Source organism: Heterocephalus glaber, unplaced genomic scaffold (assembly GCF_053883595.1).
Source record: "Heterocephalus glaber isolate CG9 unplaced genomic scaffold, H.glaber_assembly_v1.0 deba00001553, whole genome shotgun sequence".
In the NCBI taxonomy this organism is placed as follows: Eukaryota; Metazoa; Chordata; class Mammalia; order Rodentia; family Bathyergidae; genus Heterocephalus; species Heterocephalus glaber.
In genome coordinates this window covers 25725338-25869516 of record NW_028258344.1, presented here as the reverse complement: position 1 = coordinate 25869516, position 144179 = coordinate 25725338, and positions in this window count along the sequence as shown.

Below are 144179 nucleotides of genomic sequence, written 5' to 3'. Positions count from 1 at the left end.
GTGGGAGTGCAGACTGGTGAAACTGTGTGGAAATCAGTGTGGAAATTCCTCAAAAAACTAGGATTAGAGGTCCCATTTCACCCAGCTATTCCCCTTCTGGGTATTTTACAAAAGAATTAAAAGCATCATACCACAGCAATATTTGTGTACCCATGTTTATAGTGGCACAGTTTGTAATAGCTAAATATTGGGAACAACGCAAATGCCCATTAACTAATAAATGGATAAAAAAGATGTGTTTTTTTTATACAAGAGCTTTTAAAATATTAGTAAATCTCAAGAAAATCTTGTCATAAATAAAATGCTGAATAATTAGTGAATAAAACTATATGTATAATAGGATCTGATAACAACTAAATAAAAAATTGTCAGTAAATTAAATGCACAATTATGTTAAAATATTTGAAAATATTGATGAACTAGGTAATTTTCTAAAAAATGTGTGAAATCTCAAAATTGTCTTAAACAGAAACCTAAAAAGAATGATATTCAGATAAGAAAAACAAAAATCAATAAATATACTGTTTTTAAAGGCTTAGTAATAGACAAATTTTCTAAATTCACATATCTAAATAAGATTTAATATCAATTATTGCTAAAAGTTCAGCATATTGATAGATGGATGAATATCTAAAACTCAGTGACTGGAATACAAACAATAAGCAATTGGAAAATGCAATGAAGAAAATGACTTCATTCATAATAGTTATCAAAACAATTTAAAATATCTAAGAATAAGTTTAATAAATACATGGCCCCATCAGATTGAAGTCCCAAATTTTCTAATATAAAATTAAAGATGTGAATAAATTATTCTAGAGACATCTAGTGGGATGAATAGCAGAGAATAAGTTAATTTTGACAAATCTAACAAAAAAGATATATTATGTATATGAAGCCGGTAAATATTAAAATGGAAAATGACTGAAAACAATAGGAGCTAATATTTATGTAATGCTAGCTATGTAACATCTTTATTTATACAGCCCTTATAATCCTCATATCTATCCAATGAGATGCAATGCTGGAGACTGCAATATTGATTATGCCCAAAGCAGGCTGTGAGCAGTGCAGGCTGTAAGGAGTTAACCCCACGATTAGCTTATTTTGAGAAGCAAGTCCTGCCAAAGCCTATGTGCTAAGGTCAGAGTAACTTGCACCCAAATTCCCGTCCCACAACCAAAACATTCTTAACTAGAAGGACAATGTTCTAATTAAACCATATATTTTGTCTATTCTGTTCCTAATTCAGGAATGCTTTGTCTTTTTCCTTTATGAGCTTTGCTGTTTCCATAAAAACCACATGACTGTGCATCATCACACACAGTTCTGCCCTTGCGTGTAGCTCATCTTTACCCCAATTTATTACCAATAAAAATCAATGGCTTGAACTGACCAGCACCTTTGTCGGTTGCACAGCATTGGTCATCCTGATGCCCTGCTGTCTCTCTTAATTCTGTCTTTTAGGGTTTTTTCTCAGGCTTGCATTATTTACTAAGCAGAGCTTAGTGCAGAGTAAGCTTAGCTTACTGCAGAGGTTTCCAGTAACGTTTCAGGGGTCCCCAGTAATGAAAACTGGGTTCTGCATTTTTTGCAAGAAGAAACAAAAGGTCAGAAAAGGGACTTGTCTCAAATAATAAATAGCTACCAAGTTTTGGAACCAAAATTAAATTGATAACATGACTTCAAAATCTGAGCTCTCAGCTTCTATAATATTCAGCCACTCAATTGTAGACTTCCAAAAATCGGACACCAGTCAAATAACTTAAGAAACATATGTCTTCGAATACGGAAAAGATTTTAGACATAATTCTAAGTGAAAACGGGAATAAATAAAACATTATAAATAATATAATCTCAATTTTATTATTTTTGTTATTTTCTGTAAATGTGTTTGTGTTTGGGTATGTGAGACCAAAGAATGCATTTTTAAAAGTAGAAAAAATTTAAGTGGAATTTGAGGTATGATTATACATGATTTTTATTTTTTATATATACCAAATGTTCTGTGAGCAATAGGTATTATTTAGATATAAGCAAATAAATAATAAAGCTGATTTTGGTTGCACATTTTTACTTTATTGCTATATTTTAGATATACACAATTATAACATTCATCATTGGGAATTTGAATCTGTGCATGATATATCTTGCTTCTTTTTTTTTCCGATTCCCCTCCTCTCTCTTATAAAGCTAATTTTAAAAAAAAATAAATGTGAATTAAGTTAATGACTGTAAGGTACAAGGTTGTTTAAAATAACATTTTACTTAACTGAGATATTCAGACACAGAAAACTTCTTTCCTTTAATTTTTCCAAAATATATAAAATCAACAAAGGACCAATCAAGAAACAAAGTTAAAATATTTCTCCTTAGAAACCCATTTCCCCACTATATCACTCATTGTTCCACCCTCTCAAATGTAAACAATACTACAAGCTGATAGGAATTAAGGTCAGACATAGAAAAACACATATTTACAGAAAAACTAATGTATTTACACATTTCAAATAGTATGAAAAGTTCATTTTAGTCTTTTCTTATTCAGTCAATTCACAAGAATCAAGCTGTGTGCAAATCTATCCAAATACAGATGTAAAGTCCCAGACTTGGTGGCAGGTTTTCTCTACCATATTTCTCCAATGCAAGAATTTAAAAAATAATATTAATAAAAGAAGCAATTTTATAAACTTAAACACTTAGGTATTTCTTTTACCTAAATGAAAATAACACATAAACTAAAACATTTTATTTTTGTTCAAATAGTATCTTTTATTTTTGTTGTTAAAATTATAATATTATTGAGATTTTTATATAGTGAATCTACCATTATGAAAAGAATTGGTTTAAGCATTCCTTCACTATTCCTCCTGCCTCAGAAATAAAAGCTCCCAAGAGCATGGATGTTTAACTGAATAATTATCTGTCTGGGTATCACCCAAGGTCTACCCCTCCTAACTCCCAGGTCCCAGGGTAAACCTGTGAACCACAAATGTTACTGCGGTGATAAAATGCTTCCATAATGAGCGTGTGTCAGAGCCAGCCTCTCTCTGCAACCACAGCCACTTTCAGCTTTCAGTTTTTATTTAAAAGGCTTAATTGGAAGTTTTTATTACTCCCAATTAGGCTTTTTAATTAAAAGGAAAAGATGAAAGAGGCTGCAGGCAAATACTGCTGAAACCCATATCAGCATAAAATCAAAGGAAATAAAAACAAAATTACTCTACTGTAAAACAGCAGTAACAGGCCCAACTTTCGATAATGTTTACCTCTGGTCATATTTAATGTTATAGTAGCACATTGACAGTGATGAAGTGGACATGACTGATTGGAAAAACCAGACTGTATCTAATGTAACAATAAAAGTCATCAAAATGATACTTAAAAGACAACATTAACATGCAAGGCAAAACTCTACCCACATGCATTCAAGTTGTTAGCAACTCTAATTCACCAACATGGAACTAACTCTATACACTAATGTAGTCTCTTAAAGCCTCTTTAACAAGCAGAATACTACATATAAACAATGTGGATAAGTGTTTATTGTTGTAAGATGATTAGCTTTTTAATTCTTTGAAGAATATTTTTGTATAAAGCCTTAACTTCTCATTATTGTCAAGTTTTTCACTACTGATGGTTTTTAATTCAAAATGAAATTATAAATTGCATTCACTTGTACACTTGGCATCTTCTAAATTCTATGTAATGGCTTTGGAGCAAAATAGAGCTTCAGATATAAAGGTGAGCTCATCATCAAAGGGAATAGGAATATGTGGAGATATTAGACCTGTACCAGAGACATTTCATACCCAATAAACTTAGCTATTTATCCTGAATTTTATAAATTATAGTAAAAGTCAGAAGAAAAATATTTTAAATGGCTTACATATAAACTATGATATTGAAGAAATTATTTTTCCTATTTTAGCTTTCCAATTCACAGATTGAATTAATACTTGCTCCCAAATCACACTACTAAACTTTGAGTAAAAACACACAAATGTCTATGCAGAAAGGATAAATTGTAGTATGACATCAGGATTGCAAAAATCTTTGTTCTTTATGTGCAATCACTGCAGAGGTTTATATTTTGCAATATAAAATCTTGATTAAAAGATAATGAAGGTGCAGTGCAGCTCCTCTGCCTTGTTCTAGAGATGCTAATCTAGCATAGTCTTTCAAAAGGAGAGAGACATTCACTATCCTTTTGCATTTTGGAGTGGGAGCAGGAGGATGGTGGGGTAACCCTGTTTGAGTCATGGTTTAGTCTTCTCCGTCTCCTTGCCTCAGCTCCTACCCTCTAAAATCCAGCCTCAGCAACACAAATTGCCCTAAAACATAAAGCAATCTGTGCCATTCTCTCACTTACGCTTCTATGGCTTCTTAATCATGGCTAGAATAAGATCTAGATTCTGGCCTATCAAAACCCTCCCTGATCTGGCTCTTCATTCCAACCTTGTCTTCAATCTTCTGCCTAACTCACTCTCCTCCACTGCTGGGATCTTTCTCCAGTTCTGTGGATCCAACAACAAGTCTTTGCCTTCTGTGAGGCATTAGTATGTGTCCTATTCTAGGCCTAACAACATTCCATCTACTTTTCCAGAGGTCAGCATTTTTCTATGCCTCTCAATTTAAAAGTAGTCCCAATGTAAACATTACCTTTTCCTAACCATTTAATGTCTACGACAGTTACTATGACAACTTTATCATAATGCCTATCATTTTATTACAATTGTAATTATGATATTTAGTTGACCATTTATTTTTTTCCCTTTAAAAAATGTCTTCAACAAAAGAATGTTTCCACAATGCAAGAAAGTTGACTGCCTTACTTATAAATACATCATCCCACATACCACTTACCCACACCTAGCCCCATCCATGCTTGGCATATAGTAGGCACTCAGTAAATGTTTCTGCATAAATAGATTAATAAAGAATGTCTGAATACAAAATGTTAAATAGTTCTTTCAAAGATATTAGTAACAAATACACCTCATATGGTATGAAATTATTATAATAAAGTAGCAGGGAATGTAAAAAAACCCCTCTAGCCACTCAGTTGAATTAGGGTCAGTTAAGAACTTATTAATGACCATCTAAACAGACATAGACTCTCTCTAAACAAAAACTAAGTTCCCCTATCTATATGTAGATCTGGATTTGGGGTTTTGTTTTTTATTATCTAATCCTAAACTTTAGCATTTTCCCTCCCTCACTTCTCTTTAAATGTCAAGCCATGGTTTTACTCTGAGCTTTAAGAAATATCACTTAATCCTATAGAATACATGTTCCACAGGAAAGTAAAACAGTAGTCTATTTGTCAAAGCTAGTTTTCCACCAGCTCACATTATAAAATGGGAACCAAAAAAGAAGATAGCAAAAGCTTAGAAATATTTGAGAATCAGGTACAAGTACAAATTCCTTATGATGAATGTTATTATTATGTATATCTAAAATATACCAATACCTGTTTTGCATTTAAAAAAATTGTAGAAGAAAACGGAGTTGAAGAAAATAATGAACTAATTTAATACTGTAATCATTAAGAAAATAATTCCAAGTAGAAGTATTAGAAAACGTGTTCCCTGCTAGCTATCTTCACTTAGGTGTAATTTAGGGAGAAGAAAGGTCGGGGAGTGTGAAAGTACTTCCCACTTGTTTTCATGTCTCTGGCTGGCGATAGCACAGAAACTATGCAGAGATTCATCAGAGCAACTGCAGCTCTTTGGAAGAGGGTCCTTCCAAAATGGAGCAGTGAGCTGGGGATATCTGGTTGACCAAGAGAAGCATGGACTAACTGTTAAAGCTTGAGAAAATCTTAGAAGCACTCTCCTACCTTGGGAGAGAGAGCAGAAAGAAAACAAAACTAGGAATGAACAGCCTTCATATTATCCTATGTATGACATAAAGCTGCCCAGTAATATCAATAGCACTTACTTCATTTTATACACAAGAGACTAGAAATTGTTTTTTATCTAATCCTAGGTTTGGACATGATTTTCCAAAACTGAGACAATTAATAGAGGTCATACAAAGGTTGTACACACACCTCCCTATGTCCAAAGTGTAATTCATGTAGAAAGATCATTTGGTGTTTATTTGTTCCTATTAATTTTTTTTTTGGTGCTTAATTTTCTATTTTGTTTTGGGTTGTCTCTTTGTTTTTTAACTCAAGAGTCATATCTGTGCCCCCCTACTTCAAAATGCTTGCAGAATTTTCCAGTTAGAAGCTCACATCATTGGGTATTTAAAGGGCATCTGATATGCACTTTTCTGCCATTCTAGGTTCTAAACTGGAGTTGGAAGAGAGAGCAGCCTTTGGCTACTTCACAAGCATGCTGCTTGGACATTAAGATCTTCGGCTCCTGAATCAGATAAATCATAACTCTACTACTGGATAGCTGTATCCTTCAACAAGATTACTATTGTATTAAATTTCTATTATTGTCGTAACATATTATTGTAATGAAATGACCAAAACCACAAATTTGTTACCAGCTAGTTCTGAAGTCAGAAGTCCGACATAGGTCTCACTGAACAAAAATAAAGGTGTTTTCAGGGCTGTGTTCGTCTCTAAATACTATAAAATAGAACCCACTCATCTATTTCTTCTAGCATTTAGGATGCCTATACTCTTTGGCTCACGGCTCCATTTTTCTGTCTTCAAAGTCAGCAACATTGAGTCTCTCACTATTGTCCTATCATCACATCTCTGTGTTTGACAATAGATAGGAAAGGTACTTCTTTTAAGAACTCATTGGTTGATTCTGGTTGAACCAACCCAGATAAAGCAGAATAATCTTCCCATGTCAAAGTCCTTATGTTTAATCACATATTCAAAATTCACCTTGCCAAGCAAGACAACCAATTCACAAACTCCAGGGGGCAGAGCACACACCCCTTTGGGGAGGCTATTATTCTACCAACCACAATTATCTTTCTTAGTCTCGTTTGTCCCACTGGAGTAACAGGAAAAATAATAGTCCCTACTTTATAGGATGGTGAGAAGACATACAACATAGTTAGATTACCATCTGATGTAAAATAATGTGAAACAATACTAAAAACTGATACTCTCATAAATAATATCATAAAAGTAATAATCTATTCCTGTTGTGTTCACTCACTTCTGGCAAAATCCACTTTATACTACCACAAAATGGTTAGAGTCATTGTCTTTGAACCTTCCTTTGTCCCAGATTCTTCTCTCTGGTTCTTCCAGGGCAAAATTTTCTGTTCTTTTAGGTTAACCTTAAATCTTTCATAATCATTTATCCTTGAAATAATCTGGTTAGGCCATACCAGGAGTTACACCAACACAAATGAAAATTTCAAAACTGACACTCAAGAATGAGACCCAAGCCCCTGAAAAACCCTTGTGATATTCATGTCTATTTCTCAGTAGACATAAACCGCGCACTGACATTCCACATAAACACTCACATGCCTCTTTCTGTAAGGCCAGGGCTGGGAGTGGTGAGACAACGGTACAGTCACCGCTACTTTCAGAGGCCTGGTGTTACAGTACAACCAGATTGTCAGAGTTCACCTAGAGGATTACCTGCTAAATCACAACTTTAAAGAAAACAATTTAGAGTTACTCAAGAGGAAACAACACACTTATTTATCTGCAGACTCACCACACAGACTGTATTAAATTTTCCATAACCAAATTTATTGCAGGGCTAAGAACAAGCATGAGATTTTTCTGCTGAAAGTTTTTGATATTTGAAACTGCTTTTTAAAAAGAAGCTTAAAGCCTTAGTGCAATTTCCTATCTTTTCCGCAGTCATTTTTTTTTATTTGGGAAAAATTGCTTGGCCATCTAATTGTTCCACAATACAAGGTAAAAATAATGTCAAAGCATATAAACAAATTGAACTGAATAATGCCATTCACTGTCAAGATTCTGTAAAACACCATATTTGATATCATCAAACTGTCTAAGAATTTTTTTATCATCAATTTCTCTGGCATTTTCAAATCAATAAAACACAAGTGCTCAAACTAGAGAAAGGAAAAAGAAATGAAAGATGGCATAAAAGTTACTTGTTTAACAATTTCTGAATAAATACATATTTGAGTACAGCAAGCCTTGAGCCAAACAGGTAATGAACTCTTAGAAAACCACTGAACATTTTCCTAATACTCCGTAGCTTCTACATTAAGTATACAGCACAGGGATTTAGAAAACAAGTAGAATTCAGCCAAATAGATTTGTTGTAGTCACCATTCACAGATGCTAAAAAAAGAAAGCCTGTTTTGTTTGAAAAGGGCACTTCAATTCCCATCCCTGCCCATCAAGTGAAAGCAAAAATATATGAGGATATCAACTGTGAAATGTCAGCATACTAAGTAGGGTATATATCCCGTGCTTCTTGATATGAAAGGAAAGGATCTCAGAGAATGCTATTTGAAAGTCTATCTGCCACAAAGCAATACTATGCTTTCCCGTGTTCTATAAAGCTGCTCAGAGGGGATGTGCAGAGTGCTGAAGAACTATCTTAATACATCGCCCCATCACCACCCACAGCTGTTCATGGGAGTGCCAGAGAGAATTGGATGTACTAAAGAAAATGAATTTGGAACTAAAAAGAGGAGCTTCAGAATTTAAACAAGAAAAGGAAAAGAACTGAAGCACAGATATAGTTACCTGATCCCATAAGACAAGCATGTGTGAATGAATATTATAAGAATTTTTTGCTAAGCCTATACATAACCATAAAATATAAAAAAGGTCTAGATCTTTTGTTGTCACTGTCAAAGGAGGAAACGAGCTAGTCCAGAGTGACAGTGCTAGAGGCAGATAATAAAAGCTTGAAATTGAAATGGTGATAAACTGTGTACAAGTCCTGCAGATTAGATGAATATTTATTACAGTTACATTTCAAATTCTACTAAAGAGCACATAGCACCTTAAAGAATAATTTTAAAAATGCTGATCTCTCATTTCAAAAGAAAAAGCAAAAAAGAGATGTAATGTACATGGATAAATCTGAATTCATGAATGGCAATAGTCACAATATCTTAGTGTGCTTCTCACACTAAAGATTCAGCTACTCACTCCCAAATTTAACAAGCTGACATCAAACTATAAACAGGATCATTTCACACACAACGATATCACAGCCACCTCTGAAGAGAAAGTGAAGTAGCATTACCCAGCTTAAAAGTGCATATGAAAAGGAAAAGTGCAAACAAACTACCCAGAGTATATATAAGACAACATCAGAAGATTAATAATGTGTGAAATTTAGTCAAAATCTTGCTGCCCATACCAGGTATTTCAGCTTTTCTTAAAATGTTAAGGTGACTGGAAATTTTTAAAGACAATATACTGGGGTTTGAAATGGATTCTACTTTCAAAAGATGGTTTTGATATATCACTACACAGCTTCAAAAGTAACAGTCACCCAAGTGCAACACAGCTTGCAGGAAGACACATTTCAACACTGACCTGGCCAAGTGCAAGACTGGGGAAAATACACTGGGGTTTGATTTGATGGCTGCCTCTGAGAAAACAAACCAACAAAAGTAAGTCCCCTCCTATCAACGAGAGAGTGGCATTTGTCTTCACATAATTGATGGAGTGATTACTTGTATTGTTGCATATATCTCATTAATCTCACTTACTAGACCAATGATAATTTGGACTAAAATTTATAGACTACAAAGTGCAGTAATTTGAGACAGTATAAAAATATCTACCTAGTTAATGAAATACAAACCTTTCATTTGTTTTCTCTTAATCATCCAGATAATTTGTCAGAAACACTTCCCTCTTTCTTCTACTATGTCTTTTTAAATAATGACTAAAAATGGTAATTTTTAACTGTCCCTTCTCTACCACTTCATATTAGCCTGGAATTCAAGGTCTCAGAGTAGAGATATCAAAATCATACTCCATATTTTAATAATATAAAGTTACAGAAACACATCACATAAAGAAATATGCACTTTTTCTTTCTTTCTTCTTTCCCAGTTTTGGAAAAACATTCCATCTTGCTTGAGCTTTTAATTAGTTAATCTCCCAAACTGGTAAGTCAGTCCTGTTAAATTCTGCTCTGGTTTCAAATAATTATCTGAAAATGAGCGCCTGGGGTATGTCTATAGGATGAAGAGAAAGAAAAATAGAGGAAACTGAAAAGAGGGAATCAAAGTATGACAACAGAAGCACACATTCCTCTACACTCTGCCATTTGTCCTCTCTCCTCCAAACATCGTGTCATTGCACACATTGTGGTCACATAACAACCACATTCTCAAGGCACCTACTTATCTGAAGCAAATTTTGTATTTGTTTCCACTTTCTGTGCAGAGACTTTCACACTTCGTGGACAACAGAGTCATCTGGGATCTTAGTAAAAGTCAAGATCCTCAAGACTCAAAAGATTCTTGTGCAGCAGGTATCTTTTGAGGCCCAAAGTTCCAAGAACTCCAGGCTGATTCTGATGCAAAAGATCCTTGGATTATACTTGGAGAACCAACACTCTAGAGGCGGCACCTTCCCTCCTCTTCTAGATACCAAAGGAATGGAACATTTTCTGCATATTCCCTAGACCCCCCAGCAAGGCAGAAATTGAGCTGCAATTTTATCTCACTGCCCACTGTATGAATGAAGCTATTGCCACTAATCATCTGGCCTGAGGTGACCCTACTGTTGAGTTCTTGGTATCTCCAGAAGTCATTCCTTTCATCTTTCAATGGCCCTGACTGATCCCTTCTTTCTATATTTGCACACAGCTCTTTGCTCTAACCTTTGGAAACACATTCGGTAACAGCTAACCCTAATACCAATAGTGTAGATATACACATGGTTCCACCCAAAGATTGGTTGGGGGAGACAGTGAGAATGCCCTGGAAGTCTTGTGATAGGGCTTATTCTTAGACAGTCGGTATTTAAGCTATTTGAGAGTTTTAGCAAAGTCACATTTGATTATCAATGGTATCAACAATGACAGTAGAGAATGAAAACACCAAAAGGAGAGAATAAAAACACCCTATAAAATATAGGGTATATAGCTAAATGGATGCACATTGAGGCCATACTCTTACATGAACTAAACAGGACACAAGTGTAAATACTGAATAGTTTCTCTGGTGTGAGAAACTGAAAGTGTAAATGAGGATCAAAATGTATAGTAGTTAATGTGAAATAGGAAGAAAAGGTTCAAAGGGGAAGGGGAAGGGGAATTAGGGGGGGTAGGGGAAAGAAAAGAAGAGAAAGGAATAAATATGAAAAGAGGAAAAAATAAAAACAAAGTTTGTAAATAGGGAAGGGAGGGGGGGTTGAAGGGAGGTTAGGGGAATGAGGAAAAAAATAAGAACCAAGTTATATCATGTAAAGGTACAAATCCCCAAGGATGAATGTCATCATATTGTACACCTAAAATGTACCAATAAACTTAATGAATAAAAAAATTTATAGAGTATACATGAAAAATATGAGTTCAAATAATATGGAAATTAAAAATGAAAATGTAAGATCACCTTTCCCAGACATGTGCCTCTTGTTTTCCTGAAATAGATCTTTCAACAGCTTTGATATTTGCTTATTTTGCTCATTACTATCACCACAATGTACTTATGTATTTCTTTACTCATAAATGGCCTACAATGCCCATTGGAGTTTCTGTATGCACCCTACAATTTCTGCCTTCTTTCCTCTCTACCTTGTATTATTACACTGGGAATAATACTGGGAATAATAATGACTTTAGAGTTTCTAGCTCTGAATTAATCATCTTTGGCAGCATCTAGAGATATCTTAAATAAGAAAATTAGCACATTTATCTTTCAGAAAGGTAACATTTAAAATATTTTTTTAATCACTAATTTATGTGTTAGGTGACTGCCTAAGGTAAAGCTGTGGATAGACAGTAGTATTATTGACATGTACACTGAAAATTATCACAAAGTTTATTCACTCTTATATTTGACATAATTGTGAATTTATAGAACATAAACACACAACTGGCTCTCTCCATGCATTATTATCCCAACAGACATTCCTACTTTTGTGTGACTTTGAAGTGAAACATGATTTTAACCCATACCCATCTGACATGATTGTAACTTGCCCCTGAAGAGCTTATGCCTCTGTCTTGGATACCATAGTCTAACTCAGTCCCAGAAAACCTCTTTTTTTTATTTGATGGAGTCCTTGATTTCTGACCAAGCTTCATTGATAGCAAGTAAGAGTGATAAAACATATATTGATAAAAAGAAATAGCCACCCCCTAAAGTTTTAGAAAAAAGTCAGATTATCAGCTCTGAAAGATTGATTGCTTCCAAACAACTCTGGATTAATTTTAGCTGAAGAATAAGTGATGGACAGAAAGTTATTCAAATGATAATATATAATAAAACATATGGCAGGTCCATAAGCAGCTAGTTAATAAATCACAACAGAAAATGATAGGACATTGTTGTGACATATTAATAAACCACAATGGCAAACTTACTTGTCAATCATATTACTATTATGCCCTTTAAGAACGTGGTTGTTATTGTTGTTGTCTTGAGCAATGATATAGGTAATGAATCAAAGAGAAACAACACTACAACTACAAACTAAAGAACAGCTTTCACAAGAATTCTATGTCATATGATTAAAGATGCAATTATTGTTTTTACAGACACACTCTCACAAGAACACCAATCACTTCTATTGTCCTTGTGCCGGCCAACATTAGTAGCTCATCCTTTTATTTTCTTGGGTTTCACTATTTTTTCTAGTAGTTTTCTGTGTTTGAGAAATATATAGCATTAACTAATTGCAGAGAAATTTTAGGAGCTTAGAGCTTTTGGAAAGTGCAAACTTTTACAAATATTTATTTTAAAATACATTGTTATGATGATGGTATAAATAAATATATACTAAGGGAACAAGTTATTAATATCAAGTAAATATTAAAAATTAATAAGATCCATTATAATATAGCATGCTATCATAACATAAATCTTTAAAGAGATGTGCTTTTTGTCTAAAGAAAATTAGTGTACAGGAAGCTTAAATAGTGAAAAAAAATTTTTAAATGCCAATTACAAAACGAAAACTTTCATAGTCACCATCTAATGGATATGATGGAAAGAAAAGTCAGGTTAGCAAACAAACCACAACTAAGTTGTGTAGAGTAGGAAGGCTGGGCCAAAACTTGTCTTAAATAAGAGAATCACAATTAAGTTTGAACTATTTTCCAAGATGAAAGGAAACACTTTATATGTACATTAGGTAAACTCTATCATTAAATATGCTATTTAATGATAAGCCAAGCAGAAATGAAGAGGCAAAGTTTTTTAAAGTTTTTATAAATCTTCGTCTGTGTGAGGAGAAGATAATATTGTAACAATTGAATTTTTGAGGTTAAATAATAATGAATTTAAAAGTGACAACCCATTAAAAGGTAGAAATCTACACCTTGATGGTTTGGGATTAGTTGCTATGTAAAGAAAAATGTCCTAATTAGGTGATAGAAGGTGTTGTATTCTAAATTACTCTTCAGTTATAGATTTCTTAAGATGGGGGAAAAATGATGGCTAACAAAATTAAAAACTATAATCCTAACTGAAACTTTTTCCCTTCCTATCTACTTATGAATCAGAAATCCATTTCAAAAATCTATTTCACTAGGAAATACTCCCTTGATTCAGAGATAATTTTAATATAATTGTGTTTTATTATTCATTGCACAAACAAGCACCAATTGGTAAAGAATTCCATAGCTGCTTATACTGCTATCAAAAGTACCAAGAAATCGCAGTTCACAAATATCAATAATTGTAGCTGAGTCAACACTTTATCAGACCAATTATTACAAATGTAGAAGTGTGAAGAATCCTCTTGGTTATCATAGTAGAATCTACACTAGGCCCTGGTGAACAACATTTAAGTTTGTAGATGCAAATATTCTTGATTTCAACACTTTTTGCTGCATCTCCTATATATTATTAACGTGCATGAAATACTTAGTAACTACAGCTTAGTAACTACAGCTTTAATGCTAAAGATTAGGCTAGAGTTACCACTTAATAGTAGCACAATATGTTTAAGAGAATGTTATTCAAGGGTTGTTCATAATTGCTTTATGAAACTTAAAGTTAACTTCTTACAATTGCCACTTCTATTCAGATTCAATTCTTCAATTCTTATAATTTTCAGTATTTTGACACAAAAGACAAGAAAACATAGAAAGTCCAAAGAAGGGAGAAAGGCAACATGATTATAAGGACAAAGATGTGGAACTGGGTTTTGCCACTCCAGCCTGAAGATTTAACAAATACAAAGCCACTTCATGAAGAACTCACTAGAATCAGACTAGTTTTTAAATTCTCCTGAGATATTGCTACAACTCTTAATACTATTTCCATTTTGATCCACAAGCAGTAAGATTATTTATTGGACAAGAAATACCTAACTTCCTCTATAAAGTCCTTTTTGATTATATAAACACATCAGTGCACTCCTAATTTGCATATTTATTTTTTAAATTTAAATTATATTTAACTGATACATAAAAACATACAATTATTCATATTTATGGAGAAACCAGTATAATGTTTTGATATATGTATACACTACGTAATGTTTAAATTAGGCTAAATAGATCTTTTCCCTCAAACATTTACCATTACTGCACTTTGTAGTGAAAATATCCAAAATCCTTTCTATTGCCTTTTTGAATTTACAATACATTATCTACAGTCTCCCTATAAAAATAGCTTTCCAGAACTTCTATCTAACAATAAACTAGTACCATCCATTAACCAACCTTTCTCTTTTTTTCCCTACCTCTCTACTCTTGCCAGTCTCTTATAACCACCATTCTACTCCCAACTTCTATGAAGTCAACTCTTTCAGATTCCACATATAAGTATAATCATGAAAGGCTTGTCTGTCTTAGTTACTTTTTCATTGCTAGGACAAAATACTCACCACCTACAGGTTAAAAGAGGAAAGGTTTATTTTGGCTCACAGTTTGTAGAGGTTTCAGTCCATAGTTGGCTGGCTCCAAGGCAGGGCAGCATGACAGAGGGGCAGCATGGCAGAGGTGCACCGCAGAAGAGAAACAGTCCATGGCAGGGTAGACAGGGAGCAACAAGACTTCCTTCTTCTTTCCCTTTTTTATTCCATCCAGGCTACAAGCCTATTGGTTGGTGCCACCCACAGCCAGGATGGGTCTTTGCTCTGCAGTAAATCCATTATCCATACCTAGAACTATGGTAAACCTATCAGGGGACTAATTCAATATTATACACCCATGACCCAGTCACCTCCCAAAAGCCTCATGTATGAGCACATAAGGCTTTGAGAGGACATCTAGATATAAGGCATAACATTGTCTGTCTGTGCCTGGCTTATTTCATAAATCATAATAATCTGTATCCATTCATGTTGTCACAAATGACAGGATTTCAGCCATTTTTAGGCCAGAATAGTATTTCATTTTGTGTAAGTTTTTCACATTTTCTTTTTACATTCATCTGTTGAAAGGCACTTACATTGTTTTCATTCTTTAGCTATTGTGAATAGTGCTACAATGACCATGCTCTCAGAGTGCAGATGTCTCTCTTCCACATACTGATTTCATTTTCATTTGACAGCTAGCCAGTAGTGGGATTCTTAATCATTTGTTAGTTGTAATTTTTAATTATTTGAGGACACTTCATACTGTTTTCTATAACGTCTATACTAATTTACAATCCCTTCAAAAATGTCCAGAGATTCTCTTTTCTTCACATCCTTACCAGCACTTATCTACACTTTGGCGTTGTTTGTTTGTGTGTTTTTAGTTTTTATTTTTAGCCATTTTTATAGAGTGAGGCTATATTTCACCTTACCTTTAGATTTACATTTCCCTGATAGTTACTGATGTTAAGCATTTTTTCTTATACCTACCATGACTTTTGAGAAATGTCTGTTTAGGTTTATTGTTCATTTTTTTCAATTGGGTTATTTTTTTTGACATTAAATTTTTGGAGTTCTTTATAGTCTAGACATTAAGCCTTTGTCAGGAGTATCATTTTTCAAATATTTTCTCCCATTCTGTAGGTTGTACTTCACTTTGCTGTGTTTGCTTTGTTGTGCAGCAGCTTTTTAGTTTGCTGCAATCCTATTAGTCTACTTTGAATATATAGAGTTTAGGTAACCTAAGCACAGATCTATATATTATCCCATATACTTTTAAATTTCCATTGTATGCATTATTAATAAAAATATTTATTTTTATTGACATTTATTAAATTATTAATAATAGCTTGTTTGATAATATTGATATTAATTTTTATTACCTACTACATGCCAAAATCTATGGTTGGTCAAGTACATACATTATAACTTCTTTGTTCAACTAGTGAATATGAGCCATCAATGCATCAGTAAAGAAAGTATACATGCAGCTCAGTCACACATGACCATGAGGTCACTAAATAATTGTGTAGTTACTATAAAAAAAAAGAAAAATAAATTCCATTTATTAGCAAGAATGAAACAAAGTTATGATTGTGTGATTTCTATTTATTTTTACTACTTCTTTAAATCTCCAACTGAATACCAAGAAGCCAAAGTTTAGCTTTAATTAGAAGCAGTGCCCTGTGAGATAGCCGGCATGCTCCACTTAGCTTTACTTGGTGCCTCTTGAGGGAATGCTTTCGTAGGGAATTCAGATTTTCCTGTCTTTCATGTTATATGCTTTACCTGGGCAGGTTTCTGTCATAGACAAGCCCTAGCTTTCAGCTATCTGGATACTGGATATAGGTGGGGAAATTTCTGTAGTTTCTTATTTGTAAGCATAGAACATGAACAGATAGAAAGCTGTTTGCTCTGACTTCCTTCTGTTAATAATTAGGATGGTATTTTGGTTTTCATGTTTCTTTGTTTGTTTCCTTGTTTATCAAAAGTCAAAAAGGGGAGCTACTTATTGGGATTTCCTTGAGAGACTCACAAATCTATTTTTGTAAAATTCTGTATGTATGCTAACTTAAAATACTGAAAAACAATATATATGTACATATATATGTATACCAATATATAGCTTTTTAATTAAATGCTGACTTCTTTAGAAAAAAAAATTAATTATTTGTAGTCCTTACAATAGGCATTTTCTGTTGTTCAATATTCATATGTTAAGTATTTAGCATTATTTTAATAATGAGCTCCTAAATGGATTGTACAGTGGGGAGAAGTTCACAGCAAGTCTTGAGCCTCCTTATGTTATTAAGGATGCTTTCTAATCAGTTAACAGACTCTTGGAATAATCAAAGAAAATTGCCTTCTTTTAGCAGTTGCAAATCCACAGGACCTTTCACAAACACATCACTATATTACATGTCGATGGTAGACACACAATCCCTTTGGTCCAGAAGAAGCTATAGTCTACTTTAATGGTGACATTTTCCTCTAAATATCACTAACTTTCCTAGAAGCCAGCAGCTTCAAAGTGCTGGAGGCAGCAGGCTTGGAATCAGGAGACATTTTATTCCCTCCTCTTTCACTATATTTCTGCTCACTTAACCTCGCTTCATTTTGCCCATACACAAAATGAGAAAAATAACTCTTGCTTTTTTTTCTTAACAAGAGACAAGAAGAAAATAAATAGGTGTTGACATATTCATTCTATAATTTTAAATTCTTGCCCCCAAAATACATACATAACATTCAAAATGCTACCACTGTAATTAACCTTAACAGTCCATCAATTTAGGCAATGCCATTTTTCTTTTGTTCTCTAACTCAAGATAGGCTTAATATGTGACATTTTTCTCCAAATATCACTAACTTTCACAAAAGGCAGTGACTTCAAGGTGCTAGAGGCTGGGTCAGTGTAAAATGACAGAGGAGCAAGCTCTTTGTCTCCCAGAGGAAAGCTGGCCTTCTCCAATTCCACAAGAAAAACATCACCCTTGAGAGCTTCTTTCCCCAATCAAGAAATGAAAAATCAGTTCTATGTGGCAAGTTAACCAAATAATAGTGGAAGGATGCCAGTTCTAGGAAAAGACATTTTGATAGATGTGAAAAGAATGAAAATGCTATCCCTGCTTTATTAAACAGCAGCTGCCAACCTGTGCTCTTGCTGCAAGAGGAAGTTTACAAAGGAGGGACAACAGTGTCAGGAAACTGAAACCCACAATCACCTATACAGCTTGAGAAGGACAAAAAAGCACAACTATACAGAACATGAAGACAAATGACATTTGATAAAACACAAGAGACTCAGTAGAAGAGGATTACAGCTTGAAGATAGAAAGCAGCAAATTAGGGTCAAAGAAGAAAGCTTTTTTGTTGTTCTTGTTGTTGTTTATGAATCTGAAAACATTGAACGGACTAAGGGAAAATCTCTCACAATTTAGCAAAGCGAGAGACATCAAAAGTAGCCAGGAAAGGTCATCTTAAATAGTTCCTCTCCAAGAATTTTGTTTTGTTTAAAAAACTGAATTAATAAGCTGCATTTTGGTAACCTTTAAAAAGTAAGCCAAAGAAATAAGGCATTGTTGACAAACAGCACTGAAAGATTGCTAAAATGTTCTGCAGTAGTTGTCCCTGCAGCCTGCAGCTAAACCCAGCTGTTGGTTTAGGGCGACAGCTGCAGAAAGCGCTGAGGGTTAAAAGTATTATTCAAAATTGGGGTGATAGGTTTTGAGGGTTTGTGTTCTCTTTTTGAAGTGATCATTTTGCCTGATTACATCAGAGGCTTAAAGGAGATCAAAAGCTCCAGATGCTGTAACCTGCTTTGCTGGAAAGACTTCTAATTGAATCAGACATGAGCAGAATATAATTATGTAAAAAGTAATAAAATCTTTGATGAAAATTTGGTGCTGGGATGTTTGGATTGCTCTAATTGCTTTACTGTCTCTTTTACAAGGGACTTTGATAATTATGGATGTATGTTGTTTCCAAAAATCTAATAATTTCTGTTTAGAAGGAAAAGTAAAAGAAGATCAGAAAATTCATAGGAAATTTTCACTATTAATGTTTTGATATGAGAATTCTATTCACTTAAGAAAGAGAGTACAGCATGGATATGTAGTTATAATGAAAGGGATAAACATGTCTTCCTATTTGAAGTTATAACAGAGCATTTGGGCAGATCTGGCAAGGTCTAATGCCCAACAAAACCAGATGGAACACCACATCACAGAGAGAAATTCCAAACTCCAAAAACAAATACCTATTTCTGAATATTTTTTAGACAGCATGTCTATATATCTGTTCTTCCTATCTTGGCCAACTCCACACAACTTCTGTGCTCCCATTTTGAAAAACAAAATGATAGACCAGTTAAGATGTTTACTTCCAACTCAGTATTGACAGGCAGTCAAAAAATATTCCTTAACAGCCACAGCATTCATAATGCCAGCATGGGTACTCGGAGGTACATATTAAAGTAAGATGATATCTTTGAAACAAAGACGGTGCATAATAATGATTGCAAGGATACAGGGTATGTATGTCAGGGCTTCATACTACAGACTGGCATTTGAGGAGGAAACCAAATGCAGAGGATGCAAGAAGACATTTCTGGCAGGAAACTGATTTTTTCTTTTGACTTTTTGTTGTTAAGAGATTCTAGGCCGGAGCTATCACAGCCTCCCTCTCCTTGCTACATACTGCCACCTAAAGGACAGCAGGCAGTTGCTAGATAACCACTTGTTTTCTTTCCCATGGCTGAAAATAAACGTCCTAATTAATTTCATGATGCCCCTATTTTTCATGCAGCATTAATGTTAAGTATGCAAGTGCACACTGAGTCTTAGGTCTATAGTCATAAAATGAAAATGCTGCCTAGAGTTTGAGATTAGTTTAGGAAAGCTAAAAAAAATTCCCACCCTGCATATGACGTTTTACAGCAAGGCACATTTTCATCCCTATTTCATTTCATCTTAGGAAGCAGGTAACAGAACTACGTGGTTAAGGGATTCTGAATAAATTTCCTCATCTGTACTAATGGTGATAAATGTAATGTTCAAACAGCATTTAATGAATGCTTTTGATGATAGGAGTGGTTGACTCGTGTTTCATTGATTGTGATACAATTAGCCACCCTTTCTGAAAGAGAAAAAAAAACATTACTAGTATTTTTACTTTTTAAAGATTCGAATTTTTCCAGGTAATATGTTTTCAGAATCACGGAAAAAAGGAAATTAAAAATAAAAAGACATTTAGTGACATGTTAAAAAGTGCATAAATACAAGTCTTAGTTAAGTGCTGACTATAAATAAGATGACCAAAACGTAATTATTAAGAAGACTCCATTATGAATTAAAAGAAACAATTTGGCTTTTAAAATTTGGTAATAAGAACATTATGACATTTTCCCTTTGGAAAGAATTATCAAATTACTTGCTTTAAAAAAATTGATCAAATCAGGCCAGAAGAGCAGCTTCCATGGCAACGGATGCATTAAGAGAACATAGATGTTCTATACCCTCATTTAGCATCTTGACTGATATAATAGAGAGAAATTCAGTAGGCTCTAGATGAACTGAAAAATAAAATTGATCATGTTGATTGGGGGAATCTACAAGATTATCAGTGCAAATAATCAACAGTTACCCAAGAATGCATTGAGATATTTATTAGATGGTTTAAATTGACCCTGCACACACATTAATCAGAAACAACCTTATTTTGAAAAAAGCCTCTCCCTTTTTGTTCCACAACAGACTGGAAGTTCTGCACACATCACATTTCTGTTATTCAAATCACATTCTTAAAGCTCCCTGTTTATAGGAATTACACAATGCATCATTTTGTAAAACAGAGTCTTTTTATAGTACAAATAGTAACAATTTTCTCTCCTCCATGTATTTGGTAAATAAAGATCCTCAGATATTGAATTTTCTTAAAGTAATACAGCCATAATTAACAAATAACAAAATGCCAAGAGACACTTTCAGAAATTACTCCTTGAAAATTCAGAATTCAAAGGTACAGCACTGTAAGAAAGAATTTTTATAAGATGATTATCATTTATTTTGCTGTGTAAAAGGCAATAAGTATTTGTGAATTAATGATATGTACTATCAGATAATAAATTTCCTTCAATTCAGGGTTTCAGATTGAGTTTAGCACAGCAAAAATCCAATGGCCTAGATATACAGTGTACTCCAACTTGATGCCCCAAAAGGAGGAAAATAATACATTGCTTTTAAGCTTTAAAGTCTTTCCTTTTAATACTAATTACAATTTGTAATACACTGTATTATTTTTGGATTATGGGATATATTAGCCTGTGATTTGCCTTTTGCAACTAACACATATATCATCTGAAATAGAAATAGACTTCATTATAAAAACTTCAGATTGAAAATCCATTTGGTAATTTAAAAATTTGGCTTGAAAGGTGACATTTTTAGTAGGGAAACAATGTAATACAAATATGCTAACCAGATTATTCTTTCCAAGTACTACTGTGTTAACTGAGAAATGGATAAAACCCCACTGATTTATTTCTCCAAAGTGATGGTATTTTAACCTAATTTAATTTCAAGTATTTTAAAATACTGTATATAAGGTTTTGTGTACAAAAATCATATTTGCCTGAAAAGCTGCCATCATCTGGGGAAAGGTTTGACCCCATTTGTATTATTTAGTAAATTATTTCCATTTTACACATAAGTTCATGTTTGTAAGAAAAAGCCTCATAATAGTGGTGACTGCATTAGAAATATTTATTCTTGTGTTACAAGGGAAAATATACCTTTTATATGATGATATCTAATAATTACAGTTTCCAAAACAGGCTTTTTATAGTTTAATAAGGCATTTACATAACACATTGCTTCTGAACAGATCATAATACTACAAGAACTATCTCTCCAGCCTTTACCACATTCTGAGACAGACAGGATATCACTTCCAACACCAGGAAGTCAGGGAATACAGTATGATAGCTAAGCATGGAGCCTAATTACTATGTTCTCCTTGAAGGTAAGTATTATACCTGAGGTCTCCTCGGTCCTGCTGAGGACATTGCTTTGCCCAACTTAAAAAACTTAAATGAATTTCTGATTTTTGTGCCACTGTATCCTCTGCCTTCACACAATACATTCTGATTACACTACAACACAATCCATTATTACATTTTTGCATATACTGTAGCTAAATTTCTGAAACAGAATGAAATGTGGTGAAGACCATATATAAAAGGGTTAATCTTGGCTATTCTCTATGTTTAAGAAGAGCAGATATTCTCCTTAGTCTTTGAAAAGTATGAAATGAAATAATTTGGGAACTCTGGTCCAGTTTAAATCATCATCTGAAGGATTAGCTGATGCCACTCAGAGTATGATAATTTAGTGACAATTTAGCCAAGATTGACTCACAAAAGAACCCTAAAATGCTTGTATTTAAAGCCTTGGATGGAAAAGAAAAGCACTAAATGATTTTCAAGATGGTCCCGATGACCCACATTTCCTGCTTTCATTCCCTTATATAGTTCCTTCCTAATTTGGACAAGGGATGGTCTGTACCATGGACAGTTTATGGCAGAAACAATGGTGGATCACTTTTGAATTAAATTGCTGATGACTGTGCTTCCACCTCAGAAACTGACATTCTCTTACCTTTCAGCCTCAATATCTCTCTCTCTCTCCCTCTCTCTCTTTCTCTCCTCCCCTCCCCCTCCCTCCCTCTAACTCTATCGCCTCTAACATCTATCATCTCTCCCTTTTTCATGTGAAGTCTCCAACTAAAACGGTGACGTTGATAGATCCTTGGTGACTTTGGCCAAGTCTACACGTTGGCTGCAACCTCCTAAGACTAGGATCCAGCAATGAAGAAACTCTCAGATTCCTGACCTTCAGAAACTGCAAGATAATAAATGCTTGTTGTTTTAAACTGTTTAGAGATAATTTTTAAACAAAAACAAATAATACAGATGTGGAGCTATATCTAGAAATTTTATCTTTTCTCTCAGTTGAAGAGTATGACAATAGACGTAAAATTTTAAAACTGCAGAAAGTGAATATCTATCTACATAAAAGATGATGAAGAAGGTTTAGTTTATTATACTAAGAATTGTAACTCCTAAGTCGTGGACTATAGGTAAAGGTTGAAAATCTTTTAAAAATGGTAACATTGCTCTGTACTACACAAAATATTTGAGATAATTGAAATACAGTAATACGTTAGTTTGTGAACTCTTCTATTCTTGAACAATTCAGTTCACAAACTGAAGCATTAGGCAAAATTTTGCTTCTGTTTGAGAACTCCACATCTGAAGAGGAACATGACCCAGAATCGTGAAATAAATTAAGTTTGTGAACTGAGGTACACTTGTACACTGGCTAGAGGGGAGACTTGAGATGTGATAAACATCTGCAAAGAGTTGAAAATATCCATTAGATGTCTAGACTTACTGTGTCAAACCAGAAAGTTATGAGGAAAATTGGATGAAGAAAAATTTTGGCCTAAAATCTTTTCACCATTTCAAAATGCATAGCACAGCAAGAGATTTATTTGTAAAGTGATGAGCCCTGTCTTGAGAAACATCTGATTAAAGGATAGGTAAAACCTAGGAGAAATATAAGAAAGAATCCATGTTAAGATATGGCTGCTGCTGTATGTGGTATGATGGAGATGATGTGCTCAAACGTGTATACCAAGGAAAAGAGACATGAAATAAAAATATTTGTATCTAATATTTTTATTGTGTGTACAATGATTGTCATTTTCTATCTCCATGAGACAAGATTTTTAAAGCAAATTCCATGTCAAAAATGTGTACTGTATCGAGAAACACAGTTTATGGGCCGGGGATTTAGCTCAGTGGTTTCGCCACCTGCTGCGCAAGCGCAATGGCCCGAGTTCAATCCCCAATACCAAAAAAAAAAGAAACACAATTTAGGCAGCATATTCATGTTAACAAAAAGACTTTAAGAGATGAACTCTAGTGTGCCATCCCTAAAATTTTCAGAAAAGCAATAGTTCACATATCCACATACAAAAGCCTTAAAATGTACATTAATTTGAATATAGGATTATTTGGCTTCATAGTCATATAAAAGGTGGAAAAAAATATGCTATCTAGGAAATCTTATCTTAACTCTTTTCAGAAATCCTTTCAAAAAATTTCCTTTTGCACAGAGCATATGCTTTTCATCTTATTCTCTGATTCTTAATAGTGCCTGAGTTGTGAGAAGGTGACTGATATTTCTTTTGAGGTTACTTCAAACATCTCTCAAGGGATCCATATCACAAAATCTAAGAAATTTAGTATCCACCCCCTGCCGTGTACTGCTAGGTCTTCGAAAAAATCTAAAATCTTCAAAACACATGACTTATTTTTGCTAATATCAGACACATTTCTTTGAACCACTGTTTAAAAAAAGATACTAGCCCACTTGCTTTCTTGCCCAATATAACCATGTTACAGAATATATAAAAGAATACTAAATATTCCAGGCCATCCAAAATAAATATTAAAACTAATTAACATACTATTAAGTGGTTAAGTGCAAGTATTTGTCAGTTGAGCTTTAAGATAATATTTTAAATAATTTCTCTATTATCTGTGAAACTTCTCAGGCAATCCATATTAATTATTTTCTTGGGGATTCTTCTGCAGAGTCTCTCTCACTTTCATAAGAACAAGTTATGTCCTACATTTAGCTTATTTATGGATAGCAGAGGGCCAAGAGAAATATATTAGATGGTAGAACTAAATTTTCATTTTTAAACAGTACATTCCACATGAAGCATTTAAGGTCAAATTGCATAACTGCCTCTTAAATTAGTAAGATTTAATTTCTGCAATCCAGATTCTTACTAAACAACAGAATCACTAGCTTTTTTACATAAAGCTCAATTGTGATAAACTATCTATATAAAAAATTTTCAATTATTCATTTTAATATTTCTCAAATTACAATCAGTAGACTATAGGTATTAGAATCCACTTAGGTATTGTTCGGGTGCTTGTGCTCCACCTCTCATTCATGTAGTTAACAGTCTTTCACATCTGTTAGATATGCTTCATTATTTTTTATCAAAACAGACCACCAGAAGCTACAGTGAGATAGAGACCTACGAACTCAATATTGTGTTTTATTTTGCAAATTTGTTAGTGAGCACTGACCGCTTCATTACACAATTTCCTCTCTATGAATGAATACAAAATGAATGGCTTTGAGGAAAATGTTTGATTTTCCTAGAAAACAGCTTTACTTTTATCCATGCTTCTTCACTCTTTGTTCATTCTCTATTTCTGTACTAATCCCATAGAGCCATAATAAACAACCTGCCCCTAAGTGTCTGGGACTATACTTCTTATAGCTTTCTATTAAAAAGCCCTCCAACATTCCACTGGTTTATAGTTTGTGACTCTACTTCCTCTAAGTTTTTGGAAAATAAATTACACTTACCCCTCTTAATTTTTCTTAACCTTCTTCTACAGTGAACATTATTCAATCATCACTGAAAATGGAATAACAATCCCAATGGCAAATTCTTCCAATGGCTGCATAGTATAATTAGACCAAAGCTAATTACAATAGTTATACTTTTCTTTAAAAAATGAAGATTTCATTTCCCTCTTATCACTGTTTCTTCTAATGTTATAAATTCAAAGACAATTACCTTTGTTCATCAGTATAAGGTTCTATGGCTTAAATGTGTCCTCAAAGATCATACATTGGCAATTTAATTCTCAATGCAACAGTTGGGCCCAAAAAAGGTAATTAAGTCAAGAGGGCTCTCACCTCATGGATAGATTAGTGTCATTATAAAGAGAATATGTTATTGATTGTGAGAGTAAGATTGTTATAAACGGAAGTTCTTTCCTCCTTTTGGACTTTCTTGTCCTTCCATCTTCCACCATGAAATGACCCAAAAAGAAGGCACTCCCCAGGTGCCAGCATCTTGAATTTGGTCTTTCCAGCTTCTGGGAGTAATCTCTGTTCTGTATAGAATACATAATCTCAGGTACTCTCTCATAGCTGCAGAGATGAACTACGACATCACATTCTCCTATCTTCAGGATATATCAACTACTGTATTTATCAATCCTAGTCCAGTTAAGCAGATCGATATGGCTACTTCTAGAAAATAGACAGCAAGAAGCCTTTAAGTGATTTTCTAGCAATCTCTTTTCCCTGATCAAGTAATAAAAACAAACAAAAAAAGCCCACACAAATGAATTTTTTTATTCATTAAGTTTATTGGTAGCTTTTAGGTATATAATATGATGACATTCATCACTGGGAATTTGTACTTTTACATGATGTATCTTGATTCTTATTTTCTCCCCATTCTCCTGCTCTCCCTTCAACCCCTCCTCCCCTCCCTATTTACAAAGACTTTGTTTCTGTTTTTTCCTTTCCCTTCTTGATTTTCCCCCACCCCTCCCACTTCCCCTTCCCCTTCCCCTTTGGACCTTTCCTTCCTATTTCACATTATCTATTATACATTTCCATAAAGATGAATTTTTAAAAACTTGTTCTAACAAGTTCAAATGCAGCATTAGTGAATCCTGCCTCCATTTTTCTACTATGTGAATCATTGTGTGAAGCTGAACCTATTCCTTACCTTTGCTTAAAATAAAGCCTGAACAAGAAGCAAGCTTTTGTTGTGCTAAGTATTTGAGATTTCAGAACTAATTATTACTAGGACATAACCTAGCCTATCTTTGGTGAATGGTCTATTTAAAAAGGAGAGTGAAGCTGGGGTGGTAGTATAGGCAGAACTTGGGGGGGGCGGTGCGGTGAGGCTGGAAAACTTCAAGTTTGATCCCAGCCTAGGCAACTTAGTGATTTAGTGAGACTCTGTCTCAAAATTAGAAAAAAAGAGCTGGGAATGTAGCTCAGTACAAGGGCACTGGGTTCAACCCTCAGTCCAGAGAGAGAGAGAAGGGGCGGGGGGGAATTAAACATAGAGTAACTCTGTAGTTAAATTGAAAATTAAAAAGAAATGAAAGGTGGCATTTCCAAATATTAGAGGGTATAATTTAGTGTGAGCTATGGTAGGGGCTTAAGGAAAGCTTTTTGAAGGACATGAAACTTAATTATGAAATAAAGGAGAATTGAGCAGCACTCTAGGCAAAAGAAACCCTGGGATGGCCTACGAGCTAGAAAGTGTGGTGATTAAAATGTAGAAAGTTTCCAGAAGTAAGATTCAGGCCATGAGATTTCTGCTTTGACACAATTTCTTTACCTCTTGCTCCTGAGTCCTGAAGACTCCTCTGAGCAAATAGAGGTTTCTGAAAACACTTACTATTTCTCTGAATAGCACAAGTTCTGTGGTAGTTCTAGATTCACCTATTTCTTGATGAGCCCAGTGTCTGTTCCATGTCTGGCACATGGAAATGCCTAGTACATAACTGGCCACAGGAATGAATGAATTACTAATGAAAGTAATGAAGATATAAGAAAGATTCAGTGCAATCCCCATCAAAATACCAATAATATTCTTCACAAAACTAGAAAAAAAAAATTTTTAATTCATATAGAGACACAAAAGGTTCAGCCAAAACAATCCTAAGCCAAAAAGCAAGGCTAGAAACATCACAATATTCAATTTCAAATTATACTACAAAGCCTTAGCAACAAATACAGCATGGTACTGATGCAAAAATAGACACATAGACCAATGCAATAGAATACAGGACACATAAACAAATCTGTACAACTACAACCATCTCATTCTGGACAAAGGAACCAAAAATATACATTGGAGGAAAGACAGCCTCTTTAGCAAATGGTGCTGGGAAAACTAGACACCCACTTGTAGAGCATTAAAATCCTATATCTCACCCTGTACAAAAATCAATTCCAAATGGGTCAAAGACTTAGACATAAGATCTAAAACTGAAACTGCTAAAAGGAAAGATAGAGAAAGCACTGAAGCCACAGACACAGGTAAAGACTTTCTGAATAGCACAGGAAGTAATAACAAGAATCAATAAATGAGACTACATAAAATTAAAAAGTCTCTGCACAGAAAGTAAATTAATTAATAGAGTAAAAAGTCTATAGAATGGGAGAAAGTCTGCTAGATTCTGTTCCCACAGAAAATTAATATCTAGGATATATAAAGAACTCAAGATCTTACTACTAAAAATCCAAACAGGTAAGTCAATAAATGGATAAATGAAATGAACAGACACTTCTTAAAAGAAATATAAGTGATCAATAAGCATATGAAAAACTTTTAAATATCTTTAACCATTAGGGAAATGGTTAAAGCAAATCAAAATTACATTGAGATTCTATCTCACTCTAGTCAGAATGGCTATTACCAAGAACACAAAAAACAATAAGTGCTAGCTAAAATGTACTTTTTGTGGTAATGTAAATTAGTTACACCCACTATGGAAATTAAAATGAAGGTTCCTCAAAAAACTAAAAATAGAGCTATCATTTGATTCAGCTATACCACTCTTTAGTACATACAAAAGGAATTAAAGTCAGCATACTATTCAGATGACTGCATACCCATGTTTATTATAGCACATTTCACAATAGTCAAGATATGGAACCAGAGTAGGGTGCTCATCAACAAATGACTGGGTAAAGAAAATCTGGTATATATAAACAAGGGGATATTATTCAGTCATAAAGAATAAAATGTTGTCATTTGCAGGAAAATGGATAAAACCATATATTATTATGTTGTGTGAAATAAGCCACACTCAGAAAAACAAGTATACAATGTTCTCCCTAATATGTGGAATCTAAAAAAGATGACCTGAAAGTAGAAAGGAGACTATTACCAGATAAGAGGAGGGAATAAGAAGAAGGAAGGAGGGTGTAAGGGAACATAATGGAGGGAGAGATATGATCAAAATATATTAAAACTCAACACTGTGTAAAATGAGTAAGTGCTAATAATAAAAAATGTAGGTATAAGTAAAAGAAATAGTTTACATGGATCCACAACATGTGTCTAGTCTATACTCAAGCAAAAACAAAGACTGAAAGTCATGTTAGAGCTATCCTAAACTTTTATTTTTTTTGGTGTTTTTATTGCTTCTCTCAGAAGCATAGAATAAAACTAAATTCTAATCAAATATGGGGAAATCCAAAATAAATAATCAGAAAAAAACCCTAAATTTTTAAAGCATAAAAAAGTAATTTAATTACTTACAAATATAATATCACAAACTAACAGAATAATAACAATGCTAACAAGGTATTCCACTGTTCTCTTTTTAATGAATCAGTGTGCCAATAAGCATTTATTGTATATGCTATCTCTGGCTCACACCTCTGCTGCCACTCTTGAAGAATACAAAATTATAAGAAACTACTGTCTTCAGCATGCTTAGCTGTATAGATAAGTTTCTGAACATTACCACTGAATCAAAATAGGATATACTATTGAAAAAATACCATAAAATGAATAACTTATAAACAATCGAGACTTATTTCTCACAGTTGTGGAGATTGAAAAGTCCAAAACAAAGGTAGTGGAAGATTCAGGGTGTAGTGAGGACTCACATTCTGGTTCATAGCATCCTTTCACCGTGTCCTCCCATGGAGAAAGAAAGAATGAGCTCACTCTTGGTTCTCTTGTATAAGGACACTGATCTCCAACATCGGGGGTTCTATCTTCATGTCTTCATTGTCTCCCAACAGCCCCACCTCCTGTACTTCAGAAGTTAGGATTTCAGCAAATGAATGATGTAAGAACATATATTCAATTCTGAGCAGTTGTACTAGCACATTCATTTATTTCATTAAAATATATATAACAAATTTATTGAAAATATTCTCTGAGATTCATGCACCACTTTCCCCAATTTTTGTACTATTATTTTAAATGAAAATTTTCTCTTTTGTGAAAGGTACTGACAAATAATATTGACTTGAATTTGGACATACCTACAGGAAGAATAAAAAGTCTTTAAAAAAATAAAGAAGATAAAATCTTTCTCCTGGAAGTATATAAAAATTTCTGTGCTTCACAAACTAGTGTCTATGACCTTTTGATTCATAGAACTCTAAACATTTGTGAATAACTACCTCAACATTTATCCACCTCACGTTCAGGAATTATCTCCAGTTTAAGGAAGGAGCTAGTATAGGATTTACAGAACAAATCCTAACTGCCCCATTTTATAATACTATCACTCTTGCCACTCACAATAGTATTTTTCTCCATCTTATTTTATATATGGATAACTAATTATCTGATCCATTTTTAATCTAAAAGTTAATTCATTCAATTTAACATTTTCCCTAGGTATTATACTCTGATTCTGCTTGCTGATAATTCACAAGATAGTTTACATGATTATATTTTACCCTGACCTACTTCATATTTCAGTTTAATGAAAAGTTATCCTCACTATATGTATTATACCAGACTTTTATGAATTTATATCTAGTTAATCATTTATACAATCTTCAAGATCAAATCAGTGCCTCTGCTTGTAGCAACATCAAATCTACCATAAATATGCTCCTCTGAAACAAAAATAATATAGAATAATTATAATTACTATATGTAAAATCAATGAATTTATTCTTCTACTTGATAATTTCAGTAATGCTGAATCATATTCTAATAAATTATGGCTAACCTGTACACCTTGCTCTGCAAAGCTAGATTCTAGCTGCATAAAGGCAAGAATCGATTTATGAATTCAGCAGCATGAAACATGTCAGTAACCCTAGAAGAAAAATATCCTGTGTGGTACTCCTGAAAGCCAAGTCACTCAGGTGTATAGTCTAAGAGTCAAATACATTGATTATCTCTCTGTATTTCAACTTTGTGTTCCTTCCCCTTCTATGCAATTCTAAATACCCACATCAGTGGATCATCTCACAAAATATTGCTAAAAACTTGTCAGAATTTCATCTCTAAAACTTTGCCATGTTTAATCATATGACATTTAGTCTAATAATGGAGATTCATATTCTGTCTGTATTCAGGGTACAACATTTAAAATCAGGTAATAAACATGAATTCTCAGAACAATATTCATTTTTTACAAAATTATATTCCTTTTTAAAAAATCCTTAAATGATAGGAGACAGGCTTAATGCAAACCTCATAAGTATTCACCTTATGAGAAAAAGACTTTTATTCAAAGTCCTCAAGAGCCTTTCTGTCTTTCATATGGACTGCAATTTAAGCTGATAAATGGACAGGTTCTGTCTCAACTTGAAAACCCATTAATTCGCTTTTGGATAGAGAAGTTTTAAATGATTTTTCTTTAAACAACAACATTTTCCACCACTTTTATTCTCATTGCAGTTACTCACCAATAATGTAAGATTGCTTAGGAGAGTAGAACATACCTCTGCATTCGATAATAAAGTAGATACAGTAATATACCTATTAAGAGTAGGTCATTGTTGTCTTTCCAAAGTGTTTTGAATGGCCAGCAGTGACTTTAAATGGTTATTTTTGTCCTATGTAAAATAGTTTGTAATCATAGTCATCCAAAACCAAACATAATGTTAAGGCCCAGAAATCAAGCGTTTCCTGAAAATGCAAAGAAAGTTAACATCTGGCCTCACCATTACATCCTCAGTCTCTCATAAAACTTGGGGTCAGAAAAATCACAATCATGCATTCTGTTTTGTGCTATGTCTAAAGAGAGAAAGACATCACAAGTAAACTATGGATCCTGACCTTCCTGTTCTTAGTTCTTCCTGTAAAGACGAGGAGAGAGAGAAATTCAGATTTTTAATTATATAATTATTTAAAATTAGATAAAATAATGGCTAGAATTATGTACCAACTTATTTGCAAAGTGGTTTGCCACATATATCTAACACAAGAAGGATTCAAAACACTTATTACTGAAGATTCAAATCTATAACTTCAATAGACATTGTCTATTCTCTCTTCCTAGGATCAACATATATCATTACTTTCATGTAAAAATTAAAAATCTCTCCACACTATTATTTCACATATCCCAGACACTAAACATAAAGTTTTCATAAAGCAAGACAAAATGGCTTCCTTCTCCTAGACCAAACATAATGCCTATCAAAAAATACAAGAAAAGAATTGAAACTAAAGGAGTAGGGATATGTGACCCAGGAGAGAAAATTCCACTTTTCTCAGAAGCTAGAATTAAGAAACAAAAATAGAGCATCAACCTCACCAGTGAACTGAGGAAATCCTCCACATTACACTAAATTGATGAGAACTGAGTATTTGTAGTTAAGTAGATAACGAAGATAGTTTTGCTAAACAAGTGACTAAGTGTATCCAAGAAGTGAAAAATAATCTAAGAGGAAAAAAATGTCCAATCATTAACCATGTGATTTAAAACTTAGATGTAGATTGAAATTAAAGCATACAAGATAGTTATCATTCTTTCTGATGAAATACACCTGAAACTATCATTTAACCAAATCAAAATTTAAAATTAGATATAATTCTGGATGGAATCAAACAAATTTTATTTAACAATGCATATAGTTTCTCTTTCTTAAAAAAACATAAGCAAAGAGAAAAATCATGTAAAAAGCATAATAATATTAGCTGACCAGGACTTCAATGATTTAATGGTATAATACAAATACTAAACAATATTGATATGGAAGGAGGAGAAAGATAAGAAAGAATATGATCTTCACATCTTTGAAAGAGAAACTCTCTACTCAGCACAGAAAGGTGAAATTTGGAATGCTACATTTTTCTCTATGCCTGACAGTTAAAGAGGTATGTTGGGAACTACCAACATCCAAACGTTCCAAACTATGTTCAATATGATAGTAATAAGTTACAGAAAATGAGACTATTGTTACCAAATAAGCTTCCAAAATACTGTATTAAACAGAGGTAAACAGTTTTCTTTAGCTCAGTGTCCTTCAGAAAGATTGCTTATGTTAGTATACACTGTGACACTTTGAGAAGGTATGGTATTCGGCCTTTTTCAGATGAGTGTGCAGATAAAAGTTCCTTTTAAAGATGCACCCCTCAACTAGTACCACTAAATGCATGTATTGGAAAATAGTGATCCAAAATATGTTGAAAATATCTTAGTATCAGTGTTCTCTGGATGAGCAGAACTACTAAGAAAAAATATATATCAGATAGATAGATGATAGATCAATAGATAAATGATAGATGGATAGATAGTACTTTCTTAGATTAGTTTAAATGATCAGAGGGTAAACAATCCTACAATGGCTATCTACAAGCTGGAGCTGGAGAAATAAGGAGCTACTCAGCCTAAGAAACTAGAAACCTCAGAACAAGAGGAACTAATGATGCAGCCCCAGACTGATGCTGAAGTGCTGGAAGCTCTGTAGAGAGCTGGTGCAAGTCCACACTCAAAAGCTGAAGAATCGGGAGTCTGATGTCCATAAGTAATGCCAGCTGCAAAAACGTTCCTGCTTAAGAAGAATCAAACATGTACAGGCATGTAAGCTGTCCCTTTCTTTCATTTTGTTTGTTCTATCTGTGTCCCCAGTTATTGGACAGTGCCCCTTATATTGAGAGAAGGTCTTCTCCACTTAATTCACAGACTTACATGTCAGGTATCCCTGGAAACACCCTCACAGACACATCAATTCTCTTTCAATGCAATCAAGTTGACAACCAATATTAGCCATCACAATCAGGTGCTGGCTTTCACAAGACCCTCATCAGCAAGACGGAAGACTGGAACTTTTCTGCACTTATTCCCTCACATAAACATCAATTTCAAAATCTATTCATGTGTAAAAACATTTTCACAAAAGCTAAGGAGACAGGGATTTAGCTCAGTGGTACTGCTGCCTGCCTTACAAGTGCAAGGTCCTGAGTTCGATCCCTGGTACCAAAAACAAAAGGCTAAGGAAACCAGGTGAGAAAAATGCAATGCCTTCATGTAACACAGAAGAAAAAAATGCATTGAAGAGGCTAGGAAGAACAGTTTAATGGTACCTATGTCATGCCTCCTCTATCCCCAGCAGGCACACATGGAGAAAGATGTCCCCTGCTCGGAAAAAAAAGAGAGAGTGGATATTAGATTTCACTCTTGGATCCCAATACTGTACTAGGCCTGTTCCACTAAAACCCAGGGCTAGCTGGATTCCATAGTCCCTGGCTCCAAGCCACCTCAAAATCAGGCTAATTCTACTCATCAGGTAGGACCTTATGGATACAGATTCCAACATCCCCCAATACCAGATCAGCCCCTGTGGCCCACACAGCAGATGTGGCTCAGCACCAGGTTAGCATTTGACCTCAAGCATTGGACTGAAACCCAAGGAAACAGGTTTCAGGCTTGCCCAGTGTAACTCACATCCTATTGCCCTACCATCCAAGTTAGCTCCATGCTCTAGCAGAACCAGAGTCCAGTCCCACTGCAGAAGATCCAGGGTTCAGGTCCATTCCAGCAGACCATGATTTCTGAAGATCCAGGACACAAGCCTGCTGCCATGGACTTAAGCCCTAGGTACCAAGGCTCAGAAAACAAGTCTATGCTTTAGACCAAACTGGCCTAATAGACATATGCAGAACAAACAAACAAACAAACAAACTTGCAGCCCTAATACTACATAACTTCAAAATATACTGCAGATTCATAGTAATCCCAACAGCATGGTACTACAGATAGATATAACAATAAAATAGGACAATGCAGGAGGAAATTTGAACATTTACTACCAATTGATTTTCAATAAAGATACTGTTATGGTTTAGATCTGGGGTATCCCCCAAGAGCCTTATGCGTTTGAAAGCTGTTTGGATCATGGAGATGCTATTCTCATAGTGGATGTGTTTGTAACGTTCTCATCTCTAAATGCCAGACACCTACAAATTAACGGAGGAAAGGGGTTTTTTTGCTCAAAGTTTGTAGAGGTTTCAGTCCATAATTGGCTGGATCCAAGGCAGGGTGGCTTGGCAGAGGGGCATGACAGAAGAGGAAGAGCTCATGGCATGGCAGACAGGAAGCAGAGAGCAATCAAGAGAGGAGGGAGAGAGATAGACCCTTCCAGGCCATGCCCCCAGTGACCTACCTCCTCCAACAAGGTTTTACCTACCCAAATTACATTTGGCTATAAAATCATCAGTGTATTAATTCACCAATGAGTATCATGCTCTCATGATTCAATCACCTCCCAAAAGCCCACCTTTGAACACATGAGGCTTTGGGGAGACATCTGGATATAAACTATAACAGTGGATTAGTCCATTGATGAGTTCATAGCTAACTTCTTAGGAGGTAGGGCCTGAGTGGAGATGGGTCACTGGGGCTGTCACCTGGAAGGGTATATCTCCTTCCCTGGCTCCTCTCTTCTCACTCTGCTTCCTGGCCACCATGACATGAGAAGCTTTTATCTCTTTTATTCCACTTCTCTGCAATTTCTGCCTCAGAGCCAGTCAACCATAGACTGTAACTGGAAACCAAAATAAACCTATATTCTTTTCAGTTGTGAATATCCGGTATTTTGTTCCAGTGATGAGGAAAGTGACTAAGAGAGATGCCAAGAGCACACAACGGGAAAAGGGCAGTCTTCAATAAGCAATGTTAGGGAAACTAGTATCCATGTGCAAAATAATAAAATTAAACCCTTAATAAATCATACAAAAATCAACTGAAAATGGATCAAGGATTTCAACATAAGACTTTAAACTATAAAACTATTTGAAGAAAGCACAGAGAAAAAATTTCATGACATTTGTTTGGGCAATGAGGTTTTTTGTATATAATCCCAAAGCACAGAAAACAAAAGCAAAAATATATAAATGGGGGTTATATTAAACTAAAAACATCAGTGCACCAAAGAAAACAATCAACAGAATGAAAAGACAACCTACAGAAGTGGATAAAATAATTACAAACTGTACAACTGAAAAGGAGTAAATATCCAAACTATATAAGTAACTCAAAAACTCAATAACCCAAAAGTAAATAACCCATCTAAATAATGAGCAAAGTACCTGAAGAGACATCAAAAAGAAAGTTATACAAAAGAAAGTTTAAATTAAAAAGTCATACAAATGGCCAATAAGTATATGAAAATGTTCAACATCACTATAATCATCAGACAAATACAAATCTAAACTACAATGAGATATCACTTTTATCCAATAAGAGTGGCTATTACCAAAATGTCAATATAACAAGTGTTAGAGAAAATGTGGAGAAGAGGAAATCCTTATATACTGCTAAAGGGAATGTAAATTAGTACTGCCATTCTGAAAAACAGTATGGAGGCTCCTAAAGAAATTAAAAATACAACTATCATATGATCATATGGTCAATAGCAATCTTACTATTGGCTATATATTCACAAAAAATGAAATCAGTATGTCTTAGAGACATTTGCACTCCCACATTCATTACCGAATTATCCACAATAGCTAAGAAATGGAATCAACCTAAATGTCCATCAACTGATGAATTGATAAAGAAAATGTGTTATATATACACGATGGAATACTATCTGGCCTTTAAAAAAGAAATAAATCATACCATTTGCAACAAAAAGAATGAACCTAGATAATGTTAAGTGAAATAAACCAGTCACAGAAAGATAAATACTATATGATCCTATTTATGAGTAAAACCAAAAAATTTGAACTCCTAAAGATAGAACATAGAAAAATGGTTACCAGTGCACACCCTACCGAGGTCCTGACTTGTGCAGAAGACACCGAATCACCCCGCTGCAGACAGACAGCCACCTGATTCCACAATACAAAGACGCAGAGGACACCAGACCACCAGACCAAGGTACTGAGTCCCACTGTTCCTGGTCCAGAGGTAGGGGCTTCTGAGCCATTATCCCACTGCTCCTGGTCCAGAGAAAGGGGCTTCCCAGTCACAATCCCTCCCGCTGCTCCCAGCCCAGAGGAAAGGGCTTTTGGGCCACCTTCTGTCCCGCTGCTCCTGGCCCAGAGGAAGGGGCTTCTGAGCCACCATCCCACTGCTCCTGGTCCAGAGGAAGGGGTTTCCTGGCCACCAGCCCTCCGGCTGCTCCCAGCCCACAGGAAAGGGCTTTTGGGTCACCATCCCTACCGCTGCTCGCCCCTGTCCCACCTCACCCAGCTCAGAAGAGGTAATCCTTGCAGGCGCTAACAGCCCCCCGCCCCAGGCAAAATGAGAAAACATGTAAATAAGTCTCAAAACCAGACTTCCAGATCACCTACAGCAATCCCAAAGGGAAATGAGATGGAACACTCTGATACTCAACCACCTGGACCCACTGAACTGGCAACAAAAGGAGATCTGGAAAAAATGAAATCATAAATAATTTCTCAGATAACAGGAGAAATTGTGCCCCTAGTGCAAGACATGATTAATAAATCTAGAGAGGAGCTCAGGAACATGATGGAATCCCAACATAAGAAACAAATGGAATCCAAAAAACAGATGCAAATAGATTTCCAGGACATGAAAAACTCCATTGAAAGTACACAGCAAAATGAGCCAATGTGAGGACAGAATTTCAGATATAGAAGATAAGATTGCAATTAGTGACCAGGAAAAGAAAAATTCCTTCAAAATTATAAGGGAACATGAGAAATCAATCCAGCAGCTGCTAGATGATGCAAAAAAGAATAACATAAGACTGATTGGAGTAAATGAAGAACCAGGTGAGAGTGCAGATGACGTAAAAAAAACTTCTTCACAGAAATAATGGCAGAAAACTACCCAAGCAGGGGAAAAGAGCTTGACATACAGATAAGTGAGGCATATAGGACTCCAAATAGCCTTGATCAAAAAAAATCTACACATAGGCATATAATTGTTAAGATTCCAGAAACACAACAGAAGAACAAAGTTCTCCAAGCAGTCAGAGAAAAGAAACAAATCACATACAAAGGAAAGCCCAGCAGAATCACAGCAGACTTCTCAACACAAACCATCAAGGCAAGAAGAGCTTGGAGTGACATATTCCAAGCTCTAAAAGAAAACAGCCTCCAACCCAGATTGATGTACCCTGCAAAACTCTTTCAAAACTGATGGAGAGATAAGATACTTTCATGACAAAGAGCACCTTAGGAACTTCTTGAATACCAAACCAGCACTGCAAAGAATTTTACACAATATCCTAGGAACAGACATTGAGGATCACAACCCCAGGAAGCAAAGCAGAATGTACCCATCTGGCATGACAAGAAATTAAATATAAAGAGGGAGAACCCAACAAAAAGAAAAAGTCATGGCAATGACAAGTCAATAGGTTTCAGTTATAACCATCAATGTTAATGGTCTCAATTCACCAATCAAAAGAAATAGACTGGCAGAATGGGTCAAGAAGCAAGATCCAACAATATGCTGCATACAAGAAACACACTTAATTCAAAAGGAAACTCATAGACTGAAAGATAAAGGGTGGAAAACAATACTCCATGTGACGGGAACACAAAACAAAGCAGGAGTAGCTACCCTCTTTGCAGATCAAGTAGATTTCAAACCAACACTGATTAAGAGAGATGAAGAAGGACATTACATCCTTGTAAAGGGAAGAATCCAAGAGGAAGAGATGACAATCATAAATATCTATGCACCAAACACTAGTGCACCCAACTATATAAAACAAATACTAATGGACATGAAAAGTCATATATGCACTAATACAATTGTAGTGGGGGACCTCAACACCCCACTGTCACAAATAGATAGATCAACTAGACTAAAAATAAGTAATGAAATACTAGAATTCAATCGAACTCTTGAACAAATGAACTTAACAGATGTTTACAGAGTGTTCCACCCCACAAAATCAGAATACACATTCTTCTCAGCTGCACATGGGTCATTCTCCAAAATAGACCATGTACTCACACATAGAACATGTTTAAGTAAGTGCAAAGGAATTGAAGTTATCCCCTGTACATTATCAGACCATAGTGCGATGAAATTGGAGATCCATAGCAAAAGAAACTCAAAAAATTTCATAAACACGTGGAAATTGAACAACACACTTCTGAATAACCAATGGGTCACAGAGGAAATTAAAAAAGAAATCACACAGTTCCTTCAATTAAATGACAATGACAATACAACATATCAGAATCTGTGAGACTCAATGAAAGCTGTCTTACGAGGGAAATTTATAGCTGTGAATGTGCATATTAGGAAAACAGAACGATCCCAATTAAACAACCTGATGCTGAACCTCAAGCTTCTAGAAAAAGAAGAGCAGGACAACCCCAAAGCTCATACAAGGGAGGAAATTATAAAGATCAGAGGAGAAATCAATGCAATGGAGACTAAGAGAACAATACAAAAAAAATCAATAAAGCCAAGAGTTGGTTCTTCAAAAGAATCAACAAAATTGACAAACCTTTAGCCAACCATGTCAGAAAAAAGACAGAAAAGGCCCAAATCCATGCAATTAGGAAGGAAAAGGGTGAAATTACAAGAGACCCAGCAGAAATCCAGAGGATCATCAATACCTACTTCCAGAACCTATACACCAGTAAGATGAACAACACAGAAGAAATGGACAGATTCCTAGATACATATGAATTACCCAAGTTGAACGAAGAAGACCTAAAAATTCTGAACAACCCAATATCAACAAATGAAATTGAAAATGTAATTAAAAACTTATCAACTAAGAAAAGCCCAGGTCCTGATGGCATCACTGCTGAATTCTACAAGACATTTAGAGAGGAACTGCTGCCACTACTGTTTCAACTCTTCAATGAAATTGAAAGGGAAGCAATACTCCCAAATTCATTCCTGGAAGCAAGCATCACCTGGATCCCCAAATCAGAGAAAGACCCAACTGAAAAAGAGAACTATAGGCCAATCTCACTAATGAACATAGATGCAAAAATCCTTAATAAGATACTGGCAAACAGAATGCAGAAGATCATCAAGAAGATCATACACCCTGATCAAGTGGGATTCATCCCAGGGATGCAGGGATGGTTCAATATACGAAAATCAATCAATGTAATACACTGTATCAATAGAGCCAAGGACAAAAACCATATGATTATCTCCATAGATGCAGAAAAAGCATTTGACAAAATCCAACATTCATTTATTATAAAAACCCTACAAAAAATTGGAATAGATGGTCTCTACCTCAAACTGATAGAAGCCATCTATGAAAAACCAACAGTCAATATAATACTAAATGTTCAAAAACTGAAATCCTTCACACTAAAATCAGGAACAAGACAAGGATGTCCATTATCACCACTCTTGTTCAATATAGTTCTGGAAACATTAGCCACAGCAATTAAACAAGAGAAAGAAATAAAAGGAATAAAGATAGGTAATGAAGAAGTCAAATTGTCATTATTTGTAGATGGCATGATACTCTATATAGAAAACCCCAAGAACTCCACCAAAAGTCTTCTAGACTTAATAACCAAATTCAGTCAAGTAGCTGGTTACAAGGTTAACACACAAAAATCAATAGCTTTCCTCTACACCAATGACAGACTCACTGAGAGAGAAATAGAGCAAATAATTCCTTTCACAATAGCATCCAAAAAACTGAAATACCTAGGAATGATCCTAACAAAAGAAATCAAAGACCTCTTCTCTGAAAACTATGGCATTCTGAAAAGAGACATTGAAGATGATATCAGAAAATGGACAGACATCCCCTGCTCCTGGGTAGGAAGGATTAATATAGTGAAAATGGCCATACTTCCAAAACTGCTATATAGATTTAATGCAATTCCAAATGAGATCCCAGCAGCATACTTCATAGACCTCGAGAAAAAAATCCAAAAATTCATTTGGAGCAAGAAGAGACCCAGAATAGCAAAAGCAATTCTAGGTAACAGAGGCATGGCAGGGGGTATCACAATCCCCAACCTGCAACTCTACTACAAAGCTACTGTGAAAAAAACAGCATGGTACTGGCAAAGAAACAGACTTGAGGACCAGTGGAACAGATTAGAAGATGCAGAAACAATGCCAGGCACACTCAGCCATCTCATCTTCGACAAGGGAGCCAAACACCCTCACTGGAGGAAAGATAACCTCTTTAATAAATGGTGCTGGAAAAATTGGGCTTCACCTTGCCAAAGATTAAAACTAGACCTATATCTCTCAACATGCACTAAACTAAAATCAAAATGGATTAAAGATCTAAATATTAAAATAGAAACTCTGAACCAGTTGGAACAGAGGTTAGGTAGAACCCTTGAAGACATCGGTGTAGGAAAAGATTTTATGAACAAAACCTCAGTTGCCCATGAACTAGCACAAACAATCAACAGGTGGGATCTCTTCTTATTAAAAAGCTTCTGCACAGCAAGAGAAACCAGCAGCAGTGTGAAGAGACAACCCACAATGTGGGAAAAAATCTTCACCTGCTCTTCCTCAGACAAAGGTCTACTATCTTGAATCTATAAAGAACTTAAAAAGATCAGACCTCCCAAATTTAAAGACCCAATCCAAAAATGGGCATCTGGAATGAACAGACATTTCTCAGACAAAGAAGAAGAAATAGCAAATAAATACATAAAAAAATGTTCAACATCACTGGTCATTTGAGAGATGCAAATTAAAACAACGCTGAGATTCTACTTCACTCCAGAAAGAATGGCTGCTATCATGAAATCAACCAATAACAAATGCTGGTGGGGCTGTGGGGAAAGAGGAACCCTGCTCCACTGCTGGTGGGAATGCAGACTGGTGGAACCACTGTGGAAATCAGTATGGAGATACCTCAAAGAACTGGGACTGGAAGTCCCATTTGACCCCACTATTCCACTGCTTGGGATCTTCCCCAAAGAATTAAAAGAATCATACCACAGTGATATATGTGCACCCATGTTCATAGCAGCACAGTTTGTAATAGCTAAAACTTGGAAACAGCCCAAATGCCCATCAACTGGAGACTGGATAAAGAAAATGTGGGTTTTTTATAAAATGGAGTACTACTCAGCCATAAAAATGAGAAATTAGAGACATTTATAGCTAAGTGGATGCACATTGAGGCAGTACTCTTAAGTGAAATAAATAGGACGCACATGTGTAAATACAGAATACTTTCTCTGGTGTGAAAAACTGAAAGTGTAAATAAGGACTAAATGCATAATAGGTAATGTGAAATAGGAAGAAAAGGGGCAAAGGGGAAGGAAGTGGGAGGGCTAGGGGAAAGGATAAAAGGGAATGGGATTAATATGAGAAAATGGAAAAATAGGAACAAAATCTTTGTAAATAGGGAGGACTGGAGGGGTTGAAGGGAGGGCTGGGCAAGGGTGAAAAAATAAGAACCAAGAGAGACTATGTAAAGGTACAACTTTCCAATGATGAATGTCATTATATTGTATACCTAAAATGTACCAATGATTAGAATGAATAATCGATAATGTAAAATAGGAAGAAAAGGTCCAAAGGGGTAGGGGTAGTGGGAGGGGCAGGGGAAAGGAAAGAAGGGAAAGGAAAAAATGGAAATAAAGTCTTTGTAAATAAGGAAAGGTGGAGGGTGTGAAGAGAGGGCTAGGAATGGGGAAAAAATAAGAACCAAGATGCACTATGTAAAGGTACAATTCCTAATGAGAAATGTAATTGTGTTGTATACCTACAATGTACCAATAAAAGAATTTAATAAAAAAAAATGGTTAACAAAAGCAACAGGGAGGCAGGGGTTAGGGAGATGTTAGTCAAAAGATACAAAATTTCCATTAGCTGTTTCCATTAGTTGTTTCCATTAGAAACAACTTCAAGATATCTCCTTACAGTATGGCAAGTGTAATTAATAAGAATGTGCAGCTGGCCCTCTATAACTGGATGTTTCACATCTGTCGGTGCTACTAACCATGGATTGAAAATATTCTTGTAAAAAGTGCATTTACATTGACTTTTAGTCTTGCCATTATGCCCTAAGCAATACAGTATGACAATTAATTATTTGTTTATCTGTCATTTTCATTGTATTAGGCATTATAAGCAATCTAGAGGAGATTTAAAGTGGACAGGATGTGAGTAGGTTATATGAAATACTGTATCATTTTGTAGTAGACACTTTGAGCATGGAGTTTGGTATCAATGGAGAGTCCTGGAGCCAGTGATCCATGGATACCAAGGGCCAACTGCATTGTTTTTTGAAAATTATAAGAATAGATTTTAAGTATTCTCAATACATACAACAATAGTTATGTGAGGTAATGAATATATTAATTAGCCATTCCACAATATACACATTTTAAAGCATCATGTTTTATATAACAGATATATATGATGCGATCAAAAAATAGTGTTTAAAAATTTTAATGTAATACAATAAAAGACATTGTTGGGCCGGGGATTTAGCTCAGTGGTTTTGCCGCCTACTGCGCAAGCACAAGGACCCAAGTTCGATCCCCAGTACCAAAAAAAAAGATATTGTCATTAATCTCCTTCGAGATACTTCCCTCACTTTGAACACATTTATCCCATCATTCTTGACACTTCTGAAGTAGTTCTGGAAATGCTCTTTCCTGTCTTTGTTTGCACTGTCATAGCTGCCTCAGAGTCCTGAATCAATCCAAAACTTTTACCTTTCATGGTGGAAGAAGAGCCAGAAGTCACACAGATCCAGTGAATAAGGTGCATGCAGACACACTGATGTTTTTACAGGCCTGTTTTACCATTGGATGTCACTTAGCAACACCATTCACTGTGTTTTTCATCACACGTTTTCGTAAAAACATGAAAGGGAACTTCCAGAACTGCTTCAGAGAATGGCAAGAATGATGAGATAAGTGTACAAAGCTGGGGGGGGGGGTGTTTAGGAGGTTAATAGTAATATATCTTTTCCTGTAATATATGCTTTTGAATTTAAACATACACTGTATTTTGATCACACTTCCTGTGCAACTTTTATTTGTTAGTAAAAAGTAAAATATATTTTTAAAACTACTGCATAAAAGATTTAAAAATCATGTTCTTTGTGGTTTATTGAAAAACTATGCATTTAGACTTTAAAAAGAAAAGACTGAACAGAAACATGGTTAGTGGCTTAAAATATAAAGCAGTGATGTTTCCATATTGTTTATAAAGTGTAGGGTTAGGGATGTAGCTCCATACTAGAGTTCTTACCTAGGCTGGGCAAGGCCCTGGGTTCAATACAGCAAATAAATAAAAATAAATTTTAAAATGAATGTATAATTTATGACAACTGAGTGGAAATTACAGGGCACACTACAGCTTTGTATAAGAGAGACATTTCTATCATCCTGTCTGTTATATTCATATCTATCTTTATGTCTTTTATATCCATTACATCATCTTCTACATATAGCAATGAAGTATCCTAAAGGAATTTAGATTTTCTTTCAACAGCCATCACTTAGGAATTTGTGTTTAAATTTTTAAGTTTTGATTCAAAGCACTCTTCCATCTTTATTCCTCTAATATATGTGTGTACGTGCATGGGTGTATATGTATACCCTTCACGCTACTCAAAGTGATCAACATGCTTTTTCATGAACATTTAATCTTTATTCTAACTACTCATGTTCTCTCATCATGTATCCAAGCCTCATTCTATTTTTCTAACTTCAATCCCCTGGAAAATCAATAATTTTTAGACTTGGTATCAATAAACTTCTGTAAAAGATCAGAGAGTATTTTCTACCTCGTCAACAGTGCTGACACTATCACAACTACATAACTCTTCTATCTTACACCAGAAAAGTAGCTATAGACATGGTTGTATTCTTATAAAGCTATATTTATAGGAACAGAGAAGCTATTTGGTCTATAAGCTATTGACTTGCAGGCCCTATTTTAGATTCAGTTCAGAAGTTATCCTCCCTAACTCCTTTCATTAAACTTTCCTTTCTTCTCCTATTCAGCAGATAAAACATCTTCTTTTATGCTTTTCTACAATACTTATATTATAGTTCTCCTCACTTTACTATGTAAGTTATTTACATGTACAGTTGTCCCTGTAAACAGTGAATGTATGAATACCTCAGAGATAAAAAATACTGTTTTATTAATCAGTATGTAACAAAGCAGCTAACACCCTGTAAATATTCAATTAATGTTGACTATCAAAGGAATAAAAAATGAATAAAATAATAGATGATAAATATAGATGTAGATTTGATATGGATCTTGAAAAACGAACAGGATTTAGCAATGACCCTTGAAAAGTAGAAGTGTAAAGTACTTTTATATATAGGTAAATAGTTTACTTTTCTTACTGACCAACCCCTTCAATCATTCTATAAATATTGACTGAAGACTACCTGCTAAGGGAAAAGCCCTTGAGAATTAACAGTCTGTCAAGCAGAGTTTCCCAGAGTTGAAGACTATAAAGTACACCAAGTCACTATGCCCACTAAATGTGCCTATTATCGTCTGTGCATGAAAGTCCTTTTAAAAGTTAATGGGATCTGAATGCATAAAGCTGAATAAAAGAGAGGAATACCCAGACCAAATTACACTAAAATTTATGACATTCTGTCCCTGTATGTTGAATCTAGGGATTTGGGTTATTAAAGATAGCATTCTAATGAAGTCTTTTTATCTGTTCTGCACATCAGTGTCCTTTCATTAGCTACACATTGCAGAGGAGACATGGCATAGCACCAATATGCTAATCCTGTATTTGAGAAGGTCCCTAGGTCTTTATGTCCCCTTTAAGCACCCTTAATCTTCTTTAATTAACTATGAATTTCTTAATTTGTATTGTTTTTCATTCTATCCAATTGGATCTCCTCATGGCCATCTGCTCTAATGTATATTTTATAAGTGAGCCTCATATTTTAGATGCCATACACTCCAGGAAATGGTTTATGCAATTATCGCTAAAACGACAGAGCATCAATTTCCGTTCTCTGGAAATTTAATATTTAAATGATATAAATCTAAAGATTTTCTTCAAACATCAGGGTCTGTAGCTAAGCTTTGAGCAAACACATCTGATTACATTTAATCCATAGCTCCAGGTTTTTATCAAGTGGGCTTCATGTGAATATCAGTAGCCTACACTTCTACAATATTCTAAAGAGGTCAAGTTAATTGTAAAACCTGAAATTTCACTGGCCCTGAAACCATGTGCCATGGCCTCATGAAAAATTATCCTCAGTCACTCCACAGCATTTGAAGAATTTCCAGGATATACTTTCCATATTCTCAAAAGGAAATCTACTCCCACCCGGTATTAATCACGCTCTGCCATTTCTTGCTAGATAACATCACCAATATATGAAGCCCTCAAAGTCCACTGCTGTGTAGCAAAACAGGGGGAATAATGGTATGCTTTCTCTTACACTCAGTTGGTAAAAGGAAAAAGGCCTCCCACCCAATAGTTTGCATGGTTTAGTGAAAACAAGTCTGTATTTCATTAAAGTGCTTTTTATTCTTCATACAGGGACAGAATGGGTTCAAAGGGAAACTTACAAACTATCTTCAAAATAAATTCTCTCCTCCTTTCCTTTAATGCTAAAAGTCCAGCTGCTGGGGAAATCTTATTTCCCTGATGCAGTTCCTTGGAGTCAGATCTTTCCAGAAATCACCCTACTTCCTCCACTAAGAGGAAGTTACTGTCCACCGTATCAAAGTGCCAGCTATGATGAAGACAGAATCCTTGCTACTTTAACAATACTCTTATCCTGAATGACTTCTTCCATTTAATAAAGATTGTTTATAAAACTTAGTAGAGCACAACTAATCTTCTTCTAAAATAGAAACAAAAATAAAGGTTACATCAATTAATATTACTAGTATCTTGTCAAAAAAAGCTTCCATATGTGGCAAAGTGCATTGATTGTTATTTTATGTTAGAGCTGTGAAAGATCTCAGATAATGATTTTGCGGGCCATGTTCTACAAATGAGAATATGTGGGTCCCGAAAAACCATGGGAATAGTTTAAAAATCACTGGGAAGCTGGGGAGGTAAATATTTATTATTGTGGTCACTTGGAAGAATAGGAAAAGTAAAATGCTAAAGAGTAGGCCAGGAAAAGTCCACTGTAAATGTCAAAGCTTTAAGAGACACTAGCACCAAGCCAGGAAAGCCATCATGAATTAGGTAAGCCAAACACAAACCTAATGTCTCTCACAGTATATCTTCTTTTCCCAGCAAGGCTTGTTATGAGAAAATTTTGCCCCCCAAAATTATACTGAGTCCTCCATGACCTTACTCCACACCCTGCACCAAATTTAAAAAGCAACAAGTCATAGATTTTCAGTATAACTTCTATATACTCACTTCCATTTCTCCAAAATGTGATCTTAAGCAGTAGTTTTGTTTTTTCTATATTTATAGTATGATGCCAAAAGATAGGTCAAAGGACATCTTAGAGGTTCTCATGAGCTAAGAAAAGAGAACATATTTCAGTGTCTTCTAAAAACAAAAAGACTATGGGAATGGGAGTAATATTTTTGGTCTCTGACAGCTCCTCCATTTGTGATGGTTATTGGTTACAGGGCTTTACTGCTACCTGGAAGTGTAAATTGCACCCCTGAGATTGTTCTGCACGTAACCTTTAACTCACACTTGATAGCAAACAAATGAAAGAGAAGCAATACCATCAGATGTGATGATTTATTTTTAAAGCACAAGTTTTTAGTTTAATATAAATGTAAAAACATAACTTTCCCTTCAAGCCAGTCAGGTAGTTTAGGCAATTTATCAAACCAAAAGCACTAGAGCTCTGCAGTGAGACAGGAGAAAATGCATCTGTGCCCAAGTAATTGTCCTTCCACTTCCTGAAATCTAGTAAGAAAGATTCAGGGCATAGATGATTCCAAATAATGATTACAGTCAAGTAAAGAAACTCCTTCATTCGATTAAGTCTAACTGTATTTCATCTTTAATTTGCAGAGGTACTACCACACAACTTATATTAAATTTCTCCTTACTCTTTGAACTATTTTGTGAATTTTTATTTCTTTAAGAAGACTTATATCAGCCATGTAATGAATACAGTCTTTTCAAAAACCATCCTTTTTTTGGTCTCCTTTGATGCAATATATTTAATAATTTTGCATAAATAAAATCTTTGCAAGATATTTAATAATCTTTGCCCAAAGATAAGCTGATTCAGGAGCCATGTGTGAAATGTAACTTGTGTTGTAACTACTGTATCTATTTTTCCACGCCAGTGTTTATTCAGCACTCATTACATATTGGAAGTATGATAGAAGCTGGAAATAAAATAATTAATATAAATTATAACATCCTTTATCTCATGGAAATCTAAATATAGTGGAGAGAGGAGAATGAGAAGAAAATGGTAAAAACCATTATTTTAAGTGGTAAAGTGACTTGAGGGCATGGATGACAGTAATTTTAGGGTGAGTAGAGTTAAGCTTTTCTGAGAAAGTAATATTTGAGGTTAAACTTGGGCAATGAGGCTTTGATATGAGAAAAGGTATAGGGAAATATTTTAGGTAGAGGGAATAACAAATATAAAGACCTCACATCAGGAAACAGATCGGCATGTTTAGGGAACAGAAAAGGAGTCAAACCCACGCACCTGTACATGGGCAGATAAGGATTTGAGGCAAATGGCCCCCTTCATCCTCTCCGAGCTAGTTTTGAACAAATCCTTCTTCCTTAAAAAAGAAAGAAAGAAAGAAAGAAAGAAAGAAAGAAAGAAAGAAAGAAGTCAATGTGTTTGAGTTTAAGAAGCAATGAGAAATTCATGGAGATGAGGTCTAAAGGGCCAGATCATGTGGAATCGTGTGGAGCATTATAAAAGATTAGATTATTTCAAGGCATAATGGGCAGAGATTAGAAGATTTTAAACAAAGAAATGACAAGGAGGTCTTCAGAAAAAGGAAAAAAATACAGTACATTTTACTAAAAGCTTATTTGGACCAGTGTTTCAAAGTTCTGGAATTTAACAGAATGATAGTATAGCAAATCCATTTTACAAACTGAACGCTTTCTTACAGGTTTTGATTAATTCAACTTGTTCCATGACAGAAACTTGGAGGTACATAGAAATGGAAAGTGTGAAGCACTCTGCGTGGCTGTCTGAGAAACTGAGCCCAGACAAATGTGCTTATTGGGGATTGACCACTGATAAGAGAAAACCAGAAACAACAACCTAACCATAGGAAGAGGACAAAATAACTATAACTGTTACAAAATGTAAAGGATGGTTTAAATCATCAGGGAAATGAGGTAAGTATACCTTCTATTATTTGGCAAATAAGAAGTATAGGGGCTGATATTCATCATCTATCCAACAATCAAATTTCAGAAGAATACACCCTAAGTTGTCTTGTTTTTATACCCTTCAAATGCACACTCACAGTGAAAAGCAAGTCAGATGAGGGAATAATTTCATTTGAATTAAAATATTATATACCACATTTCAAAATAAAATATACCTGTAATGCTATGACATTTCAAAGTATAAAAATATTAAGAAAATAGACTATATATTCAATCTTTTTATCTGTTAAATTCTGCACTATTTTCCACGTATTGTCAGAACAATAGGGAAAGTACATTTAAAAATTTATCCTGAATTAGATCACAAGAATTTAAGAATATTTTCTATGAAAATTGTTGTTCTTTTTGAAAACAAAGTTCTGATTACCAGTGGGAGGCTTTAATAAACTTTGAGCTACATCTGTTAAAGATAAAGGCAAATTTTTACTTGAAGTACAGCTGATCTGATACACACATTGACTACTGATCATGTGAAAAGAATTAGATACCAAGACTAGTCCAAAGGAAATAGAAATGGTCTTTTGAGTAAACATTATGTGAGATATCTCTACAAATATGGTATCAGAGGATGTCTTTAAAAATAGTTGAAAAATCCTGATTCCACTTGAGACATCTCCATATCTTGTGTACACAGAGAATATCCCACTATTTCTCTTCCCTCTGGGTCTTTTAAACTGTAAGATCTAAAGATCATAGTGATGTAAATGAGCTTCCTGTCACTCCACTTCCATTTGTTTATTCAAGTTTGGTAGGGGCTGAACCTGTTGAATTGTCTTTCCAGTAATACCTTCTGTTCTGCTTTTTGAACTGAAAGACCAGAAGCCCAGAGAAAGATGCAAATAGCAACCACTGGCAATGCCCAAGTATCTATCTCTCCATAGTCTTACCATTAGTTTTATTAAGACTAGGTAAACTTAAATTATTGTTGGATACCTGTAGATACAGAAGAAACGAAATACTAAAGATAGTTTACAAATATGTTTCTTTTCTATTAAAACTGCACCACTTAAATTCAGGTCTTCATCTCCAGTGTTTCTCTAGTAGTCCTTCTTTTTCCCAGGAAATGGAACCTAGAACTTTATTTATATATCTCTAAAGAGGGAAAAATAAAGATCAGTATCTTAGTTAACTTCTCTTTGCTGAGACAAAATACCTGACTGGCACAAATCAGAGAAGAGAAGTTTATTTGGGCTTATGGTTTTAGAGGTCTCAGTCCATAGCTGGCTGGCTCCAAGGCAGGAATGGCATAGGGAAGGGACTTCTGAAGGAAGGATGATCACCTCATGGTGAGCTGGAGGCAAAATAGAAGGAAGGAGCCAGGGGCGGAGATAGATCCTCCCAGGTCACACCCCCCGTGACCATGAGGCCTCTGGGGGATCTTCTTGATCTAAACCAAAAGAATAATACAAAGTTTAGCATGTAGAATTTTAATGTAGGTCTCCTGAGCTTGGTTCCAGCTTTTATGCTTAGTAGTCATTAACCTTTATTGCCTCAGTTTTCTTATTTGTAAAATGGAACAGTGGCGCCTACATCTTAAGTTTTGCTGGATAATTAAATGAGAGGATATCTACCTAGTGTTAAAAAATGGTTCCTAGAATGCAGTCACAACCATGTATTCCTGTTACCCATTGTTTTTTAACAAGTATTTCAGTTGACAAATAATCAAATATTGTTCAACATAATTAAAAGTCAATCTGTGAAGTCTACATTTTAGGAAGTATGAAGAAATTATATGTGAAGTTATTTTATTCATGGTAAAACTATAAAAGGTAAAACCTCCATTTTTTTGAAAAAATGAAAAATACTTATTAAATCAAATAGGGGTCAATTAATAAATTTGTTGATGCTAAATAATTAGGAGCCATATTCATAACAAAATGATGATGTAAAAAAGCATGAATGGACTCAAAGGTAGCTGAGTCTAGGCTCTATAAAGGCTCCATCATGACAATATAATTTTTATAATTATATTTTATAATTTTTTTACTGTAAAATGAGAATGTACAAAAAATGTCAGACTGGGGATGTTCTTCAGTGATGGAATGCTTGCCTACCATGCTGACTGATTAAATATTTAATCTCCAGTATGAAAAAGAAAAAAGAAAAGGAAAGAAAGAAGAAAAGCAAGAGAGTGAGAGAAGAAAGAAAGAAAGAAAGAAAGAAAGAAAGAAAGAAAGAAAGAAAAGAAAAGAAAAAGGGAGAAAGAAGAAGAGAAAGAAAGAAAGGGAGTTCTTATGAGTTTGAAATAAGCATTAGTTGAGAATATGTCTGAAAGTAGCCTCCAGTGTCTGGCACATATTATGTCTTCAATTATAATATTCTCTTTATGATTGATTATCACTGAGTTTAACCCAACATTTCATAGCTCTAGTCTGAGAAGGCTGAATTGTTCCAAACATTTATCTCATTAGAATAAAGACAATGGGAATAAAGGATACAACAAAAAAGAAGAAGAAAAGACCCTCCTCTTTAAGCCGTCATATTTCTATTGCTTACATTACACAGGCCAGTGTAGCTTGCCCAGGATTGAGAGTTCAGTGAAATGTGATGGCCCCTAGCAGACTAGGTTGTCCTCAAGGATTATCACAGACCTCCAATGCATTGAACTGAGACAGATCTGGCAAGACAGAGCTAGCACAAGCCAATTAAAAATGAATCAGTAAGTCTTTTTAAAATGTAGGAACAGCTGCCTCTTCTTTCTGAGTGGGCTTTTTTTTTTTTTTTCCTGTTTGGTGGCCATGGAAGTCAGCAGGCATTTGTATTTACTTCAAGCAGATGCTTTTGCTCTCTTACCTATGACATGGAGGATTGCTGGAGTAGGATAAAGGGGGACATATTGTACTCCAACAAATATAGCATTTCGGTGAGAACAGAGCCAAAGGAGATCTGGCAATTAGAATTTTCATCCATTTGTGCAGCTATTTGGAAGAAATTTTCATCTAGACCAGTATTGTTGCAGAAAAACATGTGACCTGTATATTTCAGATTTTTTCAAGTGGCCCATCAAAAAATAAACAAATGAAATAATCATAATAATATATCTTATTTAATTCAATTATTTCAAAAATAGGATTTCAAGATATGATTAGTATAAACATTAGGATATTTTATATTCTTTTTGTCTTCATCTTCAAACTCCAATGTATGTTTTATAGAAACAGCACATCTCAATTCAAACTAGCCACATTTGATTAGTGGCTTGCTTTGAGCTCAGAGCCAGACAGCTGCTATGAAATAATGAAAGTTAGGCTGAGTTTTATTGTGCCTCTTTAGTGAACATATGTCTGTGCATGAAACACAGAAAGGTACCACTGACTGATACAACAAACCCTGTCATGTTTTTTGAATAAGGTTTTCATCTGTTTCAATTCCTAGGTATGATGCGGGTGGTTTATATGACTGTAACTGTCTTTTCTGGTAATAAAAGAATTGAAGGAGTGGGATATAAGGGGACCTCAGAAGGACAAGGTCAAACCCATACTCATCAACCTTTCAAAGTCATCCTGAAACACTTCATAAATGTTAACTACATTGATAAGAGAGAGATTTGCTGAATTTCCAAGCAAATATTAGATGATAAAAGTGTGTAATTTTATAATTTGTATTACTGTTAGTAAAGATGAATTGTGTTTATTAAGCAATTTTATACCTATAGAAAATAGATAGATAGATAGATAGACAGACAGACAGATGATAGATTACCATGAGTCATTAAAAACCCTTCTTTCAAGTACTAATGGTTTGTTTTTGTTTTGTTTTTGTACTGCAGATCAAACTCAGAACTTTACACTTGCCAGGCAGGCACAGTGCCACTGAGCTACATCTCCAGCCCATAAACATGTTTAACTATAGAAATTTAATATTACTTCTAAAGCATTTGTTTAAGAGACTGCCCTTAAAGGAATGGAATAATGAAAACTAGGATGGATAATGGAAGTTGAACATTAGAATATTGAGCTCTCTCCTTTAATTTTTTCAAGATTATCTAAATCTGTATAATCTCCAATTTTTCAAAATGTGAGAAATAAACATTGCTATTTTTTATTTCCGCTTGTAATCTACTTAAGCAGGAAATCTTAAGACAATTATTAAAAGATCATTATTTCATGACCATGCTATTAATTATGTATTATGACCTCCTATTTTTCTCCATGTTAATTTATCCAAAATGCTACTTCAAATTATCATTATGAGACAAAGTTTTTACTACACTATTCTTGTACTTAAGGACTTCATTTTCACTATCAGATCACCTCCAAATTATTTGGCATCCTAAATCTTCCATCAGTCCCCCACACTTAATAATGTCTACTGATTCACTCTCTCATCAGCCATTTCTCTTTATATTTCAGCAACTCTATACCTAACAAATTATTTATGCCAGAGCCTATGAGAAATGAAGGAGTGAGACATGCCAAAGTGCTCTATGAAATTTCACTTTGTCCTTTCGCAGGCCAACCAGGTGACCATGAATCAACAGCAGCAGACATTTGCCCAAACCCTGGCCAGACAACAGCTGTAAATTTGAGTGATGAAATTATAGGATCACAAACAGGTATGGGCAATCTGATTTTATGGTATCAAAAACATAAAATGTAAAATCTGTTCAGCTGACATGTTAGAAATTCTTGCCAAAAGTTGAATAAATAGCTAAATCCTAAAACACTGCAGAGCTGCCCAGTGCTAAGAATATTTTGTAGTATTGGAAGGTCTGTTTTGTCAAGGTCAGAGAAATACATCAAATAAATGACCTGTCTTAGCACATGAATTAGCCTTGGGAATTTGAAGAAAAGAGGGTTTCTGGAATACAAAGAATCTTTTCAGTTTAACAAAACTCATAGCTAGTTGAAAATTCTTATGATTTTAATGTGAAGTCGAACCTTGGTATTATCAAGAAGTAGTCAAAATATAATATAGACAATTTGCATTAGAATCCCTGAAGCTATATTTTAGAGAAAAGATCTAATGTCAATAGCATAATGAAGTAAAGGAGAAAATCTTAAAATTAATCTGTTTACACTATGAGCTCCATGAAAAAGGGACTATTTCTGTCTCACACACTGTTTGATTCCTATCCCCTAGAACGAGAGACACCTAGTAGTTTTTTTTTGCAACTCTTGCAGTCATTCATGACTGCTCAGAAAACAATCTAGATGTTGAAGAGCAGACTGCCATACCTAGGACATCTATAGTATTTTCCATAGCCCAACCCAATAGTTTATCTTCTAAAATCAAATAAACAATATTATAGAAAGCAAGATTTGAAGGAACAAGAGACGATTCTTTACAAGGATTCTAACATAATATGTACCCAAACAAATTAAAAATACCACCATGTAGTTTTCAGAACTTTAGGGTAGCTCTAGGTAACTATATACATATTAATACATATTAATTTTCTAGTTTAGATTAGAGTTGAATTTTTCTTGCTTTTGGGAATATCAGAAAGTCCTATTGCCTATGAAGGGCTAAATAAATGAAAAAAGCTATACAAATTTTATTTATTATCACTATTGGTACTTCCTAAAATAAAATTTATATGAAAGAATTATTCTTTTACCAAGGAGAAAAAAATATGTAACAATGATGCCTTTTTTAAAAACTGTATATATCAAATAGTTTATGGACTAAGAAAAATGATATCAAGCATCGGTGTAAACATGTTTATACTTAACAAACATCAAATTGACATACTGGGTAAAATAAGGTAGTAAACAGATACAGCAAGTGGTTTTCCAAAGATCACATATCAAAGAAAGTCGATTTGGGATATGAATTCAAGTGTTTTGCTTGTAATAAACTATCTTTCGATTCTACACCTTGCTTTTTCCAGGCCTTTGATCTTCAAACACTTGGGAACCAGATTTTCCTTTGAATTGCCTCTGGTACAGACCACACACATATGTGTGTGCATATATCCATACACATGCAATTGTATTTAAGAGGTTTTGAAATTAAAATTAGAGATCTCCTATTGTGGATCTCTCTTTGCCTGGGTATGATGCAATCCCAGTGACAGGTACATGAGTGAGGACCTAGAGAGCTGTGGTTGTTACAAAGATATTTTAGAATTAGAGAGCCTTGATAATGCCACTTAGTAGCTGTGTAACCTTAAGAAAACTATGCTTCCTCTAAGCCTCAGCTTCCTTGCCTATAAAATGTCTTAAAGTACCACTTGTTTCCTTAGGCAGTTACACAGAGCCCTTAGCTCACAGCCCATCTACAGGTTCAAGAAGAAATGAATGGAAGAGCTGTTTCTCTGTCCCTGTACTGCTATCTAATTTCTGGAGAAATGTTGCAGACCACTCACTGTGGAGTGTTTTGAAAACTGAACTTCACAGGTTTTTACAATGAGAAGTAATTAACTTGCATGCTGGGCCATAACATATTGGCTATTGAGAGAACTGCGTGGTAGAAGAATCTAAGTTGCCAAAGTTCAAAAGGCTAGTTCCTCAGCTGAGCTACATAATAGAAGAAAAGGTCACCTTTGACTGACTTTTGCTCTTGGCTATCGAAGGTGAACAGTTTTTCTCAGTGTATAGCTCATGTGCTTTAACAGCCCCCTGATGGATGCTTTTGAAGGAAGGTGGGAAAGAAATGTTAAAGAAGTAAAATATCTAAACTAAGCCTTCTCTCTGCAAGAAGCTGTCTTCTATTATAGCTTCTTCCAACTCCACCATGGTGCACTCTTGAAAAGGACCCCTGTAAAAAGCTAAAAATACAAATAAAGAATACAAACCTATGTTACAGCTCTCCTTTAAAATTGTTTTAGATTGACTGGAGATTCTGCAAACATTTAGACACTCAGCTGGAAGATTATGCAGGAAGGGTATCTCAAAGACTAGGCAAATACAATTGATGTATGCATGTCTTAACCGGCAAGACCCAAATGAACAACAATTTTGAATTATTAGCATTTGCTTCACAATATATTTCAAAAGCATAGAATTTAGAAGTTAAATAAGCAGGATTGAGTTGCAGAGCCATAAGCTAAAGTATTAACTGAATGAAGCCATCTCAAATGGAGAGAAAATCAATAGAGATATTTTTTGAATCTATGAAACAAAATAATTTCTTGGGTCACATTGTTCTTCCAATTTTAGTGAATCAACCAGTTGTTTTTTTATCATATATAGAAAAGGCCAATGAGATAAAGTTCAGTATTACGGAAATTTTCTTACATACATGGAATTAGCAGTTCTAGGAATGGGTGGGAAACTGCATTTCAAAATTCTAGGAGCTCCAATTTGGATACAGATGGTAATATTTAAATTTAATTTATTTTTATTCAAAGAGAAATGCATATATGCATTTATATAATGCACATAAAATGTGCCTTTATAATTAACTAGAAAACTTGGAAGATTTTTAAGTATATATTAAGAGCTAATATTTTACATTTTGCAGCTCTTCATTTAGAAAGATAGCACTTCCAAACCATCAGTAGATAATACAATTAGAATGCCTGTTTTTGAAGTAGTGACAAATTTCTTTCCACAAGAAAGTACTACAATACACTATTGTAGTAAATTGAACTATAGTTCCCAATTCTTTGTGCTGTTTCTCTTACAAAATTATGAATCTATTCCCTTAACCATATAATTTCTCAGTTTTTCCCACTGGGAAGAACCCTATTATTGAAATTGGTCTCATAACTTTTTCTGAAATGTATGTGGCTATGCCATGAGCAGAACACTTATAAATGCATGTGTTCTGGCTGGATGCCTTTAAAGACCATGAAAAAACTATACCCCTACTGCACCCACAGTAGAACATATGAGCAGACCCAAACCCAGTCCCAGGCTGGAACCAAGCCCTGCTGATCTACAGCCTAAAACCGAGTCACCCCAGCACATAACTGATAGACTTAGGAATGAAAAAATAGAGATTGGGAATTTAAGTCCTTTGTATTCTGGGATGATTTACTATGTAATATTATAGAAGCAAGAGTTGGCTTATCAAATGTAAGAAAGTTGACTTCAAGAAAAGAGCTGCAAAAAAATAAATAAATAAATAAAAGAAAAGAGCTGCACAGGCATAAAAGCAACAGCCAGAGGCTCACCCTGATACCACTGATAAGTTCATAGAGAGCCTAGTCAAAGCCCACACAGACAACAGGAACTGGCGTGCACAGTCCCCAGCCAAAGGCCCTCCCAGACAACAGCAACATAGGGGTTCCAGTGAGAGACACATCTAGATAACATCCCAAGTGTGCATAGACCCCAGCCAGAAGCCCACCCAGACAACAGGTCAGCTCAGAGATGCAGAAGGCTACCACTCTGAACCCAGGAACTGATGTATTGCTGAGGAGCAGAGTAAAGGCTGCTCAGTGACTTGCTGAGAATTGAAGACAACTGGGTGAGCAAAAAGTCACCTCAATGAAGGCACAACAGGCTGCATCTGTTGAAATGACAAAACACATAAATAAGTCTCAAAACCAGGCTTCCTGATAACCTAAGACAACCACAAAGGGAAATGAGATGGAACAACCTGATCCTCAACCACCTGGACTCCTGGAACTGGCAATGAAACAGGATCTGGAAAAAATAAAATCAGAAATAAATTCTCAGATAACAGCAGATATTGTGCCCATAGTACAAGAAATGATTAATAAATTGAGAGAGGACACACAGATTAAAAAAATAGAGGAGCTGAGGAACATGATGGAATCCCAGCATAGGAAACAAATGGAAGACATAAAACAGATGCAAACAGATTTCCAGGAGATTAAAAAGTCTACTGAAAGTTGACACAGAAGAATGAGCCAATGCAAAGACAGAATTTCAGATATAGAAGATAGGATTGCAATTAGTGACCAGGAAAAGAAAAATTCTTAAAAAGAGTAAGGGAGACCATAAGAAATCAATCCAGCAGAAGCTAGATACTAGAAAGAAGAATGAAATAGGACTGATTGGAGTCAATGAAGAAACAGGAGAGAATGCAGAAGACATAAAAAAAATGTTCACAGAAGTAATGGCAGAAAACTTCCCAAACAGAAGAAAAGAACTTGATATAGATATAAGTGAGGCATATAGGACTCCAACTAACCTTGATCAAAAAAATCTACACATAGGCATATAATAATTAAGATTCCAGGAACCTAACAGAAGAACTAAATTCTACAAAAGTTAGAGAAAAGAAACAAAGGAAAGCCCATTGGAATCATTTACAAAGGAAAGTGCATCAGAATCACAGCAGACTTGTCAACAGAAACCCAAGAAGCAAGAAGAGCATGGAGTGACATATTTCAAGCCCTAAAGAAAAACAACCTCCAACCCAGATTGATGTACCCTGCAAAACTATCTTTCAAAATTGATGGAGAAATAAGATACTTTCATGACAAAGAGCACCCTAGGAACTTCATGAATAACAAAACAGCACTCCAAAAAATTTTAAACAATATCCTAGGAAAAGACAATGAAGATCACAACCCCAGGAAGCCCAACAGAATGAATCCATCAGGCACAACAAGACATAAAACACAAAGGGGAAGAATACAACAAAAAAAAAGTCATGACAAGGATAAGTCAATACGTATCAGTTATAATCATCAATATGAATGGTCTCAATTCACCAAACAAAAGAAATAGACTGGCAGAATGGGTCAAGAAGCAAGATCCAACAATATGCTGCCTACAAGAAACACACTTAATTCAAAAAGAAACTCATAGACTGAAAGCTAAAGGGTGGAAAACAATACTCCATGTGACAGGAAACTGAAAAAAAGCAGGAGTAGCTGACCTCTTTGCAGAACAAGTGGATTTCAATCCAACACTGATTAAGAGAGACAAAGAAGGACACTGCATCCTTGTAAAGGGAAGAATCCAAGAGGAAGAGATGACAATCATAAATATCTATGCACCAAACACTACTGCACCCAACTATATAAAGCAAATACTAACAGGCATGAAAAATCAAATAAGCACTAATACAATAGTAGTGGGAAACCTCAATGCCCCACTGTCACAAATAGATAGATCAACTCAACAAAAAATAAGCAATGAAATACTGGAACTCAATCAAACTCTTGAACAAATGAACTTAACAGATGTTTACAGAGTGTTCCACCCCACAAAATCAGAATACACATTCTTTTCAGCTGCATATGCGTTGTTCTCTAAAATAGACCACATATTCCCTCATAGAACATGTTTAAGTGCAAAGGAATTGAAGTATCCTCTATATATTGTCAGACCATAGTGCGATGAAATTGGAGATCAATAGCAAAAGAAGCAGCAAGAATTTCATAAACACATGGAAATTGAACAATACACTTCTGAGTAAGCAATGGGCCATAGGCGAAATTGAAGAAGAAATCAGACAGTTCCTACAATTAAATGACAATGACAATACAACAATCAGAATCTAAGGGACACAATGAAAGCAGTTTTATGAGGGAAATTCATAGCAGTGAATACTCATATGAGGAAAACAGAGTGAGCTCAGTGACACAACCTGATGCTAAACCTCAAGCTTCTAGAAAAAGAAGAGCAGGACAAACCCAAAGCTTGAACAAGGGAGCACATTGTAAAGATCAGGGCAGTAATCAATGTAATGGAGACTAAGAGAACAATACAAAAATATCAATGTAGACAAGAGTTGGTTCTTTGAAAGAATAAACAAAATTGACAAACCCTTAGCCAACCTTATCCAAAAAAAAGGGGAAAAAAAGGCCCCAATCCATGCAATTAGGAATGAAAAGGGTAAAATTACCACACACCCAGCAGAAATTCAGTGAGCATCAATACCTACTTTGAGGACCTATATGCCAACAGATGGGAAACACAGAAGAAATGGAAAGATTCCTAGATACGTGTGAATTACCAAACTTGAACAAAGATGACCTAAATATTCTAAATGACCAAATATCAATCAAGGAAATTGAAAACATAAGTAAAAACTTACCAACTAAGAAAAGCCCGGGCCCTGGTGGCTTCACTGCTGAATTCTACAGGACATTTAGAGAGGAATGACTGCCACTACTGTTTAAACTCTTCAATGAAATTGAAAGGGAAGCAATACTCATGAATTCATTCCTGGAAACAAGCATCGCTTTAATCCCCAAAGCAGAAAGAGACCCAACCAAAAAAGAGAACTATAGGCCAATCTCACTAATGAACATAGAGGCAAAAATCCTTAATAAAATACTGGCAAACAGAATGCAGAAGATCCTCAAGAAGATCATACATCCTGACTAAGTGGGATTACATCCCAGGAATGCAGGGATGGTTCAACATATGCAAATCAATAAATTTAATACTCTATATTAATACAGCCAAGGACAAAGACCATATGATTATCTCAATAGATGTAGAAAAAGCATTTGACAAAATCCAATACACATTTATGATAAAAACTCTCCAAAAAATTGGAACAGACGATCTCTACCTCAATCTGATAAAAGCCATCTATGAAAAACCAACAGCCAATATCATGCTAAATGATCAAAACTGAAATCCTTCACAGTAAAATCAGAAACAAGACAAGGATGTCCACTATCACCATTTCTGTTCAATATAGTCTTGGAAACATTAGCCACAGCAATTAAACAAAAGAAAAAAATAAAAGGAATAAACAAATGAAGTGAAGAAGTCAAATTGTCATTATTTGAAGATCACATAATACTCTATATAGAAATTCCCAAGAATTCCACCAAAAGTCTTCTAGACTTAATAACCAAACTTAGTAAATTAGCTGGATATAAGGTCAACACACAAAAATCAATAGGTTTCCTCTACAGGAAAAGCAGACTCACTGAGAGAGAAATGCGGCAATCAATTCTTTTCACAATAGCATCCAAAAAGTGAAATACCTAGGAATCAACCTAACAAAAGAAATTGAAGACCTCTACTCTGAAAACTATAGCACTCTGAAAAAAGAGAAGAGGATATCGGAAAACAGAAAGACATCCCTTACTCCTGGGTAGGAAGAATCAACAGAGTGAAAATGGCCATACTTGAAAACTGCTATATAGATTCAATGCAATCCCAATTAAAATCCAGCAGCACACCTCACAGACCTGGAGAAAACAATCCAAAAATTCATTTGCAACAAGAACAGACCTAGAATTACAAAAGCAATTCTAGGCAATAAAGACAAGGTAGAGAGTATCACAATCCCCAACTTGAAACTGTACTACAAAGCTATTGTGATAAAAACAGCATGGTACTAGCAAAGAAACAGACTTGAGGACCAGTGGAACAGATTAGAAGATGCAGAAACAACTCCAGACACACTCAGCCATCTCATCTTTGAGAAAGGAGCTAAGCACCCTCACTGGAGGAGATAGCCTCTTTAATAAATGGTGCTGGAAAAATTGGGTTTCAACTTGTCAAAGATTAAATCTAGACCTATATCTCTCACCAAGCACTAAACTAAAATCAAAGTGGATTAAAGATTTAAATATTAAAACAGAAATGCTGAACCAGCTGGAACAGAGGTTAGGTAGAACTCTTGAAGACACTGATGTAGGAAAAGATTTTATGAACAAAACCTCAGTTGCCCCTGAACTAGTAAAAGCAATTAACAAGTGGGATCTATTCTTACTGAAAAGATTCTGTACAGCAAGAGAAATGACCAACAGTGTGAAGAGACAATCCACAGTGTGGGAAAATATTTTCACCAGCTGTCCCTCAGACAAAGAACTACTATCTAGAATATATAAATAACTGAAAAAAATCAGACTTCCCAAATTTAAAGACCCAATCCAAAAATGGGCATCTGAAATGAATAGACATTTCTCAGACAAAGAAGTAGATATAGCAAATAAACATATGCAAACATATTCAACCTCACTGGTCATTTGAGAGATGCAGATGTAAACAACACTGAGATTTCACCTCACCCCAGAAAGAATGGCAGCATCATGAAATCAACCAATAACAAATGCTGGTGGGGCTGTGGGGAAAGAGGAACCCTACTCCACTGCTGGTGGGAGAGTAGACTGGTGCAACCACTGTGGAAATCAGTATGGAGATAACTCAAAGTACTAAGATTGGAAGTCCCATTTGACCCAGGTATTCCCCTGCTGGGTATCTTCCCCAAAGAATTTAAAAGAATCATACCACAGTGATATACGTCCACCCATGTTCATAGCAGCACAAGTCGTGATAGCTAAAACTTGGAAGCAGCCCAATTTCCCATCAACTGGAGACTGGATAAAGAAAATGTGGGGCTTTTTATAAAATGAAGTGTCACTCAGCCAAAAAGAACAAGATACTAGAGACATTTATAGCTATATGGATGCAAATTGAGGCAATACTCTTAAGTGAAATAAATAGGACACACGTGTAAATACAGAATAGTTTCTCTAGTGTGAGAAACTGAAAGTGTAAATAAAGACTATAAGGTATAATAGATAATGTGAAATAAGAAAAAAAGGGGCAAAGGGGAAGTGGGAGGGGTAGGGGAAAGGAAAGAAGGGAATGGAATTAATATGAGAAAAAAATGGAAACAAAGCCTTTGTAGATAGGGAGGGATGGAGGGTTAAAGGGAGGGCAGGTGAATGGGGAAAAAATAAGAACAAAGATGGATTATGTAAAGATGCAAATTTCCAATGATGAATGTCATTATATTGTATATCTTAACAGTACCAATAAAATTAATTTTAAAAAGAGAAAGTTGATTTCAAGGCCAACAAAATCTGAATTTGAACACTCATTCTGAAGCCTTATTGCATAACCTTGGACAGGCAAGCTTCTCGACCTACCCAATATTAGGTATCTTCATTTGTAAATGAGAAATTGTAAAATAATATAGTAATGTCAATGTAGTACTGATGTGAAAATTAAACAACAGAGTGTACGTAAAACAAATAGCCTGAGATATTACTATACTATAAGAAATTGTTGTCATCATTGACATCATCATAAGTATCATCTTTATAATCAAGACTTTCCTTCTATAGCCAGTCTTCACTGAGTCTAGGCTGTCTCACATTATGAGATAAATTGTATACAGAACCTAACCACCTTCAGAAATAGTTCTCATAATTTTTGCTTCAGTGATGTCCTGTTCTAAAAAACCAATATGTCCAAAACTATATTATTTTTTACAAAAATGGATATATTTGAATCCAGGCTTTTAGTTCACCCCAGGCTGAGGCCAAAATTGAATTATTTTGGTAGTCAAAACTTACCATTTTATTCACAGTGAGAGTAAAGCTCTTAACAACATCCTATGAAACCCTACTCTGCTTGATGCCCAGGATCTGCTTTTGCTTGCTCATTCTCCTTGCTATTTTTGACAATGCCACGTTTGCTGCTATCTTGTTCTAGCTGATTCCTCTGCCTGGAAGTTTTTTCCTATATAAGTAGATGTTCTCTTGGCTAACTCTTTCACTTACTGCAAATACAATCGACCTACCAGAACCATAGGTTCCATATCGATGGATTCAACTACTGCAGATCCAATTGGTACAAAAAAAATTAAAATTGTGCCTGTATTGAACACCTAACAACCTTTTCTTGTCATTATTCCATAAATAATATAACAACTATTTGCAAAGCATTACATTATGTTAGGTATTATAAGTAATCTAGAGAAGATAGATACAGTTGGATTTACACAAGCTATATTCGAATAGTACAGCATTTTATGTGAGACCTGAGCATCCTTGGATTTGGGTAGCCTGAGAGGGCCTGGAACCAATCCAGGGTATTCCTTCAATAGAGAGAGGACAGCTGTCTTTGTTCAGACCTTTTCTCAGCAAGTCTAACTTCTCACTACTCACTGTTCTCCCCCTTCTCCCTGTATGCCCACATAACAATGGTCAATTTCTGCATTTTATTCAGAGCATTTATCAGCATCTATCATATTAAGTACTGGGGATCAAACTCGGGACCTTGCGTTTGCGAGGTAGGCGCTGGAACCACTGAGCTAAATCCCCAGCCCTCAGCATCTATCATATTAAATAGTTAATCCATTCACTGTTTTTATTATCTTTTATCTCCTCTCCTTTCCCATTTTCATTAGAATCCAAGTGTCAGGAGGGCAAGAAGCTGTAACTCTTGTTCTTTAACCAGTACTAGGCATGTAAATGAACACATATTGAAAAGAGAAAAAATGAAATTATTTCATAAGATAATTAAACTTTATTTAAAATGATACTTGACAATTATTTGCAGAAGCTCAAGGAGAGTTTTCAAATCTTGTACATTTTCTTCAATTCTAGAGTTATTTAAAAAAATTCTATGTATGCACTTATTCTTTCATTCACACTGTAATGATTTCATCCATTTCTAATGTTTTACAGGTACAAGCTTCACATTTGTTGATGCCTAGTCTCTTGTTATGCAAATGAGAATTAGTCCAAATGGCTATATCATGAAATAATTTTAGTAATGTAAAAAATTCATAACAGCTAATATAAAAATAACACAAAAAAATTCAAAGCAACTAATGTAAAAATGACACAGATGACAGATGATATGGAGAGAAAGTGAAGACATTTTTGAACAAAAATGCTGTATATCTGCTTCGTAAACATTTTTTTTTATATTTTTTCTAAAACAACATGTTTCTTCAGGCTGATATAAATATATCAAACATAATACAACATGTTAAAAACAAAGTTTCCCTCTCCACTCCCCAAACTCTTTCCTTCCTTAAAAAGATGATGTCACTAACATTTACCAATTACTTGCTCATCTTCCTTATCTAATTAGTATCAGTAACCAAGTTCTGTCAGTCCTATTTGACAAACATCTCTCAAAACAATGCCCTGTTCAATAAGGTTATTACACACTGTCATTGTAGTCCACCACCATGCTTTGCACAGGCCACAGACAAGAGGAGGTGCCCCTTAATTGTAGTTTTTTTTAAATACCTCTTCCACAAAGCAATCTAACACCACCATTCCATTGCAAGAAGCTTCTTCAATCATTTCCTTCTGTCTTTGGAGTCAAGGTTTTTTAAAAAATAAAATAAAATCTTAACAGGGCTTACCAAAAACCTTTGGCTTTTTGTTTTTTTTTATTAAGATATGTTTGCAGTACATGACATTTACATTCATCTTAAGGAATGGGCACATGTATTTAAGGTATCTTGATTCTTTTATATTCTCCTTCCCCTCCCTATGGCCTCCCTATTAAGATTAAATAAAAGACTATACTTGAGCACAGAGAACATATAAACATATTTTACACGAGGTAATTTGGGCCAGGTTTTCCCATAAGCAAGTCTTGAAACTAGGATTTGAGTACAAGTACATGAGGGAAATGACTCAAAAAAGTGTCAGACTGAGAAAAGCCCCTAGCAAGGAACTGCAAGTGCTTCCCGTAGATGCTTGCTAAGAGTGGGGCCTACAAGTGCCTTGGGGATGTGGTGGGCACCAGCAGCAGCTGCTGCAGGGTTATAAGCAAAATGAGTCTTTCTCCGAGGAAAGGAATCAGGGCAATGTAGGATCTTATACAGTGTGGATAATGGCTGAAGGAATGAAGAATGTTCCACCTAGATATAAAGTAATATAAAATCAGAAATTTCACTCTCCACTTAAAACACAGTTAACCTCTTTTGATTCAAGCAGAATTGAAAAACAAATCACTTGGACATAAAACTTCTTTTGTTTATTCAATTTCTATACTATAATCATTTTCTTTTCTGCTAATAAAAGAAAATATGAGATGCAGAATATTTATGACCTAGGAAACTATACAAAGGACATATTTGATAACTAATCAGATTAAACTGAATAAAATGAAATTAAATTTGGATATTATCTGTCCTCTTTATCAAATTACAAATACACTTATCAAATGTACTTTTTATCATTCAATGTAAGCTACAAAGACTGTCTTGTGATAAAAATATTTAAATATATAACTAAAATTTAAAATATATTTTTTTAGAATCGTAGCACATTTGAATTTGTTATGAAATATAATAAAGTATGACTAGTGTAGGATGTAAATGATATTTCCAAAATTGTACTTTTAATCACTTCAAGCATGTATGAGTTCATAATACATGTTTTGGAAATTCCTGGTCTTAGAGTTCTGCCCTTCTCCAAAAAAGAGGAAATAAAAAGGAAGGAGGAAGAGGAGGAGAATTTAAACAGCCAGGATTTGGATTCAGAGATAGGTATAATAATTCACTATCTTCTGCTGAAGCTGGCAACAATATGATTTAAAATAAGTGCTCCTGACAGTTTCTGAACCTAACCCAATGGAGACCTTTTGTACTTTGACACAAAATAACTATCTACAGATCTTGGTACCTTGGCCTGTGGAGGAGAGGTTAGATCTGTCCCCAGGGATGGACATAAGAGAGAAAAGAGAGAGAGATGGATTTCAGCTCAAAAGAAGGAAAAAGAGAAGGTAAAAAGGAGGAGGAGAGAGAAAAAAAGCACTTGAAAATAGGTAGATTATTTTTAAAGACTAAGGCCAACAGTACGATTTTTTAAGTACAGATTTGGATTGAAACATAGAGAGAACTAAAAAGCATCCAGTTGACTGAGCATATCTCTATAAAGCCTTTTTTCTAATGTTGAGAGCTATTATCCTAAGCTTCTAAGATTTATCTGACAATAATATATAAAGTGGATTAGAGAAAAGTGTGTAGGTAGAGAAACCAGTTAAGAAGTTTCCCAATAATATAGTTAAAAGGTAAAGTCTAACTATATAGTGATCTAGGAAATGTTGAAAAATAAATAAATATGAAATTTTGAGGGAGTGTTTTACTGGATGAGAAGAACAAGAGAGAAAGGTCTCAATAAAGACACAAAGATTTGGATCCAAGGGTGCAGGGAGATTAGTAACTACTAATCAGAATAAGGACGAGAAAAGAAAGAGCGGCTCAGGAGGAAATAATGCATCCACTTTAAGTTTAATTTAGTGTATCAGTCACTGCTTACTAGAGAAACAGACTTAATGCAAGATACACAAATATACAAGAATTTACAAGATTGACTTACAATGGCCTCCCACAGAGTCAGATTTGGAAGAGTGCAAAACATTCATCTGTGTGCTGGAGATCCAAAGGATCCAGATGGAGGCCTGGAGCCCACTGTAGTATCACATAGGAGTCTGCAACAGGAGGCCAAAGGGTCTGCTCTGTAAACCAGGGTTTATACCATTCTGGTGACAATCCTCCTTAGGATGGGTCTTCCACACCCAGAACTATGCTGAGCCAATTTAGTTGGGCGTTTCTTACTCAAATTGACCCAATCAATTTAACTATCACATGGTGTTCAATATAGTTAGATAACAACAGACAACAGAAAATATGGTATAGGATTTTGCAATAGAGGTCAGAACTAGCACATAAAGAAATCAAAATTGTCTATATATCATTGTCAAAGTTGTGACTTTAGAAAAGATTATCAGCTGAGAGAGACTATGAGACAAAAATAAATGCATAATCAAAATTATTTCCATGTTGCCTAGTTTTAAGAAACATAATGATGAAGAAGGAGATGAAGAGAGGGAAAGGAAGGAGGCAATGGGAGGAAGGAAGGAAGGGAGGGAGGGAGGAAGGAAGGAAGGAAGGAAAGAAGGAAGGAAGGAAAGAAGGAAGGAAGGAAAGAAGACAGGCAGGCAATTTCAGGACAACAGTCACATAATGAGTCAGTACCTAATGTATCTTGTATGAAGAGTAATAAAACATTACTATGTGTAACTAACAAATGAATAACTTTGAAAACTTTATTTGTATTGTAACTAAATTGTCTAATTGTACAAATTCTTTCTGGTAGATTTTTTTTCTACTTTCCATACTGAATGCTTGGAGCAATACCCTAGTTACATAAGGGAACAATAAACCTAAAAGTAATAAAAACTGTTAAGGAAGAAGCCTCATTTCAAGTTAAAATTAGAAAACAAAAGCATTGTTATTGCTATTCTTGTTAATTTCATTCTTGGGAGTCATGATTCTTTGAATTCATAATTATTGCATGGCTCTATTTCAGTTAATGACATCAGATTACAATTATGCAGTTCTATGATTTGAAAAGTATATTCATATGTTGATCTCTTTCAACTGTCTTGAACACCCAGTTTAAGAGATTTGTCCCAGAGCTGGTCCATGGCTCCTTCATACTACCACACTGACCCTCTGCCTCCATATGAAATTGTGGACTCTTGTTTGTAAATTATATGATAATTTAGCTTCAGGACTCCTCTCTGAACATTTATGTTCACAGAAACAATATTAAGCAAACTACCTAATACCAGCTGATTTGTTCCCTGAACTAGCATATGAGAAAAATAAGACAACAGAGATTCAGGGACTTGTTCTAGGCCCGATCTTTTAATTCATCATGATAGCAGTACATAAGCTATTAAATATTATGTGTTATCTACATGTGTGGGATAAATAAAACTATAAAAAAAACATTCATTTTGACCAGTGACCAGCCAGTGAGGACCTTGCAGAATGCGTGGAGGCCTGCTCCATCCCGCCCTCGCCCCACCCGTAGCCACCAGCTTAGGCACACAAGCTCCTGCAGTTACTCCCCCCACGCCCCAACCCCTGCTTCTGGCCTCCTGGCTGTGTCACTTCCTGGTTCCACACTACAGAGACACAGGGGGTCATAAAGGTCATTGTCCTGAGCACCAGAAGATAGAGCAGAAGTGAACAACAGAAAGAGGGCCCTCTCAGGCTCCCTGATGAAAACTGAAGCACACTGGAAAAGTGAAGAGAATCTCTGCAATAAAGGCACACCAGACCACTGTACTTGGTCAGTTGGAGGGATCATCACCTCCTATCAGAACCTGGACTATCTTCAGGAGGACACTTGGAACCTACAGTAGTACTTTTCAGAGTTCAACCCTGCAGGAGGACAGGGAGCTTAACTTGGGACTTGCAGCCACAAATCTGCCTAAATTTTACCAGTCTGCTACTGGCTTGCTGAAACTCATTGACTTAAATCTACAAACTGCTGCCCACCTTGTCTATTGTGGCAGCAGACATACCCTGAAGGAGGCCCTTCATTTTTCTATTTTATTTGTTATTTTCAAAATTATTATTTTTTGCTTATTTTTAATTTTTATATTTTTATTTTTTATTTTCTACTCTTTTCAAATTTTTATTTTTCTCTCCTTTTTTTCTTTCTTTTCTCTTTTCTTTCTCTCTCCCACTCTCTCATTGTCCCACATTGTTCATCTCCCTTTTTGTTCCTGTTCTGGTCCTAATTCGGATTTCTTCTTTATTTTTCTTTTCTTCTCTTTTTCATTCTCTTAATTGTCATTAGTTTTAAAAGAAAGTAAATACAGTTTCTAGCCTCCCCATTGCTGCTAGGTTGTTCTGTTTTTATCTTTGTTCTTTCATTCTGTCTTTTCTTCTTGTCTTCAACAGTTTCATAGAGTTTTAGTGACCTTCCTGTGTCCTCTGGCCTCACTGCTAATCTTCCCCTATCCTTCTACCTATCTATCCCTCCCTCCCCAACTCCTCCTAACTTGCCCAAAGGGTAAAGTTGCTATATTGAAGAGTTTATTCACTATAAACATACGTTGAGTTGGTCCTCAATTTTTACTTAATTCACACAGTTAAAGATGATAGATTAATAATGACCAAAAATTGTCATTTCCTAAGCTGTGCTTGATGCTATGGTGTTGCTAATTGTATCACTTGGGCTAAGGTGTAGTGATTGATCTTATCAGTTTTCTTTCCTGGTACAATGAACATGAGATAGCCTGAGAGTCATTAGAGACTTAAAACCTAAAGACCAGCTATATTTGGAAGACACCTCTGAGAAGCAGTCATTCCATAGGGGTTCTAAATACAAGCAACAAAGATACTTACAATAAGCAATTTCAAAGTATCAGCCCAGGAATTAAACCAAGTACAGTACCAAAAACATTGAAGAAAGGCACAAACTGAGACTTCCACCCTACCAAAAGCAAATTCTGGGTGAAACAAGGTGGAAAAGTCTAATAATCAACCACCTGGACACCTTGAACTGATAGCACAAGAAGTAACAAAACAGATGAATGAGGCTCTAGAAAAATTCAAAACAGAAATAATTTCCCAGATAACAACAGAGATGGTGAGCAGATTTAAAGATATGATTAGAGGCTCCAGAATAGAAACAGATTAAAAAAAAATAGATGAGCTCAGAACCATGCTGGAAGCCATGAATGCCCAGCATAAGAAAGAAATGGAAACCATGATTGCCCAACGTAAGAAAGAAATGGAATCCATGAAACAGATTCAAACAGATATCCAGGAGATCAAAAACTCCATTGAAAGTATTCACAGCAGACTAAGGGAATGTGAAGATAGAATATCAGATATAGAAGACAGGATTGCAGTTAATGACTATGAAAACAGAGATTTCTTCAAAATAGTAAGGGACGACAAGAAATCAATCCAGCAGCTGCTTGATGATGCAAAGAAGAATAACATAAGACTGATAGGAGTCCATGAAAAAGCAGGAGAAAGTACAATTGGCATAAAAAAACTGTTCACAGAAGTTAATAGTACAAAAATTCCCAGACAGAGGTAGAGAATTTGACATGCAGATAAGTGAGGCATATAGAACTCCAACTAGCCATAATCAAAAAAAAAAAAAAATCTACACCTAGACATATAATAATCAAGATCCCAGAAACCCAACCGAAGAACAAAATCCCACAGGCAGTTAGAGAAAAGAAACAAATCACCTACAAAGGAAATCACATCAGAATCACAGCAGACTTCTCAACACAAACCCTCAAATCAAGGAGAGCCTGGAGTGAAGTATCTCAAGCCCTAAAAGAAAATAACTTCCAACCTAGACTGTTGTATCCTGCAAAATTATCTTTCAAAATCGATGGGAAAATTAGATACTTCCATGACAAATAACACCTGAGAAATTTCATGAACACCAAACCAGCACTCCAAACAATTCTAAACAATATCCTAGAAAAAGAGAGTGAAGATCACAACTTCATGAGGCCCAACAGAGGGAAGCCACCAGGCAAGGCAAGAAACTAAAGAGAAAGGGGGAAAAAATAAGAAATAAAAGAGCCAACAACAGTAAAACATCATGACAAGGATCAGTCAATATCTGTCAATTATAACAATCAATGTTGATGGCCTCAATTGACCAATCAAAAGAAAGAGACGGCAGAATGGATTAAAAAGCAAAATCCCACAATATGCTGTATACAAGAAACATGCCTAGGCAAAGAACACGCCGAATCAGCCCGCTGCAGACAGGCAGGTCTGTGCATGCCCTACCGAGGTCCTGAGTCTCACAGAACATGCTGAATCAACCCTCTGCAGAAAGGCAGGTCTGCCCACGCCCTACCAAGGTCCCCAGTCACAGGGAATATGCCGAATCAGCCCGCTGAACACAGGAAGGTCTGTGCATGCCCTACCAAGGTCCTGAGTCACGCGGAAGACACCAAATCACCCCACTGCAGACAGGTAGCCACCTGGTTCCACACTACAAAGACGCAGAGGACAACAGACAACCAGACCAAGGTACTGAGTCCCACTGTTCCCCGCCCAGAGGTAGGGGCTTCTGAGCCGTCATCCCACTGCTCCTGGTGCAGAGGAAGGGACTTCCTGGTCACCATCCCTCCCTCTGCTCCCAGACCAGAAGAAAGAGCTTTTGAACCACCTTCTGTCCCGCTACTCCTGGCCCAGAGGAAGGGGCTTCCTGGCCACCATCCCTCCTGCTGCTCCCAGCCCACAGGAAAGGGCTTTTGGGTCACCATCCCTACTGCTGCTCCTGGCCCCTGTCCCACCTCACCCAGCTCAGAGGAAGTAATCCGTGCAGGTGTTAACAGCTCCCCATAGACCACATATAGACCACATGCTAGCTCACAGGAAATGTTTAAGTAAATGTAAAAGAAATGAAGTTACCACCTGTATACTATTAGAACATAATGCGATAGAATTGGAGATCAATAACTTAAGAAACCTCAAAACACCCACAAACACATGGAAATTAAATAACACCCTCCTGAACAACCAATTTGTCACAAAGAAAATTAAAGAAGAAATTAGACAGTTTCTACAAGTAAATGATAATGCCAGTATAACATATGGGAATCTATGGAACACAATTAAAGCAGTTCTATGAGAAAAAGTCATAGCAGTGAATGCCCATATTAGGAAAACAGAGAAAACTCAGTTAAAAAACCTAATGCAGAACCTCAAGCTCCTAGAAAAAGAAGAGCATAACAAACCCAAAGCTCATACAAGAGAGGAAATTGTAAAGATCAGAGCAGAAAAAAGTGCAATGGAGACTAAGAAGAGAATGATACAAAAAAATCAATGCATCAAACAGTTGGCTTTTCAAAAGAAAAAATAAAATCAATGAACCTTTAGCCAATCTTACTGAAAAAAGGAAAGAAAAGGCTCTATTCCATGCAATTAAGAATAAAAAGGATGAATACACAACAGATCCAGCAGAAATCCAGAAGATCATCAGTACCTACTTTGAGAACCTAAACTCCAATACAGTGGAAAACACAGAGGAAATGGACAGATTCCTAGATACATATGAATTGCAAAAGTTAAATGAAGAAGATATAGAAATTCTAAACACCCCAATTACAGTAAGTGAAATTAAAAATGTAATAAAAAATTTACCAACAAAGAAAAGCCTGATGGCTTCACTGCTGAAATCTTCAAGACATTTAAAGAAGAACTATTGCCATTACTCTTTAAACACATCAGTGAAATTGAAAGGGAACCAGTACATCCAAATTCATTCCTGGAAGCAAGTGTTGCTTTGATTCCAAAACCAGGGAAAGACCCAACCAAAAAAGAGAACTACAGGCCAATCTCCCAAGTGAATATAGATGCAGAAATTCTCAACAAGATACTGGCAAACAGAATACAGAGGGTCATCAAGAAGATCATACACCCTGATAGGGGCCAGGGATTTAGCTCAGTGGTTTCGCCACCTGCTGCGCAAGCGCAAGGACCCGAGTTTGATTCCCGGTAAAAAAAAAAAAAAAAGAAGATCATACAATCTGATCAAGTCGGATTTATCCTAGGAATGCAAGGATTGTTCAACATACATAAATCAGTAAATGTAATACACTATATTAACAGAACGAAGGACAAAAACCATATGATCATCTCAATAGATGCAGAAAAAGCATTCCACAAAATCCAACACCAATTCATGATAAAAACCCTACAGAAATTTGGAATAGAAGGTCTTTATCTCAACCTGATTAAGGCTATCTATGAAAAACCAACACCCAACATCATACTATACGGTCAAAAACTGAAAACTTTCCCACTAAAATCAGGAACAAGACAAAGATGCCCACTATCACCACTCCCGTTCAATATAGTTCTGGAAATATTAGCCACAGCAGTTAGAAAACAGAAAGAAATAAAAGGAATAAAGATAGGAAAGGAAGAAGTTAGACTCTCATTTTTTGCTGATGATATGATACTTTACATAGAAGACCCAAAAAACTCAGTCAAAAGTCTTCTAGCCCTAATTGACAGATTCAGTAGAGTAGTTGGATACAAGGTCAACACTCAAAAAACAATAGCTTTCTTTTACACAAATAGCAGACTCACTGAGAGAGAAATTAGGGAAATAATCCCTTTTACAATAGCATCCAAAAAAATGAAATATCTAGGAATTAATGTAACAAAGGAATGAAAAGACCTCTACACTGAAAACTACAGCACTCTGAAAAAAGAGATTGAAGAGGATATAAGAAAATGAAAAGCCATCCCTTGTTCCTGGGTAGGAAGAACCAATATAGTGAAAATGGCCATACTTCCAAAATTGCTATATAGTTTTAATGCAATGCCAATTGAAATACCAGCAATATATTTCACAGAACTAAAGAAAACAATCCAAAAATTCATTTGGAACCAGAAGAGATAGAATAGCAAAAGCAATTCTAGGTAACAGAGACATGGCTGGGGGTATCACGATCCTCAACTTGAAACTATACTACAAAGCTACTGTGATAAAAACAGCGTTGCACTGGCAAAGAAACAGACCCAAGGATCGTGGAATAGATTAGAAGATACAGAAACAAGTCCAGATATACTCAGCCACCTCATCATTGACAAAGGAGCCAACCACCCTCATTGGAGGAAAGATAGCCTATTTAATAAATGGTGTTGGAAAAAATGGATTTCAACCTGCCAAAGATTAAAACTAGACCCATATCTATCACCATCCACTAAACTAAGATCGAAGTGGATTCAAGATCTAAATATGAAAACAGAAACACTAAACTTGCTGGAAAGTAAGTTAGGTAGAACTCTTGAAAACATTGGCATAGGAAAAGACTTTATGAACAAAACCTCATTAGCAGGGAACTAGCACAAAGAATCAACAACTGGGATCTCATCTTACTAAAAAGCTTGTTCACTGCAAGATACACCACCAACAAAGCTAAGAGACAACCTACAATGTTGGAAAAAAAAATTTTAGTAGCTGTACCTCAAACAAAGGACTACTACCTAGAATATATGAAGAACTGAAAAAAATCAGAACCCCAAATTTAAAGACCCAATTCCAAAATGGGCATCTGAAATGAACAAACATTTCTCAGACAAAGAAGTAAAATCAGCAAATAAACATATGAAAAAATGTTCAACATCACTGGTCATTCGAGAGAAGCAGACGAAAACAACACAGATTCCACCTCATCCCGGAAAGAATGGCTGCTATCAAGAAATCAACAAATAACAAATGCTGGTGGGAGTGTGGGGAAAAAGGAACCCTTCTCCATTTTTGGTGGGAGTGCAGACTGGTGCAACCACTGTGGAAATCAGTATGGAGATACCTCAAAGAACTAGGACTAGAGGTCCCATTGGACCCAGCTATTCCCCTGCTGGGTATCTTTCCCAAAGAATTAAAAGAATCATACCACAGTGATATATGTGCACCCATGTTTTTAGTGGCACAGTTTGTAATAGCTAAAGCTTGGAAACAGCCCAAGTGCCCATCATCTGGAAACTGGATAAAGAAGATGTGTTTTTTTTTTAATAAAATTGAGTGCTACTACTCAGCCATAAAGAATGAGAAACTAGAGACATTTATGGCTAAATGGATGTATATTGAGGACATACTCTTAAGTGAAATAAATAGGACACAGGTGTAAATACTGACTAGTTTCTCTGCTGTGAGAAACTGAAAGTGTAATAAGGATTAAAATGATTAAAATGAATAATTGATAATTTGAAATAGGATGAAAAGGTCCAAGGGGGTAGGGGAAGTGGGACGGGAAGGGGAAAAGAAAGAAGGGAAAGAAAAAATTATAAGAAAAGGAAAAAAATGGAAACAAAGTCTTTGTAAATAGGGACGGTTGGAGGAGTTGAAGGGAGCACAAGGAATGGGGAAAAAGTAAGAACCAAGATACATCATGTACAGGTACAATTACCCAATGATAAATGTAAACATGTTGTATACCTAAAATGTAAATAAATTAATGTAAAATAAATTAATGTAAAATAAATAAAATGTAAATGAAACAATTTAAGCCAAAAAAAAACATTTGTTTTATACTAAATAAAAATCTGGTAGTAAAGATTTTATAAGAAAGTTTTCAGAATCTCTATTCTTATAAGTTTTTAAAAATTATAATTTACATATGGAGATTAAATCATCTGCCTCTCTTTTTATCTCACTATTTTTCCTCACTCTTCCTTTGTCTTAAAAATATATTTGGAATGGAGATCTGGGACAACAGATATCTTAATCTACTTTCCAATTTCTCCAATTTCTAATTTTATTACTTGAATTCACTTCTCACCTACTTTCTTTAAACTATAAAAGTTCACTCCTTAACATTACTCCTCAAAAAAAATTTGTATCTCCAAACTTTTGGTGTTCTCCTCTTCCATCAAAGACAATTAGTATAATTGTTTTTGGAAAAACTGCTACCAAGAGAAATCTGTAGGAGTCCTCTAGTCAAGCAGGTCACAGCCATGATGTTTCCTTCAGCAGACCAGGGAATCACCAGTGGTCAGTTGTGTGGTATGTAGTAGGTAATTTTAATAACAAGCTACAAAAGTTTGCCCTTCTAAAACTAAGTTGGATCACACTGAAGATTATTTCTAGAATATTGCAGCTTTATATTTCTTGCATTCTGACATGCTTTTTTAAATAGGAGATAAAAAAGATGGTAGGCATTTAGAAATAGAAATTGCAAAGATTATGTTTATAGTTCAGGAATGAGTTTCTGGAACTATTATCTGAAGCCATATAAACACAAAGACAAGAAACACTGATAAGCACTTTACTATATGCATGAAAATTTTACTCATAAAATCCAGGTTTTTTGTTTCTCTAGCTAGAAGTGGATATCAAAATATCACCAAACATTAAATATTTACTATATGCCAAAATCTTTACCATAGCCTTGCCAAGTAAGGTCTTATGTAACCCAACTCATAATGAAGATAACTGAGGCTCAGTGAAGTTCAGTGACTTTTAGTGTCACACAGCTAATAAGCAGTAGAGCTGGCAACAACCAGGTCTATCTCACTCTAAAACTTATGTTCATGTCACAAGAACTTGACATCAAGATGTCACCCAAACATCCACGGAGATACAGAGAACTACCTCTGCTCAAGAGAACTACCTCTGTTCAACCTGCACAAAGACTAACTCAGAATAGAATCAGCTAAGCCAGGAAAAGTTGAAATGTTGAAAGAAAGGAAAAAGCAAAGATGGGAAGGAGGACTATCAGGATCCCTGGCCTCAAGCCCTGATCTAGCCTAGGGGCTATGATGCAAGGTGAAAGAGAGACAAGGAAATAATACTTAAACAGAAAGATGGGGATCTGGGATCATCTGAGCTGAGCTGGCAGCAAAGACACCAGGCACTCAAGACCTCCAGTATTTATTGATTATAAACATGGAAAGAAATAGGCCAGGGTGCATGTGAGACATCTGACAATATGTGTGAAGTATCTGGAGATAGCTGTTATCATAGGCAAGGCTCATACAAGGGCAAGGTATTCCTGCAGAAGGAACAAAAGGAGACAAAGACTTGGTCATAATTAACCAGTAACCCATCAGGAAGCTATAATATATAGCTTACTATAATATATAGCTTACTATAATATATAGTAACCCATATAGGAAGCTATAATTCAGGGAAAGGAGTTTAGTTGGAGCCACACTGTCCTCAGCCATAATGTTATCTTAATCTGGGCCCTGCAGCTTCACAGACCAGAACTTAGGCCTCTGCTACATCCATTGGCAGAAGGGCTATGGCCACCTGCACATTATCTGACATGCCGACATGAGCCATGAAGCTTCGGTCAGACTCCTAATATAATACAGCCCAATTATGGGAAAGCAAGAAGCCTGTGCCACTTATAGCCTGCCACTAAACTGGGAAAGAAGGTTACCTACAGCAGAAGGAAGTGGGGGAATAGAAGAAGGGGAGAGAAGAAAGGGAGAGGGTGGAAAGGCCTCAGAAGGCCAACAATTTCACCCCTTCCCTTCCTCTTTTCCAACCTGGGTCCATTTCTAGTTCAAAATAACTCTGAGGTAGCAGTGATTAAATTCTAAAAAATAAGGCAGGTGTGCTCTTTTCTGGTAAGTGCAGAGGTGGGAGCCAATCTAATGGTTCAATTTCTGTCTTCCACTTTATAGGTTATAACATGCTGAGCACATCACAGTTTTTTAGGACAAATGCATTTCAAGAGAAAAATTAGTCCTGAACATTGAAACTTGCAACTGTGTATATTTTGCCAAATGTCAATCGCCATTTGCTGGGTAATTTGAGTTCGTCTGATTCGTTATGCAATTCTAGTCCCGAGAAAATTATTTCAAAAAAAAAAAAAAGAGAGAGACGTCACAAATCTCAGACTACATGCAGTTTCCAAAAGTGCAATTTAAGCCATTATCCATCATTCAGTTATAATTTTGCTTTCTACTCCTTTGCTTCCAGCTAGGTTACAACCTCCTGATCATACAAAAAATTGCCTCAAGTCTCTCCTTAATTCTTCCATTTTAAGATAATTTCAGGTAACAGCACATATTTGTTCCAGAATCTACTGTATTGCTTTCCTTTTTTTTATTAAATTCTACACTGTATATTTTTAATTTCAGATTTCTCTTCAAACTTTTATCACTCTTCATTAATGACCAAGTACAATATTATTTATATCATAGAAGGATCTTTCTGTATACAAAAATGTCTTAAAATGCATATTTTTATGTCATAGTTGTCAATTTTTTTCCTGAGAATGGTTTTACAAGCATATAATATAGTGAAAAAATTAAATTTGATATTCTTCATAATACAAGATTCAAAATGATCGCTGCTAGAAGTGACCTTCAATGTGTTATTTATAATTCATATTTTTGCCATGATAATAATAATGTACCTTCACTTTGTGCATGTATGTGCCAAGAAATATACTAAATGTTTGAATAAATTATCTCACTTAAGCATCAAAAATAGCCTAAGGAATATTACCTTATTCTGTACTGCAGATTACTGTATTTCCTTAGCTCAGATTCCAAGATGAGAGATTCATGCATCATTGAGTATGGAAAATTCACATGTCCAGTACACAGCTATATCCACAACTATTATATTGATCTATAATCCTATCAGCATTGCATGGAAATTTCTTTTATTCTGTACTTTTATCAGCCTACAGTCCTCTGACTCTAATTCTTTTTCAAAACTCTTGTAATTTGACAACCAAGAAGTGAAACTTCCCCATTATTTTAATTTACATACTGATAAGTTTGTTTACCTATTTTATTTCCTAATTATCTACTAGTGTCTTACTCAGTTACTATAAATATCTTCTTGGTGCTGTTGTTCTCATTTTGAATGAACTCTTTAAATACTAAAATGATTAACCTTTGTCACATTTATTATAAATAGCTGTTCTAGTTTAGCTTGCTTCTTCATTGTAGTTTTTTTTTATTTTGGACCTGCAGCCTTTTTCTGTTCAAATAAATCTATTGATCTCAGTCTTTATAAATTCTCCCATTATAAAGAGATCTTAATAAAACATAAATTATTCATGTCACTTCCCTATTTCTTTGACCTTAAATACCACCTTCATCAGCATAACAAAGATCTTTCATGATTTAGTTCTCACTTATCTCTTACAAATCCTCTTCTCTAGTTTTGCCCTCAAACCAGGTGATCTAACCTTGCCCAATTCTTTTCATAAAAGAAACTGCCCCATCACCACCTTTAGTTCCCTACTCTAGTTCCTTCTTTGCCACACCAAAACCCAGGATTCCTAAGACTTGTTACATTCACCAATTAACTCCTCCTTGTAACTTCAAAACTCAGGTCACCTGGTGTCATTCAGGATGTTCTTCCTGTCACTAACCCTAACAGGGGTCACAAGACTTTTCAAGTGTTGCTGTGGCATTCCAGCTCACCTCCCTCTGAACACTTATCTATGATCCTGCCCTGTCTCCTTCTCAGTTCCACGCTGCATGACATGGGCAGATCAATACCTACATGTTTGTATCCTTATTTGATGTATAGTATATGTCAGTAAATGGTTTTTTACTTAATGAATGATAAAAGGATGGTTGAGAATATTCACACAGGTAGATATATTTGTAAATACACAAAATTGTCATTCTTTCAAGTGTGGTACTGAGCAGGGGGGTTGAACCCAGGAGCTTCACACTGAGCTACATACCCAGCCCCTCCACTTTTTTTTGAGAGAAGGTCTCACTAAATTGCTAAATTGTCCAGGCTGGGTTCCAAATTATAATCCTCCTGCCTCAGCCTTTCAGAGTGCTGGGACTGTAGGCATATGCCAGCTTGCCCAAATTAAAATTTTTATTCTAAAAATATAGAGTGAAGGGAAATAAGATGGGAGAAATCAAATGATCTATAAATCTTTTTACTACTTAAAAACACTTCTGGGGGTTACAAAAATGCAGGGAATGCTACAAAAAGTATCAGCATGTTTCTAAACTGATAGGCCACCTGATTTATGCCCTGACATCTAGCTGAAGCATCCGTAAAGAATCATTTTTTCTAAGTATTTGAAATACGTGAATTTTCTATCTGTCATTTACCATATTTCCATATTTTACTAGCTAAAAATAATTAAGTGGAGCTGAAATGTTACAACAAGGCACAACCAATAATAATAATACCATAATAAAGATTTTAAGGGAAAAGAAAAAGAAAAAGCTTAGGAAGTTGCAGTGAAATGCCAGGTATAAAGTAATTTTAAAGGAAATTAGAAAAGGTAGAAAGCAAGGTTCCATTCCATTAGATAAATAAACCATTTCAAAGTGGAGACCATAGATGAGAATTATGAACCTTCCTGCTGGCTGCCAAGTAAAGCAGTCACTGTTATTTATATTTTTTGTCTGCTTCATTAATTCCAGAAAGATGAAAACTTTGACTCCCTGAGTTCATTCACAAATCACTAACTTGAAAAATACAGTGGATGAGTATGGCAGGGAATGGGGATTTGAGTTCTTTATTCAAGTTTCAATAAAGTGCTTTGCCAAAAAAAAATCATTGCCCTAAAATGACCCCTTGATAAAATATTGATCCCATCTCAGTGAGGAAAACTATAAAATTAAATAAGCATTTTGGATTGTATCTGAAAAGACAAAATTGAGATTATTTTTAGTGTTTCTGTGAGACACGTTTCTGGAAATAGTAGAGCAAAGATTCATTCCATAACCGTTGAAAGGAATTCAATTTAGCATAGCAAAATATCCAACGCCTTTTGCTAAATACCTGTTTATCATCAATGACTTTTTAACTGGTTTAACCAAGGATCTCTGCTTATTTTTTAATTTAACATAGATGTTAGGTCTTTGAGCAGAATAACACACTACTGAGAAGTATAATGAAGTAATTGATACAACTTAGTAAGATATTTGATCTCTTTTAAGGAGTTTATTAAGTAGATAAAAGCATGAAAATCAATCAATAGACATCTTAACTTTAAAATCGCAATAGAGAAGAATGGTGAGCCAATTCAATAATTTTATTTTGTTTAATCTAATATTATGAAAATAATTATTTGACCCACATACACCTTGTAGTAAGAATTTAAAATGCTGCCAGGGATTTAGCTCCATGGTGCTGCTGCCTTACTGGTAAGTGCAAGGTCCTGAGTTTGATCCCCTGTACACACAAAAAAAATTTTTTTAATGCTTACAGCCATTTAGAAGGATTTAGAATCTCCTTAATCAAATTAATGAAATTTGAAAAAATAAGCCAGTGTATGTTAGCTATCAGATTGGAAAAGTTACAAATGCTCACAGTGAGTGACAATGTAGAGAAACAGACATCCACTCTTCCAGTGAGCAAGAAAATTAGCATGATTTTCATCGAAGGCCATTTACCATATGAACTTTCAACATATATATCCTGTATCTTCAACTCTTTTTAAAAAATGTTTTTCACCTTTCTGACCCAAGGAAAATCTGACTGTCGACTTTTTTCATAAATGCTCTAAAATTAAAGAAGAATTTTTTATCTCACAATTTCACATGCCTCCAGGGCTAAAAGGTATTTAGAAATCTTCATTTCCCATTGCCATTTTCAGTTATTACTCTAGTTTTCAAATTGAAAGCTACACACAAATTCTTACACTGCTGTATTCCTTGAAGATCAAACTTAACCACCTGTTACCTCTTTTTGGGCTGTTATCTAACTGTTGAATGTGCCAAGCACATATCAAGCCAAATAAACTGAAAAGTAAACAAAACATCCAAGAAAGGAAAGAGAAATGAAAAGATTTAAGCATTAAGGTTGCACAGCACCTTTGGTCTTCTAACTATTGTCGTCGTCAACCCCTATTCACAGTATCACTTTCTATGATTTCAGATACCCACATCAACAGTGGTCTAAAAATACTAATTGAAAAACTCTAGAAGTAAATAATTTATAAGTCCAATGTTGCATACCATTCTGAGTAGCATGATGAAATCACCCACTGTCTCATACCATCCCCCTGGGGTGTGATCATCCCCTTGTCTGGTGTATCCATGCCCTGTGCTCCACCCACCTGTCATTTTGGTGACTCTCTGGGTTATTTGATCAGCTATCATGGCACTGCAGTGTTCAAGAATCTCTTGTTTTACTTAATGATGGTCCCAAACTGCAATAGTGATACAGACAGAGGCACCAAGGCATAAAACATGGAAGGAAAAACAATGAACTCATACCATGTGGTAAGACTGCAGTGTATAAGCAAAAAACATAATATAGAGAAGGGTTCAGCATTATTCTCAGTATCAGCATCCATGGCATAGGAGGGGCAGGGGCGGCATGGGAGATTCCCTGAAGATAACCATACCGTGCTATTTATTTTTGATGTTTCTATTTTTCCACGAGCTATTTTGGCAATCCTATATATTCTCATTTAATATGGTACCTCTGACTCCTGGGAGTGTTTGATGCAGGATGCAAACTTTACCAAAAAAAAAAAAGGAAAAAAACTTTCACTACTGGTGCTATAAGCTCATCTTTGTCACTCACAAAGCGCGTGAATCTACCACAGTCTTAACTGGAGCAACGATGTCAATGAGATAGCACGTCAGAAGTCTCTTCCCGTACCTAATCCAGGCCAACAAGAAAGCTAATATCTAAATATCTGATTTATTACCACCTGCAAAATTTATTCTTGAAGTCAAGCTCTAAGCTTTGAATAATAGATCCCTAGCGTCAAGAGTCTCATTATTACAATAATTCAGCACATTATACCATTTACGATACTATTCTTGTCTCTCATAAAACAACTGTAACATTTTCGCCATCAATGTCTACTAAAAACTGCAAATGAGACTAAAGCTTTTTACTTGCATATGTGTCATAATGTTGTCTATTGATTATACTGTTTTTCATATTTCATAACTACAGTCACCCATTAAAAGATGATCACTCCTTTTTCTAAACTACAAAACTTAAAAATCTTAAAAAATTTACAAAAAACTTAAAGACATTTAGAAGAAAGATTCTCTTAATAAAAATTTTATTGCTTTTAATTTATGTAAAATTATATGCCACAGGAAGAAATACACTTGCTTTATGGCTCTATTCTTCCTCTGGAAACACAGGAGGGACCCAGTGAATCACACTATAGAATTATATTTTTACCTTTATATCAGAAAAGTGTCGAAAGAACTAATTTTCTTGAGTCAATGCTAGCCTACTGTATTTGTTTGTATAATTTTCTGTTTAATTTGTGTTTTATGTTTACCTTATATTTGTTATATTTTAAAATATTTATATACCTTTCAATTGATAAAAAGTTAAAAAAGAAATACGATAAAGAACATTCAAAAAAGATTACTTAGAAACTGAATATTCAGATATTTTATTTCCTTATATCACCAAATAGACTATTCAATAAAAAATAGATTAACTCATACATTTTGTTTACTGTTCCCACATGTATTAAATAAATTCTTGGCATAATAAGCAAATATTGCTACCCCAAAAAAAGAGTCTTACAATAATTGTCTGAATTTTCTTAACCTCACATTCTGTGAGATAGAGCACCCTGAAAGTAATAACATGAACTTTTCTTTATGTCCATTTTACCAGATTTATCCTCACAACAAAAACAAAAACAAAATAGAGTAGCCCAAAGGGATACACTCGCTCCATACACTCACTGCCAGTTCTGTTTAACAAAGGGTTCTTGGCCACACCCACCGCAGACCTGGTTTATGTTGAGGACAGGCTGTTGGGCTCTGTTGAAGCTGAAGGCTCTCCTTAGAACAAACATCTTCTTGCAGTAATTTCAACCTCAGTCCTCAAGTACTATATCCCCAAAAGCCATTTCCCATTCTTCACTGATCCACTTACTGCACCCATCCCTGCCTGAATCCTGAACTAGTCATAACAAATTCACTATGCATGTTTAGACTTCTTTTCCCTGGCTTTTGTCAATCTACAGATTTTTTTTCATAATGGTGCTATGTTGTTTTTCTGATTTATTTGTTGACCTCTGTAAATAAAATATATTTTAGTTTAAAAATATAAACTATTTTTGTTCACTAAAAAATGTTTTTTTAAAAAACTTACTGCAACTCTATATGATAATGTAAGGACAAATTTAACATCTAACGCACTCTTACTAATATTTAAATACAATACAGCAAATAATATCCGATATAATAAAAATTGGGGGTGATTTTACTAATTGTCATGGATACATCTTTCTATTCAGTAGTTCATTCACAGGTGAAACAGACAAAAACAGGGATACAATCTGACAGCTGATGTGATTCACCATTGAGTCTATTTTTTCTGTTTTGGTACCAGGGATCAAACTCAAGACTTGTGCTTTCAAGACAGGCAGTGGCACCACTGAGCTAAGTCCCCCACCCCTATTTCTTTTCTTTTTAGTCAGATCTTAGTCAAAAATCCTAGTGTATATTATTGTAAATAGCAATAATAGCAATATATTCTACATAATCAGGAAATTATTTAAAGTAAATCCAAATTCATGATGAAGGTAAAGTCTGATGATCATTCTTCAGTGTAAGTGGAAAACTTTTATAATATTATATCGACATCTTCAGGCAGAGTTTAACTCAGCTAAGTTATTTAGAACTTTGAAAACTAAGCATCCAAATGTTTCTCTTAATGGTTCAAATATCTATTTTGGAAGTAATAATTACCTTGAGATAGGATGAGACATAATAATATCTCTAATTTTACTTTGCTTTAGTTGTCATTAAAAGCACCAAAATCTTACTGTGTGGCTCAGTGGCAGAGTGCCTGCCTAGCATGCATGAGGCCCTGGGTTCAATTCCCAATATTTTTTTTTAAATTGCTACAACAAAACTGAGAATGTAAAGTAGCTATGGTGATTACTTGTGAGCCTCACATGCTGTAATAAAACTGTCTCTTGCTATCTCAGATATAACTGATTTATTGAAACATGTCATTGCTCTAATTTTAAATTTACTTTACTAAGAATGCCAAAAATGTTATTTAAACATGCATTTGGTCTTACCTAAATATCACAATAAGCTTCTTGATATGACCAACAACAAGAGTCTGGCATTTTTAAATAACCCCAACTTATAATCCTCTTATGTGTGCTGCTCCACCAAGGTTTGATTCCTTTACTTTTTTCAGTTCTTTTTTAGTTAATCAACAGTGCATTTTCCTAGTGCTGTACACATTAAATTTAAGTGGATGAAATAAATTTAATCAAAATAAAACTACAAAATCATCTCATCATACATCTCTGAATTAAACTTGGAAAATTGATGCATTAATTTGGAGCTAAAAGATTATATCACCTGCTATGCATGTAGTAATTCGTGCTTCTATACACTTGCGGTAGTTCACATTTGGGGAGAGTGGATGTTATGGTTGGGATCCAAAATATCCTTTAAAAGGACTCATTGCATGACAGTTTATTTGCCAGCTGATGGGCTTTTGGAATGTGATTAGATCAAAAGGGCACTAACCTTATCAATAGGTTAATTCACTGATAAGGCCATAGCTCATTAGGTTTATTAAAAGATAGGGGATAATTGGGTGAAGTAGGTTTCTGTAGAATGGCTTTTAAAGATATATCTTATCCCTAGCTGCTTCCTGGTTCAGTCTCTCTCTCTCCCACTTTTCATCTATCATACCCTTCTTCTATGATGTTTCTGCCTTGGAGACAGCCAACCAGGAACTGAAACTTCTGAAACTATAAGCCAAATAAACTTTTCCTCTCTTATGTTGTTTGTCTCAAGAATTTTGTCACAGCAACATAAAAATTACTAATAATGTGTTATCAATAAACAGCATAATTTATCCTTTAAGTTGTTTAATCATCAAAAATCTCAAGTACTGTACCTTACCTCAAGTAAGTACTGTAGGTACCATACCATACCTCAAGCACCATATTCTTTCTTAAAGAGAATTTTATAACATCTGAATGAGATATTTCTATTGTGACACACAATGGACAATTAAATTTGTTTCTATTAAAGATTTATCACTACTAACTGTAAAAAAAAAAAAAAAAAAAAAAGTTAAGAAAATGGTGTTTTTTCTTTCCTGAGAAAAACAGCAAATGTAACAGGCTATGATCTCTAATGTCTTTTAAATGTTTAAAGTTTCAAGCTTTTATATGCAAGAACATAATTGCCTATAACACATGGGATTTGTCATTTTCATTTGCCTTTACACTTAAATAAAAATCATATTTTTAAAATGTTCATTTTAGGCTTCAGTTAAATTTGTGCAGTCGAGGAGTTGAAACTTAAAAGAAGTCAAAGTTTAGTGATGAGAATTGTGTAAACTGTATCAGTTTAGTAGAGTTGCAATTATATTTCCCTGAATTTTCTTCTTTTGTGGTTCTGGCTAGGATTGATTACAATAGAAATTTGCATACCAGGGGAACCAAAATGAGGGACTGACCTCCTTCCTTTCACTCCTTCAGTTTCTCTTCCTTTTCCTTCTCTCTTCTTTCTTTCTTCTTCCCTCTCTTCCTTTCTTCTTTTATTTTCACTTTGAAAGCCAGTGTACTGGAATATAATATAGCAACTCATGCATCTACTTGGTGATCTGCTGCTAGTTCACTTCATTGTTACAGGCTAAGAGCCAGACCTCCAGCTTCTCCAGCTTCCCCTTGGAGCTCCACCTCCTGCTTCTCCATAAGCTGGGCCAGGGCTTCATATGGCTCAGTGACAAATATTGCCACAAAATTTTTTACAGGTCACCTATATCAAGTAGCTGTAAGGAGAGAAACACTGTTTCTAGTTTCACCCTGTTTTTAGTCACTTCATATCTTACTCTCCTTCCTAGTAGCCAGGCTGGCTGAACTATGGGAACATCAGGACCAACACCAGTATCATTTTCTCCATGCTGACAATTGATACTCCATATCTGATATATAAACATGACTATACGTCTATATTTTTCACTTTACCCTATTCCTCCTATTAATAAAACCTTTATTTAAAGGAAATTGTACTACTTCAATTATAATGTTTAATTTCTCTGAAACTCTAAGAAAGGTCATGTTCAACAATGTTCATTTAACACACAAAAACACTCAGTCGAAACTCAGTTGAAAATCTCAACGTTTTCCCATCTATAAGAGAATTTCTCCTTCACTTTGTTTTACAGTGAAATGTCAATTCATACAAAACTAAATATGTAATCTCAGCAGCATACTTCATGGACCTTGAGAAAACCAAAAATTCATTTGGAATAAGAAAAGACCCAAAATAGCAATAGCAATTCTAGGTAACAGATACATGGCAGGGGGTATTACAAACCCCAACTTGAAACTATACTACAAAGCTACTCTGATAAAAAAACAGCATGGTACTGGCAAGGAAACAGACCTGAGGACCAGTGGAACAGATTAGAAGATGAAGAAACAACTCCAGACACACTCACCCACCTCATCTTTGACAAAGGAGCCAAACACCTTCGCTGGAGGAAAGATAGCCTCTTTAATAAATGGTGCTGGAAAAATTGAGTTTCAACTTGCCAAAGACTAAAAATAGACCTATATCTCTCACCATGGACTAAACTAAAATCGAAATGGATTAAAGATCTAAATATTAAAACAGAAACGCTGAACCGGCTGGAAGAGAGTTTAGGAAGACTTCTTGAAGATATTGGTGTAGGAAAAGATTTTATGAACAAAACCTCAGTTGCCCATGAACTAGCACAAACAATCAACAAGTGGGATAGAGAAACCACCAACAGTGTGAAGAGACAACCCACAATGTGGGAAAAAATTTTCACCAGCTGACCCTCAGACAAAGGTCTACTATCTAGAATATATAAAGAACTTTAAAAAATCAGACCTGCCATATTTAAAGACCCAATCCAAAAATGGGCATCTGAAATGAACAGACATTTCTCAGACAAAGAAGTAGAAATAGTAAATAACACATGAAAAAACGTTCAACATCACTGGTCATTAGAGAGATGCAAATGGAAACAATGCTGAGATTCTACCTCACTCCAGAAAGAATGGCTGCTATCATGAAATTAACCAATAACAAATGCTGGTGGGGCTGTGGGGAAACATGAACACTGCTTCACTGCTGGTGGGAGCGTAGAATGGTGCAACCACTGTGGAAATCAGTATAGTGATACCTCAAAGAACTAGGACTGGAAGTCCCATTTGACCCAGCTATTCCCCTGCTGGATATCTTCCACAAAGAATTAAAAGAATCATACCACAGCGATATATGTACACCCATGTTCACAGCAGCACAGTTTGTAATAGGTAAAACTTGGACACAGCCCAAATGCCCATCAACTGGAGACTGCATAAAGAAAATGTGTTTTTTAATAAAATGGAGTACTATTCAGCCATAAAAAATGAGAAACTAAAGACATTTATAGCTAAATGGATGCTCATTGAAGCAATACTCTTAAGTGAAATAAATAGGATACACATGTGTAAATACTAAATAGTTTCTCTAGTGTGAGAAACTGAAAGTGTAAATAAGGACTAAAAGGTATAATAGATAATGTGAAATAGGAAGAAAAGGGGCAAAGGGGAAGGGGAATTAGGAGGGCTAGGGGAAAGAAAAGAAGGGAATGGAATCAATATGACAAAATGAAAAAGTGGAAACAAAGTCTTTGTAAATAGGGAGGGATGGAGGGGTTGAAGAGAAGGCAGGGGAAGGGGGAAAAATAAGAACCAAGAGAGATTATGTAAAGGTGCAAATTTCCAATGATGAATGTCATTGAACCTAAAATGTACCAGTAAAATAAATTTTTTTAAAAAACTAAATATGTAATACTGATGCTTCAATTTTGTGATGATCAGTTTAGCATTGTGGTCATAAGCACACATTGTGGCTGCAAATAGTCATCTGTTAAACCTAGATCCCCTTCACACATGCTGTGGACCTTTGCCATATTAATAGTTAATTGTCCATTTCTTCATTTAAAAAACAGGACTGAGTTCTTAAATCACAACTTAGTGTAACTAAGTAATTAAGGTAGGTAAAGTTATTATAACAGTCCCTGGCACAGGGTCAGTGTTTTGTAAACATTAATTAGCTATTGTTATTATATGTTTCAAATTTAGAGAGCCACCAGGGGGCAAAAAATTAAATCCATTTGTAGTCAATCTATTGTGCTTATACAATTTCTTCCACCCATTGTCTCACATATAAATTACAAGTGGCCACCACATTAGACATGCCTTGTTCTTAGTATGGATTTTATGATGCATTATACTATTTTCTACTCTTTTCTGTTGGACTTCATTAACATGCTGGCCATATAACTCTTTCCATTAGGCTGTTTGACTTAGACCTGGGAGCCTACAACAATTATGATAGGAATGCTGGGGATAGTTACAATAAATTGCTCAAATTAATCAGTTTCTTCCCCTGGAGTCATGACAAATCCCTCAAACTACACGCTTTTACATAATGAAGAAGGAATGAGAGGGTGTCAAAAAGACCACCCCAATATCTACTACCATATATATATATATAACATCACATATTTAGAAATAAATACTTTAAGGAATTCTCTTTTTAGAAGCATTGATCTTTAACAGCATTTAACTCCCATGATAAAGGTTACTAGGAATTTTAAAAATATCTCCTAATATTGTATAAGCCCCCCACACATGTGACTGGCAATCTACTAAATTGACTTCATGACCCATGAATCATAGTATTCAAATAAACGTTCAAGTTAGAGATCTGAAATAGAGCCTCAACTTTGTTTAGTAGCTCTATGACCTTGGACAAGACTTTACCATTGTAAACCTCAGTGTTCTTACCCACAAAAATGAAAATATAATAATTAGCATGTTCATAACATAAAAGTGAGAGATAAGACATGAAATACCTAAAATACATAAAATTATTTGATACATATTGACATGATTCCTGCTTTAAAAATTATTTACATAAAATAATAAACTAATTTCTCATTTCTACAAATGACTGTAGAGGGTTTCTACTTCCAGGACACTAGAAGTCTAAAACTAAAACAAAAAATTTTTAAAAATAGAATGTCAGTGTTCAGTCAGCTAATGAAGTAGGATTTTTTATGGACAAAGAGTCCTTTGGTCTGAAATCATAATACAGACACATTTGATTCTGTTTCTACTGAAAAGAAGAATAAAAGCAAAAAGCATATTTTCTAAAATAAGAAAATCTCTTTGTCTCTGAGTTAGCCTGAATATATTTCAAGGTTAGAAGAAAAGAAGCAAATTATTTATCTTTCTCTTTTAAGACTAATATTTTAGAAAACAAACCTTGGGAAATGATTGCACACTGAACTCTTTTGGAAAACAAGTCAAGGAAGGAATTAGCTGAAAGAAAACTGTTTTTAGTACCATTAACAATCTGCATGACCCCTCAACCCTTCCTCAATGAATCTTCCAATTTGCCACATGCTATTTTATACTTTTGTTAAAATCTATTTTGTATTCACATTACTTATTCACAGCCAGGAGATCAGAGCCCTAAAACAGAAATCAAATTAAATGCTGCAGACAGAATGTGGAAAGGCTGTAAAATTACCCATCCATAGTTATGGAGGTGTTATTAACCCTATGGCAACAGGCCAATTTAGAGAAGTTATTTAAAGTTGTCATTCAGGGAGTATTAACACTCCATTGTGGTCCCATATTTCTGTATCAATTACATTTGATTTATATATTTGTTTTTGCTTTTGTAATGCCTGACATCTGGCCATTGATAGTATGGTCTTTTGTAGTTAGTTATAACTAAATTGAAATTACATTTTATATTTGACAATAAATTCATTGAGTAGTTTTATATTCTTATGCTTAATTTTACATTGTTTCTGAATATTCTGTTTCAATAAAAATCAACTTCAATGGCCTGAGTTGCAACCCATGAGCTTGATTAATACAAAACTGAGTCACCATCTGCTTGGGAGTGGAAGAGGAGAGGTAGAGGAGAAAATAAATAATTTCTAGAGACAAGTAAAATGATTCAAGATTGGACCTCTTGGTTTCTTCCTTTCATTGTTTTGATGGAGTAGTATTTTATAAATGAATAGAATTTCAGTAAGCTTCCAGCTCTGGAATTGCTTTTAATTCTTCCAAGTTACTGTAGTAATACGTCACCCTTTAAATCGATTCACAACACTCATTATGCTGAAATGAAATGGTTAAAGAAGACCTAACCTTCACCAAGATAAAATGGGTATGTGAAAAGAAACAAGACATACCTTTGCTTATCTACTTAATTATATACTAACTTTTTTGTATTAATTAATTCTGTTTTGATATGAGCTTAGTTCATGTTAAAAATAGTTTTTGGCCCTTTATATTATGATTATTGATTTTTTAATATGCTTATTAAAAGCATATTCAATCTTTCCTGACATATTAAAATTAAATTGAAAGAAACAGTAGAAAGAAATTAGATGCAAAGATATAGGCAAATAATTACTAGTAAGTAATTTGTATCACAAACAATAACAACTCCTAAAAATCTTCATGTAATTTTCATGTTTTCACAGTAATCTTTATTTTATACAACACAATGTTGGAAAGCTGAAAACCAAGGCAGATTAAACAATATGTTATTTATCAACCATATATTTGCATAAAACTATATATTTAAAAAGCAAATAAATGATGCTCATTTCTTTACAGCTGAATTGCAATTAAAAATATAAATTTGAATAGTGACTAACATTGCAGGGGAGAGAAAAATATGGGATAAAAGAAAAACACATAAAAAGATGAAAGCTCTTGCTGGTGCACTATGTCAGGCATTGGCAAACTATGACCCACAGCTCAAATCCGATTATGAACTGTGAGATTAATAAGGTTTTATTAGTACACAATCATGGCCTATATATTGTCAGTGGCTGCTATTATGCTGCAACATAAATAGTCATGAAACAGATCATTTGACCTAAAAATCCTAAAATATTCATTATATGGCTCTTTAAAGAAAAATTTTGTTGATTCTTAATATAACTTACAACAATAAAAAGCCTCACTTTTAATTACTATTACTATTATTTCTGTGTGGAATGATAGCATACATGAGTCCTTCATTCTTTTCAACTTTACCAATCCCTGTTCCTAAAGACAAGCTGTTCATTCAGCATAAAATTATAAAATTATATGTAAATACTGCTAGGAGGTCAGCTCGTACAAAAGATCAAGGTGGGTTTGCCTTGGCAGTTTTTCAACCCAAAGAAAATAAAAATATATTATATTCCTTTTAACATGAATCCAGGAGAGGTTTTCCAGTTTTGAGTATAACAGAATAATCGTCCAACCATTCACTGATGCTAACTTCATGTAAACTAAAAAAGAACTTGTTGAAAACAAAGGCAATCATTTTACATCATCCTCTTGTTTCCAGTTAATTTTTTCAAGAGATACTAAACACACAGTGATTTGTTTTGGCATTTAGCTGTCCTTTTATGCTGTTCCGGAAAGTGCAAATCATAGCAACCAGTTCATATATGATTCCAAACCGGTGCAGTTTTGATACCTATAACTCTATTTGTCAGATTTACCATTACTGAGACACAATAACTGACACCCACATCTTGAAGGAGGAAAGGTTTAATTTGGCTCAAGTTTCAGGAGATTTAGTCCATGGTCAGCTGGCTCTGAGGCAGAATCATCATGGTGGAAGGGCATGGTAAAGCAAAGATGTTTAGTTGTGACCAAGAAGCCAGGGAACCTATATGGTACTCAAGGCCACACTTCCATGGCCCATCCAACCACCTCCAAAAGTGTACTCTACTAGTCCCTTCAACATTTCTTAATCAAGCTGACATAATTAATCATCACAGTATCTTTTCATTCCTCAAAGGGGACATTTGGCAATACCAGGACACATTTTGGGTTGTCTCTGCAGAGGGGATTGCTTTTGGCATCTACTGTATAGTGGATGCTACTGAACTGCTTTTAATGTACAGGGCATCCCAATTCAACAAAGCCAGAAAGGCCCAAGAGCTAAGAATGAGAGACCCTGAGTCTTGAACTGGTATGTAGACAATTAGAGTCAAGATTATGATGAGGCCAAATCCGAAGAAAGTATCACCCCTTAAAAATTCCTTCATGGCCTGGTACATGTGATATATACATAGACATATATTCAAGCACACCATACACACTGTATGTAACACAGTCTATGTAACAAAAAAATCTTAAGACAGCTCTCCCTAATTCAACCTACTTATAGTTTTTTTCAAATAAAAATACTTGAAAGTTTAGTCTGAGTTATGCATACAAATGCCTTAGTTCTTTAGTTCATTCTGCACACAAGAAGATAGCGCCCACATGTAACTTTAAAAATTACACTGATTGTACATTATGATTTTATCTAGATAATTAATGATTTTTCAACAATATGAATTGCAAAAGGACACTTACATTAGGTTTCTTACTTAAGATACAGTTTTGAAAAGGCTTCAGCATCTGCACATATCTTGATCTGTAGTCAAATGATATTATTAAGCACACTAAAAAGACCACCTGCAGAGCTCTATGTCATGACCTTAAACAGACTGGCTGTCACCATCAGGAGAGAGAAAATGGTTTTAGCAAATGTTTCAGATGTATCCAAAAAAAATTGTGAATGTTTTCATTGAAATTATTTATATACTTATAATTAGTATTCCATATGTAATGATTCCCTCCTTAGTTTTAGTGAATTAATGGGTACTTCTAATCTTCACAAGAAGATATGTGACTGCTTTGTTGTTCTTGATGTGTCTCATCAGTAGGCTCTGGAAAAGTAGGATTATAAACAACCAAAATTAGTAAATGTTAATAGACATTTCTGAAACTTTAAAAATGCATGCAGTGATATTTATAATCACAGCTAGCATGTTTATCATTATTTATTTATAGATGTTGTTAGTAAAAATCTAGTATAAACGCTTATTAAGAAAATTGAAACCTTGTTTCCTCAAATAAATTAATGTCATAAACTATGTGATCTACTTTAAAGTGTAAAAATGTCAGAGCTTAAAATGTACCTTAAATTGTAGAGTTCATTAAGTAAAATATAAGGGACTTTCCCAGAATAAATCTTAATTCTATCTACCATTGCTTTATCCAGAACTAACCCTAGCTAAAATTATGAAGCAGAGAGCATATAATTCAGTGTGTTCTGGGACCAAAATATGTAGACATCCAAAGGCAAATTTATTTTATTTTATTTTATTTTATTTTATTTTACTTTATTTTATTTTATTTTATTTATAACTAACCCTAATCCTGTTGGAAAAATTGTTTATGTCCCCAGTAGTGCAATTCTTTTAAAAATGCTGTGTGGTTTATTCTATTAGACAACAAACTGCATCAACAAATCTAATCATGTTAATCCTTCTCCACCTTGAGCAGTCTGTAAACCTGCTATAGGCCTGTGCTCTTAAAAATCTATTGTTTAAAGGCAAGAGTTTGCATGGCATGCTGCTTAGATTCTTTTTTTTTTTGGTACTAGGGATCGAACTTGGGTCCTCGTGCTTGCAAGGCAGGCGGTGGAACCACTGAGCTAAATCCCCAGCCCTGCTGCTTAGATTCTTAAAGACATGTTTATCTGAGGAACCACTTAAATCCTACATTTTATGTAAAGTAGTAAGATATCAATTTTAGGTGCAGGGTGAAAATTTAAAAATGTATTGTAATTCCTTGAGCAAGGAGCAGAACAGTATGGTTAAAATACTAGCAGATGAGTTAAAAATGAAATTTTTAAAAACATTCAGTTAGTCAAAAGATGCCAGAAAAATGAGGAACAGAGGAACCAAGAGCAGGTGAGGAAGAGGAAACAATAAATTAATAGAGTAACTCCAACAATATGAACATTTAAATTAAGTGTTAGTGGACTACATATATCAATTAACAAAATAAAGTTGTCAAATTGAATTTTTAAAAACCAAATTCAATAGTGTTCTGGCTCTAGTACAAATGTATTTTAGCAATGAAGGGTAAGTAAGTTGAAAATAAATAAATGGAAAAAGATAATGCCATGCTAACAGAGAGCATTAAAAGCCTGGAGTGATATGATATTAATATCAGATAAAATAGACTTCAAAACAAAGTGTAAATCGGTCTATGTCCTGAGTGATAATAAAACTGCAACATGAAATATGTAGAATACAAATTAAAAGGTGCATATAGAGAAATGTATAACTATAAACACTTGCACTAGAAAATAAAAAATAACTAAATCCAGTGACCTAAACTTCCACCTGAAGAAGCTAGAGAAAGAAAAGCTAACAAAAAGTAACTAGAAATAAGAAAAAGATAAGTAAAAGCAGAAATAACACAAATTAAGAAAAGTTTAAAACTCAAAAGTTGTTTCTTTGGAAAGATCAACAAAATTGATAAATCCTTGGCTATATTGATCCAGGACTTTTTAAAATGAAAAAAAAATGAATGAAAATTACCAATATCAACATTGAAAAAAATAGCTGCTACTTCAGACCTAGACAATATTGAAAGGACAATAAGGTAATATTATGAAAAAGTGTATGTCAACAATTTAAACTACTTAAGAATAGCTGAAGTAATCCAACCACTGCCATCCTAGGCTGACCAGAGACCATTTTAAGCCTCTTCCATCTCACGATGTTTTCCACCTGGTAAAGATATATAATCATGGGTTAATAAAGTCCAGTAACCATGGCTACGGCCTATAACTCCCATCTTCTTCAGCCCTGCTCCTGACAGGCAACCACCACTCCCTGTACTTTCTCAACCCTTGTCCCTGGCAGGTAGCCACAACTCATTTTCACTGAACTCTCCACCTCAAAAGTCCCAGTTTGACCTTTGCCTTTCACAGCTCCCCTTTATGCTCATGACCCTCTACAAGACTTTGCAGCCTGTACAAGTTACCAGTCTGGCCTAAGTGCTGGCCTAGTCCCTCTCAGGTTTGTTCTGAAATAAGCCTGTCCTCTTGAGCTTGTGTCTTTATTTTTTTCTCCTTTTTTCCTAGCAATATCTACTTTGGGGAATAGTTGAAAAGGGTAATTAATGTACATACAATGTTTATGTTCCATTAGTGCCAGTAATAAGTCAAAGTTTTTGTACATCCTATCTCAATTTAGTGCCTACCTTAATTTAGTGCCTTTCAAATCATTTTTACCAAATTATTTTTAAATTTTGTTAAGGGCTACATTTAAATCACAAATATTATATAGTTTAAGTGGAATTGACAGTAACAATGAAATAAAATTATTACCAAATGAATTATACTGAAGATGAGATTAAATAGGAACTTAAACTAATGAAAATTTCTAAAGCATCAGCCCAAAGCTCAGGTGACCTCAGGTTTTCATCATTATCATCAAATTCCTGAGTGAAAAAAGAGCAATGTTGTGAATTTCTGTAGAAAACCATGTTACACCGTCACTTCTACACAAAGACAAATTATAAATCAAATGTTAGTCTAAATTGAAGATTCTTTCAGGTATTAAAAAATTCAAAACATTGATTCATGATCCTTTCTAGAAAATTAATTTTAAAATATGCTTAAACAAGAGTGAAAAACAAGAAAGATGACTTTGGGATACCAACACAGTAAGCTGTTCCGGGATTTCACCATAAACAAGTCCAAGGATGACAGTTTTACAATAATTATTGAAAATGATTGGTCCAAATTATAACAGGAATTCAGTAGGCCCTAAGAAGAAATTCATCATAAAGGATGCCAGAAGAACAACACAAAAATATCTTTTATGAAAAATTCATGGTCTAAATATAAAGCAGACCACAATGTGGCATGATTTGGGGTAATAAGAAACAGTTAGATAACCAATTTGACCTTAATTCTGGTTTCTTCTTCTAACAGTTTCTTCTTCTAACAATGAAGTCTTGGCAGTTGAACTTTAGGAAGAGAATTCTAGCATTATTACTTGCTTCTGAAGCTAAAAACTTTAGAATATAAAATTTATTTAGAATCAACCTATAAAAAAATCCTGAGATATTTATTTAAATGTAGATAAAATGTAGGACATTTGTGTGCATATGCATATGAATAAATCATGAGGTATTTATGTCAAGTCCATCCATAGATTAACAGAACAAATGATGCTCAAAATGGTAATGGTACTAAATAAAAACCATGCCCAAACATTAGTGCAAAATCAAGGGTACATGTCTCAATTTGATAAATATACTATATAATATATATTATATCATATAATATATATAATATGCATTATATAATGTGATTATATATAATATTTAAAGTTTAAAAGAGACCTACCAAAAGAATAATTATCTTAATTTCTGAGAGGAAAGGAAGGGATTGAATAGTGTAAGTTAAATACTTGTCTTCCTTTATAGAGAATGTAGAGGTGGTATTTCAAAATATAACTTGTTATTTAGAGGTATGGGATTAACTAACCAAAGACCTAATAATAACCATTAAAAGTGATTTCTCTGAGAAGAAACATACAGGGTGGAGCTCTTCATTGTAAGTTTCTCTATACTACTTAAACTTTTAGCATGACCATTCCTTTACAATAAAAATTAAATAATTTTAAATAAGATATAAAACAAAAGGGCCGGGGATTTAGCTCAGTGGTGCCGCCCCCTGCCTTGCAAGCACAAGGTCCGGAGTTCGATGTCCTGTACCAAAAAAAAAAAAAAAAAAAAGATACAAAACAAAAGAAAAGACTCCTTTACATACAATGCCATATAACCTTGATTAATAAATTGATACTCTGACTATTATACTATTGACATGAACAAAAACAAACATATGAAATCAAGAATAAAATTTCTTAAGAGGTAGACAATGAATGTAATTCATATAAAATTATTTATGTACAATTTCATCACCAACAAAATAAAAATTGACACAATAAGGATCATTTTACTTCTAAATATTCTGCAACCAGTGCTCTTACATAAGCTAAAAGAAATCCAAAGATCCAGGTCATCCACAAATCGAGTGTTTCAACAAAATTTATAAAAGCAAAATGCTTTAATCAGATCTCCATCATGGCGACAAAATATCTGAGATAACCAACTGAAAAGGAGGAAAGATCTGTTTTGGCTCATGAGTCCTGTCCATGGTCACTTCCCCCGGTACTTTAGGCCTGTAGCAACACAGTACATCGTGGAAGGAACATGCGATAGAGGAAATCTGTTCATCTTATAGCAGCTGGGAAGCAAAGAATAAGAGAGGAAAGGCCAGGTTCCTAATCTGTCCTTTGAGTATGCCCTCAGTGATTTAACGTCCTCTCACTAGGCCCCACCTCCTAAAACTTTCACTAATTTCCAGTAGCACCACCCTGGGAACACAGTCTTCAACACATGTGCCTTTGAAGGACACTCCAGATCTAAACTACAGGACATAAAAATCCATAATTGCAATACAGTACTGAGAATTAAATGAATAATAAAAAGTGTTGACCAGAATAATTTCCAGCAGAATTACTAAGGCATTGACAATGCTTCAGTTAAAATTTATGTCACCAATTAAGATAAGAATATTCCTCTTTCAAGATTATGATCTCAGGATTTGTAAGAGTTTCTCTTTACTTGCAGCCTCTCTTACTCTAGATAAAATATATGTGTTAAGTATTCAAAAAAGGATAATTACTAAAAATAAGGAAAAGGAGGATTAACAATCTGTTGAACCAGTACAGAGCAGAATTTAAATGTGGCTTAATTTCTTCTAGAAACAACCTACAAAACTCAAGACTGGTACAGAAGGTAATTAGGATAAAGCAAAATTAACCATGCATAGAAAAAGCAAAACTAAGAGTAAACATATTTTAAGAATTTACTTGCAGGGATTTAAATTTAATGAGGATTTGCTAAGAAAACTAAATTTAAATTTATTTCTATGCATGAATAAAGTATAATGAAAGAAAAAGAGAAGGAACATAGACACTATGATGGCTCTAAATACTACATAGAGATTTGCATGGAAAATGGTGGTGATGAAGCCATGAGGTGTAATATCATACTGGTTCAATGGGTTACTACTTAACAGTTTACCCCTAGCATCACTTGGGCAGTACATTTGTTTACATACTACCCTGAGTATTGCTCAAGCAGGTATCATTTCAACCAGTCAATTCTTGTTTTCAATAAAATTGATAACATTGTCATTTTATATTTCCTGGTATATTCTCTTATAAAATTAATGAAAAATATGCATTTTTTTATTATCTTGTATTTAAATAATTGGACTGGTAAATGGTTAATATCTATGTTCAATTTGACATATGTTTTCCTCTTTTCTATATGTATGGTTTCTAAGTGTATGGTTTCATTTTTCCTATTTGCTGAACTTTGAAACAGGTATCTAACAAGGCCCTCAGTAGTCAGTTCAAAGGAAGGAATTATCTAGGGAATAGAGAGAAACACTGTGTTAATCAACTTTACTACTGCTGGACTCAATAGCCAACAACACAACTTAGAGGAGAAAAGTTTAAGTTGGTCCATGTTTTAAAGGGACTCAGTCCATGGTCTCCTGACTCCAAGACTGAAACATGATAGAAGAGCATGGTGAGGCAAAGATGTTTAGTTCATGGCAGCCAGGAAACAGAGTAAGGGGAGAAGCAGAGAAAAAGGACAAGGAGCCAAAGACCCCAAAGTTATGTCTCCATGACCCACCTGGACATACCCACTACTCAGCTCCACCAATCCCCTTGACAGACCCCCAACTTAATCTTAAATTGACACCCCCATCACCTTGTCAACAAACACATCTCCTTAAACCATCATCTCCAAATAAAGACAATAGGAAGTTCATAATTCTGCTTAACATAATACTAGCCTGAATACAACAGGAATCCAATCAGTCTTTCTCTCAAATCTCAGCAGTCCCAGCATTATTAAACAGTCTAAATCCAAGCCAAAGACTCTTCCGAGGCTCAAGGTAAACCCATAGCTGTGAACTTCTGTGAAAACCAAAAACAAGTTGCATAATCCCAAGGTCCAATGGTATAAGGCAAACATTCCGAATCCAAAAAGGAAAAATGGGGGATAGACAAGAATCTGACCAAAGCAAGATCAAAACCTATCAGGCCAAATATAAAGTCCTGTTGTTTCATATTTGGCAACCAGGTCACACAGTAGTAAAATGTGAGTTCCAAAGGGTGGCAACACACCTATGGTTTTTCCACTTGTAGTCTACATGGCCTCTCTCTTGGGCTATCTCCACTCAAGGACTACAGATTTCTTCTTCAGATATTCCATGTTCCTGGCATCTACAACTTTCTGGGGTCTTCCTCTTTGCCTGGCCACCCAGGCCTTCCCTTGACATCTGGGTGGAAGTCTCCCAGACCCCAACATTCTTGCCTCACCCAGATGACACCAAGGTCTGCTGTCAGTAGAAGCAGTAGCCAATCCCCCTTGAACCATAGCAACAGCAGTCTCAAAATGTCTGGATGGCTTAACACAATGAAATGAATGCCAGGGAAACAATTCCCTAGGAGGCTCTTCTTGAACAAGGGTACCAGAGATTCTCCTTCCAAATGAAAGGTTTACACTTTTGCAGCTTTGATCCTGCAATGATCATATTCTTACTGATTTCTGACATCCTCTCAAGGCATTATTCTTCTTGTCCCTGTGCAAAGTACTTAGTTTCTTTTTAATGGTGCTAGTCTCCTCAACAATCACACCTCTTCTCACCCAAACTGTACATGTGATTCCCTCTGGGTTGAAATGTAAGTTTTTCAAATTTTTCTGCTCTGTCTTTTGCCCAATTCTCCCTATAAACCTGACTAAAAGCAGTTAGCAGTACCCAGAATGTTGGGCTGCCTTGACATTTCTTCTACCAGATCAATCAGTACATCACCTTTAACCTAAGTATCACACAAAGTCTCAGGATATGGGAAAAGTATAGATGAATTTTCTGCCACAGCATAACAAACATGACCTCTAGTCCAACTGCCAATGGATTGTTTGTTTCCACCTAAAACTTCTTGGGCCCAGCCTTTACTGTCCACATTCCTATCAGCCTTCTGATCTTCTGCACTTTGGCCAGAATCATCCATCAGGCTCTGCTTATAGCATTCTAAGGTTTCTCTATCCTGCATCTCCAAACCTTTCCAGACTCCTCCCACAAACCAGTTCCAAGGGCTTATAAACCTCATGCTCAAGTACAGTCATAGCAATGACCTACTCACCTGATAAAAATTTTCTTTTAGTTGGCTTTTCTCATTGATGGACACAATACTCAATTTTCACAACTTAGAGATTTAATTTGACTTGTATTTTAAGGGAATTCAATCCATTGTCTGCTGGCTCCAAAGCAGAGACATCATTGGAGGACATAGTAGAGAAAAATTGCTAAGCTAATGCTAGCCAGGAAACAGAGCAGGGGAATGGGGGAAGCAGTGCCAGACAGGAAGGTGTACAGAACAAGACATAGGCCACAAAGCCATGCCTCCATAACCAATCCAATAGTGTGCTCCATGAACCCCTTTAGTGAATCCCAGACCCAGTCTAGTTGACACTCCACCCTAACCACCACAAGAATCAACCAGATTGAAAATGATCCAAGATTCTAACAAATATAGTGCACACTGCAAAAGATATTTTCAGAACCATTCAGAATTGAAAGACCATCTTCTTGGGGAATTTTGTTTTTGGCTTGTGAATGCATTTAAATATTAGATTTGTAGAAATATGGATAGATGGAAAGATATATGGATAGATTTGTAGGTAAATAGGATAGATAGATGATAGATAGATAAAGATAGATAGATAGATAGATAATAGTTAATTTTCTCAGAGAATTTACAAATACACAATGTAAATCCCAATGCCAAAAACTTAGGTTAATAAAAAACAATGAATTAATTCACAACTCCATTCAAAATAATGTACCTTTGCGATTTCATCAATAAATTATATGCCCATTACATAGGTCAAATGTAATGTTCTTCATCCAGAGAACATTCCATGCTTTGTATTCTTTACATAGAAAAGCAACTTTTTAATTCTTATTTTCTAATTTGGCTCAGTTTTTCAAAAGTTTCTCTCTGAGATGGCCATTCACGCACCAGGATTGCTGCATGTATGACAAGATTGCCCATTAACTTGTTCTCTAAAATACCCTTAAGTAACTGACTTAATACAATATTTAGAATGGTGCAATCAGGTGGGAAAACTTGCTCTTAACTATAGTGACTGCTGAGCACAGCAATTACAGTAGTTTCCCTCCAGCCTTTAATCCAAGAGCTTTCAGTGCCAATTTGTTCCTCCTGGAATCAAAAGTTCCAAATCAAAATTCCAATGTTTTCTTCTTTAGAGACAGGCTTTAAAATATAATGAAGAGAATTCTTCCACTTGCTTTACAAGATTTTTATGTGTGTGTCTCTGTGATAATGTTCATCACACTCAATCTCCATTAGCTGCTCAACTCTCAATTCTATTTAAATCATTAAAATTAACATAGCCAACCTGAGTTCTTTATTTCACAGTGTGTCTTTCTTTCTTCTTTTTTTTGTTGTTGTTTTTCTGAGACAAGGTCTTGTTATATAGTTCAGTCTGAACTTGAACTCACTATGTTGCCCAAGGTGACCCGGAACTCATGGCGAACTCCCTCCCTTGGCCTCCCTAGTCCAGGATTACAGGTGTGCACCATCATGCCTGGCTGAGGGTTTTTCTAAATGTTACTCTTCCAAACCTCAATTTTTTTTAATCTAGTCGAAGTGTAACTGTAGTATCCATTTCTACATGTATCCACAATATAATCAATGTCTTTTAGCAGTGAAATATTAATGTTTGTGTCTATCCAGACATTTGATATTATTTACAACAGAATCTCCTAGAGGACTATTTTTTAATGTAAATTTCTAAGCTTTTATTCAGATTTACTGAATCAGAATCTCTGGACATTAGCCAAGGTAAGTTGCATTTTTAAAACCCTCCTAAGAGCTCTTTGGATATATTAAAATTTGAAGGTGTTTGCTTTACAGATTCCATAATTCCTCATCTGGAATCCCAGAATTACTCACTGAAACTTTATGAAGAAGTAAAGAACAAAAATACATAGCACATATATAACTAAATATATAGCACACATATAACAAATATGTTACCAAAATATTATATTTAGACTTTAAACTTAGACTCTTTAGCTGTAAGAAAATATGTTTTAATTTTCCAAAGAAATCAGCCATACTAATATAGTTGTAAGGAAAATAGAATGTTTACTGTTGTTAATGGCAGGTGTATGAAATTATCTAGCTCAGTCCCAAAATTAAATCATTGAAATCATCACTTATTCATTCCTCAACAAATCTTGTGACAATCCTTCTATTATATGATGGATATGAATTAAACATGTTCCTTTTATAGACATATATTTTCTAGGCTTAGGGAAACTGATACCCTATCACTCTCTCAGCAAATGAGTGTAGACAGCCAGACTAGATCACTTTCAAAGGGTGAAAGAAGGGAGAGGATTGAGTCAATTGAACCTAAGGAAAGCTAGAGATGAAAAGAATATGCCTTTAGTATAGGAAAGTTGGATTCTTATAAGCCAAAGAGAAGAGCTTAAAAATACAGGAGAAAGAGAGAGACAAATAGGCTAAGTTCCCAGAAGAAAAAAAAGAGGTCAAGATGTAATCAAGAATACAAAAGCATTGTTCATCCTTAATCAAGTGTCTTGACCCCCTCTAGTATCAGAAGAAGGAACATAAGAATAAGCATCTAGGACTACAAAGAAGCCTTGTTCTGAGCAAGGTTCCTACGTGGTTTTCAGAGCAGCAGCAGGAACCTGATCTGAGCACAGAATGCCATAGCGTTGGGGAAGTACAAAGGTATTTGAAACAGAGAGCAAGGGCCTTATTCAAAGAGATGGCCTTCATCCAGACCCCTTAGCAGTGACAAAGACCCTGGTTAGGGAACTGTCACTGATGGCCTCTTTCTCAGTGTGAGCTGTCACATAACATTGAGAGCATTCATAGAAAAGAGGAGAAAAATGGGGATATTTCTCAAAGTGATGATGATTATAATAGATCTACTGATGCACCACCCTTGTACTTCCTCCAGGACTATTTTCCTTTGACTTCTGGGAGAGCTCCTACCTGACAGCCTTCAGCTGCCAGCCTTCTCAACAAATTAATCCCAGCTGAAGAGAGATAGCTCCCAAAGTCATGCTTGAGTCTCTTCCAGTTACAATCTGCATGCAATGACCAGTGAATACAAGGACATAAAATCTTGTCTGCTTGTCCAAATTTAAAACAAGGCTGAAGACCTTGTTTAAGGACACCTCAGTGTCCTTAAAATTAATTGAGGCATTTGTTGCTGCTGAATATCAACACTTGTTCTAGTAGTTCTACTTCTTTTTCCATCCATTCTCACTGCTTTCCCTTCCTCCACATATAGAGATTTCACATAAGGTAGGACACTCAGTTAAGTTTGGATTTGAGATAATTATGTCCCAGAGAGTGCATTTTATATTAAAAATTATTCATTGTTTACCAGAAATTTCATAGTAATTTTCCATCCTACATTTTCACTAGCTAAATCTGACAATCCTGTCCACAGGTATTAATTCTGAAGCTGGTCTCAGTAAACTTCTTTTACACTAATCTCCATTGCAGATGGAGGCTCCCATGGAATCTGACCTACAGAAGTTGCTAAATTGTGAAACACAATCAAGAGCAGAATGGCTGGAAATGAGGAACCTATGTCTGGTGACAGGTCGAATATGAACAATTTCCAACACAATGTAGCAGAGTAACACTGTAAATATTAACCTCTGATGGTGTACTAGTATAGCAAAAAGAGAAAAGGGCATATACCAGCATATGGAAATCATTGGCCGTTTGAGATATATTGAGAAAATGGTGTAATTTTAATGGCAGTGCGATTGGATTATTATTGCTGGAGAAAATTGATGCTTTAAAAAAAGATAATAAATAGTTAAAAGTGATTAAATAGCAATTAAAGGTTAAGTGTAAAAGATAGAGGTCAAGGAGACAAGGAGATATTTGATGATGATTTGACACCTTTTGTTCTGGAAAGACAATGATTTTTTTTTCCTGCCTCAGGCATCTGTTAAGCAAAAAGGTTTAATCATTTCTACCCAGAAAGCCTTATCTCGTACTATTATCCAAAAGTTTAAAGAGTATTTGTTCCATCAACACAGACTCTCACAAAAAATTATAATGAGGGTACAACAGTAGGTACAGGAAACTGGGAGTCAGTGGTCTTCCCCCTATTGTACCATGCAAAAATCTGCCATATTCACAGAAAAGAGAAGATCCTGATGAAGTTATAGTAGGCATGAGTTCAGAGTAAATATCCTGCAAGGAGGTATCATTCTCCAGAAGGCAATATGCATATATATATATATATATATATATATATATATATGGATATAGATATAGATATATCCACACACACATATGTATACAGATATAGTCCTGTGTCTTCAGAAATAAACTCTTGGGTCTGAGAGCTAAGAAACTGAAAAGGAGATGATATGATTTATTTAACTCCCAGTGAACCTCTTGGAAAACTATTGCTTCCTGCTTCACAATTCTGGGCTCTGGAAATGAAGAAGTCCTGCCTCCTGATGGACCAGGAAAAACAGCAAGAATCCCATTGAACTTTAAGCTATGGCTATCAACTTGGCACTTCAGGTTTCATGTAACAAAGGACCAGTAGAAAAGAAGCACAGTCACTAGGCTGGATGAGTGTGATTGAATCTGATCATCAGGAGAAGATAAAACTACAATTACACAACAGAGAGAAAGAGAGATGTTTGACATACGGGTGACCCACTTAAGTATCGCTTGTTTCTCTCGTCAAATTTTGAAGTATGTGAACAAGTACAGAATGCATGTCTGAAAAGGGCACGGTGGCCAACACTTGAGTGTACTCCTACAGAATAATATAGAAAAACAAGATCAAAGCAATATAAAAAAATAAGTAAAATGCAGTCACATTGTGGTTAGAACACACATTCTCTAAATTCAAAGGATATACATTTCTTCTACAAACTTCTCATTTCCCAAGAATCATAATCTCTTGTCATTGAAAACAAGATCATATTATAAAGAATGCAAATTAGTGTTTATTGAATCTACCAGATGTTAGACCATTTTCTTATTTCACTTTAATTATCATTTAAAAACCCTATAAATTAAGTCTTAATGTCAGAAAATTAAGTTTGAAAAAATGAATAATGGAAAAGTATTTTCACTACAGTATATCAATGTAGAAAACTAATAGGACTTATAGGCTCCAGAAAGATTGAGTAAGGTCACAATAATCTGAAACCGAACTAGGAAGGCCAAATATAAACATTCAAAAGTGGCACTGTGCAATAGAACTTTCTGGTGTGATGGGAATGTTCATTATCTGTGCTTTCCAATATTCTGAAATATATGGTAATGAAGATGTTGTATATCTATTTTTTCAATATTGTAGCAACTAGCCAAAATGGCTAAAGAGCAATTAAAATGTGCTAATGCAAATAAGCAATTAAATATAAAATTTTAGTTGGTTTAAATATGAATTTAAGTAACCACTTTTATTAGACAATACAATTCTACAGGATCCCTGAAATTTTCCTTGTGTCTCTAATAAAATATAACCAGAGGTCAAGGTGCTGGTTACAATACGAGCAATGCAACTCTCAATTTCTAGAACAGAATTTCTAGTTCTCTGATCACACTTATCTTCTGCCTCAAATTATGATAAAATTGGACTCATTGCATGCCAAACTCTAATTGTAGAGCAAATGTATTACAGACATTGATTAAAGACTTTCAGCAGCCACTGCTAAGTACAGAGTTACTTTTCATTTTTTACAATTCTTGTCTAGTAAATTCTAAGTTTCTCTCTCAAAAATATTCCAGTGGCTTGTTAAGCTAGACAGCTGGATTCTATGTTTTAGGTTTTATGCTGCCTACTTTTGTTTGCTGGTGTTATTTTCAATGTCAGACTCATTTTCAAATGTCTCCAGTTTGCTGTTTACAGTTGGTGCAACCTCCTTCTCCAGGGATTTAGTCCAAATAAATTTTTCCTCATTAGATTACTCATCATTATTTTCTGAGCTTCCAATTAAGTATCATCTGGCAATTTTATGAAACATTAAAGCAGGTTCTATTTTGATTTTTGCCTTTTATCTTTTAACTTTCATTAAAGGGAATCTATTTTGAGGACACTGCTGACATGAGATCTCCAAATATTTCATAAGGTTTGACATCTTGCCAATGCTACAAAAATCTAAATTCTGCTAAAAAGGATTTTTTAAATTGAGTCCTAAGACAGACCATTTACCAAATTGCGTATATTTAACTAATTTTCTGGCTGCTCTCATTTAATCTAATGGGTCACATTGAGGTCCTTAAATTCTGGCTATTTCCCAACCCCCACAAATATTTTAGAATTAACATATATTTTTCAGAGAAAGTTTGAGGTAAGAGAAATACTTCATAAAGTGTTAACAATGTACTTATGCCTCTCAACACATAAATACTAATTGATATTTTCAAAATCTGGAATAGACCAAGCATAATAAAATTATATCATATTGAAAGGCTACAGTTCTACCGTCAAGTTATTATAGCTTTTAAGTAGCTTGCTAGATTCTGAAGGACAAACTAAGAGAGGCCAAGGAAACATTCAACTCTCTAAAGCCAAAGAAACTGAGCTAAATCCTGATTCTGTTGCAGAATATTAGAACATTATCTAGAAGGCATACATTGGTTCCTCAGTTTTTTCATCTACAAAATGAGAATAATAATTTCTTCATAATGTTGTTTTGATAATGAGTCAACCTTTTTAAAGCTCTTAGGTTAGAGCTTAGCATACAAGCCTACAAATATATGTGTTTATGTGTATGTTTAGCAGTTGTATTATATGTCCCTTTTGAGGTTTGATATTTGGATTCTGAAAGCAGCAAGAAAAATTTAAATATTCCCTTATGACTTGATATAAACAGAGATCACATAGAAGGGAAGCTTTCATTCATTTGGAAAAAGACATTGTGATGGTTTTGACATTGATATTGATATGAATTTTATATTGCAATGCAAATTATGTCTACACTTCTCAGAGTGAAAAGTTATGAGCGGAGATGTACCAATAAATACCACACTCTTAATTTTAAGCAGGAAATTTTCTTATTCAACCAATATTACTTTGTCACTTCTATTTCAGATATTTTGCTAAATATTAGGAATAAAATTATCAATAAAATAACTTATGGTACTTGCTGTAGTAAAGGATGAAGATATTAATCAAAAATCACACAAAAATGATAATTTAATTGATATATATTAATTCCTTTGAACATATGAGGAATTTGACCTAGTCAAAAACATCAAGAAATTTTCCTTAAAGAAGATATTTATTGCCTGACTCCTAAAGGATAAGATGAAGTTAAATAAGTGAATAGATAAAAAATGATCATTCCTAAGAAGAGAATAGCATGAACAAAGTCCCATGAAATCAAGTGAAAGAGTTGTTCATTTGTATTTATGATAATTAACCTTATAATGACTTATAAGATAAATAAACTGATATGATGCTAGCAAGAAAAGGGGTGGAAGAAAAGGAGAAAAAAAGAATTGAGATGTGTTATGTACATGCACCAATTCCTTCACAATGAATATAATTATTTTATACTACAAACATGTACAAATTAATTTTGTATAATTTAAAAGGAGAAGAAAGTGAATGAATTCTCAAAACAGCTGAAGATAGGCAGGAAACAGATATCCAGAGATTTAAATGCCAGGTTGAGTTTTGTTCACAATCTACAGCCAATAGAAAGCTGTTGAAAGATTCTAACTAGGAAGTTGAGAAAATAAAAACACAATCCACTTTACTCTTAGACACAACAGTGCTAGAAGACGAAGACAGACTGGTGGAAAGGGAGGCAAATTCTGGATTAATCAGGTGGGAGGCTTTTTCAATATGATAAATTAGTCTAAGAAGTGTTCAGTGAAGATGGAGAGAAGTTTAAATTCAAAAGATATTTTTACAGATCTTGGTAATTCACTGGATGTAGAGGATGAGAGGTACGGAGGTGTCAATGCTTATTGCTAAGTTTCTAGCTTTTTTAAGTGGACAAGATTTGGGAAGGGACAATCATGTGTTTTGTTTTTTCTTAAACATGTTGCATTTGAAATAGGAAAATGTCCAAAGGTGTAGGGGTGGTGGGAGGGGAAGAGAAAGGAAAAAGGGAAAGGAAAAATTTTGAGACAAGAAAAAAATGGAAACGAAATCTATGTAAATAGGGAAGAGTGGAGGGGGTGAAGGGCACACAGGTAATGGGGGAAAAATAAGAACTAAGATACATCATGTACAGGTACAAGCACCCAATGATAAATGTAAACGTATTGTAAACATGTTGCATTTGGAATGCTTTTAAAATATTCAAATGAAACTAATCAAATTAGCAGTAGGAAAACTTCTAATTTCAAACATCATAAAGTAACGGGTACCAGATCATTTCTCCCATGGTAAATGGTGGCAAAATAGGGTGAAATATACAGAGCAACATTTGAAGGCTTAGCTTCAACCTCTACGAAAGAGGAACCACACAAAGTCCCAGAATTGCCCTGAATTTCTGCCTGGGCAATTTCTCTAGACTCTAGTTCAGAAAAGGGAAGTTCAGTAATATCCCTGAACTGAGGATGCAAAGATGAAAATTTAGAGCTGCCGATGAGGCTAGAGTTTGTTAGCCTTGGGGTTGCAGGAAAGGAACCTTTACAAAGACTTCATAGTCTATATGGTAGTTACTTTCATTTTTCACTTACTTCTGAATCTCTGCATATAGAAGGTGAGACTCAGGAAAGCCTGGAAAAGAACTGCTTTTTATGAAATAAAATGAATATGATTGCAATTGTAAACTGCCAGGAAAAATTAAAATTCTGACCAGCTAGAGTGGAAAGACCTCACTGAACACTACCAGCACCAAGCTGACGCCTTTTGGAAAGGCCAAGTCTTGGGAGTAGACCTATCCTGGCTATAGAATAAGATCTGTCTTAAACCCTTGGTAATGTTTATAAAGCCTAAAAATAAGTTCCAAAGAAACATAATTCATCAATAAATCTCAGACTATCCAGCCAAAAAAAAACACTTCTAAAGGAAAAACAAAACGTAATTGACTTTTTTTAACTGCTGAATTGTAACTTTTTGTGATTATGTATTTTTTATTTTTATTACCACATATTTTCCATACACAATGGTCATATTCATCATAGGGAATTTGAACATGTACATAATATGTCTTAATTCTTTTTCTTCCCATTTTCCTCGCCTCCCTTCGACCTTTCTTCCCCTCCTCATTTACAAAATCTTTGTTTCCATTTTTCTCTTCCATTCTCTGTTTTGAAAAGTCCCTTTCCTTTTCTTGACTCCACTTTCCTCCCCTCCCTTGGTTTCCTCCCATTGGAATATGTTCTTACTACTTCTGGATATCCATCCTTCACTTTGCTCCTCATTTTCCCTTCAGTTTTCTCACAAAAGAGAAACAATGTGATATTTAAACTTTTGTGTCTGATTTATTTCACTTAACATTATAGTCTCGAGGTGCATCCATTTACCTAATTTTACATTTTCCTTATCCATTCAGCTGTTGATGGGCATGTGGGCTGTTTCCAAGATTTAGCTAATACAAATTGTGCTGCTATATCACTCTGGTATGATGCTTTTATCTCTTTTAGGAAGATACCTAGAAGGGGAACAGCTGATCCAATGGAACCTCTAGTTTTAGTTTTTTGAGGAATATCCATACTGATTTCCATAGTGGTTGCACCAGTTTACACTAACTCCAACAACAGAGAAAGGTTCCTTTCCCCTCACAGGCTCTTCAGCATTTGTTATTGGTTGATTCCTTGATGATAGGGATTCTTTCTGGAGTAAGATGGAATCAAAGTGTTGTTTTCATTTGCATTTCTTGACTGACCAGTGATATTGAACATTTTTGCACATAATTATTTGCTGTTTGTATTTCTTCATCTGAGAAGTATCTATTCATTTTAGATGCCCATTTGTGGATTGGGTCTTTAAATGGGGGAGGGGTGATTCTTTTAAGTTCTTTATATATTCCAGATGTTAGTCCTTTGTCTAAGGAGTAGATGTAAAATTATTTTCCATTATATGGGTTGTCTCCTCATTCTATTGGTGGTTTATTTTGCTGTGCAAAAGCTTTTTAATTTGATGTGATTCTAGTCGTTGATTCTTTGTAGTTTTTCCTGTGTGATTAGGGTTTTGTTTATAATGTCTGCCTATACCTATGTCTTTGAGAATTTTAACCTATTCTATCCTCCAGCAGATTGTTTCTGTTTTTAAAATTAGATCTTTGATACATTTCAATTTTAGTTTAGTGCATGGAGACAGATATGGGTCTAGGTTCAGTCTTTGGCATGTGGAAAGCCAGTTTTCCCAAAATCATTTATTAAAGAGGCTATCTTTCTTCCAGTGAGGGTATCTGGCCCCTTTGTCAAAGATAAGGTAGCTGAGTATACTAGGAGGTTTTTCTGCATCTTCTATTCTGTTCCATTGATCTTCAGATCTATTTCTTTGCCAGTACCATGCTGTTTTTGTCACGGTAAATTTGTAGTATAATTTCAAATGGGGAATTGTGATGCCTCCTGCATTCCCCTTGCTGCCCAGAATTGGTTTTGCTATTGTAGGTCTCTTCTGGATCCATATGAATTTTGGGATTTTTTTTTTCCTAGTTCTGCAAAGTATGTTACCAGTATTTTTATCGGGATTGCACTACACCTGTGTAACAGTTTTGGAAGGATGGCCATTTTCATCATATTGGTTCTGCCTATCCAAAAACAGGGGATATCTTTCCATTTTCTGATATCCTCTTCAATCTCCTTTTCCAAAATACTGTAGTTTTCAATGTATAAGTCTTTCACTTCCTTTGTTGTACTGATTGTTATGTATTTTATTTTTCATGATGTTATTGTGAAAGGTGTTGTTTCCTGAGTTTCTCTCTCAATTGGTTTGTTAGTCGTATAAAGGAATGCTACTGATTTTTGAATGTTGACTTTCTATCCTGCTACACTACCAAATTTGGTTATTAATTTTAGGTGTCTTTTGGTAGAGTTTTTGCGGGGTCTTCTACGTAGAGCATCATGTCATAAGCAAATAATGAAAATTTAACTTCTTCCTTTCCTAAACATATTCCTTTTATTTCATCCTAATTGTATAATTTCTCTAACTAATGTTTCCAGAACATGAGTGGTGAAAGTGGGCATCCTTGTCCTATTTCTGATTTTAGAGTGAAAGTTTTCAGCTTCGGTGTGATGTTGGCTGTTGTTTTATTATAGATGGCTTTTATCAGATTGAGTTTGTCTTATATTCCAATTTTCTATGGGTTTTTTAAAATCATGAATGTGTGTTGGACTATGTTAAATGATTTTACTGCATTGATTGAGATGATCATGAGATTTTTATCCTAGGTTCTGTTAATGTGGTGCATTACATTTATTGATTTGCTTATGTTGAACCATCCATGCATCCCCAGCATGAATCCCACTTGGTCATAGTATATTATCTTTTTTGATAATTATCTGCATTCTGTCAGGAAGTACATATCTTATTGAGGACTTTTTGCATCTATCTTCATTAGGAGGATTGGTCTATAATTTTTTTTTTGTTAGATTCTTCTCTGGTTTTGGTATCAGGGTAATGCTTGCTTCCAGGAATGACTTTGGGAGTATTACTTCTCTTTCAATTCTAGTAGTGGCATTAGATCTTTAAAATTCTTGCAGAATTCATCAGGACCTGGGCTTTTCTTTGTTGATAGTTTTTTAATTACTTCTTCAATTTCATTGCCTGGCATTGGATTATTTAGAATTTTTATATCTTCTTGATTCAGTGGTGGTAATTCATATGTATCTAAGAATCTGTCCATTTCTTCTGAGTTTCCATGTTATTAGAGTACAAGTTCTCAAAGTAGGTATTAATGATCTTCTGAATATCTACAGGATCCATTATGATTTTGCCCTTTTCATTCCTAACTGCATAGATTTGGGTCTTTTCTTGCCTTTTTTCTATAAGGTTGGCTAAGGGTCTGTCTATTTTATTTAATCTTTCAAAGAACCAACTCTTTGATTCTTTGTGTTATTTTTTTTAGTGTGAAGTGAATTAATTTCTGCTCTGACCTTTATAATCTTTCCTTCCTTCTATTAACTGTGGGTTTAACTTGTCCTTTTTCTAGAAGTTTGAAGGTCAACATTAGGTCATTTATTTGAGCTCGCTCTGTTTTTTTGGTGTGAGAATTCACCACTATAAGTTTCTCTTGTAGGACTGTTTTCATTGTATCTCGTAAGTTCCTGTATGTTGTATCAGCATTATAATTTAATTGTAGATACTGTTTAATTTCTTCTTTAATTTCATCTGTGACCCATTGGTTGTTCAGGAGGGAATTATTTAATTTCCATGGGTTTATGAAGTGTTTGTGGTTTCTTTTGCCATTTGTTTCTAATTACATTGCACTACGATCTAATGATATGCATGGAATAATTTCAACTCCTTTGCAATTACTTAAGAATGTTTTATGAGCTAGTATGTGATCTATTTTAGAGAAGGTTCTGCGTGCTGCTGAGAAGAATGCGTATTCTATTGTTGTTGGGTAGAACATTCTGTAGATATCAAGTAAGTCCATTTGTTCAAAGGTTTGGTTCAGCTCTGATATTTCTTTGTTGATTTATTGTCTAGTGGATTTGTATATTTAAGACAGTGAGGTATTGAGGTCCCTCACTACAAATGTATTAGTGCTTATTTTATTTTTCATATCCATTAGTATTTGTTTTACATAGTTGGGTGTACTGGTACTTAGTGCATATATATTTATGATTGTTACCTCTTTCTCTAGGATTATTCTGTTAACAAATATGTAGTGATCTTTGTCTCTTCTGATCAGCCTTGGCTTGAAAGACCTTTAAAGATATATTTCACAATATCTAGTACATAATCAAAAATTACTAGATGTGAAGAAACAAGGCCATAACAAGACAGACTGCATCCCCATTCTACTAGAGTTTGATCTCTTCAAGATATCTCAGTAGCTAAGTGAATACCAGAGTTTTAAATAAAAATGATAAATAAGCAACACACACACCTAAGACAATAAATAGATCAGAAAAGATTAAAAAAAACTAGTAGAGAATCAAAGTTACTTAGACAGTTACTACCCAAAAAATAATAATTAAAGTGCCTATGATTTAACTTCATTCCTGGAATGAAGTTAATGAAAAATAACTGAATATTTCATGGAAAAAAATGAATAATAGTTGAAATAAAAAATAATTACTGTTGAGAACCCACTTCATGTCTTCTAATATGCAGAGGAAGACATATCTCAAAAGAAGAAAAAAATATGAAGATCATCATGAGGGAGACAAAAGAAAAAATGAAGGATAACCCAGGATAGCTAATGAATAAAGTAAAATTAATTTGATGTGCTGCTGCACACATATAATGCCAGCATTTGTGTAGGCTGAGGCAGGAGGATCACAAATTCTATCCCAGCCTATTAGAAGGCTTACTCAGTGTAAAGGCCCTTGATTCAATCCCCAGTACCACAAAGGAAGGGAGGAAGGAAGGAAGGAAAATTAAAGAAAGTATAAGGAAAAAGTTTATAGGTTTAAAAAAATTTTAAATCTATAAATATAAGGTCTTCACTGAGATTCGGGCAAATATTAAAAGATACCTGCCAGGGAATACTTAACAAAGATGTTAATGTTTCATGGTGTAGTAAACTAAATAATGGCCCCGTAAAGACAGCAAGTCCTAATCTCTGGAATCTATGAACGTTACTTTATATGATTAGATTCTGCATATGCAATTAAATTAAGGATCTTGAGATGAGATTATCCTGAATTATCTGTATGGGCCCTAAATGCCATCGTTAAGTGTTCCTGTAAAAAGAGAGGCAATAAATACTACACTCAGAAGAAAAAGTAAAATGATCATAGAGACAGATTGGAGTGAGAGGCATGAACCAAAGAATTCTGGCAGCCATGAGAATCTGAAAAACAGTTCTGAGTGGTCTGTATTGCTCATCTATTCTGAAGAGTCTCTAAATACTTAGACCATATGTATGCAGCACATTCAGGAGTTGGAAGAGCTAAGAGGGAAATCTCCAGTGCTTACAAAGGGAACAAACCTCTGCAATCACCTGGATTTCAGCTCAACTATACTGGTTTTAGACTGTCCTTCAGAACTGTGAGAGAGTAAATTTCCTTTGTTTAAGCCATGGAGTTTGTGGTAATTTATTACTGAAATCACACAAAGTGTAAAGAGCAAATTTTACATGTTTTCACAAATCAAGAACAATTTACTCAAAATTGACAATAAAAAATGAAAATATATAATTCCATAAGTACAAAGAGAAGAGGAGAGTAAAGAATAGCAAATAAGAGACTCAACAAAATATTGTGAAAGTTATGAAACATAATCATGGTATAACACACACATATTTCAGCAGTCAAAATATTCTAAATATTCATAACAAAAACAAAATATAGTGATAAAAATGTATTGAGAGGTAATAAGCAGAGGAGTCTTTTATAAATAAAATACATCCTTAACTACAGTAACAGAAGCTAATAGATATCTAAAATTAATAAAGCAAAAGCCAGCTGTAGAAGCAGCTTCTTTAGAAGTAGGAAAAAAATTTAAAAAGATATATCTAAAGAAATGCCTGCAGTAGAATTTGAGGTAGAGAGGAGTGGGAAACTGCTGTGTTCTATCATAAGATTCTAAACTGATTTTTAAAGTATGTATATATACTACTGGATTGATTAAAATTCAAACATAACAACACAACTACCACAAATAATAATAGTTTACTATGATTTGTTAATTGAGGCCTCTAGTCTCTGACTAGGTTCTAGAGAGAAATAATCCAGTGAGGCATACCTCATACTGCTAGCCTTGGGAGATAGGAGCCAGTAAAATCCTGATGCTATGCTGATAGATAGAAGTCCTTGGGAAGACAGAGGGGAAATGCTTCAGGAGGTTTGAACTCTATTCACCAATGAGAGTGCTGCACATCAGAATATTCCCTTTCTCAATTCTCCAGATCTGGGAAGATGAGGCTGTGCACATGGGGGCTGTCCCACTCTAATCCACCCTCAGGAAGAGAATACTCTATCACTGGGGTTTTCTGCTCCGGAGACAGCAGTGATCAAATGGAGCCTGGAAAACCATTCATTCTTACCTTTTCCTATTTTGGGCACATGCCTACCAAATGGGTATCTTTTTTTGTTTGTTTATGTGTCCAGTGTTAAACAGGTATTGATTGACTTCAACTAGGTGAATAGACTACAGTGAAGTGCCATCAGTGATGGCCAATCAATAAAATTAGCCCTCAGGAGCTATTCTGCAGCATTCCAAACTAACCCTCTTTACTGTTCACATAGAACAATTCTTTCTACTTCTGACCATTGCCTGTTATCTGTCATATTCCTATATTTCTCTTGCAGTGATAGTTCTGTCAATCTTTCTACCCATGGCCATTCAAACCCAGTCTGCAGGCCTGATTAAAAACAGATACCAAACTACTGGTTTTATGCTCAGCTCCTTCTCATTCAGATGCAACACACATAATACACAACACAAAAGCATATCAACTGGAACAAATAAGTAATGCACTGGGAAAGACATTTTCTGAAATATCATTCTTGAAGTTCAGCTCAATAAGCCCAAAATATATGCAGCATGGAGAAATGAGAAATGAAATGACAAAGAAGTTTGTTGCTGATTATAATAGGAAGGCACATAGTGCTAGGTACTTCTTACCTAAATAATACTTCTATTTTACCAATGTTAACTCATTTTCTTCTCATAGTTACATGAGATAGTGATTTCCATAATGCTCATATAAGACATGTGGAAACTTGGGGATAGGAAAGTTAAGTAAGGTTCCTAAGGCTATATGTGTAGTAACTGACTGAAGAGGGATTTGAATTTAGGCAGTCTAGGTCTAAAGCCTGTTCTTAACCCCCTTATAAAATTACCTCTCAAAAAAAATCTATAAGTTTGTAAAGTAAGAGACTATGCTTTATTTATTTCTCTCCAGCAGTTCTTAGAACAGTGATTATACCATTTTCTCCAAAACAGAAATGAGAACTGCTCAGGGGCATGGATAATTTCTATATCAAGCAACCTTGAACATTTTCAAAAATTAATGGTATCCAGTGTGATCCCTTTACCAAAGGCAAAATGATTGTTTCAGTTAGGTTAGTGTTGCAGTTTCTCCCGTACTAGAAAAACAGACTAATCTGTAAACCAACAGGCCTTTACTCACCTTCCCAGTGAGATAATCCAATTCTGACTCAAGAGCATGAATGTTTGGGTTAAAATACACTTACAGCTTTGTAGGATAAGAGAAATGATAACTTTTTTTGATTTGCTCACTACTAGAATATGAAATGAGAACATAGTAAGGTGAATCTGAGATTATATGCTCAGAGAAAATGGCTCAGTGCTTATGACGAAAGATAATAAAAAACTGGGAAGATAGGCAATCATGTAAACAATGACTAGTGAGTCTGCTTTTGCTATATGAAGACTGTCAACACAGACATCTTTTAGCTTAGTAGCTCTGTGCCCTGTCTGTCAAGAATTTATTGTCTACTTCTCAGGAAAGTGCTCAGTGGCAAACATTCTATGAAGGCAAACACATTATATAAGTGCCATCAAACATGTTGAAGAGATTTCTAGCTCCTGCTAACCCTGCCTGACTAAATCTAAACAGTTCATTAACATCCAGAGAAACACCCAGATCTGAAATTCCAATCATTTTAAATCTTTCAAAAGAGAGACATTCAATAAAAATAACCCTAAATAAAATATATGACCTGCTATTTTTGATAAATCAACAGTGTTGTGTTTTTCACAAACATCTGATTCTAGCCAGGATTTTCATGTAGTGATTTGTACAAATTTGAGAAAAATACTTTATTTCATCTACTTCAGGATATTCATTGATTTCCTGTTTAAAAGCTTCCTAGTTCACCTAATTATTTCTAAGTGATCAGGAGTATAATTCTAAACTAGTCTACCTTTCTTTCATATGCCACTTTCCTTGAGACATAAGGATTTAATATCTAATCAGAAGAAAAGAGTCATTTGTATGTATAAGAAAAATTTTAATAAATAATATCTATCTTTCTCAAACAACCATCACAATGTAAGTAAATCTCTTAGTTACTTTTCTCATTGCTGAGACAAAATACCCAACATTCAAGGTTAAGAAAGAAAAGGCTTATTTAAGCTCACAATCTGTAGAGGTTTTGGTCCATAATTGGCTGGATCCAAGGCAGGGCAGCATGGCAGAAGGCCATCACAGAGGAGAAACAGTTCATAGCATGGCAGGCCAGTAAGAAGACAGCAAGTAACAAGTGACAGCAGCAACAGAGCCAAAAGCAGCAGCCTTCTTGCTGTCCTTATATTCTATCCAGGCCACCCACCCTTAGGGAACACCCTTAATTCCAACATCACATCCTTAATTCCAGCATTACATACCCTAGATCTAGCCAACTCTGAAAAGCCCTGCCTATCAGCGTGTGAAGCTTTGAGGAACATCTAGACACAAGCCAGAACAATGAATGTGCCTGATCGCCATCCAGGAGACCAGTGTGACACAAGGCCTGAGCCCCACCCTGAGGAGCCCACCATCTCCTGGCCAGGAGACCAGTTTGATGTGCCCTGAGCTCCTCCCCAGGAGCCCACCACCACGTGGGTCCAGACCTCATGTGACAGAGAGGAGAAAGGCCATAATTCTGAGCCCTGGAAGATTGTTCAGTGGTGAGCAGCAGAAAGAGAGCCTCTTCTAGGCTTGTTGAGAATTGAAGCCCACTGAGAGTGAAGAGGATCACTCCAATAAAGAGTCAGTGGACCACAGTGGCTGGTGAATTGTTGGGGTCACAAAGTGGACTGCCTCAGGAGGAAGGGCAGTTCGAGCATGCAGGTAGAATCATGCAGAGTTCAAACCTGAAGGTCAAGGAGCTCAATTCCAGCCTCACAGTCAGAAAACAGCCTGAATTTCAATAGACTACAGCCAGCTTACTGAGGTCAATTGACACAGATCTGAATGCTGCCCATGGTGTCCACAGGTGACAGCAGAGACATGCCTTAAGGGAACATTTTTACTTATTTTCTTTTTTTGTCTTGGTCTTCTTCTACTCCATTTCTCACCTTTCTTGTTCCTGCTTTTGCCTTGTTTTGCGTTTTCTCTATTGTTTCCATCTTTATGGGTGTTAACACAGTTCCCTGTTGCTATTAGTTTGTTCTATTTTGTTGTTGTTACTCCTCTCTCTCTTTTTCTTCTGCCCTCACCAGTGTCTCAAAGTTTGCATGATCTACCTACATCTTCTAGCTTTAATGCTAACCATTCCCTCTCCTATTTCTCTATCCACGCCCTAACTCCTTCTAAGTCTTCTCCCCAGAGGGAAAATTTGCTATTTTGAAGAGGTTATTTACCGCAAACATATTTCTGGCTGATTTTGATATATAACCACAAGTCTAGTTCATGGAGCTAAAGGTGACAGATTATTCCACAATTTGTCATTTCTAATTGATTGTCATTTCTAATTGATTTGTCATTTTCTAATTGATTGTACTACTCTGGCTAAGGTGATGTAATTGTTCTAGTTGGTGATTCTTCCAGGTATACCAAAACAGAGACTAACTAAGAATCACTACAGACTCAAAACCCAAAGATAAACCTAAGAATTATATCAAAAACACCACAAAATAAAAATAAAAATGAGAAGACACCTACAAAAGACCCAAACCCAGACCTCCAGCTCACCAAAGGCAAATCTAGGGAGCAATGAGGTGGAACAACCCAGAAACCAAAGACCTAGTCTCTGTGAACTAATAATAAGGGAAATAACAAAACAAATAAACAAGGCTTCTAGAAAAATTCAAAGGAGAAATAATTTCCCAGATAACTACAGAGATAGAAACCAAAATGAAAGACATGCTTAGAGATCTAGAATAGAAACAGACAAAAAAAAATAGAGGAGCTCAGGAACATGATGGAAAACAAAAATGCCCAGCATAGGAGAGAAATGGAATCTATAAAGCTAATTCAAACAGATATTCAGATTTAAAACTCTATTGAAAGTATGCATAGCAAAAGGAGCCATTATGAAGACACAATATCAGATATAGAAGACAGGATTGCAGTTAGAGACCATGAAAAGAGAGATCTCTTAAAAATATCAAGGGACCACAAGAAATCAATCCAGCAACTGCTAGATGATATGAAGAAGAATAACATAAGACTTATCAGAGTCAATGAAAACCATTGTGGTAGCTCAAACAACATAAAAAAAATTGTTCACAGAGATAATGGCAGAAAACCTTACAAGCAGGGGGAAAGAATTCAGCATACAGATAATTGAGGCATATAGGAATCCAACTAGCCACAGTCAAAAAAAATACACCTAGACATATAAGAGTCAAGATTTAAGAATAAAATATTAAAAACAATAAGAGAAAAGAAACAAATTATATACAAATAAAAGCCCATTAGAGTCAAAGAAGACTTCTGAACACAAAGTCAAGAAGAGCCTGGAGTGATGTATTTCAAGCCCTAAAAGAAAACAAACTCCAACCCAGATAAATGTGTCCTGTAAAACTATCTTTCAAAATCAATGGAGAAATAAGATACTTTCATGACAAAGAACACCTGAGGAACTGCATAAATACCAAACCAGCACTCCAAAAAATTCTAAACAATATCCTAGAAAAACACAAGGAGGATTACAACTCCATGAACCCCAATAGAATGAAGCCATTAGGCAAGGCAAGAAATTAAATGGAAAGGGGGGGGGAGTCAACAACAGGAAAATACAATGGCAATGATAAATCAACACATATGGGTTGTAACCATCAATGTCAGTGGTCTCAATTCACCAATGAAAAGAAGTAGACTGGTAGAAAGGATCAAGAAGCAAGATCCAACAATATGCTGCATGCAAGAAAGACATTTAATTCAAAAAGAAATTCATAGACTGAAAGTTAAAGGATGGAAAACAATATTCCATTTGACAGGGACCTGGAAGAAAGCAGGGGAAGCTATCGTCTTTGCAGACAAAGTGGATTTCAAACCAAAAGTATTTAAGACACACAAAGAAGGACACTACATCCTTGTAAAGGGAACAATCCAAGAGGAAGAGATAACAATCATAAATATATATGCACCAAATAATAGTGCACCCAATTGTATAAAACAAATAATTATAGACATGGAAAATCTAATAACCACGAATACAATAGTAGTGTGGGACCTCAATACCCCACTGTGACAAACAGACAGATCAACTACACAAAATATCAACACTGAAATACTAGAACTGAATCAAACTTATGAATGAATGGACTTGATAGATGTCAACACAATGTTCGACCCCACAAAATCAGAATACACATACTCAACCCATGTTTATAGCAGCACAGTTTTTAATAGCTAAAACTTGGGAATAGCCCAATTGCCCATCAACTGGAGACTGGATAAACAAGATGTGGTTTTTTTTATAAAATGGAGTACTACTCAGCCATAACGTACAAGAAACTAGAGACATTTATAGCTAACTGGATGCACATGGAACCCATACTTTTAAGTGAAATAAATAGGATACACATATGTAAATATTGAATACTTTCTTTGGTGTGAAAAACTAAAAGGGTAAGTAAGGATCAAAATTTATAATTGATATTGTGAAATAGGAAGAAAAGGTCTAAAGGAGTAGGGGAAGTGGGAGGGGTAGGGAAAAGGAAAGAACAGAAAAGAAAAAATATGAGAAAAGGAAAAAATTGAAACAAAGTCTTTATACATAGAGAAGGGTGGAGGAAGTGAAGAAAGGGAAGAGGAAAGGGGAAAAAATAAGAACCAAGATACGTCATGTAAAGGTACAAGATCCCAATGATGAATGTAACTGTATTGTATACATAAATTGTACCAATAAACAATGGAAAAAATAAATAAAATAAAATAAATAAAGGAGATCAATAGCAAAAGAAACCACAAGAACTCCATAAACATATGGAAATTGAACAACACACTTCTAAATAACCAATGGGTCACAGAGGAAATTAAAGAAGAAATAAGACAGTTCCTTCAATTAAATTACAGTGATAATACAACATATTGGAATCTATGGGACACAACGAAAGCAGTCTTAGGAGGGAAATTCATAGCAGTGAATGCTCATATTAGGAAAACACAGCAAGCTCAAATAAACAACCTAATGCTGAACCTCAAACTTCTAGAAAAAGAAGAGCAAGACAAACCTAAAGCTAATACGAGGGGGGAAGTTATAAAGATCAGGGCAGAAATCAATGCAATGGAGACTAAGAGAATGAAACAAAACATCAATGAAGCCAACAGTTGGTTCTTGAAAAGAATTCAAAACTTGACAAATTTCACCAACCTTATCAAAAAAAAAAAGAGAAAGGCCCAAATCCATGCAATTCACAATGAAAAGGGTGAAAATACAACAGACTGACCAGAAATACAGAGAATCATCAATACCTGCTTTGAAGACCTGTACACCAATAGATGGAAAACACAGAAGAAATAGACAGATTTCTAGATACATATGAATTACCAAAGTTGAATGAAGGAGATAAAAAAAATTCTAAACAACCCAATATCGACCAACGAAATTGAAAATGTAATTAAAAACTTAGCAACAAAGAAAAGCCCAGGCCCTGATGGATTCATTGCTGAATTCTACAAGGCATTTAAAGTGGAACCATTGCAGTTTAAACTCTTCAGTGAAATTGAAAGGGAAACAACACTTCCAAATTTATTCCTAGAAGCAAGCATCACCTTAGTACTGAAAGCAGAGAAAGACACAACCAAAAAAGAGAATGATAGGCTAATCTCTCCAATGAACATAGACACAAAACTCCTTAATAAAATACTGTCAAACAGAATGCAAAAGATCATCAAGAATATCATACACCCTGACCAACTGAAATTCATCCCAGGGATACAGAGATGTTTCAACATACCCAAATCAATAAATGTAATACACTATATTAACAGCCAAGGACAAAACCTATAAGATCATCTTAATAGATCCAGAAAAAGCATTTGACAAAACCCAACATCCATTCATGATAAAACCCTAGAAAAAATTGGAATAGATGGTCTTTATCTCAATCTGATAAAAGTCATCTATGAAAAACAACAACCAACATCATACTAAATGCTCAAAAACTTCATGCTAAAATTAGGAACAAGACAAGGATGTCCACTGTCACCAATCCTGTTCAATATAGTTCTGGAAACATTAGCCACAGAAATTAACAAGAGAAAGAAATAACAGGAATAAAGACAGGAAATGAAGAAGTCAAATTGTCATTATTTGCAGATGACATGATACCCTATATAGAAGACCCCAAGAACTCCACCGAAAGTCTTCTAGACTTAATGACCAAATTCAGTAAAGTAGCTGGTTACAAAGTCAACACACAAAAATCAATAACTTTCCTCTACACGAACAACAGACTCACTGAGAGAGAAATAGGGCAAACAATTCCTTTCACAATAACATCCAAAAAACTGAAATACCTAGGAGTCAACCTAACAAAAGAAATCAAAGACCTCTTCTCCAAAAACTATAGCACTCTTAAAAAAATAGATCGAAAAGAATATCACAAAATGGAAAGACATCCCTTGTTCTTTGATAGGAAGAACCAATATAGTGAAAATGACCATACTTCCAAAACTGCTATATAGATTCAATGCAATCCTGATTGAAATCCCAGCAGCATACTTCACAGACCTGGAGAAAACAATCCAAACATTCATTTGGAACAAGGACAGATCTAGAATAGCAAAAGTAATTCTAGGCAACAAATTCAAGTTGGCTATCACAATCCCCAACTTGAAACTATGCTACAAAGCTACTGTCATAAAAACAGCATGGTGCTGACAAAGAAACAGACCTGAGGACCCGTGGAACAGATTAGAAGATGCAGAAACAATGCCAGACACACTTAGCCATCTCATCTTTGATAAAGGGGCCAAACACCCTCACTGAAGGAAAGATAACCTTTTTAATAAATGGTTCTGGAAAAACTTTGTTTCAACTTGCCAAAGATTAAAACTAGACCCATATCTCTCACCATGCACTAAACTAAAATTGAAATGGGTCAGAGATCTAAATATTAAAACAGAAACACTAAACCTGCTAGAAGATAGGATAGGTAGAACACTTGAAGACATTGGCATAGGAAAAGACTTCATGAACAAAACTTCAGTCACAGGTGAACTAAAACAAAGAATCAACAACTGGGACCTCATTTTATTAAAAAGCTTCTACACAGCAAGAGAAACCACCAACAGAGTGAAGAGACAACCCAACATGTGGGGAAAAAATTTTACAAACTGTTCCTCAGACAAAGGTGTACTATCTAGAATATATAAAGAACTTTAAAAAAAAATCACACCTCCCAAATTTAAAGACTAAATCCAAAAATGTGCATCTGAGATGAACAGACATTTCTCAGACAAAGTAGAAAGAGCAAATAAACATATGAAAAAATATTCAACATCACTGGTCATTGGAGAGATGCAAATGAAAACAAAGCTGAGATTTCACCTCACTCCAGAAAGAATGGCTACTATCAAGCAATCAATGGATAACAAATGCTGGCAGGCTTATGGGGGAAAAAGAACCCTTCTCCATTGTTGATCAAAGTGTAGACTGGTGCAGCCACTGTTGAAATCAATATAGAGATACCTCAGAAAACTAGGATTAGAGGTCACATTTGACCCAGGTATTCCTGTACTGGGTATCATCCCAAAAGAATTAAAAGAATTATACTACAGCAATGTATGCTCACTCATATTTATAGCAGCCTAGTTTGTAATAGCTAAATCTTGGAAACAGCTCAAATGATGCCCATCACCTGGTGACTGGATAAAGAAGATGTGGTTTTTTTGTAAAATGGAGTACTATTCAGCCATAAAAATTATAAACTAGAGACATTTATAGCTAAATGTATACACATTTAGGCCATACTCTTACGTGAAATAAATAGGGCACTGATATGTAAATACTGACTAGTTTCTCTGGTGTGAGAAACTGAAAGTGTAAATGGGACCAAAATGTATAATAGATAATGTGAAATAAGAAGAAAAGTTCCTGGGCTGGGGATTTAGCTCAGTGGTTCTGTCACCTGCCTTGCAAGCGCAAGGTCCCAAGTTTGATCCCTGGTACCAAAATACATAAATAAATAAATGAAAGAAGAAGAAAAGAAGTTCCTAAGGAAAAGGGAAAGTATGAGGGGCAGGGTAGGGAAAAGGAAAGAATGGAAAGAAAAAATGATGAGAAAAGAAGGAAAAAAGGAAACAAAGTCATTTGTAAATAGGAAGGGGCAGGGGAGGTAGAAGGGAGGGAAGGGCAATGGGGATAAAAGAAGAACCTATATATATTATGTACAAGTACAAATTCCCAATGATGAATGTGATCAAAATGTATACCTAAAATGTACCAATAATGAATGTGACCATTTTTGTACTAATATGGTGTAGACTTACTTTCTGCAATACAGTAACTGGTAGAGTTCTGGAATATATAAGGAGGCCTCTTGGGTGAAAAAAGGAAGAGAATTAAATGCCCAAGGGACTTGGGCTCAAGGCATGTGCTAGTCACCTCTCTGTGGCTATGACAGAATACCTGAGAAAAGCAACTTTAACAGAAGAAAAGTTTATTTTGGCCCACAGTTTCAGTCCATGATTAATTGATTTCACTGTTTTAGAGCCTGTGGTGAGACAGAATATCACAGCAACAAAGCTCTTCACTTCAGATACCAGCAAAGACAGAAGAAGGGGTCAGGACTCAATATTGCATTCTAGGACACATCCCCAACCACCTAACTTCCTTCCACTAGGCCACACCTCTTGGAAGTTCCACAGTAGAGCCACAGGCTGATGACCAAGCCTTTAGCAAATGAGCCTTTGGGAGACACTTCAGATTCCAAGTACAGCAGGGCTCAATAGCATCATTTTTAAAAAATTTTAAAGCTATTGATAAATTCAGTTTCATAAAAACTGTTGATTGGGAGAAAATTTTTCTGCCTAAAAAATGTATAATCTATTACTGATGGAATTCTGTTCTAAAAAGAAAAATATTGCAAACCAGTTTCTAATTAAGAGGTCATTTAAAAGAAATTATTAAGTAAGTGGATTGCAAAATTATGTGCTTCAGCTATTCTTTAGCTAGTCTCAGCTACTGGTTTATGTAATGTAATATTAAGTAAAATCTCAAATGAAATCAACATCACAAAATATTCAAGTTAAAACTTAAACAATACATTTTTAATCTGGAAAAATGTTAAGTATTTAGATACCTTTTTCTAATTATTATCTTTTAAAATAATTATCAAACTCATATAGGCTTTCCTTTCTTTTTTATACATATCACTTTATTCTTAGCTATTTGTACTTAAATTGACTATTTTTAAAAATATTCTACCATCTTTACTAACTTACTTTTCTATTCTTTTACATGAATTGAAATTAAGCATTTGTGTCATAGAGCAAAATTAAATTACATCTTATCCCTGGAGCTCAAGTATAATTTAATTCTACATTTATTCATTTGTGAAATTTCTACATTTATTTGAAGTGTTATGTTATTCTGTAGTTTTTCCACCTTTATAAAGAAAACCATTTTACTAATTTTATCAAGATTTTCCAAAATCTATTTATACATACAAGATATTCAAAAAACTCCTCATACTATTTCTTCATAAATGTTAGTGTGCAACCAGGTAGAAAGTAGATATTCATGAGAATCACTTTGTGCAAAATTAAACTATAGATTCTTTATTATTCTTCATCACCACCTTAAATTAAGAGAAACTAATAATTTAATAATTCTAGAGAGAAAACTTGAAATTATTTTTTCTAATACATCTTTTTATAATTTAATAAAAGAAACTTAAAGGATCAAGAAAAAATAATTTCCTATTTAAGAGTAAAATTGTTTCCATAATGAAGACTCTTTTCTGAAGATCTTTCTATTACCTCCTTGTGGAAAATAACATTATAAGTAATAGGGTGTATGTGTGAGTGTGTGTACATGTGTGAAATAAGAAATGGGACTTTTTTATTGCCGCATAGAAATTATATATATTTATTAGGTACAATACATGTATATAACATGAAATAATTAAATCATGGTGATTAGCATTTCCATCTCCTTAAACATTTATTATTTCTTTGTGTTGGGAAATTTTAAACTCCTCTATTATAGTTATTTACAAAATGTATAATAAAATGTTATGAACTATAATCATTGCTGTAAAAAATTAGAAGTTATTCCTTCTATCCAACTGTATTTTGATTTCTGTTATCCAATTTTTATCCCTCTACCCCTCCGCTTCCTAACCTCTAGTGACCACTACTCTACCCTCTCCTCAATGAAATCAACTTTTTAAACTTCCATATATGAGCAATTTGTCTTTCTGTGCCTGCTTTATTTTGTTTTACATGTTTTCCAGTTCCATTTATGTTGCCCCAGTGACATTTTATTCTATTTTAATTACTAAATAATACTCCATTGTGTATATACATCCCTATTTTCTTTATACATTCACCCATCAGTGGACACTTCACTTGGTTCCATATCTTGACTATTATGAATAGTGCTACCATAAACATGGCAGTGAAGATATCTCTTTGACATATCAATTCCATTCCCCTCATAAATATGCACCCAATAATATGATAGCTGGATCATATGGTAGGTTTTACTTTAAAGTTTTTTTATTTGTAGGATTTTTTTAGGAACCTCCATACTGTATTATTTCACATTCCTATCAATATATAAGTGTTCTTTCTCTACATCCTCATCAGTATTTGTTATTGTTTTGTCTTCTTAATTATAGCTGTGATCTCTGGAGGAGATTATACCTGCATGCCAAGATGGCCTTTCTTAAATTCTTGCCCCTTCTAAAAGTTGTAAAAATAAATAAAACACACAGGATACATTTTATTTAAAAGTACATATAAAAGTATAGGGACAAATGTTCATTAATAGTACAATAAAATTCCAAATATTTAGTCATAAATGCCATACAGAAACAAAGGTTTCTCATACCATTTCAAATTCCTCATTTTTGAACTATCTTGATCAGAAAAAATGAAGAGAGAAACAGACAGCTTCTTGTCTTCCCTGCCCCCCCCCCAAACCTAGTAGGCACTAGGGCTTTGCTATGGCAATCTTAGATCTCTCAACTTTCTCAGGCTTTCAGATGTAGGAGTCATTTCTAAGAATGCCTATTAATGTCCTGAATACAGTACATGACTCCCTCACTCCATCTCAAAATTTTTGAGAAAAATTTCTTTACATGATGCTCAGTTTGGTTACTCTGTAATAGCCATCTATCGTCCCAATTCAAATATGTTTATATTTCAGTGCATTTCTGTTATCATAGCTGGATAGATTTTGTCATCAATTGAAAAAGCAATTAAAAAGCCAAAATTAGTAAATAGATAAACAGACATACACAAGATTTACTATGGGCAAAGGACATGAAAGAAAACCACTTGGGCTCTAACAAGGAAAGACATCATTTTCAAAAGCAAATACAAATGATATTTAATCTGAAGAAGGTGTGATCACCATTGGAATACAATTGTGTTTTTAAAGATATTAGAGTCTGGTTTTAAGGCGAAGAACTTTTGAGCATCATAAGAAATGGATCATCATTGGGAGGTATGCATAAGCCTATTTGACCACAGATCAAGGAAGAAGTTCTTGTTGGTGGGCAGCTAGAGTTGCAGTAGGTATTGGAGATATAAGCTAGTTATTAAAATATCATTGGTAAAGAATACAGTGCCAATTATTAGACTAACATAGCGGGATTATAAAATAAATACATAATACTGCCAATATGTTAAAGGAAAACAAGTCTAATCATTTCCATAAACTACACTCCACTGAATAACAGGGAAATTTTAATTTTCCAATTAATACCACTCATTGCAGTCACTTTTGATTTAACTAATCTCCTTTTATTGTGTATCAATCCTTTTCAAAGAAAGATACTTCATGAATTCTTCCTGTCCTTTCCAAAGATTGCCACAACAACATCTTCTATTACACTTGCTCTTTTTATTTTTTTTGCAGTACTGGGGATCAAACTCAGGACCTTGTGCTTTCAAGGCAGGTGCCATGCCATGGAGCTAAATCCCTGGCCCCATCCCACTTGCTCTTTCATGACAAACCTTTGCCACCCTTCAACAGCAACTGATGTTGAGGGTCTTTCTCAAATTTATTTTTTAAATTTTTTAATAACTGATACATAAAAACAAAATTTATACATATTTCTGGAGTATCTTATTTATATGGGCTCATAATCAAAATTTCTATAAAGAACTCTGGGAATTAAAGTGCATATATCTGACAAAACCCATATATATGTATGTTCAATAAATTGATTTTCTATTGTTCAAAGCTAAAAAGAACTAATTACTACACAAAATTGTGGCAATATGTTTACAATTAGAAAACCATAAAACTTGTCTTCCAATGAAAATATTTAATCACATAAATCAGTAATACGTGCTTTTGAATAAATTTTTCAAAATATGAATAACATTTCAATTTTTATCTTGCTTAACTTATGCTGTAATGTCATGTTTATGAGACCCTTGAAGGAAAAAGATTTAAAATTCACCAATATATTTTAAGCCACTAGAGGACAGAAACTCTGTATAACCATTCCATGTATCTTTCTCATCTTTGAATTTCCAGCATTAACATCTTGAATGAATGAATAAACATCCTCCAACACTTTTATTTCCTAATTAAGGAAACTGAGATCCAGAAAGGTCATATATTTTCTCCCCTTTCACTAAGAACAACTAAACTGTTGCTAAAATGAAAATGAATCTGTACTCAGCATGAATATTTCATTAACGCTGTTTAAATATACTCATGGTTAATCAGCTACATATACATTTTTTATATTTTCATTATTAACAGTTAAAAATTAGCAAGTATATTCAACTGTTTAATATCTTTTGTCTATATTGGTTACTTTTTGTATCAGTCAGTATTTACAAGAGAAATAGATATAACACAAGATATACAAATACATAAGAATTCACAAGATTGGTTTACAATGGCCACCCACAGGGTTGGATGAGGAAGAGTACAAAGGGTCTGTCTACACACTGGAGACGGAAGGATTTAGTCAAAGATCTGAAGCTCACTGCAGTGTCCTGTGCGAGTTCATATCAGGAGGCTGATGGGTCTGAGATGAAAGGCTGAAGAGTCTACACCCAGAAAGCTGAAGCATCGAAGCCAAAAGCTGAAGAGTCTGTGCTGGAAGCCAGGAGATGTCCAAGGGGAAGGAGAAGACTGGAGCTTCTCCAAAAAACAGAAGCAAATCCCTCCTTCCTCATTTCCCCTTTATACCATCCAGGCAATGAGGTGCCCTAGAGTGGGTCTTCCACATCCTAGAGTGTGAAATTGCTGAGCCGGTTTACCTAAGCTTCTCTTAATCAGACTTCTCAAGTTGACACAATCAATCAACCATCACACTTTGTTAGGAGCAATTCTACATAATCTTGGGGAAAAATCATTTGATTAGGCCTCGTTCTCCTGCATACAGGCCAGCTATGCCATGTCAAGACAACTCCATCTTTGCCTCCAGTCACAACTGAAACCTCAATGGTCCAGTGATGCTGTGATGCTCCAGGACAAGATTATACCAGCTGAAGGCATCCTGGGAGGAACAAAATCTTTATCTGCATAGTTCCTCATTGTTCTAGGATTTTCGCCACTGCCTTTTGAGTGGCCTTTTACATTTGTTACTCTCCCGATGTACTGAACTCTCTGCCCTGAGCCATCTGTTACATTTGTTTCTCCTGATGTACTGAATAAAAGTTTGGCAAGCTCAGGGGCTTTCATCTTTGCTGCCCAGAGCAGCACTGATCAGGCCCAAAGCTCAGCTTCTTCTTTAAGACTCATTTTTCTATCTTGTCTGTCTAATAAATTAATTCACCTTGTGCTGTCATGGCTCCCAGGAGACTAGAACTTACTGCAGAGGTTCTAGTAACATCCTCTTTCCTTGTTCCCTACAATACTTTTTCTTTGGATTAGAGAGGTAGTTATTAAAAGAAAAGGGAAAAAACGACCAGAAAACCAGAAAGACATACTCAGTATAAAGTATTGAATAGGTTTTGGACTTTTAACTTCGCTATACCCTAAGATAAAACTTTTTCTTCAGACTATAAGAGATACTTGAGTATAATCATATAATTTAAGTAACTATGCATATAACAGGTCTTTGGATAAAAGATAAATAATTTCATGATATTGAATATTAAGTTGTACCAAGAATCTAATTCATATTATTATATATTATTTACTATTTGTTTGCTATTCATTGAACAGATAGTGTTAAAGAAGAAATACACTTTAATGTTGACTATATTCAAACACCTTTACTATGGAATCTTGAAATTTTCAATGAAATCAACATGTATCTACTCTTGTTGGCATCCACAATCAAAGGGATAGAGTCACAGGGTAAAAGTAATTAAAATATAATTTAAAAGTGCTACAGTAGGCCTATATATACAATGCTTTGAGAGCAAACATTAGAAGTCATTCATTCTGCCTGGGAAAACTTTGGAAGTTGTTTGAGAGGAGCTTTTGAGCCAGGTTTTAAAGAATGTAGAGGAAGACATGAGATGAAGTAAAGTGGAAAAAGAAAATAAAACTCAAAGTCTATTAGAAAACATTCAAAATTATACAGAAAAGTAAAGCAACCTCAAGTATCAAGAACTTCCTGTAACTGTGTGTGACCTGAACGGGAGACACAGAGAATGGGAGTTTATGGATATGATTCTTTAAATAGAGATTGGGGTCAGGTATAAATGACTTTCTGCATCATGATAACGATTTTGGACTATATTTTATTGGGAAATAATGTCTAAGCAAGGGAGTAATATTATTTGAGTTATACATTAGAACAAGAATCAATTAGAGTAACAAAGAAACTGAAGGCAGAAAAGCTGTCATACAGCTACAAAAATAGGTCAAATGAGATGGCAAGAGTATACCAGAAAGAATGGAATGAGGGGACTAGATCTTAGATATCTATAAAGCATGCATTCTAGGGCTTGATGATTGCTGAACTATGCACCATGAAGGAAAGATGTGAATATAAATTCCTAAGCTGGGCAACTGAAAGGGTCTTGAAATTTTTAACCAAGTAGTATAGTAATATAAATGTGCTGAAAGAAAGAATCAGGGTGCCGTAGTATTTGTAAGCTAAACCAGAAATTATTTGAAATTTTAAAACACAACTTCTTTACTTTTTATTAACTGCTTGAATCAACCAGATGTATTTCCTCATGACTAAGAAAAGTTATATGAGGTCATATCAATGGCCTGATCAATAGTGTGTTCCTGACAACTCCATAAAGACATATTTTGATATCAACATATTTGAAATAAACAAAAGATGAGACAATGTAACTTGCCCATCTTCTCATAATGAAACTATAGAGAAGATAACTTATTTCTCAATTCTGATTCATCTTCCAAAGGTGAAACATTTATTAGTGTCACACTCTTTTTCTCCTTCTTACTCGTCCTGGGAGAACTGGGTAAAATAACCCAACAGTCTGAAGAGTCAGGAAGATCTGTTAGTTTGAGCCCTCTGAGAGGTACATGCAGGATGGAATTAGACATGCAATAGATTTATTGGTGAAAAAGCCTATGAAGGAGGAGGGGAATAAAGCAGGGAACAGGAGAGAAATTCTTTGTAATATAATACAGGTTGAGGAGAATAGGTTAAGAAGGGTTCCACATTATAGTGTCATTCCAAAAGAGGTTTGGCAAAACAAATGAAAGACCTTAAGCCAAAAGTTGCCCATTGGAGGGGTCTGTAGGAATGGGCCAGCCACAGTTCCCTACCAGGGCTCAGTCACAGGTAGAATAGCTGCAGAGCAATTGCAGTGTTGGATCCAGAGGGGCAGAACTGAGGCACAGAGTTAAGCTCCCTACTGCAAAAGATGTAAGCAGTGCATTCTCCTGGCTACTACAGAAGGACAAACTGGACACGTTACCTTGCTCCTTCCTCTGTCTTCTCCTTTAGGAGCTAAACTGCCCTCAAAAAATTATACTATTTACTGCTCCATGTCAAGACACAAAATTTACTTTATAGTTAATGGGCAAGGAAGCCCATGTTTATTTTTTTCCATGTTTATTTTTGAGAAGAAAATATTTGGGGCACATCATAAACAACCCATGGAGCCAGAGTCTTTATAGCAGAAGTGGGAATTAAAAGTTGAGAGACTGACATGTACAGGCTTCAGAATAGCTATGAAACCTGATTTCACTCTTGCCCTTGTCTATTGTAGAAATACATAGCAGGTATATAAATGTTTTCAAGGGTGCAATTTTTGTGTGTGTGTTTTGTTTCTCCACACTATCTTGAAAGGCCTTAGGCCTTATGCTTCCTGGTATTTTTTCACTTGGTGGTGGCCACACTTTACGGTAGCTTTCCTCATGGACATACCACCAGGACTAAATTGCATGTTAGCTAAAAGGAATATGGGGTTGTAATTTTCATCAAAGGATTGAACTGTAGTTTCCCAGGGCAGGCTCAGGACACAGGACTGTGCTTCGTGACCTTAATCTATACAGGTGCAGCTTCTCAAGCAAGTGTGGCCAAAGAAACAGTACAAGTGTAGTTAACAATCTTTCTGTACACAGAGGAAGACATTCACTGCGATTGCACTGAGAAGATCCAGCACATACTGCACCTGAATTTTATATGTGCTACACTATATTTGTAAGACTCTGGTTCCACATCATCAGTTTCCGGTGTAGACAGCACGGATAAAAGAAACATGCAAAAATAAAAGGCTTTGAATATGGACCTCCTCAAATAAAATGTGCTGTTGGCAGCTTCTATCCACAGCTAAGAATTTCTAAACTTTGAAAGCCAGCAGAAGTACCTCAAATGCTGCAATCTGGGAGGTGACACTACTCACAGGTGAATTTTCCCCACTATGCGTCATGACAAAATTAGCTTCTTGCTGATTTCTGCCACTTGAGTATATGAACTCTGACTGTAATAAACTGACTAGCATTTAGCAAGACTAAAACAAGACTATGTGTTCTGTTTGAGTTTCTTCATTCAGAAACCATTAAGCCTACACTCTGGCCTTTGACAAAGATATATTATTAGACAAGATCCTGGGTTCTGGATTCTAGGAACATTATTTTGTCATCTATAATTGATCTAGACACCAGAGATTGATTTGGCATGGACCTAGAGCTGCAATCATCTGGTGTGTCCTGTTTATCAACTGGACTTTTTAAAAGTACATTTCACAAATCAGTTGGCATTGGGCTAATACATTTATTCCAGTAAAAGATAGCCCATGCTGCTATTTTGAAAAGAAATCCATCTCTATCAAGTACTTAGAACCTCTCCAGCTGAAAGTGAGAATAATATTAAGTTTAAAAGAAAGGATTTATTTAACCTCCTACAATTCAAGGGAAAGAGAATTTGATTTTGGACTTTATTTCCTTCATGCTTCTCCCTAAATTTAAATTTATGGGCTAATTCTTGTCTGCTTACTCCTCCAGATCTACTCTCTACCTCCTTTGTGCCCAGGGTGCTACTTGGGCTCCTTTCTTCTCACTTCCCACTCAATTCAGCCAGTGGAAAGCAACAATAGGACAGGAAGAAAAGTAGTAGGTCAAGCAACTTCCGCTTGGTTTCTGCTTCTATAGGGATCCTTTATACAACTAGAGTAGCTATGATACCTGACTTCATTTTTGGCCTTGTCTGTTGTTCTGGAGGCTCTTCCTTCTCAGGCTTCTTCAGCTGTGGTATGGTAATGGTCTATTGATAACCCCATCTATTGATAACCCCAGAGTATTGTCCACCCTTGTTAGCTTTGTACACTGTGCCCATACAAGTGTGAACAGTTCCTTCATTAAACTTCTCTCAATTGTTCAGTTTGAGTGTTCCATCTGCTTTCTGCAGGACCAAGCGGATATAATTTGAAGGGGAATTAAGTCTGAAACTTAAATTTTTTTCTGAGAATTTTACAATAGGAGGGGGATAATATAAGATTTGTTATTTGCTTTCTTTGAAGAACCTCTACTAGGCCATTTTGGATAAGTGGATAGATATATTTGGGGTATAAAGTAGCACAGAAGTAAACTTCAGCTTTGGATAGGATGATGGCCTTGGAGGAGTTAAATTAATCCCTTATTGTAATAACCTATTTTAGAATATTCTGGATGTAAAATCTATATGGCTTACCAAGGATCAGAGTGGGTACCCAAAGGAACAATCACTAGGGCTTGCAAGGCAGCCTCAAAGAAGTAAAAGAAGAGACATCGTGAGAGTCAATACCTCTTTCCTGGTGGTATGGCCACATCTTTGATTGATCAAAGATTTAAAATCTAATCCCAATAGATTAAAAAGCAAAAATCTAGGACATTTTAGTGGTAAAGATGTTTATTACCCACTCCTGATGTTTTCTTTGATGCAGAGAGAACCTGCTATAAGTATTTCTACCCTCTTCACCTCTTCTTTCATTGATTTTCTCAATGACTTATATGACTGGTGACCCTGGAGGGGAAAACTGGGTATGCAAAGCCCTTTTGTCTGCTCTTTCCAATCTCTTAGATAGTCCTTACCTAGAGCAAGTTGGCAGTCAGCTCAGCTTCAGGCGCAGATTCCTGCCCCTTAGTTTATGGTATAGGGGAGGAGTTGCTGCCTTATTATACACACCTATGACCTAGTGAGAAATTTGCTTAATTCCAGAATTCATTAGCAAGAAACACATTTATCTGAAACTACAGGGCCCATTCTGAAATAGTAGCTCTATATGTCACAAAGATACTGTTTAAGACTTTTGTCTGTGTTCCTTCCTGGGGAAGTGAGAATATGCATTTATTACCTCAATGATTGCCAATAAATACAAATTTAAAAGTCTTTCAAATCAACTTCAACATTGTCCAATATGTTTTCTTAATAAAGTATGAGATAGTAGTATCAACTTATCAGCAAAGATGAAGTTGTTATTTATTTAGTTGTCTCAAAAGCTAGGAAGAAACTGTAGTGTACAGTGAAAATGCAAAAAAAAAAAACACTATATAACAATGAGGGAAATAATACAAATGATAGTTTCCTATTGTTTGAACCATTTCAAAATATTTATCCAAAATACACATTTTTAATTTTACTACATTTTAATAAATAATAGAAATTTCATGATGATTTTTTTTTTTACTCTTCTAACATTTCTGTTTCTTTTCCTTTGTCTAAAGGTCAAAATCTGAGAATTTCTCTATAGTTAACTGTAAGTGCTGATAACAGTGTCTCGTAAAATAGCTGCTGATACACTAGGTCATTATGAATGATAGATACATTGTATTCATAAAAGATTGAGACCTTCCCTACTTGGTGTTATGTTTGATATCCCAGGGACATATTCTAAAAGTTTTCACTGACAAAGATATGTTATTATGTGAAAATTATTGGAGTTGAAGGATGAAAATTTATACTTCAGAGAAATACTACTCTGTTAAATGACTGAAAAGTTGCCAGTACAGCCCACAGAAGTTATACTGAAAGATATGTGAAGAGAAAGACATGTTGGGGGGAAATTTTTCCTCACACAAATCACCATGGTGAGCTTAGCATCGGAGTGGGCATTTTTGTGGCAAATATCTTTTGTGGACTCTGATTTCCCAACAAGCCCTACTTTCATTAAGGTTTGAGCTAACCTGTGCCCAAGGCCAAGAATATAATGTCAACTTGTTCCAAGAAAGAAGTTATGCTACAATGTAAACAGCATGGGCCTCAAAGAGAATACACCGATTTACTGCAAAGTTCTGTCAAGGGAACCCAGAGATTCTTCACAGATTCTACAGTGAGCTACTATCTTAAAATGAGGAGACAATATTTGAGGAAGGAATGGTTATTTCATAAGCCAAGAGTGTTTGGTATTACCCCTTCACACTCATCAACCACAGAAGCTTTTATTAAACAGGTTCTCAATATCAGGAACTTTCTAAGAAAAGTAAATAGTGCTCCCAAGTAATATATAGTCTAGTTGAAGATACAGAACACAATAACATGATGAAGTGGAAGATATCATGTAACAATATGATGATGAATAAGACAATACTCATCTTAAGGGGAATATAGTGATGTCAGGCTCTTCTGATCATCCTATCAAGGGCATAGAAATAGACCATATCCTTAAGGAATAGGAGAGTTTTCTCAGAGAAAAAGCAGTTTTCCTAATGTCAATAATTGTTTTTTAAGAGGTTAAATTGAAGAATAGGGATGGAGAACTTGGCAATGGAATACACTTTACATTTTCTGCACAGAGAGATGTATGAAGAGGCCTGAGAACTATAAAATGGGTCCAGTGGCAGAGTTTGAGCTGCTTTGGTCAGAGGAGACTGACATAAAGCAAGCCAAAGAATAACCCAGGGCTGTTAGGAATTCTCTGATATAAACCTCTTGTATCCATAATGCTTCAGTAAAGACTAAGCAACAGTTAACATGGTCTCAAATGTATGGTGGATAATTAAGCCTTATGTACACATTTTGGAAAGAATGATACAAGGGAGAACAGTTCATCCAGAGAAGGGGTAAGTATGAGGGTGGGGAGGGGAAGGAGAGTCAGGAGAGGTGGGTGATGCAGCTGAACCAGGTAGAGAGGCTGTCTCATATGAACCAGGGGTCAGGAAGGCCTACACTCAGTGATGAAATGAAATGTGTGTTGGATTTTGTCAAATGCTCTTCTGCATCTATTAAGATGATCATATGATTTTTGCCCTTGGCAATATTGATGTAGTGTATTACATTGATTGATTTGTGTATGTTGAACCATTCCTGCATCTCTGGGATGAATCCCACTTGGTCAGAGTGTATGATCTTCTTGATGATCTTCTGCATTCGATTTGCCAGTATCTTATTAAGGATTTTTGCATCTATGTTCATTAGTCAGATTGGCCTATAGTTCTCTTTCTTGGTTAGGTTTGGGGATCAAGTTGATGCTTGCTTCCAGAAATGAATTAGGGAGTATTACTTCCCTTTCAATTTCATTGAAGAGTTTAAACAGTAGTGGCAATAATTCCTCTCTAAATTTCTTGTAGAATTCAACAATAAAGCCATGAGGTTCCAGGCTTTTCCTAGTTGGTAAGTTTTTAATTACGTTTTCAATTTTGTTGATTGATATTGGGTTGTTTAGAAATTTTAGTTCTTCTGTCAACTTTGGTAATTCACACGTATGTAGGAATTCATCCATTTCTTTTGTGTTTTCCATCTTATTGGAGTATAGGCTCTCAAAGTAGTATTGATGATCCTCTGGATTTCTCCTGGGTTCATTGTAATTTTACTATTTTCATTCCTAATTCTATGGATTTGGACCTTTTCTTTCCTTTTTGTGATAAGGTTGGCTAAGAGTTTGTCAATTTTGTTTATTCTTTTGAGGAACCAACTCTGCTTCACTGATTTTTTTGGTATTGTTCTCTTAGTCTCCATTGCATTGATTTCTGCACTGACCTTTATAATTTCCTCCCTTGTATGAGCTCTGGGTTTGTCCTGCTCTTCTTTTTCTAGAAGCTTGAGGTTCAGCATCAGGTTGTTTAATTGGGCTCACTCTGTTTTCCTCATATGAGTATTCACTGCTATGAATTTCCCTTGTAAGACAGCTTCCATTGTGTCCCATAGATTCCAATATGTTGTATTAACATTGTCATTTAATTGTAGAAATTGTGTGATTTCTTCATTAATTTTCCCTGTGGCCCATTGCTTATTCAGAAGCGTGTTGTTTAATTTCCATGTGTTTCTGAAATTCTTGCAGATTCTTTTGCTATTGATCTCCAATTTCATGGCACTATGGTCTGATAATATACAGGGGATAATTTCAATTCCTTTCCACTTACTTAAACATGTTCTATATGCAAGTATGTGGTCTATATTGGAGAAGGACCCATGTGCAGCTGAAAAGAATATGTATTGTGATTTTATGGGGTGGAACACTCTGTAAACATCTGTTAAGTTCATTTGTTCAAGAGTTTGATTGAGTTCTAGTATTTAGTTGTTTATTTTTTGTCTAGTTGATCTATCTACTTGTGGCAGTGGGGTATTAAGGTCCCCCACTACTATTGTATTAGTGCTTATTTGATTTTTCACGTCCATTAGTATTGGTCTTATATAGTTGAGCACAATAATGTTTGGTGCATATATATTAATGATTGTGATCTCTTCCTCTTGGATTATTCCCTTTACAAGGATGTAGGGTCCTTCTTTGTCTCTCTTAATCAATGTTGGTTTGAAATCCACTTGATCTACAAAAAGGATAGGTACTCTTGGTTTTCTGTGGGTTCCTATCGCATGGAGTATTGTTTTCCACCCCTTAACTTTCAGTCTATGGGATTCTTTTTGAATTAAGTGTGTTTCTTGTATGCAGCACATTGTTGGATCTTGCTTCTTGACCCATTCTGCCAGTCTATTTCTTTTGATTGGTGAATTTAGACCATTAATAGTGATGGTTATAACTGATACATATTGACTTATAATTGTCATGACTTTTTCTTTTTGTTGGATTCTCCCCCTTTATGTTTAATTTTTTGTTGTGCCTGATGGATTTATTCTGTTGGGGCTTCCTGGGGCTGTGATCCTCATTGTCTTTTCCTAGGATATTGTTTAAAAATTTTTTGGAGTGCTGGTTTGGTATTCATGAAGTTCTTCAGGTGCTCTTTGTCATGAAAGTATCATTTCTCCATCAATTTTGAAAGATAGTTTTGCAGGGTACATCAATCTGAGTTGGAGGTTGTTTTCCTTTAGGGCTTGAAACATATCACTCCAAGCTCTTCTTGCCTTGCGGGCTTTCCATTGTAAGTAACTCTGATGGGCTTTCCTTTGTTCCTTTTCTCTGTTGTAGAATTTTGTTCTTCTGTTGGGTTTCTGAAATCTTACCTGTTATATGCCTATGTGTAGTTTTTTTGATCATGACTAGTTGGAGTCCTATATGCATCACCTATCTGTATGTCAATTTCTTTTCCCATGCTTGAGAAGTTTTCTGCCATTACTTCTGTGAACAGTTTTTTATGTCATCTGCACTCTCTCCTGTTTCTTCATTGACTCTGATCAGTCTTATTTTATTCTTCTATCATCTAGCTTCTGCTGGATTGATTTCTCTTGGTCTCCCTTACTCTTTTTAAGAAGTTTTTCTTTTCCTGGTCACTAATTGCAATCCTGTCTTCTATGTCTGATATTCTGTCCTCACATTGGCTCATTCTGCTGCATAATCTATCAATGGAGTTTTTAATCTCCTAGATATCTGTTTGAATCTGTCTTATGGATTCCATTTGCTTCCTATGCTGGGATTCCATCATGTTCCTCAGCTCTTCTATTTTTTTTATCTATGTCTGCTCTAGATTTGCTAATCATGTTGTGCACTATGGGTACAATCTCTGTTGTTGTCTGAGAAATTATTTCTGATTTCATTTTTTCCTGATCCTCTTTCATTGTCAGTTCAGGGAGTCCAGGTGGTTAAGTACCACAATGTTCCATCTCAGTTTCCCTTTGGGGTTGCTTTAGGTGATCTGCAAGTCTGATTTTGAGACTTCTTTATGTGTCTCTCATTTCAACAGATGCAGCCTGCTGCACCTTTGTTGAGGTAACTATTTGCTCACCCAGTGGTCAGTTCTTAGCAAGCCACTGAGCAGTCTTTTATCTGTTGCTCATCAGTGCACCAATTCCTGGGTTCAGAATGGTTGCCTTCTGGATCCCTGAGCTGACCTGTTGTCTGGGTGGGCATCTGGAAGGGGCCTGTGCACACTTGGGATGGTATCTGGGCATCCCTCTGGCTGGAGCCTGCCCCCCTATGTAGCTGTTGTCTGCAAGGGCCTTTGGCTGGGGGCTGTGGACCCCAGACCCTGGTGTCTGAGCAGACTTCTGGCTAGGGTCTCTGTACACTTACCAATGGTATCAGGGCAAGCCTTTGGCTGTTGCTTGTGTGCCTGTGCAGCTCTTTTCCATGCAGGCCCTTGGCTTGGGCCTGTGTGACCAAGAGGCTGGGGTCAGGGTGGGGCCCTTGCTGGATCTGCCTATACCTGCACCATTCTGGTCCACACTGCTACTTGCCCAAGTACTGAATTCTTAACCATGTTTTATGCACAGTTCTGCATGCTTTTATATGGATTAACACTTTGACTTCTTTAAATAGGACCTCAAGGTAGATGTTATTACTGGGCCTCTGTTAATAAGGTTTAATTTTTTAATTAAATTGAGTAAATTTCATTAATTTACTCAAAGTGCACAATGAGAAGATGACAGAGCAAAGCCTAAACACAGAAAGTATGGCCCCTTTACCATGTCCTGCCTACCAAGGAACAATAAGCAGATGTATTTTGCTAAAATTTTTGATGAAGGGATGAGGGTATAGCTTGCCTAGCATGTGTGAGCCCCTGGGTTCAATCCTCAGTACTGCAAAAAGGAAAAGGGTTGATAAAAAATAGTGATAGATGAAGTTGACAAGATGGATTAACAGGTCTGTAATGCATTAATACAACATTTGTACTTAATTCTTCCATGTGGAGCTAGTGAAGAGCTTGAGAAATTGATTCAAATAAGGCTTTTCTTCACACAATTTATGTTTGAGAGTGGCATGTAGGAGGAATGAGAATTAGACTGATGAGGTTGTTTTAATCACACTGGTTTATCATCTCAAATTTATTTTGTTTCCTCTGCTCTGCTCAGTGGTATGAACATCTGTGACAGTTTTAGAAATTGTTTGCAAATAAGACTTGTAGAGAATAAGATTGACAATCAGAATACAGAAAAAAATAACCAGGCAGAGAGGATATGCATATGTATTTGTATGAAATAGTATTTTTTGTTTAGAGATGTGTCTATGAAACAAAACCCCAAAGCAGTATGTGAAAGCCCACAGGAAAGGATTGAGTTTAAAATGAAGGGAGAGAGGAACAATGGGGGCAGGAAACGAGATCAGCATTGTAGGAAACATCAAGTCTGCTGCTTCTTAGGGGAATGGGGCCCAGTGGATAGAACTTGGAAGCTTTGTTTCAAAATAAGAAACATTTACAACTATCTAAAGGCCAAACTGACAATGTGATTCTATGACAGCTGAGTCCCAAATCCTCCTATTTTAAAAATTCAACCTGTTGAATGTTGTACAAAAATGAGAAAGAAGCATAGCTGCTGATTATATATATATGGAAAGAGAAAGAGAGTATTGTGTTCAGTAGAAGGAAGAGCAGCATATACACTGTATGTGCTGTGGGTAGACTGATGAGAGATGGAGAGATTGGCACACTAGATTTATAGGTATTTTAACTAGACAAATATATACATAGACAGGCAGTAAGTATCATTACATTCTTTTAGCAAATGTCCCAGTTTCCAAAGTGTAGAAGTCATAATTGAGATAAGACTGTAAGAGTTAAAGATATATTTGAAGAATAATTTACATGGTCCATGTACTAGTAAGTGAGAAAAGAAAAATGATTGAAATCTTTAGTTATTATTTCTGACATCTGGATTTGGACAATTAGTATTTGTTCTTGAATGTGGAGTTGTCTACTATTTTACATTACTAAAATGTCTAGAGAGTACTGGAGTAAAGAGAGATAATTTTTCCCTAAAAGAAAAAATATAATTATTTGAAAATATCTGTTTTTCCACATGGCATATGGTAGCATGCATTTCTTTTACAAGTATCAATATTTGAGACATTCTATATCAAATGTAATGTTTTATTTGTCATTTTTTCATGTTCTAGGATTTAAATTAGTATATAATATAAAACACAGATTATATTCTTTAAAATTTAAATTATATCAAGTTGGACATTTAAAAAGTAATTTCTTGAAACTACATAAATAAATTCTTAAAGTTGTAAATATTCCATATATATATATATATATATATATATATATATATATACATACATACATACATATGGGCTTCACTTGCCTTGCATGGAAAGATTATATTTCATGGTAGCCCAAATAAAATTCTAGTAAAGAATCAGACACCTGTCTTCTGATGTTTATGTATAATTTTGAGAAAAATGTTAATTTTTGCAGATAAACAATATGAATATTTTTACTCTTAAATTATTTCAGCAGAAAGAAAACTAAAGGCTTTTTTTGTTTTTTGTTTTTGTTTTTTTGGTACCAGGGATCAAACTCAGGTCCTTGCGCCTGCGAGGCAGGAGGTGGAACCACTGAGCTAAATCCCCAGACCCTAAAGGCTTTTTTTAACTTAAGAGTTTTTAAATTATATTATGAGGTCATTATTTCCAGAGAATAATTCCTCTTCCCAATTGCCTGAAGCCACTGCCATAATAATTTGATTTAGATTGGAAAAAACAATCAAAGTATTTTCAATTAAAAGGCATATTTCATTTTCCCATGCCTCTATTTTCTTAATTTCTTCTAAAACTCATTACAAACTAAACAATTTTATTCAGCCCAAGCAACTTCTATAAAAATGGTCAAGGATTATAATTGTGAAGTTTCAATGTTGTCCATCGTTTTCTTGAAAGAAAAATATTAACAGATTAAAAACTCTAGCTTTTTGGAATATTAACTTAAAGCAATACATCTCCTTTGAAAATCAGATAACTACCGCTTGTACTCATGATCAGTAAAATACAGCGCTATTAAAATACATTTTGTAAGACCCAAATATATCAAGAAATATGATTATTATTAAACAACCAATGAGAGCAATCCAAAAGAAATTACAAAAAAATTACTATAATAACAGATGTGTGGATTTTTAAAGTCAGCAAAATCAAAATGCATTCTTCCAAATATGTACTCTTTTAAACCTAAACCATAATTTCAATAGAAATTCAATAGAAATATCTTCTGAAAATTTAGTAATCAACCAGGATTTTTTTTAAAATAGTGTGCAAGGGCCAAAAAAAAGTTTATACTTTAATAAATAATTGTTTAAATAAAGATCTGATGAAGGAAAGGAAAATTTTAACTAGAATTTAACTAATTTAACTAGAATTCTTAACTGCAAGTATTTCATCAAGCAATTTACAGATGTAATTATCTCATTTATTCATTTCAATAATTCAGGAAGGGTGTTATTATTGCCTATATTATATGGATGAAGAATATGAGGCAGAAAACAGGCAGGTAATTTTAAGGAGACACATACAGGTTGTGGCCACAGAAATTTGAGGTTCAGATCCACATGAACAGAGAAGAGCCACATAATGATTTTTAAAAGATAAAAGTAAGTTTATTTTTAAAAGTACAGCAGATATGAGCATAGTCAAATAATATATTACCACACAATGAAGCGGGAGACAGCACCAAAGATGAAGGGGGATCC